Below are 121,896 nucleotides of genomic sequence, written 5' to 3'. Positions count from 1 at the left end.
CGCGGATCATGAAAGCTTGGGCCTCGTGCTGCGCAAATATAGACTGAGCAAATGTTAGCAGCTGAGCGGAAGAAGACAAGTGATTTCTAATTGGTCCCTGCTGGACATGATCGCCCCGATCGTCCTCTCTGACCACACTTTCAGAGGAAGCCTGTCATGTTGCAGGCGGCTGGTGGGAGGTTGTTCTTATATATCACCTGCTGGTGGCACGGATCCGCTGCCGGAACCTGAGTCGTCCATCCAGAGGGGCAGAAGGGCTCCACCTCGGAGCCGAGAACAGGATGATGGGAAATGATCCATCTCAAGTCGAAGACTCAGGGTTTGTGCAGCAAGTTTTGTCCAAAGTGTTGGACGTTGTCTGTTCTATCCAGCAATTCACACAACTTGACAACAAGTGTCTATGGGCAATGTCACAATGATCCACGAGGCTGAAATTCCTCAACACAACACAGCAGAAGTTATTGTTGCAATGTTTTACTCGCAAATATATGATACCTCATTGAAATATTTTTCAGTTCATAGGAAGCTATATTCAGAAAACACTTGCAGTTCAGTCAGTGTGAAGTTTCTTTTAATGGTCGGGGAAAAAAAAAAAATAGTATCATAGCACGGAACATTAACAAAAGAAACACAGTTGGACAGTTTAAAAAATGCTCCTTTAATCCTCCAGACATTGTAGCTCAGCTCACGTCTGGTGCTGCAGCTGGATTCTTCTCATATAACCAGACAGAAGCTGGTAGTAAAATAGCCCTGGTCTATGGTGGAGGAAGGGCATGGACCAACCATGGAGAACAAGGGGCAAACGCTCAGAGTTTTGGACTCCCAGACGCACTTTCTTTGTCGCTCTTCTGCTTCAGAAATAATCAAATACCGCAATGAATGAATCAAATTGATCAATGCCAAAAACTCGAGTTATCTCTGATGTAAAACTATTGAAGCTACACATTTCTTTATACTTTCACTGTTGAGCACAAACCAACTAGAACTTCCGAAAACCTTCCTCCCACAGCCTCTCACAGTGGACACACACATCTTTGACCGCATCAAGCTCAAGAGCCTTTCACACGAGTCCTGAGGAGTGTTTCTTTTGATTCCCTCTGACTTCAACCCCTACATCCAGCTCAAGGTTTATCCTGGTCTTTACAGGAATTATGTGAAAGCCAGTACTATTGAGGCTTCGCAAAACAGTCTCCTCATTTGCAGAGCCACTAGATGGCACTATAATTGCTCTACAATCTTCGCATTTGAACAACCATTTTTAATGAAACCTCACTTCCTTTTTCAACCTACAGCGCCACCTTCTGAGCCCTGAACCAGGACACTGTTTCATGAAGCCTCACTCCCATTCATCAACCTACCTCCCGACTTCATGTGTGTTGTTTCCACTCTCTTTTGTCTGCTTTTGAACAAACCTCTGACAACGATCGTGTGACATTTCGACAGATAACCGAGGTCCGGTGTCTTCCGTGTTTCTGGTTGTGTGAATTATTAAACGCTCTGGGCAGCGAAACAACCGTGTTCTAGTCAGAGAATCGACTAACGTCGACTGAACGCACCTTGAGCTTCAGTGAACTTTTCTCCTGCAGCCACCTGAGCCTCCCGGGTCCCTGCTCGGCTAATAAGATTCTATTACGGCATTAGTTTAATGCTTCCTGGACGCCACATTAATTGGATGGTTTCATCTATTCCGAGCCGAAGCTGCTGCTCGTCTTCTATTCATTCGATTCCGTCTCCCGTGGCTTCCCTGGTTATGAGATGTGAGATATGAAGAGCAGGAAGTTGAGAGCGAAAGTGACACTTGTGTTCCAGATTCCATCAGTCGGACTTTAAACGTTTCCAAAAAAAAACTCCAATGAAGAGTCAAGATCCGCTCAATGAAATTAGAAGCATGAAAAAGATATTGAACATGATTTGACTGTTATTGTACTTAATAAACAGAAACAAGCCGCAAAATGAAGGAAACTTTATTTTTGAATTTGTGACTCCAACCCGACAATTTAGTTTGGAGCTTCTACTGGTCTTGGCAAATAACATCCTTTCACTCAATTGTATTGACAAACATTCCAAAAGCTTCCACTCAATACTAATGATGGGCAGACGAGGCTTCATGAAACAGTGTTCCGCTTTTTCAGAGCTCAGTAGGTGGCGCTCTCACTTTATAAATGATGCAATATTTCATTGTATTGTATCAATATTGTTGACACTGTTTCATGAAGCCTCACCAGCCCATCACTGCTCAATACAAACCAGTGACTCAGTGACTATGAAGCTTCATGAAACACTGTCCATATGTCAGAGCCCACTAGATGGCACTGTCTTCTCCATAATCTTTGGAATTGAACGACCATTTCAATGAACCCTACCATGCTCTGAAAAAGCGGGGCACTGTTTCATGAAGCCTCATCAGTGCATCACTACTCACATCTGCAACTTGCTCCATGTGATGTTGGAACATTTTGTCACCATAGTCACATGATAGTTCATGTATTTTAGTGAATCGATTGTCATGTGACCAGCACTGCTGTTCCTCACATGGTAAACTATGGAATACATTGATATTCAAAAGCTTCATTTATGTGTTGATTGTCAACTCCTCTTGAACAATGACTTGGTGGAGGGACAGATTGCGCTTCAGCGCGGAGCGGACAAGGCTTCATGAAACAGTGTCCTCATTGTCAGAGCCCACTAGATGGCGCACTCTGCTCTGAAATATTTGGATTTGAACAACCGTTTCAGTGAAACCTCACATCATATTTTAAACCAAGAGCGCCACCTGCTGAAGCCTCATCAACGCATCACTAGTTATCTCCATGCATAGGGTCTACAACAAAGTAAAACATTAATAAATAAATAAAATGAAATTGAGAAAGCAGCATGAGGGGATCAGCATCAGAGAGCAAACAAACAGGAAGTAACATCTGACAAAGTAAAAGCATACAGGAAGTGAAGAGTAGATGAGACAGAGAACTGTGGTGTGGGACCTTGAACTGCTGAACTAAAGAAGCAACACCACATTCATATGAAAATAAAAGATACTAATGTAAAGAACAAACTAAAATACTGGAGTAGAGAGGAACACGAGGATGACCATCTGTCAAAAGGCGTCTCGCTGATCATCCGCAACCATGTTGATGGTCACCTTCTTCTGCTCACCTGAGGTGATGAAGGACTGAGACCTAGTCACAGACACGCAAAGATCACCTCACTGGAGACGGCAAGTAAACAACTCAGCTGGCTTCTCTGGATGGCGTGTCCCCCAAAAGCCGCTGGAAGTTCCTCTGGGAACAGAAAGCTCAGCGATGGGAGGCTCCCGGCAGACGACCCTGAACAGCGCATCAAAGTTGAACTCACGCTCTTTTAACCTCACAAATGCAACAGCAGTTTGGCCAAATTCTTCCCTGGGAAGTGACTCAACCGCCTGTTTTCCACGTGTTCCTGATTTATCAGGAGAAACGTCTGGTGAATGAAAAGTGCCCGCCATGCCGTCCCTATTTTAATCGCGCGATAACAAGTGTGACATGATTCTGAATTTAGATAACAGCCCAGCTCCGTGTGATGTGCCGCGTGCATCGTTTACTCGGAGAACTGGAAAGTGGGTCACCCGTCCCACTGAGAGTCAGTCTGTACCATTCACTGATGCGGAAATAAGTCTCCCACATCAGGCCCGAGCTGCATCCGCGCCACATCGGGAGGAAAGCCCAACAAAGAGGATGCATGGTGGCGAGGTGAGGGAGATGCAATCTGGTCCTCCCTGCTCACAACCCCACGTCTCCCACTCCCATATTAAACAAGGAAAATACAAAGTGCTGACAAAAATACCCCCGGAAGAAAACGGGACATTAAACATCCGTCCGGAAAAGACACCTTTTTTTTTTTTTTTTAGATCCTTTTGAGGCGTCGCATGCGAGCGAACGCCGGACTGTTGGACTCATTTGCTCTAGCGCCGAATAATTATCAGCTGCAGGATCATTTGGCGACGACTCGGGAATCAGCGCGGACCATTGTTAACAGCAACACGAGCCAAGAGCGTGCGTTTGATGGAGTCACACTTTGAAGTCGAGGAGCAAACTGAGATTAAGAAGACAAAGCGCAGAGTGAAGAAATGAAGCAGGCTTCATGTTGAAGGCCATTTGAGGCTAGTTTGTGAGTCACTTTCAGTCTCGTGGTTCAGTGCTTCATGGAAATATTTCTCTTTTGCTTGACCCAGGAATCCGTTTCTGCCTTTTTTTGTCCTTTACATCCAAGTTTGTGGGGCGTTACCTGGAGATTCTTACGCAATGCTTGTTTTCCATGGCCTTATTGAAGATTTCACTGAGACTTTGAGGCTTTAGAATTTGTTGATGGTCCCTAACTGATGGCGGCTCGTAGCATTAGCGCTGCCTGTGAGAGTGTGTCCTCCATCAGTGAAGCCTCATGGGGACGCGGAAGAGGACGCCACCGCCAATATCCAACTGTTTTCACCAGCGCAGCAGGAGACCTGCATGTGTTGATGTGAACCAAGGCAGAGGAGCCCGTCAGAGAACCTATGAGGACCACTCCTTCACATCAAATAAACAGGGATCCAGAGACTCAGAGTCGACCAGTGTCATGACCAAAGGTTCCCTGGATTCAAAATTATTAATCACAAACTACCATGGTGAACCACAGTCCACCACACTCTCCACAGCTGTCACACGCCAGTGTCAGCTGTCAAACGCTGCGGAGCAGGAGAGCGCGACGCCGTCATGGCCTCCTCATGATCACGTGTGCAGGTCCAGTGACGCAAGTGAGCCGCGTGTTTATCGAATTTATCCTGAGATGCAGAGTTGTCATCGTGGACATTGTGTTTGGCGGGATATGGTGCACGCTAAATTATCACCCGTCCCTACTGGAAGGACAGATCACTGCACCATGTTCTGTCCGTTGCACTGAAGCTAGAGTTCTTAATTCGGTGTCTGTGCCTTCTCTCACCTTTGGTCCACAGCTGTAAGAGGTGACTGAATGGACAGGGTCGTGTCTCTGACTGCCAAAATACATTTTCTCCACAGGGCGTCTGGACTCTCATTTAGAGATGAGGTGGGGTCCAGGTTACCTCAAAACTACATGAGAGTCAATGGATAGAAGCCATGAAGGAGTGAGTCAGATTTGTGAGTCCGTCTTTAATGATCTGGGCCGATACGATGATGACTGAGTTTCTTGTTTAAAACAGCAGTCAGAGCAAACTTTTTTATCGGCAGAGAGCTGCAGTTTCCCAGATCTATGGCAGTATTGCAGTCAGGCGTGGAGGAGCTCTCCCGCCCACCTGCATGCCGGCAGGCTGCCGCGCAGGTATGCAGGGACTGAGCGCCTGCAGCTCTGACACCGGGGCAGCTCTCGGCATAATGTAAGGGCGAGTCAAATCCAATGACTGGCGGCCAGGGTCCAGCGCTTTACTCCAGAAGGCGGGCGGCGAGCATTAATCCATAAGCACATCCTAAGCTGGGGGGTGTCATCGCCGCGGCTGCTGCAGGATCCACTCACAATGGTTGAGTTTAAATCCAGAGGAGTGAGGTGAAGACTCTCCCTCCCTCCCTCCCCCCCGTGTGGTCATTCCACACATCAATGTGCTTCGGTCAGAGGGGAACAGGATTTATTGATTTTTATTTCCAGTCTCTATTTTCTCTGTATTTATGTATATGTTTTAGTGGTGGGACTTCAATGATTAATAAAGATTAAGTAATTACACAAAAAAACCCACATTAACATATTGAAGCATTTAATCGTAAATTAAATTAAATTAAATTAAATTAAATTAAATTGGGATGAATCCGCTGAGAATACGTTCCTTGGACTTATGGGGCAAGTTTCATTTTAAGACAAATATTTACAAGACATTAAAAGAGTTCTATTTTAAATAAGGTTATGTATAAAAACGTGAATATAGTTACTATTATTATTATACTATTGTATATATAATAATACTATTGTCAAACTGGTGCAAAATAAACGATAGTTTGTTGTTAAAATATATGTACGGCTCCATCATTTGATTCAGTCATGTACCAAATTTATTCATCATCATTCATCATTCATACATCAAATTCATTCAAATTGAAAAATGTGGCTTCTTGTGGCAAATATTCTTATACAATTAAACTGCGAGAATTGAGATTAATTCATCACAAATTGTCTAATTAATAAGATTTATTTTGATGGAATCCCATCGCTAATATTTTTAAATGTTCAAAATGCTCATTTATTTTATTTTATTTTTAAATATATATTTTGGACTGACTGCTTTGAAGTCCTTCGCCTCCAAGGCAGAAGGATGAATGGACTTTTACGTCTTTAAGGTTGCGTCCACTGGTTTACTTTCTTCAGAAGATTGTTGTGTTTTGAAAGCAGCATGTGCGAACGGAAGCCTTTTCCTATCTTGTTTTATTTTCACCAGAAGAGGGTGTGACAGATCCTGGTACATTCTCTTCAGGCCTGTGTGTGGCGCTCTGTTCAAATCCCTGTAGGACGTTATTGTTGTGAAGCGGCGACATTTGGGGCGAGAGAAGAGACAGACGTGGCAGTGATGTCATCATTTTCTCAGTGTAACGGCTCGACTGAAAAGTCGGGGACACAGAATAAAGATTGTGGTGCTCTACCATGGCGCCACAGTCTTTATTCAGTTGATAGCATGGATGAAATATCTGTTCTGTTCGGCATAGAAACCAACAGACAGGAACAAATAATAAATAATCGACACCATCAGTCCATGCTGAAGTCGGTCTCCTTGCTCGGTTTGTTGTGCGACTCTGTTAGTGCAGAGCTAAAGCTTCTTAGTTCCATTGTCTCTGTTTGTTGCTGCAGCATTACGGCCGTCTACAGTGGAGGCAGCAGCTGCACTGCATAGCTGTCTGACCTTTTATACAAACACTGTCTGTTTGCAGAAACCAGCCTGGAAAAACAGCGTTTCTGAAAGGGTTTGTGGACACGTGTAGACTTCATCTGGGGCAACGGTGAGCCACACTGAGGCGCCCTGGGCTCTTCCTTTTTACTGTTTATAATTGATTAGAGACTGACAGGAGCATCTTCAGATGGAATCTTCATCACGACTAGGTGGAGCGCTGCAGCCTCCGGTCGACGCCAGCATCCATCATGGTGCAGGGGCAGGAAACGGGAAGATGGAAAGATCTCTGGAGAAGCTGTGCTCGAGCGAATCCCTGAGCATCGATGTAAACGGCTGAAATAAAACCATATCATTACTTTCCACTGGCCTCTTGTGTTTACCTCCGTAATGTCTTGAAGAACTTTATCATTTCTAAGTGCAGGATGTGGGAAATGTTTCCCTCCACTTAGTAGCGCTGCATATTGAGAGTGCTCCCTTCAGTAAATCACACAAATATCTCCTCATAACACGCTCGTATTCAGTGTTTTTGCTGCCTTGAGATGTTTGGTTTTCATGGGGAGGAGCGGCGCTATTTGATCCTTGACTCGGCATCAATATTGTGCGGCGAGGGTTTAAAGACGGGGAGATTGTGTTGAGCCGTAACCCCCGCGACTCACATCCCACAGTTGAAAGCAGCATTAAACACAACTTCACAGATTCCTGTTTTACTCCCGTGGCGCTGCCATGCATTTAAGCCCCGCCCTCCTCACCCCAGCTCATTCACTTATCCCCCACCGCCGTCTCTTCCGAGGCCTGGTTCAGTCCGTGTGTGATGGGCCGGTTAAGCTCCTCAGGAGGGCCGACATTGAGAAAAGGGTCTTATCAGTGCGAGGTGAGCAAATGTAATGAGACAGACGAGAACAAATAAAGAGAAACAGCAGTGTCGGGGAAAGTATGATGAGAAATGCATGGAAATGCCGTTCCAAGGTGGGAATAGTTTGGAGACAATAAAGGAAATGAGTTTCTACCTGCATTATTTCCCCGGCGTGATCATGTTTATCGCGCTCTGAATGTAGCGATCGTTCGGCGGAAATGAAGTCGGAGTCCGACTCCTGTTGCGACACTGCTAATGTGGGGTCGCAGCTCCAACATCTTCTTCGTTTAGCGTGATATTATTTCCTGCCTGCGTTCTCTTTCGAGGACGATAAATAAAGAGAGTGAGTCGCCGCACATCTTACTGAGTCACTCCTCTAATGGCACATGGAAATAGCTTGCAGGGTCGCTTCATTCGATGAGAGAAAGGTTTTCTGGTTTCTCTGGAATCACAGATCCATTCGGCACGACACACAAATCCTGGAAGGCGCGGGTAGTATAGAAAATTCCGACACTCCCGAACGCACCGTTCAAGTCACGAAAGCAGGGCGGAGCCACCGACCGCCACGCATAAAGGAAACATATTCCTTGTCTATTTCAACCTGATCTGCTCAAGCTGGTAGCTCAAGTAGCTGGATTTATGGCGGCCTATTAATAATAAAAGATAAATATTTTTTAAGTTAAAAAAAATATTATATTTCACTTAAAACATGTAATAAGCCCTGTCTCCAATGCTTTTATCAGTGATGGGTCGATGAGGCTTCATGAAACTGTGCTGATTTCCAGAGGCCACCAGATGGCACTGTCTGCTGTAAAACGTTTGGACTTCATTGAAACCTCATATTATTTTTCAACCAAGTGCGCCATCTAGTGGCATCTGAACACTAGGACACTGTTTCCTGAACCCTGCAATACTGTTTCATGATACCTCACTGGCTTTTATCGTAGCCAAATCTAAAATAAAACCCACCGATTAAAACTCAAAACAAACTGACATCCTCGGGTGAGGGGCGTAGCTTCTTGTCAACCCCCTTCAATGAGCCTGGTAAATGGTACGGTCCACCTGAGTGTCGCTGCAGACCATGTCCATGTTGACTCTGTTGAGTTCATTCAACTTCTCACTATGGACTGAGGAAAAGAGCAGATTCAGTTCTGAGGCCAAATGGCTACTATCAACTACGAGTGAGGCTTCATGAAACAGTGTCCTCATTTTCAGAGGCCACTAGATGGCACTTCCTGTTCTACAATGTTTGGATGAAATGAAACCTCACATCAGTTTGAAACTGAGAGCGCCACCTGCTGTTTCATGAAGCCTCGTCGGCCCATCACTATCTATAAGTCACAGCAAATAAGAGGCTGGTGAGTGTAGAAGCTACAATGCCAGTGAGGAACCCGGACATATACTGGATTGTGAAAGTATCAAAGTACTCCATTAATTCAAACATTTAAAATGTTGTTTTGATACGAAGCTGCTCTGTTTGTATATAAGATTTGATTGTAGAAATGCATGCACATCAAGGCCACTAGATGAACACAAGTTTCCTCGCTGCATGTTACGGTCTTGCAGTATAGCGCGAGGGTAATACGCCATGACAGTCCGAGGTCATGCTACCAGGCCTGAACCCGGTGTTGTCAAGCTCCTTCACCTTCACAGTGACACCAGGAGCTTTTTATATAGGCATGTAAAGCTGCAAACAAGAGGATGCAGTCGATATAAAGCTTTTAGTCTGAGAGGTTGTTGCAAATAAACTGTCCAGCAGGAGTGGACACACGCGACGTGAAGATCGTCTCCACGCGCGTAAAGTTCCCACCTTGTCATGTTGCTGGCGACGCAGGGCGAGAATCAAAGCCAGAGCACAGCTGATGTCCTTGTTCAGACTCAGGTGCCGCAGGCGCCCTCACTGTATCGGAGCATGACTCCCGGGTCACAGCACGAGGGAGTACTGTTCTATAGGCGCCCGCAGTCAGCTGACTTCCTGAAGACTGCGAGACCTGTGAGTGTGTGCATGAGTTTTGTTTTGCAGATTTTGTGTTGCCACTGTAAAGTCAGGCAGTAGACGTTTGAACCTCAACATGGATGATCTGTGATTTACTGAAACTGCAGGTTAGTAGCCTAAAAACAAAATCATATAGCACCAAGTGACGTGCTGATGACGCTTCATGAAACAGTGTCCTCACTTTCAGAGCTCAGTAGGTGGCGCTCGCTTCAATATGAGGTGAGTTTCATTAGAATATTCAATTATAGGGCTCTTGAAATGAGGACACTGTTTCATGAAGCATCATCAGCACATCTCTAGATACAAGGGCTGATGAGGTTTCATGAGACAGTGTCAGTAGGTGGCGCTGAAGGTTTAAAAATGATGTGAGGATTCATTTAAACAGTTGTTCAAACCCAAAGGTTTTTGAGCAGAGAGAGCCATCTAGAGGGCTCTGACATGAGGACACTGTTTCATGAAGCCTCATCAGCCCATCACTAGCAGCAAGTAACGGGGTCAACAGGAATGGTGCTACACATGTTACTCTAAGGTCATAGAGAAGTGATGCATTCCAGGAATGGATGAAAATACAGCAAGTTGAGAAGCTCTCGGACGAGTCACATGACATGACCTCCACCAGTGAGACCATCCTTCTGTCCGTCCATCTAAAAGCCACTTTTTCCCTCTCAAATCTCCTCTTCTTCTTCTTTCTCTTTCAGCTTCTCCCTTCAGAGGTGGCCACAGCGGATCCTCCTCCTCTATCTCCCCCTGTCCTCTGCTTCCTCTTCTTTCAAACCTACAAACCTCATGTCCTCCTTCTCAAATAAGATCCTCAAATTCACTTGGACTTTTCTTTCCCCTTGTTTATGTGAATTTATTAGCTGTGAACGAGCCGAATACATTGACTATATCTAGTGCTTCGAGCAACGAGTTGCTCACGTTATTGGACCGTTATTTACAGTCACGTAACAAGAAAAACCGACAGTAATGTTTAAGGCTGTGAATAATTTTTTGCCATTTTATTTTGAGTTTGTGTGCTATTTCAGTTTGTGCTCAAGTATTTTTGTGTGTGTGTGTGTGAGAGAGGAAGCTTTTCAAGGTAACGTTCTGAAAACTGTGTGTGTTGCCATCAATAAATAAGTTCTGATGAAAGTTCTGCGCATCCTCTTCCACAGCAATATAATGCAAAATAATATTCATAATAATTTTTCCATTATGAACACTCACGTCCACTTTGGATCAGGCTTAGCAGTTTCTCTTTTTTGAGTGTCTACTTGATGTCTGAGTATTATATTCATAGATTTCTTCTTCCTTGTATATTTATTATTATTTTTTATTCATATGAAGAAAATGGTTGTCTCAACAGAGGAGGTGCAAGAGAAGGTGGTGTGATGGCAAATGACCAGACCATTGATACTTCAAATGAGCGTCGACGGTTTATTCAGTAAAACAAACTTGACTTGACCTGGACTCACTTGAGTCCCGACATGTGTTCTGTCTTCCTTTAATGCGACGACTCACGTGCGGACCGGCTGGGGAACCTCCACGACCCCTCGATGACCTGATCTGACCAGAGATGAAACTCTCATTCACCAGTTCTGCTCCACGACAGAGGCTTTACATCTTTGTTCCCCGTCTGTTTGTAATGAGACTCGATCTGTGAGTCCAGCTCTTCTAATGTGTTCGGTCACGGAGGGAGGTCCAGCTGAGGTGCAGGTGGGGACTGTAGCGTAGTGTTGAAGTGTTTCCCCAGTGAGCCGCCTCATCGGTGCAGACCTCACCTGACACTGACCGCCAGCCTCCTGTAGGGGGCGCCCGAGATCCAGCGGCGGTGAAGACGCTGGTGATGACTCTGATCACCTCAGCGGCAGGAGCGGCTTCTGTCACGTGATGTCACGGACTGATCAGTCTCAGCCTCTCCAAGTGTTTTGTTATTCACTGTCAGCAGAGGGAGCGGCACCGTGCGCGCGCTTCCTTGCTGGGACCACACTGCCCTCCTGTGGCCGATTCTAAAATCACACCATGACAACGACACACTCAAATATGCGCTGTGTATAATCACGCTGTTGCGCTCGCAGGTCAATTCCAAAATATCTTATATATTGTGATATATTTCATACATATTTTTTTGGAACGATTGGCTGTGTCGGCCTCCAGTTTAGGGCGCCCCCTGCCGCTCGGACCTGAGATCGGCTCCAGCCCCCGGCGACCACATGAGAAAATAACATCAATAACATCTTTTTTTTTTTTTCTTTTTGCAATTTGGTCCTTTTTATTTTTCACAGAGCTAGAGAAGCTTGTTGGTTGTGATGGCCTGATAATGCAAGTCCTATCCCCCGAAGATGCTTCACTTTTAGACAGACAGCGCCACCTAGTGAGCTCTGAAAATCATCACTGTTTGAAAGCATCTACCCTTTTTCTAGGCTATTTTTCTGCAGGGGTTGGACACCATTTAAGGTGTTTGCATTATTCTGACCCTGTATGTTCTGGTTCACTTGAATTAGATTTCATATTTTTTGAATGGAAAGTGTGTTTAACACTTTTCCCAGCAGAGTTCTCCACAGCAAACACACTGTCTGAGCTCACCTTCATCGTCCTCTGGTCCTTCCTTCATACACCTCATTTGTCGTCCTCCTCTCCTTCACCTCCAACAGTCTTTCTCTCTCTGTCTCTCACCTCCACCAAACCATCTGGTGTCTCCAAGCTTCTGCACTAATTTCTAGTGCTGTCATTTTAACGCCCGTTTTATATTGAGCTTTAGTGCCTATTTGACACAGCCTTAGTTTATTTCTGAATTTTATTTATTTCACAGAATCGCTGTATTTTAATGATATTTTTGAAAACAGCCTTATTGTATTTATTTCACTGTATTGCTGTATGTCTTTGACATGTTTGAAGGCAGCTTTATTGTATTTATCTCACTGTATTGCTGTATGTGTTTGACATGTTTGAAGACAGCTTTATTGTATTTATTTCACTGTATTGCTGTATTTGTTTGACATGTTTGAAGCCAGCTTTATTGTATTTATTTCACTGTATTGCTGTATTTGTTTGACATGTTTGAAGACAGCTTTATTGTATTTATTTCACTGTATTGCTGTATGTGTTTGACATGTTTGAAGACAGCTTTATTGTATTTATTTCACTGTATTGCTGTATGTGTTTGACATGTTTGAAGACAGCTTTATTGTATTTATCTCACTGTATTGCTGTATGTGTTTGACATGTTTGAAGACAGCTTTATTGTATTTATTTCACTGTATTGCTGTATGTGTTTGACATGTTTGAAGACAGCTTTATTGTATTTATTTCACTGTATTGCTGTATGTGTTTGACATGTTTGAAGACAGCTTTATTGTATTTATTTCACTGTATCGCTGTATGTGTTTGACATGTTTGAAGGCAGCTTTATTGTATTTATTTCACTGTATCGCTGTATGTGTTTGACATGTTTGAAGACAGCTTTATTGTATTTATTTCACTGTACTGCTGTATGTGTTTGACATCCTTGAACCATGCACCTGGCCTCACTGCTCTGTGGATGTGCTCGACCTTTACTTTTGGATTTCATTGATGAAGCACAGTTCAGCAATAAAACACTGGATTTCAAATCTTCTCTTCTCACTGTATTCAACTGACTAGTCAGGCACTACAATGTTTTAATATCCTAGAACTCACATTCTTTATCAGGAGACCTTTAGCAGATATGACATAAACATGCGATTAATTCAATTAATTTTTTTTAATCGACTGACAGCACTAATTTCTGATCTTCTCCTTCAATGTCACCCCCGATGACCACCTCAGTATCTTCATCTCTGACTCTTCAGACTCTGACTCCTGTGCCTTCTGGCAATATATATATATATATATATATATATATATATATATATATATATATATATATATATATCACATCAGTTGATAGACAAAGAGTGCCACCTACTGAGTATATATAGAAACCTTTAGAGGAAATCAAATATTTACGATCGTCACAACAACAAAAACCAAAGAAAATGTAATTGTGAATAATAAAGTCTTGTTTCTCATCAAGAGGAACTTCAGCAACTCACCTCGTTTTCCATCAATGTTTATTTACAGATGTGATGTTCCCACACACATGTGACTTGCAGTAACTCCCGCGTGTTACATTTGGTACCACAGTGAAAAGTGTTCCATAAAAAAGCCAGACACTAAGAACCCTGTTAACAAGCAAGTATTCTACCACAAATCACGGCAAGGGTCGTCATGACGAACATCATTATACACGTCTGTGGCAGCTGGAAATGTACACACGGTGGTCAGAACTCCGTGACTTGTTGAAGGACCAGTTTGGCACGAGACGACTTGAGATGTGAGACCGTCTGATTCGGTTTGTACATGCAGAGAACACCAGAGGAAACGTTGCTGGATACAGAGTCTCACAACAAAGAACCTGAATTTACATTGTTATCCAAAAACAGAAAATAGATCTTCTAAGAATTCCCCTGAAGAGATCGGATGAGTTTGCTTCTCAACAAAAAAATCTTCAGTCAGATCTGCTGGCGTGATAGTTCACGAGGATATGGGAAAACAAACGTGACCCCTGAGTAGATAAAGTCCTGCACGGAGAGGTATGAGCGTTCCAGGGAAGCGTTTTTCCTTTCCTCGCCCCGCACTGTCGACGGGCGGAAGAGGCAATTTATCGGAATCGGCAGATGCGTTTGACAAGAGCTGATCGAAGATGATGACTTCCAGTGACCTTCACTGTTGAGTCAGGGCTGGTCCTGTCGTGAAGACGAATGCATACGTCGATATTTGGCACTTGCAGATTATGAAATGTAGTGTAGAACAGTATTGCGGTGTTTGACAACAGAGGTCCAAAATCCGACATCAACCAGGGAGACGTTCAGTTCAGAACTGAATTACTGGGCTGAAGCCGTGCTCATGGGCCTCATGAAGAGCCCTCATTGTCCACTAGATGGCACTCTCTGCTCCAACACCTTCGGATTTAAACAACCATTCCAATGGAACCTCACTTCATTTCTAAACCAAGAGCACCACCTGCTGGGCTCTGAAAAAGAGGGCACTGTTTCATGAAGCCTCATCATTAGCCGCCAATGCTTTGCCTCTTCCGGCCAGGTCCACCACTGACCACAGGTTGACGCTCGAAGATGTTGCTGGAATCTTCCACTCGAACTTTTTACAAAGTGAGTTGGGTCTTTTCCCATCTACTCTGAAGAGAAAACCATTTGTCTTCTCTTTCTCCTGCAGCAGCAAGGTTTCAAGGTGGCACCTTCACTGAGCAAAGACTGTTGTCTGGTACTTGTCAACACACGATAACTGAAGTATATTTTGACAAATTGACTGAGAAAAAGACCACAAACACCGAATGCTGTGTCAGTGGACCCAGGTCTCTCACCGGTCAAAATCAGATTTTGGACCAACGTCAGACATCAGTCATCGGAAGGCTCGAACTACACCGATAGCTAGTGTCCCATTTGGGCAGCTATAAAACTGGTTTAGATGACTTTAGAAACATGGCATAACAGACTGGAGGAATGATCTCATGCTAGAGGTCAAATGTTTTGGTTTTCCAGCTGGATGACCGAGTCATACCAAGGTAGAAAGGGGACTTAGAGAGGGACAGATGAGGCTTCATGAAACAGTGTCTTGATTATCAGAGCTCAGTAGGTGGCGCTCTCAGTTTAAATGTGACATGACGTTTCATTGAAATGGTTGTTCAAATCCAAAGACTTATGAGCAGAGAGCGCCCTCTAGTGGGCACCGAAAATAAGGACACTGTTTCATGAAGCCTCATCGGCCCATCATGCCGACGCATACTGCAAAACAAGGTCGAGATATCCACCAACTACAGGAGCCAAAGACTTTGTTCTCCACAAGAGCCTTGCAGTCATTTAATTCAAACAAATGACAAGAATTTGAGTCTGAGTTTACCAAGCTGGCGGTGGTCCAAGGTTTGCAACAAAGTTTGGGCCAAAAGTATCTGAGAAAAGGGAGACCCTCCCTCAAAAAAAAAAAAAAAAAAAAAAAAGATTTTTCCAGTTAACTATTTAAAGAACATCCTTGTTCATGGAGAACCCAAAGACTGCAGATCACAGTTCCACACTCTTTGTTTCTTATCAAATATTTTACTGCAGTCACACAGAAACTGTTGAATACTGGTTTGTCCACAAAATCACTGTGTTCAGATAAAATAAACGAATGCTATAAAACTCTTGTACGAGGGTCATTGTCAAGTGTCGATTCTAATCTTTGACTTGACAACTCTGTATTTACTTTGGATAAAGACGTTGAAAATGGCGGGTTCACAAAGCGCTGTCAAGGTGTGTAATTTTCCGTCTCTGTTGTCTCAAAATCTGAAAAGAAAAACTCCATATTTCCTTCTTTTCTTGACCTTCTTTTTTTACCCTGGATATTGGAAGCTGACTTCCTGACTGGACTCAGTCAGAACTGTGAAGGAGAGCGAGGAGAATGTCGACATACTTTCTACCGAGAGTCTGCGGTCAGAAACAATAAAATGCGCTACAGAGTTCAGCATGTTTTACAGTGAAACAAGGCAAACGATTTCAGACTCCAAAGCTAACAAGCTAAAGAGGCTACACCGGGAACTGGTGATATTGCCGTCCTTGTAAACGCACCGTCAACACAGTCTTTGCATACAAAAACTACAAAACGATTATTGAAAAACCACAAGTTAAAAAAAAAAGACATTCGGTGAGGCTTCAACTATCATCGTCTTCGTCGCCAGGTCGGAGAGTTCGCAGAGGTCGACGCAGGAATGTAAAGCGCCTGAAGGATCCACAGACCACATGACCCGAAGCTACATTTGAACTGAGTCGCAGGAACACTTTGCGGCGATCGCACTTGTCGACAGGTCGACTGCCGAGGACCGCTGAGGTATGTCGCTATGCTGTCGTGGAATGGTCTTCCAGACGTTGCCTCTGCGTTTCAGTGATGCCGTCCAGAGTCACATATGAAATGATGCTTTAGTCACCTGAAGGGCCCACAGATTCCAGTTTCTGTGTGGTGTAAATTGTTTTGCAAAACCTCTCAGTTGCTGTGTTTTTGAGACCCTGGGTTCGTGATGAGGCTTCATGAAACAGTGTCCTCTTTTTTCTGAGCTCAGTAGGTGGCGCTCTCGGTCTAAAAATGATGCGAGGTTCCATTTAACTGATTGATCAAATCTGAAAACATCAGTTCAGAGGGTGCCATCTAGTGGGTTCTGGAAATGATGGCTCACTTGGTGCCATCTACTTCAGTCCATAAGTGGAGATGACACTTCATGAAGCTTCGTAGTTTGACCAAGGCATTAAATTAAATGATGCTAATAAAATGAGAATTGTGGTGGATGCAAACAAAATGTGCAGTTTGGAGATTCATTTAAGTAAAATAACTTTTTTGTTCCCCAGACTGGACTGAGGTTTAACAACCCTCAGGTTGGTGTAAGATGCATTTAATGCAAGATGGACTCCTTGGTTCACTGCACATGGGTGTATTTACACTTCCTGAACGTGATGCTTTTGAAGCCAAATGTTTGAATATCTGGAGTAAACAAAATACATTTCCCCTGGCATCTTGCTGCAAATTCACTGCAGTTTAAGCTGCTGTAGTTTTCGGGGTGATGTATATCTGCTGCACCTCATAAAGCAGAAGTATTCAGGCGGGACAAACCTGAAATCTATGGGGCCTTTAAGCTTTTTAATTCGACATCATAACTGCGAGATCACGACGCTCTATGTTCCGTGAACAGGACGACAGAGCCGGTTGAATATTCAAACATGGCGAGGCGACTGAAGTGAGACTCAGTCATGCATTAAAAAGACAGTTCCAATCCGACACACAAAGAGCGACCCACCCGGCGCGAGCACCGTCCTCTTCCTACTGCAGTACTGCGAACCCCCCAGCGCTGGCTTGACAACCAGGCCCTTTGTTTTCCATGTGAAACCACTGAATCTCTCAGAGACTTGCCAGGAAGTTGGAATAGCATTAAAGTGATACGGTCATCGTCGGACAAGAATTCCTGCCAAGAGGTTGTCAAATTGAAAAAAAAAAAAAAAATCCCATCAAAAAAGTCAAATATTAAACCACACAGGGAACCGTCCTGAAAAAGAAATGAGGTAGCGTTGTTGGAGGAATGCACCAGTGACACTGCACAAACCACTGCTGGCTCACTGGGAGGAGAACTGTGCGAACCAGTCTGTCTGACGCCTTTGTAATATTAAATAGATCATCACAACAGGCCAGTTTTCCGGCCTCGTTCTTTTGAAACACAATCACTTTTTTCCCCCGGTTCACTTTGAAATAGGTTTGTACCAGCCAAAAGTCACCAATTCACAATTCTGCAGCACATTATTTCAAGATCATGAAGGTTAATATGTTGCCTTATGGAGCCAATTATTGGTTACTGGACAAAAAAGAAAGACGCTAAAAAGAATCATTTGGACACTTGATACACGAGTGAGAATAAAACTATCTGCTATATTTTGTTGGTGTTTGGATCTTAAACTTTTTCACCATATTCATTTCTCCAAAATTATGAAAAATGCTTTCAAATAGTCAGTCGCTCAGTTATTGTTTTCTCAGCTGTAGCTCAGAAATAACAATAAATAATAATAATAATAATGATGTGTTCAGCGACTAATTTTAAGTTTCAGGAGGATTCAGCCTGAAATGTTTTCCTCTCAACCTTTGTCTTCCAGTGTGCTCCCTCACCAATTTTAGTGGCGCTGGACCAACTGTGTCCAAAACTAGTTTTTTTGTTTTCCAATATCTGTAGAAACTGTTAATATTATATATGTTTTTTTTGTGCTAAGATCTGAGCGTATTTAGAATATGACAAAATGAGTTTCACTTCATGTACGTCGTCAGCCATTTTCTTTCTTTCTTTCTTTTTTTTTTCTTTTGGACCACTTCACTTTTGGACCACAGCAGTGAATATCACTGCCATTAAAGGTAGTGTATCGCTGATGAAGCTTCATGAAACAGTGGTCTCCTTTTGGGGGTGCTCTAAGTTCAAAAACAACGTAAGTTTCATTGAAACGGTTATTGAAATCCAAAACCTTTAGAGCATAGAGTGCAACCGAGTGGGATATGAAAGTGAGGACACTGCTTCATGAAGCCTCATCATTCTCGACCACAATCCGTTCCAGACGGCCGTTCGAGAAGAGAATAGTTTGAAATCTGAATCGATTTTCCCATTACAATGAATGGAAAAAGAAGTAATGCGTTACAGGTCCTAAAAGCGACTTCAGTTCTAGGCCAAATTTTAAGAAAACTAAACTTGTGTGAAACGAAAACTACCAACAAACACCAAAGTGTCGTAATAAATGTTAGATGGTCCCCATTAGAATTGAAAACTTGTGCTTCTCGATATCCCAATCGTGCCGGAATCGTCCGAAGCCATGAATAGCACCCTGTGAAAAAGTCATCAAAGAGGCTGGTTCGTACAATTCTCACCTGAATACACATCAATATTGAAACAATAAAAACATACAATAGAGTTCGTCCCCGTCGTGTTTTCGGCAAGAGAACACTGTGCCTGAACACGTCGGGCACCTGAGAGTTCGCACCTGACACCTGGAGGTTTGTCCAAGTACGTGAGCTACTGTTAAGACAGGCATGCGTCTTGTGTGTGTGTGTGTGTGTGTGTGTGTGTGTGTGTGTGTGTGTGTGTGTGTGTGTGTGTGTGTGTGTGTGTGGACCCTGAGACAGCAGGAAGTTGTTTACAAGAGAGCCACACATGTGCTCTATAAGGCTGATTCCTCTGTCGATTCTGGAGCGCCCCCTAGAGGCTTCCGCTCGTCCTGACTGCGGTGTCCTGGTTTCTCCACCCACCAGCGTTACGGACTCTCTTGAGCGGAAGTGAGTCATGTCGGGCCAGGTGGGAATCGAAAACTTCTCTCAGTACCAGGGAGAACGTCAAGTACAACAAAGGATATAGCATATATTTATATATTTATATTCATGTGTTCATATGTACACGTATGAAACAAGTTCATTTCAAAGGAAGAAATGTGGGGGGGTGAAAAATGCCCCCCAAGTGGGTGAGAGACGTGTGACCGGTTGTTATGGGCACAGAAAACTGTGTGTCGTTGAGGTAGAGTGGACAAGACCGGAGCTAACAAAGGGGGCCGCCGAGATGGATCTCCCTGGGGCGGAAGGGCAATGTCTCGAGTCGCCGTTTTCCAGGACCGGGCACAGCGTCTTAGGTGAGTGGAACCCATTAGTCAGCCCCACGTCCTGGTGCCGGACCAAATCGGCGCTTGTGTGCTGTGTCTTGCTCTCTTGCTCCTGGTGGTGATTAGCCAGCGGTTTCACCGGGGGAAGACTCGGGGGGCTTTCCAGAGTTTCCTCCTCGGCAGGCAGGCTCACCAGAGAGTAGCGGTCCGCTGGTAATGGCGGCCCACTTTTCCCATCGTTCTCGTTGTCCGCCTTCGCTCTCCCGAGGTCCAGGAGCTCAGAGTGAACGATGACTTCAGCCTCCACCTGGTTGCTGGAGACGGTCGCACACTTCCTCCTGTCCACATCCTGCAACAAGATAACAGCGCTCAAACCACAGGTGCTTTGTCCTCACTGGCTCCTTAGAATATGACACTACTGAAGCAGAAGAGGTGGAGTAGCAGCAAGCATGACTTCATTTGGTTTGCATGACTGCACTTTCCTACGTAGTACATGTATATCCAGCCTCAGCTAAGCCTGTGTGACATAAGAATTCCATCGGTTCCCAAGGTTCTAAAGCTGGTGGGTTTGTTTGTGTGTGCAAGAACGTTGCTCATTTCCTATAGTGAGGGCCCTCACCTGTGTGACCAAGAAGTATCGTGGTACTGTAGATGTATTGAGATGAGACGTGTGCAGGAGATATTTAACTCATATTTTACACTCGTATGGTTTTCACTTGTACGGCCAACGGGCATTTTCATTGGTGTGCGTGACAGCTATTCACAGGGGAATCAAAGACGAACACGTGCACACAAGAATGTTTCTGTTTGTTAGAGAAAGTTGTTTTTGACATTCTGGATAAAATGGTTCCTATAAGTGTGTACACCAACTTTTTTCTCACCAGGTCATGGCCCAGTTTCACATGTGCATGCGAGGATTTCACATCTGTGCATGCGAGGATTTCAGATGGGTGCAATAATGGATTTTCACAGTTGTTCTTAGAGTATTCCACATGTGTGCATGCAAGGACTTCTGAGGCATACCACAGAAGATCTTCACATGTGTATGACGGGATTTCTTTATGTGTGCATGAGAGGATCATGCGTACACAAAAGATCATTTTTAGTGGTGGGACTTTAACGAGCTAATTCGGATGAATTAATAACTACAAAAAATGTGTTAAAATATTTAATTTAATTTAATTTAATTCAACAGTTTGCTCTCCAGGTTGCAGCTAGGATGAGAACAACAACAACAAACATGGAGGAATCATCCCAGAACCAAAGCAAACAAAAGCATCTGTTTGCTTTGGTTCAGGGAGGTTTTTCACTACACAATGTCCAGGGTTTCCACCACTCTGAATGGACTTGAGATTCTTATAACATTGAAATTCTTATGCAAATATTTTCAAGACATGAAAAGAGCTTTAGTTTAAATCAGGTGATATAAAAACTTGAATATAGTCACCATGGTGATTTATTGTGCTACTGTCAAACTGATGCAAAATAAACAATATTTTGTTGTTTAAATGTATGTGTGGCTCCATCATTTGATTCAGTCATATGCCACATTCATTCACATTGATTTTTTTTTTAACTGAATCCCACCCCTAATAATTTCATACATGTGCATGGCAGGATTTCATGAGTGCTTGAGATGATTTCACTTGTACAAGCGAGGACTTCCATGACACGCATAGCATATAGAGGATATTCACACATGGATATGAGAGGATCTCATGTGTGCAAGGGAGAATTTGATACGTGTGCAAGACAGGATTTCATGAGCGCTGGCAAGGACCTCATTTGTTCGTGACAGCATTTCACAAGTGCATGAGAGGATTTCGCGTCCGTTACTGGGACAATTTCAAGTGTGTGAAAGAGTTTCGAGGGACAAGATGCTTTAACGTGTTCATGGTTTTAGGCGTATTTGAGTGGTTATAGGACCTATACATGTACATGTGTGTGACCTCAACATAAGCTCTCATTACAGGCACTGCATGAGCTCTGTATCGTCTGCATCTCCATTAGAAACCTCCGCTGCACTGTGACCATTCGTAATGTCTTGACATTATCAAGTCCATCTCAGGCTCCATCAGGGGCCCGCGCTGACTTCATCCACGGCACACAATCATCTTTAAGTCAGGAACTGCAACGCTGCTCCAATAAAAATGTCAAAACGCTGAGTGACTTGGCCCCATCGACAGTCCAGGGGCCGCCATCGCAGAAACACATCGGCGGGCTCCACGTCTACACATGCCATTAGTGCTAGTGACTCCTAGAGTTAGTGAGACAGCTTAACCGTGAGGTGGATAAACATTCGATTCGGTCGATCCATTTACCGTGGCGTTATCATTAGTTATGGCGAGCGCTCCGTTAATGAGTTTGGGAGAGTCTTCTGTTATGGTGTCCCTGTATCGAGTGATTCTGTTGGCCCAGTTATGACTCACAGAGCCGTTCCAAGCAGCCTGCAAGGTGCACAGCACAGTGGACGGACAGTAGATACAGACGTTATCCCGGCCATTCATGGGAGAGAGCGTTTCCACCGGCGGGGTTCTTACCTTCAGCTCGGACGCAAGGTCGTCCTCCGCGCCCCCCGGAGCCGCCAGCAGGGTTTGCTCCTCCGGGGCCTCCTCGCGCTGCTCACCCGAGTCTTGGCAGGACGGGGGCACGAGGGTGTCCAGCTCGTGGCTGTCAGTGCACCCCGGCATGTCAGAGGAAATGGGGTAGCCTCCTCTTCGGTACTGAAGGGCCACAGCTGTGGAGTCCAAGCCACCATGAGCTTCTCTGTTGGGAAGGAAGTCAGCGGTGAAACGGTTACTACTTCCATCATGCCTTTCTACTTGTAGGGAAAACCGGGGTGGAAAAAAGCCTCACTCATATGGGTTCAGTTTTATCCAGGGACCGGTTTTGGTCTTCACTTATCTTTGATTCGACATATCTTTCGCCCAATTTCATGGTTGTGAACCACAGCACTGGAGTACATTTGTACCTCTAAACTGTATTTCCACAAATCACATTCGACAGAAGCTGTAATTTGCAGACAATATTCCGCTTTTACTTTCGCAAAAATACAGTTTTGACGCTTAGATATGTGGGTTCTACATGGCAGGCACGTGACATTTTGGGGGGCTGGTGCTCAATTCATAGAAAAATTACAAATAAATATAATCGTTGTTGTTTGTTTGGGCTGACAAACCTTCAAAACAACTAGTGAGGGGCTCATGAGGCTTCATGAAACCTCATTTTCACAGCCCACTAGATGGCACTCCCTCTCAGTCTCATATTCTCTCTGTCTGTGAACAACCATTTTAATGAAACCTCACATCATTATTGAGAGCATCAAACTGAGAGCGGCACCTACTGGGCAGTGAAAATGACGACGCAGTCTCATGAAGCCTCACCAGCCCATCGCTATAAACAACACACAATGGAATCAGTGAAATGATCAATATGCTATTGTGACAAGTTGACACATTGTCCACGTATATATATATATATATATATATATCTATACATCTATATATATAGATATATATATAATTTAAGCGTGAAAAAAAAAAACATGGGCTCCAGAAGGGGCACTTTTCGCATGCCCTTTTTTAACTTTTCAAGTGCTGGTTGTATATCTGTGCACGGTCTCCCGCTTTGTTTCGCTTTGCTTTTTTTGTCCGCACTCAACCCAAGGGTCACGTGTCCATACCATACCTGCTCTTGCCGTTCCGAAAGCTGAAGCACATGCAGAGAAGGATGCAGATGAGGCCCAGACACACGCCGACTATGATGCCGGTCACTGCGTGGACGTCCAGCTCTGTCAACAGAACAGAAGAGACGTTCTGCTCAATAAAGGATTATGACGTATCTTTTAAATCCTTATTGACTGAGAAAGGCCGCGCCTGAACTGAGCAGTTCCTCATTGGGATTCATTTATTCCGGGGATCTTTGGCAGCCTGAAGACGGAGCCAGGATGGAACAGATGGCCGGGTCTCTCGCCCGCCCACTGACCACGTGGGTCCCGCTCACACACACACACGCTCGCACACACGCTGGCAGCAACACAAGTGAGCAAAGCAAACCTGTTACTCTGTCTTATTGTGAAAGATCCCAGCGAGAGCGGGGAATTCCCCGAGCTCTCAAACGCAGTCCAAGCTGCTCATTTATTCTCTTTACTGCTGTCTGCTACAATATTTGCACACAGCCAAACAGTTAAAGGCCCAGTCTGTTGCTGCTTGTTGTCTCTTCCTCTCATTGTGGTTTGAAAAGCCAAGCAATTCAATTAAGATCGCTTGTTCTGCACACCCAGCGGGGGGTGGGGGTGGGGGGTTCATCAATGAGCCTCTCCTGTCCAAACACACTTGGCCAAAGCAGAAGGATGTTCTCCCTCCTGCTCGTCTGGAGCACGTCTCTGAAGGGGCTCTTTCATCATCAGGAAGTCTGTATCGTGACATAGTGCAGTTCCTCGCATGTCAAGCTTTTATTTTGTTAGTACTTCCTGTTCTGCTGAGGGGTCATCGGAAGCCTCAACAGCTCCGTCCTGGACTTTATATTTCCTCTGCAAATGTCTCTATTCTTGTTGTGTTGTTCTCCTTTTGCCTTTGTTGGTCTACTTGTGTCATAGTTTCCAATGGTGGTAAAGTTCCCCCATATCGGACCTGACCCCTCCTGGCCTCCACCTGGACTCTTCGTTGAAGGCCACATTCCATTCACGATAAGTTCTGGTCTATTTCTATTAAAGTGTTTGTTTATATTTTTCATGTCACTCTTGTCTCCTCACACATTCACTTGGTCCTTAGAGGTTCTGACACACCACAACGTTCAACTGAAGAACCTTACAAACACAAACTACATCACAGGATTCTTTTCTGTCCTCATAACCGTCCTTCAGTGTTTCCCATCAAGAGGAGTGATACGCTTATGAGGCTTCATGAAACAATGCCCTCAGTTTCAGAGGCCACCAGATGGCTCTCGCTTCGATTCGAACAAACATTTCAATGACATCTCACATCATTTTGAACCAAGAGCGCCTCCTATTGAGGACACTGTTTCATGAAGCCTCATCAGCTCAGGGTTGCCACGGTGTGCCCTCATCTGTCTATCGAGATCATCCTCTATCATCTTCATGTCCTCTTTCACCCTCAGCCTCCCCTCCTATATCCTGGCATCTCCATTTCCAGGGCTCTATGTCCAAGCACTGGTTAAACCATTATTCTCGAGGTTTTGCTATAGCAACGTACCGTACATCGGAACGGGAGTGTAGACATCCTTGACAGCCGAATACGGTCCCGGTCCAACCACAGTCGACGCTCCCACTTTGAAAAAGTACTGCGTGCCACTGAGCAGACCGTGGACCTCCTCGCTGGTCATTTCTCCTGCAAGTCAAGACCATTGATGTGACTCAGTCGGAGGCTTCTCATGAACCACCTGGTTTCATCCTGTCTCACACAGTGAGATGACTGCGTTTTCTTATTCGCTAAGAAATAAATATGTGTGTTTGACTAGTAGACTAATGCTTCTGTAGTTCAGTTGGGTCTCGTTCTTGATCTGACTCCCTTCACTGGTCTTGGTTTCAACTTGGGCTCTCAAGTCTTGGCCATGGACTCACTGTCTCTGGCTCAAAGCGGTCTCGGTCTAGGTGTTCTTGAATACAATATTAGTAGAATGTCAAACACCAAATGAGGAAAATAAATTCATCAACATGGATTTTCTTTTTTGCTCGTGTTTTTAGCAAAAGTATTCACCAAGTCACTGTTCCAAGTCTATTCACTGCACTTATTTCAAAAATTCAAAGATCAAAACATCCAGAAATGTCGCAAGATACAAAAGAAAAAAAGTCAATATTTATATATTTCATTTCTTATTTGATTACATAGATGCTGATATTACATTATTATTATATTAATTATTAAACAGCACTTCAGTGATATTACTTGAGGCACATGATACAATCTTAGTTCAGACTAATTTAACTCGAAATTTCACAAAAAAATAATGGTTCAGTTCTTGGTTAATGGTCTGCTGTCAGTTATGTAGAGGAACTGAGATTGACCTGCAGACTTCAAAATAAAATACAGCACACTAAAATGAAATCACGGCGCCCTGGAAGTGACATGCATGTGTTTATTTTTTTTTGGATGTGACATGCATGACTTTATTTTTTTTTTTAGCCCGATATAACAGTTACTATGTTTCTCGAGATAATTTTTATCTCGAGAAACATAGTGGTTACCTCCTGTAACCACTATGTCTCCCATGGCTGCGTAACTGTTCGTCAACGTTGTCAAGTCTGTGCGTGTTTAACACCCTGATCAAGTGCCTTCTACTCAAAATTATACCACATGTGGCATGCATGACTTAATTTTTTTCCTCCCGAGATAACAGTTATCTCGAGCAAAAAAAAAAAAAATGCATGTCACTTCCAGGGCTCCGTATGAAATAAATGAAAGAGTAGACAAAGTCCGTGAAGACCTTGACTCGGACCCACCATCCTGAGAAAGATTCCTCCACAGGCTGTCGGGCTGGTTGAGGACGTCGCTCCACAGGATGCTGTAGCTGACGATGACACCGTTGGACTCCAGTGGAGGGCGCCACCTCACCAGCACAGAAGAGGAGCCCAGCGTGCTCAGCTGAAGCTCCTGAGGAGGTGTGCTGGGCCCTGAGGGAGACAGGACCGGCTCGGTAATTACAGAGCAGCAGCGAAGCGCTGAAGCTGGGAGTGGGAGGGGGGAACTGAACGTCACCCATCTGCCTCGCCACCTGAGTCCAGGAGGGAGGGGGGCCGGGGCCACGGGTGATGGAGCCGGGGCTCAGGTGATGATGCGGAGCGTGACGGGGTGCAATGATGCTGTTAAAGACCAGGACGCGCCTCACTATACCCGAGTCCAGACACATGTCGCCCCAACAGAAGGGATGAAGTGAGGCGTTGGACAGCCAGACTCGTGTTTACTGCAGTGGAGTATTGCTGCCTTTAAAGACAACTGGGACATAGATAAAACCGATCCTTTATTGGGGCAAGGAAAGCTTTATAGTGGACGATTTGTTTGGAGGGAGGCGATGGGTGCGGAGGAGAGGACGACCTGGATGGTGTCTGATGATGGTGGGGAGGAATGAAGGAAGGAAAGTGAATTGATGCATGCAACTTTAAAGGTACGAGTCGCGATGTGCAACTCCAAACATGAGTCTTCATTTCAAGCATAACACATCCTGTTATGTACTTGAACAAAAACAACAAAAGAAGAGATGGTTTTCTATCACGGTCTATAACTAACTCCTGCCGACTTGGCATCTTGCCTCCCTGTCTCTCCGTCTGCCCACCTGTCTGAATCGAGAACCCTCAGGGACCTCATGGCCCGGCCTGCTGCCGCGCCTGAATACACCCGCCTGGACTACTGATCTACTGTAGTACCACTGACCCTCTTCCTTTAATTCAAAGAACTCTTGCCCCAGAATTGATCTGCTTGTTTTACGGAAATATGGAATGCTACACTCTAAAACCTCTGCCTTATTTTGAGTCAAACTTCTTTAAATACAATACAATCTTATAAATAAGGCTTAACAAACTTGGTAAGATTTTATTTTTCACAGTGTAGGAGCCAAAAGTTGGAAGATCAATGAGGAAAAAAAAAAAAATTTATTATTTATTTATATTATATTTACTTATGTTTATCCATATTTATTTCCACATATATTCTATCTATTCTGGAATTTCATACTGTTTCATGGCAGTATTTTACCACTAGGTGAAAAAGAATATCATACAAACCAAACTTCTATTTTTTTCAGCGTAATATTCCACTTTGTTATTATTCTTTCTGAAGGCTTGAACTGAAAGATGGTTAGAGATAAAGGCCTAATGTGAAAGAGAAAATCCCAACCAACATTTGGGATGAGGGCCCTGGCTTTAAATAGATTTAAATAAATTGACACGTTGTTTCATGTGGAAGGAAAGGATGTATGTATAATGACGCTCTCTGTTACATCAAGTACACTCTCTATTCAACCTCTTTGTTCACCACTTTGACCAAAACACGCCCACAAAAGTTGCTCAGGTTGAAGTCACAGGAGTCTGCCACCTGCCTGTGTAAGGTGGAAGCTGCACCAGGCTTCACACCAGCAGCTTGGCTAACCTTCAGATAAACACAGCTCTTGAATGGAGGCCGAACCGTAACATGCATTCCACCCCCTATCTCTCTCCATTACCCATGTTTCGTCTTGACTGTAAAAGGTCAAGTTGATATCGAGTTTCGCTGTGTTGATCGTGCAAATGCTGTGCAAGAACTCTGACACTTCAGAAGATTGTGATTAGGTTTCGCCTTTTTTTTCTGACTGGCCAATAAACTACGGTTGTGTATGAGCAATCGTGTTCGGTGTTCACACAACCCGCACACGACTGCGCAACAAAACGCCACACACACACTGACACAGTGCCAAAGGTCGATCTTTCTCTGAAAGTTCCCGCCGTGACATTTATATTAGAGCTGTTCAAACATTAGCGCCTCCAGCTGGCCACTTATCCCCCCCTCAAAAACAGGTCTGTTCGTTCCTCCAGGAAGGAAATGCTGAAGTACCTGACATCTCCACAGTCGCTGATGTAATGGAGCACTTTTGTTCACCGGGCACAGACGAGCTAATTGCCCAAATGGCTTTTTGATTGTTCGGCGTCGGCTCCATAAGTCATTGTTATGAAAATGGTGATGTTACAATGAATATGAAAGCGGCTGCATGTATTAATCAGAGCAGAGCGCGGACTCACGGTCGGACAGAGTGGCCTCCTCCACCGTTCCGCTGAAGGGCCCCACCACGTCCACGCTGTTGGACTGCACGGCCAGCTCGTAGCGGGTGAAGGGCTTCAGCGCTCCCAGAAGAATCTCCTGGGCGGAGCTGCCACGAGGGAAGCAGTGGACATCAGCACGTTGCTTTGACAGTACATTCATAAACGATCGTGTCGCGTCACGCAGGGCAAAAGGTTTGCAGTGGGAACAGGGCGAGGACCAGGTGATGGGATGTGAGCCCAGTGTCCAGGCAAATGACTGACCTGGACCAGAGAGAGTCAGCAACAATATAGCTGAACACTGAACAGCACTTTGCGATAACTTATGGTTTAAACCAGAGGAGTCCAAACCAGTGTGGTACAAGCGTTTGTTCTAAGCCAACGAGCGGTCAGCCATGTTTGTTTACGTCCGCCCCGTATAGTGTTCGGGTGACGCTGCACTAGTGAGTTTGTCTATTCTACATTTCGATCATGGGAATTTGGACATTTAGGAATGGATTCAGGATCCTTCACGTCGTGACCCAGTGATCACATCGCCATCTCCTGGTGGGAGTGGATATACTTTACAAGGCATAGCTCACAACCTGGTCAGGGTGCCGCGAGGCAATTGACCTTGTGTTGAAATAAATTCTGATACAGACACTCAGATCTGATATCAGAATACTGCATAGCAACATAGCATTTATATTGATATTCCTGTTATAAAACAAGTATAACTATGCTAAAATCCGATATGAATACGCTCATTGTCAACCCAACTGTAAACTGCATTTCACCATCATCGACGCTTCGGCCACTTACTTTCCTGACCCCTGAATTTATGAATATCCGGTGTGCAGTTTTGCAGGACACAGCACGCTCTGAGATGAACAGGCACTGACCTGGTGTGGTAGGTGACCAGGGAAGCGTTGGTGGTCCCGACTGGGCTGCAGCGCACTGTGTAATTGATGATGCGCACGTTACTGAAGCGTGGTTTTTCCCACCGAAGCCAGATGGACGTCGAGCTGTTGGCTCTGGCTTGAATGGCGCTTGGGGGCAGCGGAGGGGGGCGCATTGGCAGAGGGGAAGCTGGAATGCAAATACCTCTTAACATGTCATGTGGTCAGAGTAACGCCAAGGTCTGAGCTGTTACGTTTGTCACTCGGCTTGTCTGTCCGGCCCTTCCACACCGACGCTGATCCTTCTATCTGCTTGTTGAAGGCCCAGACTCGCACCTCGTACTGCTGGTCAGTAGCTAACACACAAACGCGCGCAAGTATCATCAGATTTTTGAGGTCGGATTCAAGACTTTGAACGCAAATCTCACCCAGCCCAGTGAGGAGATGATGTCGGGCCTTTTTGCGGAGCCTGATGGTGTGAGTGTGCGACGTCTTGTCAAGTTTGGTCGCCCCGTCCGCATCCACCTCTCGACATGACAGCTTGTAACCGGACACGATGGTGTGATTGGGCGAGGGATGCCAGGAGACGTTTAGGGTGTTCTCTCTGGGTCGCACCTTCAGGTCAGTGGGAGCAAAGATCACTGAGAAGATACGAGGAAAGAGCGGGTTGGTACGCTGGTGGGAGAGAAGCGACGGAGCAGAGAGAAACACTATGGGTGAAGTCCAATTCCTTCCTTGATCCTCAGTGCTCAATCTTTAACCCGCAACCTCATTCCACAAAAACGAGGGGTTAAGGAAGATTTTGTTCCTTAGAAATGGGACACTTCTCAGTGCAGGTACGTTCTTAGCCTATTGGGGGCAGCATTATGTCAAAGCAGTGTCCCGTCTGTGAAGAAGAAGAAGGGGGGGGGGGAGCAAGAAATATTTACAGGATCAGAGACAATGTGACGGTGTAGGTACCAAATGTGTCCTACCTGCCGCGGAGTGATGGCGTCACATCTGGCATACACGATATCTTTTTTTTAATGACCAGAGGAAATTGAAATGAAGGATTACACGGCGATTTCTACCACATGCGTAGCATTTACTTCCACAAAATGCGATGTATGTCATCGAACCGTTTATGTCCGTTCTACTCCGCAGTCTGCGGAACAACATGTCGTGATTGGCTGACATGAACGGGTTATTGTTTTTACGACTCAACGACTAAACTATTTTGACTATTTTGATTTTTGTGCGATATAAAATAAAAACAATGCACCATACATGTCAGCCAATCACGATTCAGCTAATGCGGAAGTGCTAGGACCGATTTGGCAGGGGTGAAAACTCCTTCAAAATGCATATTTTCCCTGGCAAATGAATATAAATATAAACAAATAAAATAAGTAAAAACAAAATAAACAAAGCAAAAAAACAAAATAAACAAAGCATAAAAACAAAATAAACAAAGCATAAAAACAAAGCTCCGTACAGCCAATCACGACGCGTTGTTCCGCAAATTGCGGAGAAGAACGGACATAAACTTTGCAAATGATTCGATGGAAAACATCGTATTTTGTGGAAATAAATGCTAGGCATGTGGTAGAAATCGCCTTGAAATCCTTTATTTCAATTTCCTCTGGCTCATTAAAACATAAAAAAAAGATATTACATATGCTGAATGTTACGTCATCACTTTGTGGCAAGTAGGACACATTTGGTAAGCGGACACATTTGGTGCCTACACCATCTGCAGCTGCGTCTTTTATATCTCCATTAAAAAGGAATTACTTTTGTAGTTTGGCCTCTTTATTTTTGACGCCATCTTTGATACTACGCAAAGGATTCTGGGTATTCCTCAATACAGAGGGAGGTTGCGGAGTTCCTCAAGACTGAGGAAGCTACGTTCCTCCACCTTGTTCCTCAATTTAACTTCCTAAGAATTGGGACAGTTCTTGCTCTTTGCGAGAACGTGCCTTTTCTGAGGATTGAGGTTGAGGATTAAGGAAGGAATTCAAATACACTCTATTTGTCACGAGTTAGCAATAAAGCTATGGGTACAAATCCCCCTTCATTCCTCAAACTGGATTATCATCATTTTCCTAGATGATTCTGACCAGTATAATCCAATCCCTCAGCCCCAAACTGCATAAACCCCCAGCAGAAAAATGAAAGTCAGTGCTGCGACTGACAAAGCGTCATCCATCTCCTTTACTGCCCGTCCCACTCGTCCTGAGCATGAGAAGCTCGTCTTCTCACCCATGCTGTGGTCACTGTGGTTGAAGTGGGCCAGGGTTTGGTGCTGAGCCCACTCGGACGGTACCCCGAAGCCGACGCCTGTTCCAGCGGCTATCCTGAGTCGGTACGCCATGTTGGGCTGCAACTCTCGCAGAGTGAACTGGGTCTGGTTGCCCCCCACCTCCACTGAGAACACTTGGTCGGCTGCACGGGGGCGACACAAACCACAGTCAAGGTGAGGTGTTGGTCACTCAGGGAACTGTGGGCATGGTTTACTGAAGACTTTCCAAAAAATGTGTGTTTCTTTTAGGACAGTTCTTGTATTCCAAATAATAACACCCCAAAACAACACCCACGTATTCCTTTATGACCACACCCTCTGGTCTCATTTATTTCTCACTCACTCTTCTCCAAGGTGCTGTACTCGATACGGTACCGCGTCACGGCGCCTCGACTGAGTTTGGAGGACAAAGGATTCCACATCAGCCTGATGTCAGTGGGAGATGTGCTGGCGATAGTCAGCTGAGGAGGAGCGCTCGGCACTGCAGGAGGGAGAGAGAGAGGAGGCGGCCATGAGTCTCTCGGCATGGTTCGCTATATCAAAGGAATCGTACTTCTTCAGACGTGATCGGAATCGTGATGACAAAGTGAAAAAAAAAACACATGGAAACCTCCAGGACCCTCAGCTGAGCTAGTCCTTTCGAGTCACTCCCAATAACCTCAGCATCTTCATCTGTGACTCCTCAGCTTCAACCCTGAGAAAGGCCTCGGTTCGTTGCGACTGACATCTGCTTGTATTCCCTCTGGCTGCACTCTCCTTCTCACATCCTTTCATCTCTATATTACTCGGAAAATCCTCCACCCATGATCCCTCATCTTCACACTTCCTCCTCACTCCTTCACACTGACTGACAAGTTGAACAACTTAAAGTTTTGAGAATAGTATTTACAGATGTAAAATGGGTTTGAAGAACTTTGAAGAAAATTGTTTTTCAAATGCATATCACGAGGGAACCTTGTCTCTATCGTCACTTCTCCACCATTTCAATGGAGCCTCACATCATTTTCAACCCGACAGCGCCACCTACTGAGCTCTGAAAATGAGGACACTGTTTCACAAAGCCTCATCAGTGAATGACCAGATCCATTTAGCCACAACATTCACGCTCATCCAAGTCTATTCATGCCAAGTGAGTCCAGGGGTTAAAAAACGATGGTGGTTTTCACTTTTCGACCGTCGGCCTTGATCTATCTGACACATTAAAACGCAGACCATTTTTTTACGAGTCATCAAAAGTGCAGCTGTAAGAAATGTTATCACTTTTACGTTTAGCTATGATTCTTGTATTTAGTCCTTTCCGTTTAGGTTTGTAAAACGTGGACAAAATAAGCGTATCACGGACTAGTGAACGAAGCGTGGTGAGAGGGTGGTGGGCAGCCGAGGTCACCCGGGACTGCAGCCTCTCCTCAGTGGAGCGTTTTAGCTACGATGGAAAGCTCCTGAAAAGAGCAACATAAAGGGAAATGTGAAGCATCCGACCCGGCCACCGGCCTCCGCAGCTCCATTTCTGCAGCCTATTGTTGGTGCTTACTGCAGGGGATAAGGCCGGCAGTGGAAAGGTGTCCACGCTGAACTGTGACGCACCATATAGTCGGGCATATTTTCCATTCATTCGCTTTTTCAGGGACTCCACCACTCCATCAGGCGGCACCACACATCACCTGTGACCTTTTATTCTGGACCTGTTTGCTTGATAATAGCTGCTGCAGATCTGAACATCCAGGCAGGAAGAAATTTTTTGAAAGAAAGTTTTTTTTATTTTTCTTTAATTCATAATAAATGCAAAATAGGTTTCAGAGCAGGACATGGTGTGTAGTGTACTTCAAATACTTGGAGCTGTTCCACTTTATCAAATCAAAAGTCTGATTCATACAATGAAATGTAGCTTTTCAGAAATTAAGTACTACATTGTTAGCTATAAAAACATAAATAAATATACAAGCCAACCTCAGTTCTCCACCACAATCCGTTACAGAAGGCGGTTTGAGATTTGTTTGAAATCTGAATCGATTTTTCACATTAAAATTAATGGAAAACAAAAAAAAAATGCGTTCCAAGCCTTAAAATAGGCTTTTTAAGCTTTTTCTTTAGCTTTTCCTGATAATAAAATGCACAGTAGAAATACATGGATAGTTTACGGGACACGTCTGCATACAGAGGCTGCGTTATACACAATAACAAAGTGCCTCGTGGGTCAGCTGATCGGTCCGCGCACGTTATGGTTTTTCAACCTTTTTTCAGGGATGTTCGAGTTCTGGATTTTCGTTCGAAGTCAGAAGCAAAAAAATCTAGAAAATTTCATTCAAACTTCGATTTGTTCGAAGTCTGGGACGTTCGAAAACGGTTCTGCATGAAATACAATGCAGTTTGTATGATGTTCTTTAGACAGGCTCATGAGGCATCATGAAACATTTTCCTATTTTTCATGATACTCTCTGCTCTAAAATCTTTGGATTTGAAGAGTCATTTTCATAAAACCCCACATTGTTTTTAAAGCCTCATGTAGCCTGATCAGCACTTCTGGAGCCGTCGCCTCGTGGAGCTTGCTACTCACCGTCCTCCAGCATGTCGATGGTGACTGGATGTGAGGGCCGACTGGCTCCCATGAGAGAGTACGCCACAACAAAGAAGGTGTAGGCGGTGTGGGGGAGAAGGTCTTTGACGTGGAAGTCTGTGGTGTCATTATTCATCGCAAACTGGTACTCCACGTTATCGGAGCCTGAGAAACACATCATGAGAGGAGGAAGGTTTCAGAAGACGGTGAAGGGACCTGGATACCTGCCGCGCGCTGGCAGTGCACGGAGTAGCCGATGATCTGGTCCGAGTTGTGTTCGGGTTTCTCCCAGCTGATCCAGGCGGTGGTGCTGGAGTACGGCGTGACGGTGAGGTGGTGCGGCGGGCTGGGCAGACCTTCTCGCACGATGACCGTCAGCTTGGCGGTGGCACACGCCGTGCCCAGGCTGTTCTCGGCGATACACTGGTAGTAGCCGGCGTCCTCCAGCGCCAGCTGGTTAATGAGAAGGACGCCGGGGTTTTGGCTCTTCACTCGCCTGAATGACTTGACCGGCTGGCCGTTCTTCAACCAGTGGAGAACAGGTGGAGGTTCCCCGGAGCTGTTGCACACGAACCTGGCCGTGTTTCCCCTGGAGAGCGAGACGGTCTCCGGCGGCTGGAGGATGACCGGAGGAGCTGGCGGTCGCAGGAAAATTCAACTTCAAACTTTGATTCATTCATATCTTAAAGCTCGAGTCGTGGCGGTTTTCCTACAGGACACGTGCAGCTCGGCGGCGGCGGTGACAAACTCCCTGCTCTTGAGTTTGTTGGCTCTGCAGACGTACACGCCGGCGTGATGACCTCTCGTGTCTCGGATCACCAGGTTGGTAGCAAGGACGACCACATCAGAGGAAATGGGTTTTTCGTCTAACAAAGACAAGGAGAACAATAAAAAGTCTTGCACAAAGACTGCATTGAATCAGGGCTTTCAAAGAGTGAAGGAAGAGTTCTGTTTGTGAAGGGCTTTGTCTTGTTTTGAGGTGAACGCTGAAGGAACGGCAGCCATTGTCTGATCAGACTGGGTTTGTTCTCTTCAACTGGGTTCATTGTAAACACCACAGTGTTTGTTTCGATTGATTTATTTTACACTGAAGTTGAATCACCAAGTCTAAAAAGGTGGAAACATAAAGACAATGAAAAGAAAGTCATCAGTGTCTGCGCACATCCAGAGATACGGAGCTGCCACACAAGACAGAAACAACTCACTCTGAACCTGCTCAGCCCAGATGAGTGACTAGTCAAGGAAGACACAACTTACAAGAGTCAGACAACAACAGACAGAAGGACGAAAGACAAGGCCCTCTAGAGAGTGCAGACCTCCACCACGGGTCCCGATTCATTTTCACCACATATTATTGTCCTACATGTATTTAGTATTTATTCCGTAATTGACTGAAGTGAGCTCCATCAAACAACAGTGAGCAGGAGCCTAGTGGAGCCCCTGAGCTACACACACAGGAAATGCACACAAAGAAATTTACGAAATAGCCAAACAAAAGAACTCAGAAATTGCACCAATAATGAGAAAAATTGGATGAAAAAAATCGAAAATAGAATGTATTAAGAAACTGAGGACAAAACACACATTTGAATACGTAAAATAAAGTGCACATTTCAATCAATAGTCAACAGAACAGTTCAATAACAACAGTCGGAGGATCAATGCAAAAATGTCATCCTGAGAAATGTGACTGAATATACAGATTAAATTCAGTTCCATTTCATCTGCAACCTACAGCAAATTCCGGACTATAGAGCGCACCGGAATATTAGCCACACCCACTAAACTGAAGAAGGAAAATAGATCTTGTTCAGATCTTGCAGTGGTGCAGTCTGCACCGTAGAAAGGTCAGTGGTGCCCCAAGCTTAAAAAAGCACGAGGATCACTTCTGAACTAGTTTTGAAAACGTGCTCCAGCATGGAGACTGACTCATGAAACAAACCGGGCAATGTTCCGAACTTTCAATCATCAACTCCTCACATCTTTTATTCACATTCAAAGGCTCACAATGCACTGTTTTCACCCACACGTACCCACACCCACAAGTTCCGACACCACAGCCGGTCTCAGCTGCTGCTTCTCGTCTCTGGTCCTCCAGGACAAAACAGCACATTTTGAGCGCTTTAAGGTCAATAAAACACCTGAGATTTCAGCAGTTTGAGGGGACAGGGATCAATATTTTGGCAGCTCTTTAGCCTGTAAAAATCCATATATCAGCCAAGTCGTATGAGCCACAGGTTTCAGACCACGAGAAAAAAGTAGTGGCTTTTGCAAGGCGCGTTAGAAGATAGATGTTGAAATGTAATGATTGTACTGAGGACAAATGTTGAGGTTTGGATGTGAGGCACACAGACAACACAGCAAAAGCAATCAGAACCTCACCTCGGTTAGACTTACCCAGTCTGCTCCAGGACACCCGCGGCTTCGGCTGCCCTTGTGCAATACACTCCATCACAGCGGGTCGGCCCAGTTCTATTGTGACGTTCTGAGGAGGCACCGCTATCGCGACACTCAGCGGTGCGTCGACAGGGTCTAGAACACAAAAGCAAGTGTTCTCATGAGTCTGGGAGAAAAGTGTGTTTGGTGCGTTCACCTCCGCAGCCAGTCATCCCAGGTGACCCCGGGCGGCAGCGGAGCAACACAATCAGCCGCGAATGGCGGGGAGCTGGTGAGTCAAGCCAGACACTGAGCTCACCCTGAAAATGTGGTGAGTCATCATAAAAGCGGCTGGTACATTTTCTATGATACGGATTATCTTTAGTTCAATGTACAGTCGTTGCTAGGGTTTGTCTAAACAGACACTTGTGAGAGAATAAGGGTGATTTTGTTCGGTCTGTTCTGGACACAAAGTGACAGTAACAACAGTTCTAAAAGACGTGTATATTTCCTTGGGAACGTCAACAGGCGTTGTGTGCAGTGTGTGCGACTCATATCATGACACAAGTTTAGTTTAACTAGACTATTGTGTAGATATTTCTGATCCATAGTTGTACACCCCTGAACAAGACCCATTCTAACCCCCAATTTCCACCGAGTCCTGAAGTGGCACAGCCGTGCAGAGAATCCGTCAGACAGGAAAAGCAATTTGAATTTGGGGAATCGTCATCACAATGTGTCGAATAAGTGGCAAACATGACTACAAAGCAGTTAACGGAGTGCTTCTTCTGTGAGTCGATCATTTTGGAGGGCGAGTGTCGGCCCGTTCTTTACTCTGTAAAGACATCGCCTCTTACAAACCGCAAAGTTCCGTGGCACTGGCGATTCCTGTTCCTCCCTGTTCCCCATGGAAATTGAAATCGCTGCAGTTCCGCGTCAATCCAGCGTTTCCACCGTCAGCGTACCAGGAGGAAATTTGGAGTAACTCCCAAAGGGTCAAACAGTGACTCTAGGTCAAAAGACTTTTGCCCATGCACCATGCATTGATTGAGGAACACTCACTTTTGGGTCAGAATGCGTCTCGGTTTTGGGTTAAACTGTTAGAATTGGAGGAGAACTGCAGAGTGACAGAGGTATAAACATGTTCCTCATCTTTGCGGTCGGTCATTTTGGGGTTTCTCTGTCCACCCTGAGGAGCAATAGCTGCTCTTCATATCCAGCCCCATCTTTGTGCCACCAAACAGAGACACGCTGAGAGGGTTGTCGCACCGTCAATACTTGAATCAAAAGGCCCTTGACACGCATATATCTCCAGTTTCAAAAATCATTTTTATTGACTCGCTTTTATATGATTTCGTCCTCCTTCATCGCAGCTTGTGCTGATATTGTCTATAAATGCACGAGCTGCACTTAAAAACACTTGGAGACGTTCTATTCTCCGTGTGTCCTTGTTTGTTTGTGTCTTTCCTCTTTATTATCTTTGTTTCTTTTGAGCTTTACAGTCAAACTCAACCGTGCGTCAGAAAGTCACAACACTTGAGCAAGTTCACAAAGTTCACTGAGGCAGGCAAACAAGTGCATACAGTACCGGAAGACAGGTGGAAGTCCGTTACCCTTGAAAGGCACACATCCTTGGACAAACAATAAAAGGTTCCTCGCAAATGACAGACGAGCCCACAACAGAAAACACGCCGCTCTTTCACGCGCGCCGACAACACTAAGTGCTTTAAATTAACGTGAAAACGCAGCTGTGGCAATTATGATGCGCCCTTCCATCATCTCCTGCCCACCCTCGACGTCTTCTTCAAAAGCTTTTCTTCTTTCTATTCTTGCAGCGCAGTTGCAGTGATGACATTTCTGGGAAGAAATTGTCCTCCACAGAACAATCGCCTGCCCTGAGTAGCGTTGAGCTTTCACTATTGACAAAAACAACGGTGTTCGGTGGATGTGAACCGTTGGCTTCCGCAATCTAGAACTTCCTGTATTGTGCAAAACTGATGTGTTATGGTTTGGTTTCTGTGGTCGTTGGTGCCTCAGCATGTGCGTTATATAAGAAACACAAGAAGTGACAGATGAATGCTTCCAGTCAAGAAGAACACTAAGGCGCCCAGTGTTGACCCACGAGCTAGCTTCCGTTAGCTAGCTTCTGTTAGCGCACTATTTCAATAGAGTCTATTAATTCCCCTCCTGCAGTTGGGTTTGGCGTCAGGGTTTGCGCCAGGATTTTTTTAATACCATGACAGAGCCACCGCCCCTTATCCCGAAAAGAACAAAAAATGGAACGGAACGCAGCCAATAAAAAAAAGGCGAGATACGCAACAGTAGCGAGCAACAGACAGGTTTCTCCTATCATATTTATTGCCAGATTTTACTGTTAAAAACAAGCTGAAAACCACCTTAATCATATCCACAAATGTTTCAACTTTATTTCAATATGTTTGATCACATGATTTCGTCTTTGTCGCCACATTTGATTTGGAATTATTCAGTATTCTGCCTCACATTTTCGATTTGGCGCATATGAACACCAAATGATTATGATTATGACTAGGAAGTCAAGTATTTTGTCCTTATTTTTTGAGAAAACAACATGGAACCTTTTGAATCCCGGCGGCTTAAGTCTTCCAGGGCAGCTTCGACTTCCCTACAACTTCACGGTAGAAATTATACTTGAATTTTGAATTCATAAGTGCAATATTTTTAGTGCCCCTCAAGTGCCCCATCATCCAGTCCATGCTCACCTCCTCCATCACTCTCTGGTACAACAGTGCCACCTCCAGGGACAAGAGCAGACTGCAGCGCATCGTACGTTCTGCTGAGAAGGTGATGGGTTGCAGCCTGCCACCTCTTCAGGACCTGTATGTCTCTAGGACCCAGAGACGTGCAGGTGGGATCAGAGCCTTCGACCCTTCTCATCCTGGACATGGACTGTTTGTTCCTCTTCCCTCTGGCAGGAGGCTACGGTCCATCCAGACCAGAACCTCCCGTCACAGGAACAGCTTCTTCCCCTCAGCCGTCAGACTGTTGAATTCGTGAACAGCCTTTGTTGTTTGTGTGTATTATATTTTATTTTATTGTCAGCACTTTCCTAGTTGGTGGGATCCCCACTGACCATGGCGATACATTTGATTCTGATTCAGTATATATTGGATCAATACATTGAATGATGTTATTTTTTTTATTTACATACATTCATTTATATTCATTTAATAATGGAGAATCAATCATTTAGATTCAGTGAACAATAAGGTTTCCCGTACAAAATGTACATGAAAAAAAGCCTTATTTGTCATGTTATTCTTCAAGGTCTGTCAGCAAATCACAGAATGAACTAAACACACAGGAACAGAAGTGAAAACGGACCACGTTGTGGAACCTGTTGTTTGGGTTGCGCTGCAGTAGTCAAAAGCCCAGCTTGTGATGGCTGGAGCATAAGCTTCCATACTGCTTCTGCATGTTTGCAGCATTCTTCAGAGCCTTTGCCGCCCCCCAAAAGACGTGACGACCGAAGACAGTGCCTTCTGGCTTCAACCTAGTTCAGCGTAGAAGCGTTGGGTTCAGGCGTAGCTCTGAGGTCCATCTCCTCCCACAGCATATAGTAGGGTAAAGTCCACGCAACACCTGAGTTTTGTTACTTCAACCCACTTGACAGGAAGATTAGAAGTGACTCATATCCAGCTCCTGCTGGAGTTTATCTCACAACATCTCTCTGTTGCTCAGACCCCCAGAGATCCGAAAGGGCAGACAGAGGTTATCAAGCCGAATAGAAGATGAAAAGCCAGCACCTTAAATGGTTCGATTTCAGCCACTGACAGACAGCCCCCCGTCGAGAGCTGCCTGTCTGTTCTCACACCACAAAGCGCGGCGGCAGACCTCACCTGTGGTGACAGTGAGCTGGGCTTCGTGACTGAGGTTCCTCCCGGCTGAGTTGGACGCCGCGCAGCGGTAGGCGCCCTGGTCTCCCAGGGTAACATCCAGAATCTGAAGCACTCCGTTAGGCAGGGAAATGAACCTGAGAGAGACAGAGAATGTTGAGGACAAGCTTTCTGATGTTCGGAGGAAATCTATGATAGAGTCTGATAAATGTCTGCTAACAATCGGGGAAGGAAAGTAAACGGCAGCTGAAGCAGAGGGTTTCTTCTCATCTACCTGTGTTGTAGGTCCATAAACAAGAAATCTTATTTTTTTCAGGCAAAGCAATGGGCATTCTGTCGACCAAACAGAAGTGTACAACGTGTAAAGAACCGGCTCTTGCAGTCCAATGCATCCCTATAGGTTTCTGATGACTCAGCCATTTTATCAGGAAGGAGAAGTAAAGCTATGCCTTTCAATAAAGGGGAAAGTAGCGGATCACAAAATTTGAATGTTGAAATATGTCTCTCCAAATTGCATTTTTCAATCCCGCCCTCATTCTTTTCCCGCCATTTCTCTGAGGGGCATCATCAGTGACCGCCTCCTCGTGTCTCTCTCTTGTTTTCCACCTCTTGAGATTTTGTCTGTTGACTGGTTCCCTACTTCCCGTCAGGGTTTGCCACATCAAGTTCACCTCTTCATGTCCTCCTTCACCATGAGCCCAATGGTTGTCTTCCTCTTCTCCATCTGCAACACTGTCTCTCCTCTCCACGTCCTCAGATAGAATGAATCTCCGAGTATCTTCAGCACTGACTCTTCTGACTCTGACTCGCAGGACAGTGTGGGAACCCCGTGCTTTAAGGGGTGCTTACAGAGGATTGCAAATAAACAAGGTTGCGCCAGGTTAGCACAGCCTGAACAGCTTGGCACTTCCCCCCTCGCCTTTACAAATGTATCTATTGCCAGTTAATACTCAACACTTCACTGGAAGGTCTCACCTACACTGCATTATTGGTGCATCTAGTATAAGACCTCATGATGTATTCATGAGGTCTTATACTAGATGTTATGAATGTTCATAATCATCTATGGCAATGTTTAAACTACATTATAAGATGCAGGTTGAACTTAATCTGGCTATAAAGACTCAACAACAGACTCAATAACAGTATATTATTAGATATAAGACAACACTATTCTTTAAAATTCTGCACCTTATAATGCTTCATAAACCTTGTTATCAGTTTTCATCCATGATTATAAGCACTCATAGCATCTTCTATGAAGCCTTAAAAATGCCCTATAATCTCTTACGAATATAGAGAGAATCCGTTATAGATGGACCGTTAAACTCAGTGTTAGTACAGTTTCATAGCTCAAAAAGCAAATTCCCAAAGAAAATCAAACGTCATTTTCAATAATTGTCATTCAACATGAATATAAATGACCGCTGTCTTCACTCTAATATAATCTAAACCATGCATCATGTCAGTGGCCACCGCCGGCCGCACTCTCTTCTTCGACCTGCTCGGGAATTTCTGACAGCAGCGAACTCCTGTTTGCATCACTTTGATTTTATTCATCATCACAACTCTATTATTTCTCTACTGGAACTTTGGGGACAACGTGGGCGACGTAGCTCAGATGGCAGGGTGCTTCCATCTGAGCTCGCCGGTTTGTTTCCAGCTCCAGATGTGTTTGTGTCGCTGTGTCACTTAGCCTCTGATTGCTACTGATAGTTCAGATGGTGCGCTGTGTGTCCTCATAAAGACAGAGAGCGCAATATCAGCAATTGCCCGGCTTTCTCTCTCCCAAAAGAACGAATCAGAATGAGTCACAGGTCATGACCTGGAATGCCATTGATATCAAGACCCTAAGGCACGATTCTTGGTGCAACAGGTTCCACTGTGCCTCAGATAGCAACACATTGTAAATGCAATATATGTCTGAAATAAAACTGGAGCAACAGCTCTCCGAATCCAAGACGGTTGTTGGTTTATTACCTTCACCAATCATGGAGTGGCAGACAAAGTCCTATTGTTCTTAAGCAGATGAAGTGAAAAATGACTTAACATATTCTAAGAAATAGTGGGTTGGGAACAAGCTAATTTGGAAGTGATGCCTGGCTCACTTGTGCAGACTATATCTGATGTCAGTCACATGACCTGCCCCAGAAAAATGACCGTTTATGTACAGAAAAAAACGATAAGTGAAAGAAAGAGTGTGTGTTCTAGGTAGTGATAGGCTCATGGGGCTTCATGAAACAGTATCATTTTTACAGCACATTAGGTGGCACTCTCTGTTTGAACATGATGTGAGGTTAAATTGAAATGCTTGTTTCAAATCCAAAAACAAATAGAGCAGAGAGCGTCATCTAGTGGGCTCTGAATATGAAGACAGTTTCATGAAGCCTCAGATTTTCATTGGGTGGACTGGGAAGGACGAGCATCTCAGATTGACCTTTGGAGACAAAGTTAGGGAGGCACCAGGGTGGTTTGGACACATGGAGAGGAGGAACATGATGGATGGAGAATGTTCGAGAAGGTTCATGGATGAGAACAAGGAGGACATAAAGAGGACAGTTGTATCTAGGGGGAGTAAGACAGAGTAAAATGGCAACCACTGACAGGGAATTCCAAAAGCAGAATAAGTTTCATGAAGCCTGTTAAGACCATCAATGGTTGCAGAAGCGCTGTGGTGTTACTGCCACCTGCTGTCAGATTGAGCTCAGTGCAGATCAATGCAGTATTGACAGGCTGATGAGGCTTCATGAAACATTGTCTTCATTTTCTGAGCCCACTAGATGGCACTCTCTGCCCTAAAGTCTTTGGCTTCGCACAACCATTTCAATGAAACCTCACATCAGTTTTAAAGTGAGCTCTGTAAATGAGAACACTGTTTCACGAAGCCTCATCAGCCTAAAGAGCAAGAATTGTGAGAGGAAATGTGCGGCTTCCCGTTCACCTCAAACCGCATCAGTGGAGACATGAACACGACCTTGTGGCAGAACGGCATCCTGCACTACCGTGACTTCCGGATTCTGGCTTGTGATGTGCTGCTGAGGCTTCATGAAACATTGTCCTCATTTTCAGAGCTCACTAGAGGGCACTCTCTGCTCTGAAATGTTTGGCATTGAACAGCCATTGCAATGAAATCTAACATTATTTTTAAACCAATAGAAAAAAAACTCTACTGAGCTCAGAAAATGAGGACATTGTTTCATGAAGCTTCACCAGCACATCACTAGCTCTGGCCCTTCAGGTCTTCCGAGCTTCCCTGACGCCTCAGCCGAGGCTCACGCTGCCATTGTCCAGTTCTCAAAGCGAGACAGCCACCAACTGAGTCTGTGTCCTCTACACTGCCTTGTTTTCCACTGGCCGAGCTTTTAGCCATCATCGCTAGTGTCCGGTCTTCAGATGAAACCAGCTCCGAAACATGTCTCTATTTTTAGATCTGAAAGTGTTGTTAATTGTTGCTGGCAGCCCTGGTTCAGGCTTGATATTTGCTTTGCTTGTGTCAGATCTCAAATGCAATCACTTTGTGTTCCACATGCATTAGCACAGCCCCTCCCCACCCCCCCCACCCCTCGGGTCCTGTGGCTGAAACGCCATCCTGCAACCTGCTGTTGTTGCTATCGCCTATTAATTTCAGCCAAACGTTGGCAGAGGAGGGAGCGCGAGCGCGGCCACGGCGGGAGGGAGAGAAGAGGGAGGGAGAGGGAGGAGCGAGGACACGGAGCCGCGGGGGCCGATTGTTTACGATCCCTACATTAAAGGGAGAGGGCCGAAACGCTGGTGGAAAGTGGATGATTGCGAGGATGAATGCAGGATCAGGACGGGAGGAGAGGTTCAGGCGTTGGCCTCCAATTACATCATCTTTGTGTATGAAGTGCCTGGAGGCAGGCGCGTCCCGGCAGGTAGCGCTGATCAGAGATGAGCTGCTCGCAGGTCAAGCAGGGCGGCAGCAGCCATTAACACCTTTGAAAAAAGAAACACATTTGACGGCGGCGGGGCCAAGAGAGCCACAGCCAGATGTCAATATATGGCTAAGTGGCCCAGCGAGCGAGACTTTCTGTCAGACTGAAAGGCCTGTCTGCAGCACTCAAGGCTGGAGCCGCATGAAATCCATTAGGAAGTAAAAAAAAAAAAAATCAAAAATGAAAAGGCGTCTGTAAAAGCGCAGAGAGCACTGGAGTTGTGGTCCAAACCCCGGGTGATCTAAGTAGCTGTTCAGAAATCTATAGGTGCGGAACAAAAGCATTTGTCAAGGCTTGGTGTCCATTTGTCCACTCGGACTCCAGGCAGGAAAGACGTGGGAGTCATGATACGGAAATAAAGGTGGGAAAAAATAAGGACAAACAAATGGAAATTACAGGTCTGATATTCATATCCATTTCACAGTCTTTATACTTATATTTCCATGTCCGTATTTTGTCAGACATCTTGCTTTTCTGCTATCAAAATTCTGCTATAAAACTTCATACTAACATATGCATGATTTTACGCACGTGCTTAAAAAAAGACACAACTCTATATCATCCTTCAAATGAAATCTAATCTTCGAGTTGAAGAAAAAAAAAAAATGAAGACCAAAACATGAAGCAAAATAGTCTTTAAAAAGTAATGGTTGCATTTTGCAGAGCTAAATGCTACATTTAAACACATATATCTACGAAGAAAAAAAAATATATATAAATATTGCAATTTCATCTTAGTGGGCAGATCTGACAAAACATTCAATACATCATGAAGAATAATAATTTATAATGAATATTATTATATTATATTATCAATTTTACGACAATTACTTTGGTCAAAATAAACCTTCCACCAACGGATTTAATAACGACAAAAATAGTAGTAGTATAGTCATGATTTGATGTATTTTGTATAGAAATGTAGTGTTGTGTATTGAAAATTAATAATAAAAAATACATTTAAATAAAGAAAATAAAGCGACCCACAGAATTTACTTATTACTCTGTACATTACTGGAGCATGTTTATAAAAATAAAAAAGTCATCAGACAGTAAATATTAGAGTGAATGAAGTCAGTTAAATTCATAAAATGATCATATCTGAATGAAGCACTGAAACCCAAAAGGATTTTGAGAAGGCAACGATTTGAGTCAGAGTGGCGCCTGACGCAGGGAGGAGTCGGCTGCATATATCGCTTCAAGTGCTTTGATATGCTTCAAGACGGGAAGCAGAATGAGAAGATAATCCCAAACACTGTGGTTTCCCAGATACTGCCGAGGATTCCATCACAAACACTCACTGAAATACTGGACTTTATGATTCACTGCATCGCTCCGGCGACCAGGTTTTCGTCCTCCCGCTGCTGATCCCGGTCTGACATGCTCCCGTGAATGGTGAGCGACCCGGGTATTTATGCAAAGTTCTGCTGATGGATAAACAGCGGCGGCTCAAGCAGTCACCTTGTGTCCTCTGGGATGGCATCTTTGTCCTTTTCCCAGGTTATTTGTGGCGGCGGCACTCCGTCAATCTGGCACACGAAGCGGGCGTAGTTCCCGACCGGAACCGTTTGCGGCGACGGCTCCTGATGGAATTGAGACAGACCTGTGGAATACAAATGATAAAAGATCACAGGCTGCAGAGCACAGCGAGGAGAACAGGCTCCACGGAGAACGGTGCAGGCGGCTACACTTTATACTCCCAGCTTTTTAACATATTCATAGCATCTCTTTCACAATATATTTTTCACCTCAGAGAGTGTCCGTGTGGAAGATTCAAGCATCTTGTTTACCACTGAGGCAAAGACGGGGTGGGAGATCGACAGCCTGACGGGGGCTCGGGATTTTTGGGGGTCAATATCTAGGGAACTAAAAGAAGAAATACACTATTTGACAGATATAGGAGGAGCTCAATCATCCAGGAGAGACTCTGAGTAGAACCAATTGAAGTGGCTCAGGAAGAGTGGCAAAAATGGATGCTTGCTATTTCCTGTCACTTTAAAATTGTAGCTACTGAAAAAAACAAGGGTGGCTTCTTGATGATAGCTACTGATGGGTAGATGAGGCATCATGAAACAGTACTGCTGGGTTGATGAAAAAGTGTCCTCATTTTCAGAGGCCGCTAGATGGCGCTCTTGCTTTAGAAATCATGTGTGGTTTCATTGGGTTGAAGGCCAAACATTTTACAGCAGACAGTGCCATCTGGTGGCCTCTGAAAATCAAGACACTGTTTCATGAAGCCTCACCGACCTTCAGTACTGTGTTATGAAGCCTCATCTAGCCATCACTAATGAAAACAACATTGAATAAAATTGAAATGTTTTTTTCTGAGGTTTCAAATATGGTATTCATCTTGTTTTAACTTTTGCCCTGAGAAAACTCAGCTTGGGGCCCTTATGCATTCGGCACCATCAGGTCCAATGAGCGACTTCATTTTATTTTATTTTTTCATGTGTAAATGTTTTATTCAGATTTTATTATATACATAAACTTTCAATAATTCATTTATTTAAATTGAAAAATACTGAAAACGCATAGATTTTTACCGGAAAAAAACTGAAACTATTAAAACCAAATATTCTATAATTATTATTTTCTTCAACTTCATTAATTCATGTTTTAAGAGGGGTCTAAAAATAAATGTTTTTCTGGATCATAAATATATCACCCTTCTCAGTGTACTGCTGTCAGCTCGTGCATCTCACAAGAATCTAAAGTTTAATCCCGCTGACTACCATTATGACTATTTTTGTTGTTTCTTCAGTCATGCTCTGCATTCTACTCGGCCGCTCAGTCCACCAGGGGGCAGCAGCAGGTAGCGTCGCCTGGGGGGACCTCAGACCTTTGACCCAAAAAGACTGCTAGAGACGGGGAGTAAAAAAAGAAAATTGGTCCCAGACACTTTGCCTGTAGCCCCGCGACTGAAGAGCAGACAGAGGAGGGGTGGGGGTGCGAGGTGGGTCAGCGATCAAAGGGCCGAGCAGACAGCGAGAGAGAGGGCCGGCAGAGGGAATTCTGGGAGATATCACGGATGGTTGCTGATATGAGTTTGTCCAGAAAACAAACACAGGCTCAGTTGCTGAACTGCAGCAGGTAGGAATCTACAGTTCACATCGGTCAGTGCCGCACCAGGTGGAGCTCTCAGGTTCGACCCAGTAGTCTGGCTCTCAGCAGGTGAGGAAGGACGACAGTATGAGGCACTTTTCATGGACAAATATGACTATGGTCATATCATACCATCGGTCAGTGCCGCACCAGGTGGAGCTCTCAGGTTCGACCCAGTAGTCTGGCTCTCAGCAGGTGAGGAAGGACGACAGTATGAGGCACTTTTCATGGACAAATATGACTATGGTCATATCATACCATCGGTCAGTGACGCACGAGGTGGAACTCTCAGGCTCGACCCAGTAGTCTGGCTCTCAGCAGGTGAGGAAGGACGACAGGATAAGGCACTATTCATGGACAAATAAGACTATGGTCATATCATACCATCGGTCACTGACGCACGAGGTGGAACTCTGAGGTTCGACCCAGTAGTCTGGCTCTCAGCAGGTGAGGAAGGACGACAGTATAAGGCACTTTTCATGGACAAATATGACTATGGTCATATCATACCATCGGTCAGTGACGCACGAGGTGGAGCTCTCAGGTTCGACCCAGTAGTCTGGCTCTCAGCAGGTGAGGAAGGACGACAGTATGAGGCACTTTTCATGGACAAATATGACTATGGCCTCACTTCTCTGCTGATGTTCAGTCGACACGCTGCTCTGCGTTCATAGCTTTGAAATCTCATTGATAGAACATGAACAGCCTCACTTGGACCGCAGGGGACAGTTGTGTTTCAGAACTTTCGGCTCTTGAAAGAGCGCTACAAAAGTCCTGAATGTAGATTCACAACACCCTCAAAACATAATCACCCTCATCCCAATATATACACGTCATATTTCATTGAAATCCTCCAATGTCTTTTTGGAGTCGTTCTGTCGAATAGACTGACAAATGCTCACACAAGCCACAGGGTGGCGCTGATAATAAAAACTCCATGAAAACACCAAAACTAAAAGCCTGTTTAAAAACGAAAGTTCACTGACAGCTATAAATAATTTGCAATATTCTTAATATTCTTTACAATTCACGCTTCATGAAGCCTCACCAACCCTTCACCATCAGCATCGCTGCTGCTCAACAAGTAGTCAGAGAAGGATCTGTGCAACAGGATGCCATGAGTACGGAGGCAGTACATTGCAATAGTACCTCCAACGGTGAAAGAAAGCGTACGATAGAGGAGTGTGGGAACAACTGGTCTCCTTCACTCTAATGTGTACGTGGTCAGGGACACTCAATTGCGTCCTCTCTCCATCCGTGTAGGGTTTTTGTTTGTGTTTTTTCTGAATAAAACGCAGCACTGCAGAGAGACAGGCTCTTCATCTCTTTCAGAGACGACAGAAGTGGATAAGTCTGCGCTGGAGTTTCAGCGACAACAGCTGAAAACATCCACACGGGTCTGTACAGTATAGAAGTTGTTGAATGATCTTGACAACAACACAAGACAGCCCTGCGGATCTAAAAGCTCACTTGACATGACAGACTGCGTGTCAGTGAAAGACTCTCCACAATAGTCTCACAAAGTCAAGGTTGGACTGCGAAGTTGATAGTTAACTTTTGATACTTTCAGTCTTTACAAGCGCATGGACTCATGTCAACACACCGCCTCTATACTTCCAACGTGCTTGTCAGGGAGCCGGGCTCAGCGTCTTTGTGTATATACATGTGTGGATTTGATGACTTGAACCCCAGTTTCAGACCTAAAACTGTTAATGAACTGTCAGCAAATGGTTCAAATACAACACGAAACTTGCAGAGAAGAGAAGGATGAGAAGCAATTGAGGAGTAATTTCAAATTACTTAAATAACTATCGATAACATAGAGAAAGTGAAAGGAAAACGAGAGGAAATTAGAATAGAAATATTGAAACGGTTATTATAATAAAGGCAATCTAATCTAATCTAATGTAATATAATCTAATCTAATCTGATCTGATCTGATCTAATGAATTTGAAGCCAACTATGTACAGTGGTGGCTCGGTTTTCGAACAAATCAGAGTTCGAACAAAAATTTCAAGTTTTTTTCGCTTCGGATTTCGAATGAAAATCCAGAACTCGAACGTTCCGGAAATAAGCCGGAAAAAACATAACATGTGCGGACCGATCAGCTGACCCACGACGCGCTTTGTTATTGTGTATAACGCAGCCTCTGTATGCAGACGTGTCCCGTTAGCTCCATTTGCTGACTGTTTTTTCTTCATATTGAGGTGTAAAACCTTTCCTGTCTCCACACTGGACCGTGGTAGAGTGTCACAGGGGAGGTGCTGGAGCGCTCACTCCAGGGTTTGATGTCCTGTTGTGGGCTGGAGCTGGGACAGGGATGAGGCCAGTCTGGGACAGAGCGTGACTTGGTTTATGACTTGGTCACAGCCAAACTGCACAGAAGCGCACATTCAGAGCTGGACACGCACCGGGCACCTCTTCACTTCTGGAGAGACGTCACTCACTCGGCAACCCCTCCCACATGCAGCGGCCACACACATAGAGGAACAGCCACCTGCAGCACACACTCTACATTCACTCCTACAAAAGACTATTTTAAGGCTTGGAACACATTATTTCTTTTTCCATTCATTGTAATGGGAAAAATCGATTGAGATTTCGAACAAATCGCTTCTCGAACAGCCGTCTGGAACGGATTGTGGTCGAGAACCAAGGTACCACTATACTTTATTTACTGCTATATAAGGCTGAATTTGAGGGGGGAAAGTTGTGGAAGGAAAGATAAAAAAAGTAAAAAAAAAAAAAAAAGAAAAAAAAAAAAATATATATATATATATATATATAAATAAAAAAATATATTTAATTATTATTTTTGCATTTTTATTTATTTTTGTCATTAAGTGATGAATACAGTATTGGTAACATAATTTATAATAATTCAAATTAAATATATAGAAAATACATAATTTAGTGAAATTTAGTGTAATTTTAAAATACACTTCAGTCACATCATGTAATACCATAAGACAATAAATAAATGAGGGAAATATATTCAGACAAACATACACATGACTTGGTTTACAAGTACACCTGTGTGTGTGTCGGTGGTTACTATGGAATATCTTACGTGGGAGAAAAAGGGAAATGCAAAGGACCATACAAAGCTGTAGTCAGAAAACAAACTCCATTTTGAGGAAAATAATGAAACATGTAATGTTCTATAAGAATCAGACAAGAAAGAATGGGAACAAAACTGATGACCCACCAGTACCAAGAGGAAAAATATTCCCAAGACAGTTCCATTATGAAAGAAGTGGGTTTACAGCGCAGCCAAACACTGTGCCGGGCAGAGGAATGCTCTCCTCCGATACTGCGGGTGTGTGTGAGTGTGTGTCTGTGTGCAATAAAAAACAGCTGATCAGCGAGAGTGCACATTAGCCGATATTAATGCATAGAGGCCAGCGTGGGTCAGGAGACGACACCGGCCTCACGCCGTGATGGAACAATAGTGACTGGTCCGACTTCCACCTCCGCCCTGTCAAAGCATAATCATATTAGTCTTTTCCCAGGACTCCATCGGCGTCCCATCATCCCACAATGAGAATTCCACGGCAGAGCCATCCGGCACCATGCCGAGCAAAACCCTCGGCGCTTGCCAAGTTTACACACTTCGCGCCGACATGCAAGGATTAAAACTCGCAGTTTAAGGTGACTTAACGGCGACAATGTGCTTCATCGTTGCCTGGTGACGGTTTACATTTGTGGAGAGAAGGTGACAGGCGGCTCATTCCGTCGTTTTTTAAGTCCGTCCTTTGAGTTAATGGGGTTTTTCCAATGACCCAAAATGCTCATTGTGTGGGGCAGTCGATGGCCTGTGCCTCAGATTTGACCCAAACCCGCGACATCATACGGAAACGAGTTTTCTTTCATCATCTTCCCATTGTTTCTTTAATGCAGCCTGGAGAATAGTGGTGTTCTCAAATCAGAACATTCTAAAGGAAAAAGAATAGATAAAATAAAATAACATTTTTATTTAATTTTGAATGTTGTTTTTTTTTGATGCACTTTTTTATTACTGCAGTTCCAAAATGGCTGATTGTGCACCACATTCAAAAGAAAAATTGGGGTGAAAGTTGCGATCATTAATAGTTCTGCAACAATATGAAAAACGTTTTTTCATATTTTCAAGTGCAAAGAATATACACAGCGTGTAGTGAGCGCTGCTTGTTTTGTTATGGGGCTGACAGGGGGCTCTCCGCATATATATGCATATATATATATATATATATATATATATATATATATATATATATATATATATATATATATATATATATATATATATATATGAAAAACAACATGAAAAAACATTTTCATATTGTATTTTCACATTTTCAACCTACATTTTGGATATATATATATATATATATATATATATTTGCACCTATAAAGTGCATCAACTAAATTCAATAACATGAGGTCAGAGGTTGAGCTCTCCTCCGTATTACTGTGGAAAAACATTGGCTAATACATTTTATTTCTTTTCCTCAGGTGGTCTTTGTCGCTGTAAAAACGACCCGCTCCAGCAGGTCCTTATGTTTCTTAACAGATCCTTTGCAGTCCCGCGACAATTCTTTCCAATAATTGCCTCTCATTGTTAAAAAAAAAGAGTAACCACACCAATGCACCACAACATCAAGAAAAAAAAGTGTCTGCCCTTGACTCTGCCCCGACTCTTTCCTCTGTCTTTGCGCGCCCCTCCTCCGTGCCCCACACTTTGGCCCCACAGCTATCAGATTGCAGTGTTTTTCCCCTCCCCTTGTGCAAGCAGATAATTCCACTCGTGACCCCTCTGCTGCCCGGCTTTCACCAACACCGAGGGGGGGGAGAGGAGAGCCGCTCAAACACTCTCCACCACCATGTCGCTGCGATGAGCAGATGTTGAGATGCAAATAGTGTCTTGTGTTGATGTCAATAGCCTTGAAAGAAGGGTCACGTTTCCTCTGAAAAAGCACAAAGAATGAATGGGGTGTTGCCCACAAACATCAGATTTTATTCATTTTATACTGAACATAACCTCACAGAGACCACTGGAAAGAGACCCTTCTCTACCTGTGACTGGAAATACTGCAATCTGATTGGTCAGTCGAGCAGACACCTCAAAAAGGTTTCCTCGCACAGATACATTTTCTTCCATGTTTCGAGCTATTTTCATTCATGTTTTGAAATGACAAAGTTTTCCAAATAGCATCTAGAAAGCTGCTAAGCTAATGCCTCTCCTTCAGAATGAATGGAGTGATTCATATCTCAGGCATGATTTCCTCAGATAAGACGCAACAAAATGAGATGACTGATCATGAGTCTGACAGATCTTTAGCTCCACACAATGATAGCGCATAGAAATGGGACCTGAGCCGGGAAGCATGAAGCATCCTGAGCTGTAAATGTGACGCGACACACCTTGCATATGGTGCACCTGTCCAGTAAGTCGAGGGTGGCATTCATCTGCATGACAAAGCATTGGTGTGGCACTATTTTGACAACTTAAACACAACGGGCGAGAGCGAAAGAGGGTCTCGAGTGGGAACTTTCTCTGACCATTGAGTTGACTGGGGCCGGAAGAGATGATGACTGATGAGGCTTCATGAAAAAGTGTCGGGATTTTCAGAACTCAGTAGGTGGCGCACTTAGTTTGAAAATGAAGGTTTCAATGGACTGTTTTTTCAAATCCAAAGATCTTAGAGAAGAGGGTGCCATCTACTGTTTCATGAAGCTTCATGATCCGGGTTTATCGTACCTGAAAGAACCAACTGATTTAGGTGGAACTTGAGAGAGCATTGCAAGTCCAGGGTGGAAAGAATGGTGCTGGTCACTGCAGAACACTGACTCATGCACGAACAATCTTGAACCTACTGTTGTTACCTACCAAAATCAATTAAGAACTTGTCTTTAAACGCTGACTATATTAATGAGGGGTCGCTAGTATGTGTGCTACTTTACGGCGAGGTGAGATCCTTCTGGATCAGACATGACAGAACATATCCTTCAGCCCTAGTTGACGTTTTACGTTTGGATTGGTCGGCAAATTGGCGCAGCAGGGGCGGTATTGCGATCGCTTGTTGTGTGTAAGAGAGAGCTGAGCCATGAGGCAAAGCTATTTCGGATAAAATGAGGTTTCTCGGACGTGTGGCAGGCGTCTCCCTTAGATATAGGGTGAGGAGTTATATCACTGGGGTGAGACTCGGAGTAGAACCGCTGGTTGTCTGCGAAGAGAGAGCCTGTTTCGGGCATCTCAAGAGGACGCCCCCTGGAGGCCTCCCTGTGGAGGTGTTCCAGGCACAGCTAGCTGAACCGGGGGGTCGACCCTGGACCAGGTGGAGGGATGAGACCTCTTCACTGGCCTGGGAGCGTCCTGGGTTCCTTCAGTCGGAGCTAGTGGATGTTGACCGGGAGAAGGAAGTTTTGCTCTGAAGCTGCTGCCCTCGCGACCAGGCAACGGATAAGCGCTCGAGGATGGATGTTGGCAACAGATTGCTACTGGCCAACAGTAATTTGGATCACTGAAATGTTGCCAGCCAGAATCATTTTCAATCTTCATGGTTTTTCTTCTCATCTACAGTAGTGACTGAGTAGTCGGAACAACCACACCGAGTCTTTCAGCAGAGAGTTAAGTAACTGGACGGGCTAAGAATATCCCAGCTCAAAGGTGGCTCCTACAGTTCTTCAAATCCCCCGCCGTGGTTTTCTGGTGTAAGGTTTGACGTGCTTTTTCAAGTTCAACAAAACTTAATGTCAAGCACGGATTCTATTTCCCAGATATTTAAAGCAATATCTCTCAGCGTCTCGCTGCTCTCTGGCTGTTGTGGATGTGTAGGATGTGGATTCGCATTCAACAGCTGCTCGACACACACGCAGAGGGCACCGGAGGCAGGTGGCTTTCATAATATGTTTTCACAGATGTGGTCCGTGTACCGTCCTCTCGATGTGTGATACAACGCGAGGAAGCAGCAGGCGCAGAGACGGCCCTCTGTACGTACAAGCCGTTTGGTGTTGACCTCTTGGTCACTGGTCAAATCTATTTCACAGCCTCTCATCATTGAAACACACACACACACACACACACACACCGAAGGTCATTGGTGATGGTCTGAAAAGGCTTCTCTTCTCTGCCGAGAACCCTCTTCACAGCCCGTTCCGCTCTCCCACCATTTGATTCAACCCCCCTCCTTTACTCCTCATTGTCCCTCAAATAAGAGATCCTCATAAATAGAATAGAATGTGGCAGCTGACAAAAGAGTCGGCATCGGCAGAGTACACCGTCTCATTTCACTCACAGCTAATGACTCCATAAAAACAACCTCTCGAGAGTATGATAAAGGCATCCTTCAGCGGGACAAGTGAAGAGCCGCAGTCTGTCTTCCTTTCTCCATCTGTCCTTCGATACGTCTTCTGTCTTGAAATAACGCTCGCCGTCAGAGCACTTGAAGCATGGGGATATTAATATTAACACACCTTGCGATAGGTTTGCCACGTCTGCTGCAATACACAGTGGCACATAGTAGGTTCCCTCAGGCGCTTTTTTAGCCACATTTTTTGAGGGGAAATCCTCTGGCTGAGAGGTCGCTGGTTCAATCCCAGCAGCAGACATGTTTGTGTTGGTATTGTGTCCCACAGGGAGTCAGTTAACCTGTTACAGTTAAAGTAGTGTGCGCACCAGCCCCAAAACCTCTGCGACCACCCTGCTACGATGACACAGTGGCCGTGCCGGGGACAGGGAGAGTACCGCAATGCAAGGTACAATGATGAGAGAAAATGCCGAGCATTGACAATGTGTCTGGCATTGTGGGTCCGAAGTGCAGTGATATTATTGAAAAAGAATGTCTGAGTCTGTGCCGGTAGTATCGACCAGCAAAACCTCCCACCCTGCTATCATCTGCTCCGTTCTCTGACACAGTTGCTCATTATGCAAAACGTCACTCACGGACCAAAACGTAAAAAGCTGGCTGTGACCCTAAACAATGTGAGCCAGAATTATGGCTGCTCCAGTTAACCCGATGGAGTTTTATGAGTGTCTCCGCTAGGACTGTTTGATCGTCAATATCATCGGTTAGTCAACTACTTGGCGTCTAAAAGTTGGGGACACTTATATAGTGTTAAATGTTGTTTTGAAAGGCCATATTTTAATGTTATTTGCTCAAAATGTGGTGGGGAATGTTTGTGTCCTTTGATCTGTTCTTTGGAAATGGTCCCATACTTTCCAACCATTTTCCCTCGTACAGTGCAATGTGCTAAGACAGCGATGATGCCATAACTAGTCGACTCATGATCCGGTTGGCGACTAATCGTACAGTCAATTATCGTAAACTATGTCATTGCAACACTAGTGTCATGAAGCCCGCGGTGACGGGACCAGACCCACTTTTCTGTCCCTAAGCGTGTGCTCTCTTTAGGGAGGATGGATCCTGCAAATCATTCGAAGAACTACAAAGGTTCCTATTTTATATAGCAGTTAAGTACAGTGGCACCTCGGTTCTCGACCACAATCCATTCTAGACGACCGTTCGAGAAGCGATTTGTTCGAAATCTGAATCGATTTTTCCCATTACAATGAATGGAAAAAGCAATAATGCGTTCCGAGCCTTAAAATAGTAGGAGTGAATGTAGAGTGTCTGCTGCAGGTGGCTGTTCCTCTATGTGTGTGGCCGCTGCATGTGGGAGGGGTTGCCGAGTGAGTGACGTCTCTCCAGAAGTGAAGAGGTGCCCGGTGCGTGTCCAGCTCTGAATGTGCGCTTCTGTGCAGTTTGGCTGTGACCAAGTCATAAACCAAGTCACGCTCTGTCCCAGACTGGCCTCATCCCTGTCCCAGCTCCAGCCCACAACAGGACATCAAACCCTGGAGTGAGCGCTCCAGCACCTCCCCTGTGACACTCTACCACGGTCCAGTGCGGAGACAGGAAAGGTTTTACACCTCAATATGAAGAAAAAACAGTCAGTAAATGGAGCTAACGGGACACGTCTGCATACAGAGGCTCGTCGTGGGTCAGCTGGTCGGTCCGCACATGTTATGTTTTTCTGGATTTTTTCAGGGGCGTTCGAGTTCTGGATTTTCGTTCGAAATCCAAAGCAAAAAAATCTGAAAATTTTTGTTCGAACTCCGACTTGTCTGGGACGTTCGAAAACCGAGGTACCACTGTACTACCGTTTCAAGCACCATGTTTGTTTATTTATTTATTTTCATGTGGGAAGCACGTAAATACTTCAGAATATAACACATTTTGAGCGAAAAGAAACCTACTGCAGTCTAATATCATTTCCAAAGACCCTTAAATCACGGGGATAAATCCAGCTGTTAGCCTTTGGAAGCAGAAATGCTGTGATCCAGGATGAACGTTTGTGCTGGAAACGACCTCGGATGGATTTCCATTCACATGTTACAGCACAAGTCATGTGACTTCTGCGTTTTATATGTTTAGGCAAACGTAACTGATGTGTTTGACTGACTACTGAGTGCAACAGGTATGCAGGTGGGAGGCCTCGTCTACTTATTGCAGCCTCCAGTGAATTTGTTGTGAGTTATACGTATGTTCTATATGAGTGAAAGAACAGTTGGGCTAAACAATGAGTTCTAGCAAAAAGTATGAGGATGACAGGAGTCCCCCAGACGGTCACTTTCATGATCAATATTGAATGGTTTTGGCATCTTTATCACGCAACAGTGATTTAAGTGAAACAGTCACAGCTCTAAACACACAAGCATTGCTGAGTTAGCCATGTCATGGGATGGAGACGTTCAGCAGAGTTAAGTCTGTGACAGCAAGAAGTGTTGACTGTAGGGCTTAAATGGAAGCCCCCACATTGCTCCCGTTCCAATCCGCTAGTCTCTATTTCTGGGCAGCTCAGGACACTTACTTGCCAGGAGCACATTGACAGTCCTGCTGGTCAGAGCGCCGTGGGTGCTGGCGGTCACACAGCTGTACGCCCCCTGCGCCCCGCTGTCGTGGCCGGGCAGCAGCAGCAGAGATCCGTTCGGCAGGTAGCGCAGGAACTCGCCCTCCTCCAGACGCCGTCCATCCCGCAGCCAGGTGACGTTGAAAGGCGTGTCGCTGGCGCCCAGGTTGCAGTCCAGCAGGAGAGGGGAACCCGGATCCAACACTACATGGCTGGGTCCGGCACCGCAGCTCAGCTCAACGGAAACAGACTTTTCTGTGAAGGCAAGACAAACACAGCCTAAATAAACACATCATCTTCACTCTCAGGTGCATCAGCGAGCGCCGTACGCTCCGTACCAGCCCCCTCCTCTTGGATATCCCATTACACAACACACGGGGCTTTTTCTGTCTCTCACTTTCTCTGTGTTCTTGTGCTCGCGGCATCCGACGTCGCATCACAACATGTTATTACCGTCTATTCTGCACCTCAACATGACGGCTGAACTTTGATGATACGACTTCAACTCCAGAGGACGGTGAGGATGTGGTGCTGAAATACGACAATAATGCTTCTTCATGATCATAATCTTAGGCATAATCTTAATCTTAGTCTGTGTGGCACCTTCACTCTTTCATTCTCCACCACTTCTTCCAGGCGCATGTTGCGCTGGAGCCTATCCCAGCTACATGGGGTGAGGGGCAGGGGGAACCTAGGGCGGTTCTCCTGACCACTCACACACAGGCGTGTCACGCCACCTTTCCCCAGCCGCGCACCCCTAAACCTAACCTTCCAAAATACACGGCTAACCTGAACCAGAACTCTGAACCAAACTGAAACCCAGTGATAATGACCAGGATATTGTGAAGTTAAGGCCTCACAAGGAGGTGTTTCCGCACAAATTGGACCTCACTAGGATAGATATGCTTTAACACACACACGCAAGCATCGACCACACCTTAACAGGCTTTTTTGACTGTGGAAGTAAACCGGAGTGCCAGAAGAAAACCCTTGCTAAGAGACTAACTCCTCACAGGATGGAGCCATTGTCACTCCAAGTTGTGTCAAGCTGGAGTCAAACCAGTCACCATATCGATCATATCTTTAAAATTATAAAATATCTTAACCTGACAAAGCATTTTTCATATTTTACTCATCCGATTTATATTGTCAAAGTTTTTCAGTTGTAATTAAAATTCCATGAAACGTTTCTTTTGATGGGTCTAATTTAGATTTTAATATAAACAATGTCCTTTCATATAAAGTGGAGTCCATTTCTTATAATCTTCCCTTCATTATGGAAGTGCTGTACAAAAATCTTTCATTTATTTTAATTTTTATAATATATTAAATACAAAGAAATTCATTTATCCCCCCTATATTAAAATATCACAGTTGTATTATTGGACATTAAAATCAAATAACTGTGTTACATCTTTGTCGCAGGCTACGGTTAAACAGAGTAAAATATTTTCACGAGAAAATTACAATTTGTTTTCTTTTTATTCATTTATTTATTGATTTATCAATTCATTTTGGTGAATACATTTCCTTGAACATTCGCTATACTTGAAAATGCGTTGTAAACATACATCTTTTTTTGTAACTTCATGGGTAGAAACCATGTTCTACTGGGTTATTTATTGAGTCTATCTCCCTAAAGGTTTTTCACAAACGTCTGCCACCTGTTTCTCTCGCAGTTTTAACTTTCAGGAACATTTTCAGGGCAGTCTTGACGGGGTCACGACAGAGGTACACATTCCGGGGGCAGGGTGATGTGAGGACAGAAGTGAGGTCGGTGTGGACGGAGGAGGAGCGCCACAAATGAAGTGTGTGCAGCGGCGTGGAAGGATTTGTATGTCAGCAGTCGGACATTAAAGTCACGGAGAATAAAAGAGGGGGGAGCAGAAGGGTGCTGAGGCAATAAGATTCGCTCATCAACGCCATCTTAAGGCAGTTGAAATTACCCTGAGTAAGTGGAAGAACACGGGGAATAATCACTCTGATGGAGTTTTTAAAATCACATACGGCTGCCGAAGCCTCGAAAGTTAATGACATTTATTCCCGAGGATCCATTAATGGTTCAGATGCCAGAGAGCAGGTGCAGATTTTCGAAACACCTTTTTCCCTGAATGATACATCAAAGGTGGCTCTATCTCAAACACGTACGTTTGGATTCAATCGATAAATTATTATTTACTTTGCGGTGCTTCACCGGCAGGAACAGGAAGTGTAGTTTACAATTCACAAATATGAATATAAATATAGGCCAAGAAAAATATTGCACTCTCAGACGTGGCACAGAGGTTTCTCCGAGGCACACTAGAATCTCCAGGACAACAAAATTGACTTTAAGTGGCACTTGCCTGCCAGGTAGAAGTGATGTAAACAGTTTAGCTCTTCTGTTCACTCAATAAGAGGCACGGTTCTGTCAGCACCGTGGAACCCGACACCCTCTGTTGACAAGCCATCCGCGGGCATCTCCGTCACCTTTTTAATGGCTGGGACTCATGGGCCTTTCATAGGGCCATTGGGTCAGGTCGCCCTCGCAGACACCCCACTGGCTGCTATGGCAGCACGGGACCGAGAGAATCCAAGACGAAGGGTTTTTTTGATTCCGAAGGGTAGTAAATGAAAGGAAGACCTGCAATTTTAGAGTTTGACAACACTGAGTTTTTTGTTTTTAATAATTATGTCACAGCAAAGTTATAAAAAACGTAGTGGAACATTGTTCTACTGGAGTGGAACACACTTCTCACACACCTGGTCGATCGTGTCATCGCATAATTACTCTGTAATAACCACTCTTTAACCGCTCTTCCAATCCATCAGAATGAATCCAAGACATGGAGACAAGCTGTAAGTGACTTCCTGGACTATACAAGAACTAATCCCTCCAGTTCCGCTGGAAACAGCAGTCAGTCAGCTGAGTTGTTCGGTGCCTACGTTCGCCTAAAAATGCATGAGGATCACTTCTGAACTAGTTTTGAAAACGGGCTTCAGCATCAAGACTGACTCATGAAACAAACTGGGCAATGTTCTGAACTTGAATCATGAACTCCTCACATCTTTTGTTGACATTAAAGCTTTCAAAATGCGCTGTTTTCGCCAGCATGTCCCAAGTCCCGACACCACGGCCGGTCTCAGCTGCTGCTTCTTGTTTTGCCCGCTCTGTGGGCGGAGCTGCACACACGTGGGAAAAACAACGCATTTTGAGCGCATCAAGGTCAATAAAACGCCTGTGATTTCATCGGCAGGGATCAATATTTTGGCATCATGATGCTCTTCAGTCCGTAAAAATCCATGTATCAGTTGCATCGTTGCAGAAAAAAGAGGCTTATAGTCCAGTATTTACGGCAGTATAATTTTGACTCCTAATTTGAAACAGTGAAGAGCATCGTTGGTTCTATCAACTTTGACTGGATGTACGGTCATTACACTACTTCTGTTCACGTAAGGAATCATGTGACTGCATCAGGAAGTCCAGATTTCTGCACTTGAAAATCCAACACTGACCTCGGTGAACTGGAAGTTCAGAAATACAGTTGGTAAAATAGGGGATCCACAACACACTCTGGGAAGTCTGACATAAAGACTGTGGGCATGGGGAGCAAGGGGGTTTAAAGTAGTTGCTCTGCTTGGACTTGGAACAGAAGGAAAGTTGGAACAGACCTGGTGATAGGTCCGAAATATACATGCAATCTACGGTATCCCACAAAGAGAATACAGAATTTTGTGCAGAATACGCATCAAGAGTCAGTTGGTTGGATAGCTGATCTGAGCTGGGTGACGTAGAAGTTTCATTATGCGGATAAATAGTGGATATGCGACAAAGATCAAGACACTTGGACGTGCCTGAGCTCCTCAAATTGTTTGTACCTTCCTGCTGGCCAAGGAAAGAGATAGAACTCTAAGGTTCGCCCTGGGATTTCCTTCATGGAGTCTTGCTCCATCGACTGACAGCTGAGGAAGGGCTGATATTACGAGTCACACTTCACCACATGGTGACCAAAACAGCGGCGTGCGCCCCCCAGGCTGAGGACATCTTCGCATAGGCCCCTTCCACTCTGCTAAAGCACTAGGGAGAACCCTGAGGAGAAGGGTCCACCGCAGACTTAAAGTCCAGAATTGACTTGATAAAGTCCCAGAGAGACTTGATGAAGACTTCATGATTCATGGCGGAGAAAAGCCATTAATGAATGTCCACAAGCAAACTTCTGATGAAGTTGGACACAATGGCTCACTTTGTTTGAGCTGTTCAAGGCTGAACCGATTCATCCAGCAAACTCTTCTCAGAGGCTCAGAGCAAACACACACAGCGTTCAGCTGCGCCGCTGCGTCTTCTCCGGCTCTGGATTAATTAAGTTAATGGAAGTTGGAATTTATTCCTTGATGAAATGAGGCCTGACCTCTCACCACCACGTCCTGATGAAGAGGCCAGTGGATGCTGAGAGAGGCTGCACAACACCACGCACACGCACACACGCACGCGCGCGCACGCACACACGCATACACACACACACATACGCGCGCACACACACGCGCGCACACACACACGCGCACACACACACGCACACACACGCACACACACCACCACACACCACCAGACACACGCACACACACACACACACACACACACACACACACACACACACACACACACACGCGCACACACACACACACACACACACACACACACACACACACGCACACACACACACACACACACACACACACACGCACACACACACACGCACACACACGCACGCACAGGATCACCATGGAAACAACATACACATGCACCTAACTCTGCCGCGGCGCACACATATAGGGACACACATGCGGCGCAGAGGAGAACGGAGGAGCTGCAGCGCTGTGATTAGCTGCTCGGCTTCTCTCTTTTATTCTCCATTTTCACCTAATTAGGTCTCATTAAGTCATTAAATCGTCGCTGCTTATTGCTGAGGATCATTCTGAACCGGATTTAAAACCAATTAGGCTTCCTGAAACTCAAGTGGGAGTCTCCAACAGCAGAGAAGTTAAAGAAAGTTTGCCTCACTGGCTCACTTGAAGAACACATTGGTTGGCGACGCCCCCTTTTGCTTGGTTGGTCCTGGGAGATGCTTCTCACCTCCTCAAATGCACAGTCTGACCACACGCAGACGGTGTTGTTTCTATCCGCAAAGTTCTGCTGGATAGTCCAAAAGTGCGGCTGCCGGAGTGGAAGGGCTCGAAAACCAAGACAAAATGTTGTAACTTATTGGCCAAACTTGAAGATGTCATAGCCCCGCCTCTCTGTCCTCTGCCAACAAAGATATCGGGGTCGGGAGACAAAACCTACATCTTCTAAAATGTAATACCACATCAGCCATATACACCGTAATTTCCAGACTTCCAGGACCGCTACTTTTTTCTGGCGGTCTGAGCCCTGCGGCTTATACAACAGCGCAGCTAATAGATGGATTTTTGCTAGCTGAAATCAGATTAAATCAGGGGCGATGAAACCACAGGCTTTTTATTTACCCTTGAAGTGCTGAAAATGCAACATTTTTGCTTGTGTGTCCACAGCTCTGTCAACAGAGTGGATCTCCTGGAGGTCTGTGATCCAGAAGCAGCCACTGAGACCAGCAGTGGTGTCGGAACTTTGGGCACACGGAGGGGAAACAGCGCATTTTGAGGGGTATAATGTCAATAAAAGATGTGAGATGTCTCCAGACAAAGTGCATTTGGCTCAACAGTCCGACGCGAACACAAGTGAGTCGGGTTTTGGCCGCTGACTTGAGCCCGACTGGAGAGCTGCACCTCGTCTATTGTGAGAGCTGCGTGGAACAATCAAGACGCTCTGTATTACGCAGCTTGTTTCCTCACTCTTCATGCTGGTCCCCGTTTTCAAAACTAGTTTTTGAAAAGCGTTTTTAAGCTGTTGCACCACTGACCTGTCCACAGCACAGACAGCACCACTGAACCAGCGGATTATAGACCGGTGCGGCTTATGTATGAACAAGATCTATTTTCCTTCTTTAATCTAGTGGGAGCCGCTAATATTCCGGTGCGCTCTACAGTCTGGAATTTACGGTATATATATATATATATATATATATATATATATATATATATATATATATATATATATATATATATATATTTTTTTTTTTTTTTTTTTTTTTTTAATTCTGAAGGCAAGTAAATGAAAGGAAGACCAGCAATCTTTAATAATTATGTCACAGCAAAGTTATAACAAACTTATTGGAACATTGTTCTACACACTTCTCACACACCTGGTCGATCGTGTCATCTCATAATTACTCTGTAATAACCACTCTTTAACCGCTCTTCCAATCCAGCAGAATGAATCCAAGACATGGAGACAAGCTGTAAGTGACTTCCTGGACTACACAAGAACTAACCCCTCCAGTTCCGCTGGAAACAACAGTCAGTAGCATTGGTCCAGTCTCTCTCAACAATAATGCTTTACAATGCAATATGGCTCCGCCTCCAAAGCTGATCAGCTGAGATGCTCTGTGCTTACGTTCGCCTAAAAATGCAGGAGGATCACTTCTAAACTCGCTTTGAAAACGGGCTTCAGCATCAAGACTGACTCATGAAACAAACTGGGCAATGTTCTGAACTTGAATCATGAACTCCTCACATCTTTTGTTGACATTAAAGCTTTCAAAATGCGCTGTTTTCACCAGCTTGTCCCAAGTCCCGACACCATGGCCGGTCTCAGCTGCTGCTTCTCGTCTACGGTCCTCCAGGAGATCCGCTCTGTGGGCGGAGCTGCGGACACGTGCGCTTTAAGGTCAACAAAACACCTGTGATTTCATCGACAGGGATCAATATTTCGGCATCATGACGCTCTTCAGTCCGTAAAAATCCACATATCAGCCGTTGTCTAACCCGCAAGAAAAAAGAGGCTTATAGTCCGATATTTACGGCAGTATAATTTTGACTCCTAATTTGAAAACGGTGAAAAGCTTTGTTTGTTCTGTCAACTTTGACTGGATGTACAGTCATTACACTACTTCTGCTACTGTGAGGAATCACATGACCGCCGCACAGCCAACCTGTTGTTTTATTTAAGTACATTTTGGAAACAAAACCTCATCGATCAATAACCCGCCGGAGCCAACAGCATCACATATTTTAGGATTTGGCCGAGAGTCAGGCATTCAACATTTAATATTCACACACACAGAGGGTTGCATGCCAGAAGCTTTACGTCATACCCAGTATAAGTGTCCGCACACATATCTGCTCACTGAAAACCGCACACCCCGCGAGCCTGGAGGCCCGGCATGAGTCTCGGTGTCTCCTGAGGACAGCGTGGTGAGACGGCAGACGAGTAAAGTGGCCATTTCTCTATCTGACTGCATGTGAGTGTGAGCAGCCCGGAGAGGACAGAGAGCATTCTGGGATACGGCGTTGTCCGTGTGCTCTGAGTGAATAGATTGCTGTGGCGCCGCGCCAAGAGGGACGTAGCTTTCCCTGAACGCGGACGACTGAAGCCGTGAAACCTTCCATCGAGTGGCACTTCGCCGTGATGTATCACTCTCTTCATCGGCGTCAGCGCTCCCCAAACAATGCACTTATTTAGAAGTGGCAAAATCATTTTTACTTGTGAGGTGACAGAGTGAAAACAGGGACAATTTTCAGTCCTAAAAAAAAACAATTTCAACAGACGCTACGAGGAAAATAGGGAGAATTTAAAAAAAAATGGGCATCACTGATTCAATAGTGGTGTTAATCCGTCACAACAAACTAGAAAACACGCTCTAATATCAGACTCCATATCCGCTAAGAGGCTTTCTTCTGTGGGAAGCGACAACATTCCTCTGTCACAATTCTAATATTGACCTTGCGGCTCAGAGAAAAAGTCTCTCAAATCGAATGAGAAGGAGAAGAAGAATGTGAAGGAGCAGCTAAAGTGAAACATCATCTACCCTCAGTGTCAGCGGCGAATTGATCGCCGCAGAAAAAATGAACTTTAAAGGTTCTTTTTGAGGAATAGCAGGGAGAGTTGAGAGAAAACTAACACGCCATTAGACGACAACACTGCAGCAGCCAGTGAACAGGATAGAACACGGCAAAAGTCACTCGTGTCGGCTCTAGATGGAGAACTGTGTGGTGCAGCAGTGAATACAGACAAAACATCTTACAATAATTGTTTATGTTCCACTGGAAATAAGCGAGTTATTTTGCTGTACTTAGAAAATGTGAGCATCATTTGGTCACCATTGTTGTTGGCAGAGGCCAGGCAGGCGGGGCTAAGACATCACTAACTTATTCTGAAAGATGCTATATTGATAAAGCTTAATAGATTTATTAACTGATAAACTGACTTTATTATTCCCATCATTCCCTAAACACAATCCACATTAAGGGGAGAAATGGCTGTGGTTCCTGGGGCACCACGACGTGACCATTTCACAAAGGACACAGCACATATTCAGCATATAAATACATTTTCAAAATTATATTGAATATATAAACTGTTTACAACATATCTGTATGCTACTAACAACTCTGTGATCAGACACATTGCAGTGTTGCCGGAGACAACTCGACTGTTTATTGGTCCAGTCAACAAAAAAAAATTAAAAAAGGAGTTTTCTACAAAATCCTTACCCAAAAATATTAAAGTACATTTTTGATGAATAGAGTTTGTCATGTTTGTGGTGTGTTTCACAGCACACTCCTGACAGGTTTACCCACAATAAATTGTGGCTTTTTGTTCATTTGTTACGACAAAGTTCCCTCAGTTGCCGAACCAACAGCTTGCAACTTGTGTATGTGTTTGATCTGGACTTGGACCGAGAGTCAGAGTAAGTCTTTTGTTTTATATTTGTTGAAGTTATCTGTTACTAAAATTGATTTTAGTATCGACATTTTGGCACATTCCAGACGTCATGATGAGATTCCAGGACGAATCCTTGGAAGAGCTCCGCGATTGAGCCTAAGTTTTGATGCGAAACATTCATGGAACTTTCAGCCCTGAAATGTAGTTGTTGTATATGAAGACCCTTGTATCACCCGGCTACAGCCTGTCTTGAAAAACAAACATAAGCCACTCCACTTCCGTCGCAGGAAGATTTTAGCGAAGGTTCCCCCACAGAGCCATAAAAATAAATAAATAAATAATTTATCTTAAAAGTTGCCCCATGACTTTACATTCACAAACTTTTGTGACGTCAGTACGGCTCATGTCATCAGATCTGTCAACAAAAGGAATCAGCAAAACTGAGCATTTTGTGCGGCCGCCATATTGGTTGTTTTCCAAGTGGATAACTTGGAACACAGAAGAGCACAATAGGTCCCCTTTGAGTTTGTTGTTGAATCCTGGAAGACAGAAAATGGGTGTGAAAGAGAGGGGGAGGAGAAGGAGAAGGTGGTGGACCAAGGAAGCTGGAGATGGAAGAAGAAACCCAGTAAAGGTTTGACAGAGGACAGTTGGTTTATTGGCACTTATCTATTTAGTTTTTCACAGTTGGCTTGAGAATAAAGGTTGAAAAGAGCAGCTTCAACTGGGAACACGTGACCATAGCAGACCCACTTCCACCAGAGCGTTATCTGATGGTGCGCTCCTCCGTCTCCTGCCGCGATAATAACCAGGACGTAATGGAAACACATCCCCAGACGAGCGAGCGCCGCCCGGACAATACAGCCAAGATTGGCGCACCTTAAAGAGCGGGGAGTCGAGGAGGCGTTATTAAGCCCTCGTCGCCGTGATAACCCACACTTTCTGACGAGATCTTTTCATGACCCAGACTCCGGTTGTGTGTCTGCAGCCTTCAACAGTCGCGAGGAGAAAGAGGACGGGACGCCATGATTATGCACTCGACCCTGAAGTGGAGGATGAGTGGACAGGTGGCGCTCTGATTGACTCTCAAGAGGCAAACGGAGGACTGGCAGTTGCAGCATGGCTTCATGCAAGAGTCATATCTGGAGGTTTGTTTTTTTTTTAAGCTTTTCATTCACGGTTTCTTGGGATTTAGAAGTCAAGGGCTTTTTTACTTTGTCACTGTACGCTTCATTTGTACGTATCAATTTTGGTGATTCAGCGTGACCTGTTGGGGTCGCTGTCTTTGTGAAAAAGAAAAAGAAACGAAAAAAGAAAAAAAATGCATGAAGTAAAACTATATCCATTAGTGGCGATATTCGACTCAGAATATATATAGCAAAAGAAAAACATTACATACTAATGGAGTCGGTTTGACTTAATGCACACCCTTACATTCAATGTGGTTTTAACAGACAACATCACTCCACTTTCACCTTCACCCTGGTGCCTTCCATTTCCATTTAAATTTGAACTTCCTCTCAAACTTGTCGAGCTTGAGCTCCACGAACATGTGCCAACAGCAAGGCAATGACGCCGGTGTAGTTTGCACCTTCTTTCAGAAACTCTTTTGAAGGCCAAAAATATAACTTTAAGTTCCTTAGGTTTAGCCTATAATTCATGATATAAACTAAATCCTCTTATTACAACTGTGGGTATCGCAATATTAAAGCGTAGAGATGATGAAGGACGTGTCGGACGTGTCTTCTGTCAAGCTAGATTTTCAAAATTGCTTTCAAAACTGCGGTTTGAGAACAGTTCCGTCTACATTTTATTCGACATTTAATACAGTGAGTTAAGCGCTTGACTAAACTACAAAACAAAACTCATCAAGAGGAAAACAGTTTGTACTGAGCGACCGTTTCCTCCCGATGTGTTTCACCTAACAGAATATTCAGCTGTTGCGCTCGCATACTTGGATCTGTCGTCCTGATACCGAGCCTTGTTTTGACTTCTGTTCTGCTCCTTTACACGACTGGCGCTTAAGCAACGCCGCGACAGGCGGCTCTGATTCTCCGAGTCAATTCACTGAAGTATGTGAACAGCTGCCGCATCTGTAGTGACTCACTCCAGCTGTTTTCCGCCCAACACAGAGGAACTGAGTGGCATCGCTCAGATCCTGGATCGGTTTCATGACCTTCACCAGGGTTTTCTGAAAATGAGATTCACCCGACAAATGGGTTGAAAATGACAAGTTGAGAAGTGATGTGAATTTAGTGATGAATACATTTTGATTTTATGGTCTAACGAGAGAGGCTTCATGAAACAGTGCCCTCATTTTCTGCTCTGAAATGTTTGGATTTGAACAGCTGATTCAATGAAGCCTCATCATTTTTAAACCAACAGCGCCACCTATTGGGCTCTGAATATGAGGACACTGTTTCATGAAGCCTCATGAGGCCATCACTACGAAATGCTATGATGAAAATTATGAGGTGTCATTCATTTATCATTATTATTAATAATAATAGTGAGTCAAATGCAACTCATGGGTGGAAATGTGATTTATAGCTAAATACTGCAAGAAGAAAAAACAGCAAAAAATAAAACGTGTTCCTCTCTCTCAATGCGGTAGAACCCAAAACTTTTATTTGATCGCAGACAAACAGACAAACCGACACCATCGAAAACATAACCTTTTCGGTGCAAGTAAAACAGAAAACAAACAAAAAGTGGTACTAACATAGAAACTGTATTAGAAAAGATTTTTTAAAAACTACTATTCGTACGGTAACATATCTACATGAATGCTCTTTTGGTTTTGAGCTCATCTTGCCAGCTGGGTACGAAGCCTACAGTACCTACAGACCCTAGTTTGAGAGCTTCACCTGTCTGAATTGTATCGTGGAATGAACTCAAGAAACTCAGTGCTGCTGTGTGACGGACCAACATTCATTTTGTATATTTGTACAGAAAGTGTGTCACAATTTATTGCACATCTGTAAAAATGGAATGAAGTTGTTGTCTCCTACGAGACTCCAGAGACCCCGAAAAGAGTCAGAAATGTAAGAAGTCAGTTCAAGTGTGTGGGCATCTTGTTCGATCGCGACCAAGTCGTCTCCCATTGGATGTCTGCAGATGTCAGTCTGGGCTCACAACAAAGGCGTAGACCCCAGCCAGAAGGCCTCGGCTGTACAGGCCTGGGAAAGGGGCGTCTCTGGAGAATCTGTCACCAACATGACCTGAATATGTGTCGAATAGTCGGGTGGCAGAAGCAACTTCTGGCTTCCCAGTCTGGGAATCAAGTCCATACAATTACACCGGAGAGTTTGTGCTCTGGTTTCCTCCCACAGAACAAACAAAACATTTAGGTCAATTAAAGTCAAGAAGTTCTGAGGCAGCAGCCATGTACGTGAAAGGTTACACATTACGCTGTACATCCCTGTAATAGAAATAATCCATCAAGGCTGTCACATGAAGCTACTAGGAGCAAGTACTGAGTCATCATGTTGCATGAAGGGAATACGGCAAGCCACCGAGGCAAGAAGTCATTATCATTCTGAGCAACTGCCAGCTGTGCAACACTTGCTTTGATCCACAAACCCAACGGTTTCGGTTCGACACTCCATGTTCTCACAAACGCTGATGTCCTGACTCACTCTGGCTGCAGTTTTATTTTGTTGACTTGGCTATTGTCTTTTCTAGAGATACAGAGATGAGGCTTCATGAAACAGTGTCGTCACTCTCAGAGCTCAGTAGGTGGCGCTGTGTGGGTTTAAAAATGATGTGAGGTTTCATTAAAATGGCTGTTTAAATCCAAAGATTTTAGAGCAAAAAGTGACATCTAGTGGCTCTGAAAATGAGGACACTGTTTCACGAAGCATCAAAAGTGAGTCAGGGCAGACGGGAAATGGCCATCACTCTGTTGTTCTCTTGTGGTTTTCCTTTTGATCCTTTCATCTGCTTTACCTCACTCTCTGTTTTGTTTTTTGTTTCTTTGTCAAACATCCTGCTACTTTAGTTTTGTGGTTACAAACCATGGAGCGTTTTCTTCATTTATTTATGTTTATTTGTCTATTTATTTATTCATGGACCCCAGGGATTCCTGACTGTACTGCCTGGAATTGCATTTCACTCGTCTCACTGTAGCCGCGACTGCAAGCTAATTATCACCAACATGTCTCATGGCTTTAGTCTTAAATTTCCCCTGCGACGGGAAAACGTCTACTGAAGAAAAGGTTTATGACACCAGGGGATGGGAAGCTCGAGAGCAGCAATGGAAAGTGAAAGCGAACCTCGTTGATTATTAAATGTTGCTTTAGCCAGTTTTGTGCAACTTATCGGTGCTGTTCAGTCGTGATGGCTTGATGAGGCTTCATGAAACAGTGTCTTCATATTCAGGGCTCAATAGGAGGCGCTCTTGGTTAAAAAGTGATGTGAGGTTTCACTGAAATGGCTCTTCAAATGCAAACATTTCAGAGTGCCATCTAGTGGACTCTGGAAATGACAACACTGTTTCATGAAGCTTCATGAGCCGGTCACTGGAGTTCAGCCCTAAAATGAAGATCGTTGTTTAGTTCTGGGGGTCACCAACATTGCGCCCCCTAGCATCAGGTGGGCTGTAAAAAATATCTGCTTTTTTATCCCCCTAGCGAGTTGTTAGTGTTTATACAGTTTTGTAGAACATTTGTCAATATTGACTTTGATGTCATAAGGGTAAAACGCATAAAGCTGCATAATAGGGAAGTCGTATGATTTCAACAAATATATCACCTGAGAAAAGTGTCAGCATGACAGGCCTGTTAGAGACGACAGCGTCTGTTTCAATTCAAGACTTTTTCCACACAAAAGTGGCTTTTAACTTGTGCGGCAGTAAAATAAGAGACACAGAGTACAAACACTTCCATAAATAGACAATAACAAATAGCTCATTTATGCCACTCATGAACTAGTCCCTCACAGAGAGCGCGCAGAAAAACACAGCGCGGAGACAAGCATGTGGCTCTTGTGATCGCGCAGCGTAAAGTGAGTGGAGCGGGTAACCAAGTGAGGGGCCGTAACATTCCATCTCTCGTGCCTCCTGCTCTATGTACAGTGCTCATTCATCCCGACCTCTGCGCGTCCAATCACAGAGCTGAGTCGCACTACACAGGGCCTCCCAGCAGCATGGGGCCTCCACATGGCCGTGTCAAGTGCCAGGCCCACTTGTGTGAGTCAACAGACCCGGGAAAGCACCGACATCATGAGTAATACAGGGTTGAAACAGCTTGAAGACAGGGTGGCAGAGACGTATCTTGAAGTGAAAATGTGTGTTTTTTTTTAGTCATTTCTAGATGCTTAGTAATTACAAGGTAATGCATACTTTAAGTTGTGTAGATACTGAACCCACTAGAACACAACCACAGTGGCAGGTTTCCTTATTCAGAGACCATGGTTCTCAGATGGTCCACCCTTGGCTGGGATTGACTTCAAGTGTCTCCTGGTCTTGTCCAGTGTGGCAATAATGGAGAATGAGATTGAAATGTAGATGAGTGCAGATGAAGAAAGAGAATTTTCTGGATTCGTATGTGCATCTATGTTCATGCCTTCATCTCAGTTTTAGCTTTCATCTAAGCACCAAGCTGTTCTTTTCAGTGATTTTACCTTCATGGTTTTTAGACTTGTTTTTAAGTCTCTACATGTTTTAATGGTGTAAATCTAGTCAATGCATTTTCTCATTCCACTCTGTACATTCTATTTTAGTTTTATTCACGTGTTTTCGTGTGTTGTTTTGCAGTGTAAAACCATACAGCATCAGCATCCTCCGTAGTGTCTTTGTTCTCTGTGCTGAGGTAGTTCAATGGCTACATGGTTGGTATCCCAAACTAGTCAAGGAGCGAGTGATCACCACGTGACTGATGGTGATGAAAAGCAAAGTGGGACCAGACTTGTTTAAAAATAAAACGCAGGTGATGAAAAGTGATCAAATAAAGAACAAACCAAATGCTCCCTTTCAATGCCCACAGTGTGCCAACTGCAAAACAAGGTTGGAAAGTGTATTTTTGGGCCCATGAGGCTTCAAGAAACAGTGTCCAGTAGATGACCCAGTCTGCTCTAAAATATTTGGATTTGAACGGCCATTTTTATTCATTAATCCATCCATCTTCGTGTGATCTCGGTTTAAGAATCGAGCCTCGGCAGAAATGGCACTGGTCCCATGCAAGGCGGTGCCGACCACTTGGAGGAGGCCTCAGGGCAGACCCGGGACACCGTGAGCTCTTACACCTCAAGCCTGGTTCTGGAATGACTGTACACTGTACAGGTCGTCACCAACCTTTTCGCAACCGCGAGCTGGGCACAGAGTGACCTGAAGAGCTACCATGGGTTCAGTATACGCTTCTGAAATCATGATATACAATGAATGATCAATGATATTCCTCCCAAATACCTGTCTCATTGCTAGGTTTTCATGATGAATTATTCTCACAAAAAAAGAAAAAAAAATCCAACATAATAAGATGGTTATTACCTGATAATAATAATAATAATAATAATATTTTTTTTCTTAAAGGCCAGTGGCCACCATGTTGGTGACCCCTGTTGTATTCCCTCACAAGAGTGTGACAGGTGACTGAAGCAGGTACTCTCTTCTACTCTTCTACACTATATCGAGAAAGCTGCTTCAACACACTGGATGCAAGCAACAACTGTCTGTATAACACGGCGAAATCACTGTATCAGCTCGGTCCATCTCTTTGTAAACATTAGCAGTCCACTTCTTAATACGAGACGTTCCTTGGAACATCCCAAGGGAGGACATTTTTCAAACTCATCTCCCCTGGTAAATGGACTAGATGGAGCTTTAGTCGCGCCCCGACTGCATGGAGCCGCTCGCGTGCTTCCTCTCTGGCTGGAGAACAGAGTGCTCACCGGGCAGCATAAAAATCCACACTCACTAGACAAATAAAATCTGTCTGTAACCCAGCCCGGGGCTTCTTTAAATAATACGCATCCTAATTTAGCAGCGAGCCTTTGGGGAGGGGGCGAGGATGCGCTCACAAATCGCAGCCGACACACCCACACAGCCAGTGCACGTACCTCAGTGAACACCAGCACATACAGAAGCTTCATTTACCGCTAATGTGTAATGAGCCATTCTCCGCCGGCGCATCCATCTCACCGGCTCGGACATCGGTCTCAGGAGATGGACACATTACCGAGCGGCTGCTCGGTGCATTGGGTTTAGAGCTGTTTGTACGACAACACAGAAGCGGCGGCGGCCTTTGGAAATAGCGCCGACGCAGCAAAGATCCCAAACTGTGAGAGGAGCTGTAAAATAATGGCCTGTAAAAGACACCGTAAGCTATTCAAAGGAGTTTGGCTCTTGTTATCTGGAGGGAAGCAACAAAGAGGAAAGTGGAAGAGAGATGAAACCTGCTGAGCTATTTCAGTTATTTTAAGTTACCGTTCACTGTCGCTAAAATAAGTGCGCATGAGAACGGTCATAGAAGCAGAGCAGTGTGGCGGTTATGATAAGTCACAATTGTTGGTACAATTCTAAACATTCGAAAAATATGATCTCATTGGTGGTAGTTATTTCCAGATGTGTGCTCTGTTTACGGCACATGAAGCATCACAGTGCAGTCACTGTATCAGTGTAACAAGCCTTGGTGAACATCTATTGCAAAATCCTGAACAATGTTGCGTCCCTTGGTTGTTCTGGTTTCGTTCAACTGAGCACAGCATCAGCAAGTGCTGGCAAAGTATGGTCAAACCTTAGACATCATTAGCATCACCACAAAATGTTGTAGAAATGTGTTGTTCCTTCGAATAACGATGATTTTAAAAATATTTTTAAAAAATAAAAAATAAAAAATATATTTTAAAGTTGTTTTTTTTTTTTTTTTTCAAATGTTTGTACCATCGATCATATGCAGTCAACAAAAAGGAAAATGACAAAAATGGATACATTATTATTATTATTAGTAGTAGTAGTAGTAATAATAATAATAATAATAATAATAATAATATAAAGAAATAAAATGTATTTTATATAATGAAATATATGTATATTGACAACAACAACAACAATAATAATAATCATAATAATAATAAGATAATAATCATAATAATAAGAATAATATGAATAATAATAAGAATAATACGAATAATAAGATAAAGGAAGAGAATAAATCACAACATCTAGTTGGAACGGGGATAATGTTGTGGACTTTATCTCTCCGTGGTCTCTGGCTGTGTAAAGAGCATCTGATTAAGAACCAGGTGGGACGCAGAGAGAATTTTATTATCGACTCAACACAGCAGAGCAGCCGGCCGCCTACTGAGGGCGCAACTCCAAGACCACTCCTGATGAAATCCCAGTGTGACTGAATGCAATTCAAGGTTCTCAGGGCTGCGTGAGGCAGCACTGTAAATCAGGATGGGATTTGACCACGATCACCTACTCGAGTCCTTGGAGACAGAGAGGAACAAGTGGCGATGAGACATGAAAGTAAACCCACACGTTCTCTTCCCACAGAGTTCAGTCCCAGGACGGCAAAAAGGAGCGTCTGACCATCTGAGGTTGTCAGAAGTGACAAGCTTTGGTCGACAGAGTCCAGCCATCCATCGCGGGTCGCGGGGGCAGCAGCTTCAACAGGGAGCTCCAAACATTCTTCTCCTAGGCAACATCCACCAACTATGAATGGGGGATCCTGAGATGTTCCAGTGAAGAGATCTCATCCCTCCACCTGGTCCTGGGTCGACCTCTCGGTCTCCTGAAGCACCACCAAAGAGAGGCCTGCAGGGGGCGTCCTCATGAGACGCCCAAACCATCTCAACTGACTCCTTTCAACATGGAGAAGCAGCAGCTCTACTCCAAGTATCTTCCAAGTGACATAACTCCTCACACTGTCTCTAAGGGAGACGCCTGCCACCTGTCGGAGAAACCCATTTCACCCGCTGACCATAGGTGAGGGTCAGGATGAAGACTGACTGGTAAATAGAGAGCTTTGCCTTTTGGCTCAGCTCTCTCTTACACACAACAGTGTGGTAGAGTGACTGCAATGCCGCCCCTGCTGCGCCGATTCACCCACCAGTCTCCAACTCCCTCACCCCTCCACTCGAGAACAAGATCCCAAGATACTTAAGCTTCTGCACTTGAGGCAAGGACTCATTCCTTACACGGAGAGAGCAATCCACCCTTTTCTGGTTGTGTAAGGAAATGGTCAAAAACACCAGTTGCAACACTCATCTGTTGACGCTCTTCTCACCTTGTTGACACCTCTTCTCACAACATGAATGACGTTGTGCCAATGGCCTACAAACTGGCCTGCACTATCAACAACAAGAGTCCCAGCTCACATCATCATGGAGAGGTGAAAGGTAAAATATCTATCCATCCACCATCATCATCTTTTCCAGTTTACTGAGCATCAAAGTCGGGTGCTCATGATGCCAAAACATTCTATCCACCCATCCATCTACACATCCATCCATCAATCTTTTGGTTTATTTAGCTCAAATGTCAGGTTTTCATGTTGCCCGATCATTCCATCCATCCATCCGTTCATATTACCAGTTTATTTAGCATCAAAGTCAGGTTTCCATGATGCCTGACCATTCCATCCATTCATCCATCCATCATTCCAACCATCCACCCATCCATCCATCCATCCTTCCCTCCATCAATCCGTCCATCCATATTACCAGTATATGTAGCTTCTAAGTCAGGTTTAGATGATGCTTGATCATTCCATCCACCCATTAATCCATCTTTCCATCCACCAATTCATCCATCCATCCACCCATCCATATTACCAGTTTATTTAGCTTCAGGTTTTCATGATGCCTGACCATTCCATCCACCCATTCATCCATCCATCAATCCATTCATCCACCCATTCGTCCATCCATCAATCCATCCATCCATCCATCCATCAATCCATCCATCCATCCATCCATCAATCCATCCATCCACCAATTCATCCACCCATCCATATTACCAGTTTATTTAGCTTCTAAGTCAGGTTTTCATGATGCCTGACCATTCCATCCATCCATCCATCCATCCACCCATCCATCATTCCAACCATCCACCCATTCGTCCATCCATATTACCAGTTTATGTAGCTTCTAAGTCAGGTTTACATGATGCTTGATCATTCCATCCACCCATTAATCCATCCATCCATCCATCCATCCATTCATCCATCCATCATTCCAACCATCAGTCCGTCCATCCATATTACCAGTTTATGTAGCTTTTACGTCAGGTTTTCATGATGCCTGACCATTCCATCCATCCATCCATCCATCCACCCATTCTTCCATCCATTCTTCCATCCATCCTTCCATCCATCAATCTGTCCATCCATATTACCAGTTTATGTAGCTTCTAAGTCAGGTTTACATGATGCTTGATCATTCCATCCATTCATCCATCAATGCATATTACCAGTTTATTTAGCTTGTGAGTCATGTTTTCATGATGCCTGACCATTCCGTCCGTCCGTCCGTCCATCCATTTTACCAGTTTATTTAGCTTCTAAGTCAGGTTTTCCTGCTGCCTGAACATAAACATACAGATGTTGCCAGTGTGAGTCGTGGAACAAAATGGTTGAAAACAGTTGCAACGCTCATCTGTTGACGCTCTTCCCACACGTAGGCATTGGCACGACATGAATGAAGTTGTTAGATGCCTTCAAACTGCCGTGCACCATCAACAACAACAGGCTGCTGACAAACCCATGATGAATTCCATGATCATTTCCTTCCATTGTGCCGCTGTCTGAACTGCTGTATGATGTCGGCATTCTATGACAAGCAGATTTACTGGCCAAATTTTGAATTCAGAAACTGCTTCCAGACTAATTCCACACTCAACTAAAGGACCTGCAATTACAAATGGAAATGAATAAATCTCATTTTCCAGCCTGTTATCTGGAGGGAAGCGTCGTCTGGCTGATCATAATCAGACCAGTTATATTGTGTTTGTTTCTGGTGTGTAAAGTGTAGCGGTGCTTCGTAATGGAAGACCAAACAGGCTTTTTTGTCTGGTGGCTGCGGTCGTGGCCCTTGGCCTCCGCCGGCACCCACTTATTCATCCCTGTCCCAGAATCCCCCAGCCCCCGCTTCCTTGCATTAGTTCCCACAACAACCGGCGCATTTTCACCCGCTCCAATTTCTCAACCCCGTCAACACAAAACAACACTCACACATGTCACGGACGGCAACTGGGCTGTTAGCTCTCCAACACGATCACTCGCCGGAGCCAAGCGTTGTTCACGGAGCTCTTCCTTTCGGAGTTTTCCTCAGGTTGTTTTGTTATCCAGCAAGCAAACACGTCATGTACGAATCTGCTCTGTGTGTCGGATGAATTACTCCAGGGGGAAACGTGAGGTGCAAAATGGAAGCAATTAAACTCTGGAGCGGATCCAGAGTGCAGGAATTTCACTCCGGCTCGCATTAACTTTACAGTCAGTTCGGACATTTTTATTCATTTCCCTTGAATTATTACATGAACTTTGATGCATTAAATGTGGATTATTTACTGCTTTAATATTGATTCATGTGGTGGATTTAGTGCTGATCCTAATGTGTTAATTTGTAGGTGCATGTGTGGTAGAGGAGTGGGCTACGTGGCTGGGGGAGGGGGGGCTGTGTGCTTCCTATGTGAGGTGCCCTTCACTAAGTGTAGACTAATGTGTGCAAATGAACATAAAATATCCGTCCATCCACCATCATTGATTCCACTTTAGTAGGCTTCAGAGTCAGGTTTTCATGATGCCTGATCATTCCATCCATCCATCCATCCATCCATCCATTATCCATCTTTCACTCCATCCATCCATCCATCCATGCTTCCATTTGTCCATCCATCCATCATGTATCTTTCCGGTTTACTTAGCTTCAAGGACAGGTTTTACTTATGCCTGAGTATTCCAACCATCCATCCATCTATCTATGCATTCATCCATCACATCCATCCTCCCTTCATCCATCCATCCATCCATCCATGCTTCCATTTGTCCATCCATCCATCATGTATCTTTCCGGTTTACTTAGCTTCAAGGACAGGTTTTTCTTATGCCAGAGTATTCCAACCATCCATCCATCTATCTATGCATTCATCCATCACATCCATCCTCCCTTCATCCATCCATCCATCCATCCATGCTTCCATTTGTCCATCCATCCATCATGCATCTTTCCGGTTTACTTAGCTTCAAGGACAGGTTTTTCTTATGCCTGAGTATTCCAACCATCCATCCATCTATCTATGCATTCATCCATCACATCCATCCTCCTATACAAACACACAGATGTCGCCAGTGTGCTAAAAGACGGGTGGAGCTGGAGATGCTGTTTCCTCCCATAAAGAAGGGGCTGACACAGTTGCTGTGGAAAGTTAGTTACTGTTTGACAATGAAACAACATCTACTTTCCCTTTTCTACGGTGATGCAATGAAGTTCATTTCTAAAACATGATTTATGCAAACACACTCATGCTATCCCGCTACACGTATTATTTTGCTCACAAACAAAAGCTGGCCATGACAAAGACACGGTGTTTCTACTTCAAGGCTCTACTGCTGTTGGTCTGAAGGTCTAACAACACAGTTTAACTGCAGTAGTCCTTCGCGTTTGAGATGTTAACTTATTTTGAATCACTCGCCTGCGGATCAATGCACTTGTCTTTGGAACTAGAAGTCATCAGTAAAAGTTTTTATTAGGCTCAAGCAGGAAGCTTAGCTGAAGTGGTTATAGCTTTAAAAGCACTAAAGTAAAGGTAAGTTCAAGGGTGGTGAGTCTCACATACAGACCCAACAGATGACGTAGTGTTTCAGTTTAGTCTGAAAGGTGCAATAACAAGCTGTTTGTTGTGTAGGTGTTTTGCAGTCTGGATGGCCACGCTGACCCCGTCCATTATCGGAAGTGGAAACTGCAATGTTAAAGGAGGTGGACTATATATATATATATATATATATATATATATATATATATATCTAGACATGGTCCAGTTCTGAGACCCATTACGGGGTGAGAGAGGGGACCCCTGTTCGGGCGGGTGACAAACTCAAAGGCCCTCCATCTTGTGGTCATAATGTTGTTGCCGTGTCGCTCACCCGCATAACATTTCATAAATGAACACTAGACGACTCATCGATCGGGATTCCAACCTGCCGTCATAAATCTTGCAAATCAAATCAATCACCTTTCTCTCCTCTATCAGTGGCGGACAAGCCTTCAACACCGATTCCAACCAGCCCCCTGTGGGTCAGTGGATTCTGACAGGGTGCAAATCCATTCTCTGTCTCGGCAGGAGCCTGCGGGGCATGCCAAATGAACTGGTACCTTCTGCACAACTATATCAGGTGCAAGTCAAGGGGCTGTATATCCCGATCCCTCCGGCTTAAAGCCCTTAAGTGCATAACTGAACGGTGAGTGGCTGAAGCGATATGGTGAAATTACAGTGCATCTCCGGGGAAGGTGGTGCACGGACGTGCGTAAGCACTCGAGCGCCTTCCCTTTATTCTACTGCACTTGAAATGTCAGCCGCATGGCCAAGTCCTTGTGCATAAGATTGCTTTATTCCCGATAATTGCGGCGGCGGTTCGCTCCGCACAGCGTGTCACAGAGGACTGGGAAACATGGCCGCCTGGCGCAGCGAGGCCACGGCAGGACTTCTAATGACGGCATTATAACTTATTTAAGCTCTTGTTGTGACGGCTTTAATATCAGTCACGATGATGATGATGGATGAGGCGTGGACCAGAGGGCAGCGTTGGAATGGAAGCTTTGTTTTTGGTCTCCTCCCTGGTCAGTCGGTCTGGAGAGCCTCGGCGAGAGCTCTTGTGAGAGGATGGAATCTTTGCAGAGAATAAGAGAGCAGCTCAAGTGAGGTGGCAGTCACCTTGGAGTTTTTGTACAGCTTGATTCCGTCCTGAGAGTTCATGCGAGAAATGACCCACGGCTTCAATTCCGTCTTCTCCTTCGCCACCAAATCGTCGGATGCCACTCGATAGCTAGATAACAGAGGTTGGATTTTTGAGCTCAGAGCATTGATGCCATTAACCTCAACTGTCCGTTTTAGTCATTGAATGTTTGCAGACAAATTAATACGTCCACAAGGTGATTTTCTAAACAGGAAAGTCAAATCTGATAACAAATATCGGCCCAGAATATTGGCCAAATATCGGCTTTTTTATTGGCTTTCCTAAGCCACCAGATATCAGTATCGGCCCTAAAAACAGCATATTGGTCGACCCTTATTCCGAAGTCTCAGTCAGTTTTTCATGCTAGTTTTTATCACATGATATCAGTGTTTTTTGGCTTGTTGTCCATCCAAACTATACACAGTCAAACACCTACATTAATGTTGAATGCCATTATCACATCACTTACTTTTAACACTCTTTTTTTTTTACAGTTCTACAGGCATGAAATCAAAATAAACCCTTCTGGATATGATGAAAAGTCCAACAGTGCTACAGGCTGTAACTTCTTTGAATCCTTTCTCCTTCCAAACTCCTTTCCCCTGCTGTCTCTGACAGTTCTGACAGAGGAGGCCAGAGATGTTCCCAAGCTACAGTGAAGATGGAATGCCTCAGCGAGGAATTTAATATGCCATTCTTTCTGTCCGCAGAGACCTTTGAAAAAACCTCTACCACTTAATTCTGCTAAGCCAGGGTCTTGGGTTTCAGGAGCGAATGTAGGGCACTCAGAAACAAACACCACCGTTCCAATTTGGAGCGATAAAACCGGAGGCTTGGAGGAAATGGAAGCAACAGCCTCATTAGAACCTGATCTTGCAACTCATCTACCTGTCAGTTATTACTTTGATTTTTTGGGTGAACGAGTAGTGATTGAATTTTAATTGGGCTAGCAAGATATAGACAGGTAGCACCTTCTCTGACTCTTGTCAGTCGACGAAATAAAACCCTCTGTGAGCAGAATTTGAACAGAGAGATTAGGAAATTTAATGTCATCCACTTCAAAACCTTAAAGAGTGGAATCCTAAATCTGGTGTTCCGCGAAGGCCTTTGTTATGCTAATGCTGCGGCCGCTCTTTCAACCCCTCATTGTCTGGGACCATTATTCCGTACCGCGTTTCCTCTCCCTTCATATTGCAGCCACATTCTGGTTTAACTTGAATCTCAGTGATGTTTTTGACATGATAGTTGAATATTATAAAAGTACTAGTAGTACCAGGTCCTGCCTGTGGTTTCCACCTCAGTTCCTGCATTTATTTATCAAGGAGAGCATTTGGCATATCATATGATTTTGGCACACTCTGATCGCTGAGACAGCGCCACCTACTGGGCTCTGAAGCTGAGTCATGAAGCCTCACCAGCCCAACATGAGCAGCAGCTATCTCTCCCGAGGGGATTCGTGGGTCCAAATGGTTGTCCACACCACCAAAGATTTCCAGAAAACATCGCTGAAACAGGCTTCAAACTCTTTTTCGGCAACCAACAGAAAGGCAGACAAACTGAATAGCAATGTCCCACACCAAGTTTGAATCATCTACTGTCATGCAGGAAGATTTTTCCCCAGCTTTGTGATGCCAATTGCTAGACAATTCCTGACTTGCTCTTCTTGGCGATACATTTACACGTTTTTCTTTTGCTTTTTGGTCATTGCATTGGTTGCTTTGGTTCTCGAGTAAATGAACTTTCACGTCCGGCTCGGTATCGGCTGCCGATCCTACTATCTTTTGATAGATCGGACGGGATCAGACTCTCAAGATACAGGGCCGATCTAGCTTTTCCTCTGCGACCTGCACTGACACTTCACTCAGCCATAAAGTTCTCCTCCAACAACCGGTGCCCTATAAACTTCACGTTCAGCCTTTGTCACAGTCGTCTCTCCCCCTCCCTGCACTCTCTTCTTCACCACCTTCATCAACCCCAAAAACTTTCCACCACATCTCCCCCTTCCTCTCCGCTCTTCCCCCTCCCTCCCATTTTCCTCTCCAGCTCACACCTTCACCTCTCCAGCTTCTCCTCCACCTCCTCCCCACTGCCCCTACAAATCACTGCACCATTAGCACGCTGAGCATTTTTACAGCCGCTTGTGCTCAGACCGAACTAAGTTTTGGAAATGAAGTTCCACCAAACATGAAACATTCCACATAGCTAAGAGTCTGAAACTGAAATGAAGCCCTGAAAATAGGGTCACTCCAAGTCAAGTCAAGTCTAGACAGTGACAGGACTGAGTGGACAGTTGCATAAATGTTGGTGAATACAGTCCGTTTTTCTTCGCAAGGATCCTCTTCTGAGAAATGTTGAAAATGAAAAGGCCATTCACTGGCGGAATCAAATGTTGGAATTCAAGTTTTAATTAAATGGTCACCAGAGTGACCTTGAACCGTCCTCACGCTTAATGGCCGATCAACACGGGGAATAGAGAGTCAGGTATTTTAGTCATTAACAACAAATAAAGTCGGATGCATTATTCCCTGACATCGAGGTCCTGTCCACATGGCGACAGTGTGTGTCGCAAACATATTTGTGCTGCTTCATCCACACGGATCCAGCGTCTTCAGTCACTGAACTTTTCTGAAAATGATGTCGCAGCCCGGTTGGTCTCAGCTATCTCTGTGAAGGTCGTCACTTCCAAACAATAAGAGAGTGGCTCCCATTCAGCAAGAGCCGTTTAACTTAGCGGAAATGTCAACGCAAAACCTTCAGCGACTGTTTCGTTTTATTGAGGCGCAAACTATCACGAACACCGACGTGCTCAGTTAAGAACACACTCAGCACGTGAATATTTCCGGAAACAGTTTCCAAAACCAAACAAAAACGTATTGAGTAAAGATTGCGCTCGCTCTAGTTTCGACGTAGGAAGTAGCAGTTGGCCACTCACCTGCTCAAACTGCTGAAGAACATGAGAAGCACTCGCTGTTCAGAGCGACTCCACAGTCTGTTTCAGGTTGTTGAGCTAAAGTAGCACTGTGCTCAAGCTTCTTCTTCATTTGTTGATATACTTTTATAGCGCCCCCCACAGGCCTGGAATGTATACTGCATCATGTTCAGTTTTCTCTGTGTGGACAACTGAAACATTTGTACACAAGCACTTTTTTAGAACTTGGATGGAAAGACCGGATGGGACTGTATCTCCATGTGGATGAAGCCGACAAGTTGTCAGGCTTGTGCTACCTCAGGTCATCTGTCTGAGCGGAACAGCATCCCTTGCTAGATGGCGCTATACACACAGCATTTGGAGTCTGACTTTTAAGGTAGGACCTTAAGGTGGACCATGAAGGATGTACAAAGCACTCCGCATGTGGGTTCCAGTCATCAGAATCCGACACATCGCTAGCCCCACCCCCCATCGGAGAAAAATCCTGGAGGGCACCACAGGTTCTGACCGCAACAACTGAACCAACTGCATCCAAACGCCCTGCCACGGACACTTTTCCATCGTCTACGCTCCACAAACTGCGACTCCATGGTCCTGCTCATGATGGCCAGTTTTAAACTCTCCGTCAATAAATGAAGATTCATTTACAATGATATCAGAGAAAAACTTTGTCAGGGAAGAAGTCAGGAACTGTAGCATCTGTTAATCCAAGTTGCTTTCCACACTGTGAGACAAATACAAGACATCTAATCTAATCTAATCTAATCTAATCTAATCTAATAATGAAGTTAATGAGCTCCTGGTCCACTACAGAAGCACATGGACCAACAGACTGACACCACCCAACTCAAAGACCGAGCGCCACTGGAGGTCCTTTCTTCCTGTGGCAATAAAACCGTGCAATTCATCTCTGAAAAAATCACAATGAAGGAACTGCATTTTCTTGCACATTGTTCACATGGTTTCTACGCTCTTTAGTATAGCTTTGTTTTTGCACTTTATAATATGATTTCTTTTTAATTTATTGTGACATGTCGAGTACAGAGTACGATGAACATAATGTCCCTTGGGATGAATAACGTTTTTCTGATTCTGATTCTGAAAATAATCACATTACAACAGTAACAACTTGACAATACATGATACCAACACACTTGTTTTACAAAAACAATGAACTTCATCGAGAAACATCAACTCAAAAAGGAAACAGGGTATGAATATCTCTCCCAGCTCTCCTGATGGCTGGCTTGTCCAGTTCCATTTCGCAGGCAGAGACAGTGATTCCAAGTCACACGGAACAATCCGGACTTGAAGAATGAATTGCCGGAGCCCTGTAAACTGCACGCTCCTCTGGGGGCTTCAGATGAATGAAACACCCCTCAAGTCTGACTTCAAATTAGGAAAACCTTGGAGACCCCTAAGCTCCAACCTCCCAGCAGAAATTATGCAACTTCTCCTTCGTTTCCGTGAATAAATATGCTTTAGATTAGTCTTGGAAAAAAACAGCAGTCACATCGTAGGTGACATATTTGGCTTGAGCTCTCCGGGACACCCCTGAACCCCAACTTCCACACACGTATTCTCAAAATGAGCGGATAATTCCAGAGCAAATATCACATTAAATTGAGTTAAATGGCCATAATACGGGACCTTTAACTGCCATCACGTTTTACGATCGTCCCCCCCTCGCATTAGTGAGTCAGACAGTTCTTATTCTCGGGGAGAAAGAGAACTAAACAAAGTGTGAGAGGGAATTGGCGGAGCTCTCCAAACAGACCCTCGGAGGTCGGCGGGTTCACATTTAAAACACCACCTCCATAACGGGGCGCAGAGCGCGGGGGGAGACACAAACACGCCGGATCCAACTCCGCCAGAAGTGTCCCGACCGGACCAGAATCCTCCGGCGGCGTGCGGCGAACGCACAAGCCCGACACACTTTACCTTGTTTGGACGACGCGCTGAGCAGAGAGAGCAGACAGAAGAGCCAAGTAGCGCTCTCCACCAGCGCCATGTAGCTCTTGGGTCTTGGGCAAAGCAGTCGATCTCGTCCCTGGGATCCGCTATTGTCCCCGCCGGTGCGCGTAAAAAGCCCCTGTGCGCGGATCTTTCTCAGCACAGTCCTGAACAATGAGGCAGCGGACGGAGCCGTCGTGTCTGTCGGCGATTCAACGCCATGTTGCGAGCGAATGGTGCGAGAGTGTGTGCGCGCCGCTCCACTCACACGGACACACGCACACACACACACACACAGAGAGAGAGAGAGAGAGAGAGAGACTGCGTTACCAGACAGTGGCTGGCTGCTCCTGAAAAGCTGTCGGTGATTGTAACACACCCCTCTCCCTCTGTGTTCAGCCGGCGAAAGTCGCTTTTACTGCGCCGTAATAACGCACCACACGCATCATAAAACAGGGGTTTGAGGTGGAGTGATGGATCTCTTTTGTTTTTAATGAACGCCATGAATGCGCGCAGCAGCAGGGAGAAGACATGTGCTCCCCAAAGCTATAGGAGGTGGGCGTCAGTGCTGTGCATCCTAATCCATCAGCCCTGCTCCTGCGCGTCCCCTGACTTCTGCACGAGGCAGCTGGAGAGCAGACAAAGAGTCTCGGTGTCACTGGCCACCGTCTCCACATCCATAAAGAGCACAGACAAACAACTGACAGGGAGACAATGAGATGTGAAGGTGAAGTCTTTAGTTTGTCTTTGAGTTTATCTCGTTTATATTGACTGTCAAATGAATCCCGAGCCACTCATTTCTTCTCCGGAACACATGTTTAGTCACGTTATTACGCAGGAATAGGCACTTGCATTGGCTTACGTTCTGTGCTGAACCTGACCCCGACAACAGAAAGAATAGAGAAACATCACATGTCAAGCAAAAATAAAAACATTTCATATGTTAATGCATAAAGTAATGCGTTTGTGGGTTTTATTTGTTTGTTCTATCTGCAAACAAACTAACACCAATAATAATAACAATAATAATTCAGGATGTTTATTAATATCACATTGGATACATTTTTTTTTTAGTTGAATACAAGAAAAAAAATGTATATTGTTGAAATGAACAGTGCATTTGTTTCAGTTTCTGTATTTTTTTCTTATTTATTTTTGAAATAATTCTATATTTTGCAATGATACATTTTCTTTTTGTCATACGTTATTGAACTCAATACACATGAAACTCCGACTCAATATTTTTAATAAATCATGATGCATATTGTGAGGTCACTAACTTTCAAAAGGACATGCTTGTGGGAAATGCAGCCTCTGATAATTGTAACAATAAAAAATTAATTAATAAATAATACAATTACATGTCTTTTTTAAACTCTCTCTCTCTCCCTCTCTCTCTCTCTATATATATATATATATGTCACAGACTAAATCAACTTTACAGGGCAAAAAATGAATCCTGGAATATATAGAGTTAAAAACAAAACACAAAAACGTAAAACAAAAAAACAAACACAAACAAATAAAAACACCAAATTATTAATATTAACTCTGCAGACAAAAGTAAAAACGTGTAAATGATATATTTCATTATATATTTCATTGAGTGAATGTTGATCGCACAACACTAACAGACTCAAACAAACAAAGTCATAATTCATGCGCACCCCTCAAACATTTTGCATTCAATGTTCACTTAGAAGGTGTGATATGATCAAGATGCAGCGGAAAGACAGCGGTGATTAAACACTGTAATGTCATAACACCTCATCCAGGCCCCTTTCTTTCCTCAGCAAATTCACTGATGGCGGATGTGAGATGGGTGAAATGAAATGGGATGGATGTATATCCCAAGTGTCTGATCACGGGCCGCCGGATTACGTGACTGCATCGAGAAAAAAAACGAATAGTATCGCCGCGTCCTCCGTGATTGTGGTCAAGCTGTAATTTCCTCATGCTGCTCCCCGGCCGACGTGAAATAATGAACTCAAACTTGGCAGCCAGTCGCTCATCGTCTTCTTATAGGGCTGTGAATTCAAATTTCCCACAAACAAGAAGCAGCTTTTTGGATTTGTATGTTAGCGCAACTCAACGTTGATACCCATCGTATGAAGGACATATTCCAAACTCACACTGCAGTGGAACTTTCTTAATAAAGTGAAGGTCTGCGTGAAGTTAATGACGTGGCACACACTATAAAGGGAACTTCTCCTACAGTCATCACTTGCGACAATTCATTTGCGATTTCACTGAGCCTGCGTTTTTCGTGTGGTTGTCCCAATCTAGCTCGGGTTTTGTTTGTGCACTTTGTGCTGCGTTCCAGTTACCTCAGACGTGAGACATTGGAGCTGCTGATTTCGAAGTTGGAAAGCTGGAGGAATGTTTGTTTCTTTTGGCATATTTCATTGATGCTTTCACTGAAACTTCAAGTTCATGTTTACGTTTGGGGAAGCCATCTTGGATCGCGTAATCAGGTTGGCGAGGATTCCCCCACTTTCTGACCTGGAAGTTCCTGTGTGAATTTGTTTCCAACCCGTGCGCGACCTTCTGAGTTTGATTCTGTGGTGTTGAAGTTCACTTTTAAATCTGGATATTGACTGTTCTTTTTGTGGCTCACGACCTCTCGGAGATTTTGCATCGTTTCATTGGACAGATGAGACGTTTTTGGGCCTCAGTGTCGTAGCGTCAGCCCAAGCCAAGCAATGCATTCCAGGCTTGTTGTGTCAAACACTTCTGAGAAATTGGAACTCAAGTGACAAGTCGTGGTGGGAGATTCAGCAACATTACGAGGAAGTGAACAGGACTTGGCGATCAAAAAAAAAGAAAAAATTGCAACAAACATCATTGTGACATGTAAACAAGTCAATGGATAATCATGGAGCCTGATGCCTTCGCTACTTTACACAACTTCATTTTGAGCAACAATGTTTCTATTAACGTTTCAATGAAGTAGAGTTTTAAAAAAAACTAATGATGAGGCTTCATGAAACAGTGTCGTCATTTTCAGAGCTCTGCAGGTGGCGCTGTGGGTTTCCAAATGATGTGAGGTTTCATTAAGGTTTCAGAGCAGAGAGTGCCATCTAGTGGGCTCTGAAAATAACAACACTGTTTCATGAAGCCTCAGTAGACCATCATCACTACTCGGAAGGATCCAAAGACGGCCACGTCTAAATCGTTCGTTGCTTTAACATACTTCCACAGTAGCTTCTTAGGTGAGAGTAGAACCACAAGTGTCGCGCTGGGTGTCTGGATTTGTCTGTTTGGTCGCCTTATTGAAACATTGCAACAGGCCAGTGAAAGAAAGGTTTTAATGTCAAATAAAAGATTGTTTTAATGTCTGTCGAGGACGTTTTTGCAGGCATGTGTCGGTTCATTCATCTGTCTGTCAGCGAAATTACTGGGAAAGTTGTGAACACATTTCCACAAACTGTCAAATGAATAAGTGCCATTCACCTTTTCCACATTGTAACCACCTCAACTGCTGAAGAATTGCGCCGATGGCGACGGCGATGGTGTGACTGAGTTATTCTTCTGCTTCCCATTTGTAAACGTTCGAAGTGCCTCATTGTTTATCTCCTCTGCTTTCGAACACCTAATAGTGTTTTGAACACAGCGGCTCGGAAACGTATTTATCTCAGCCAAATGAGTTAATATTCTTGAGGGAAAGCCAATGAAGGTGAAAGATTCATTCTGAGTGCAAAATAAATCAGATTTGTCATTTGTGAAGGGCACTTTCATGTTCCAGTCAATGTTTTCTCTTCCTCTCAGACCAAGGTCACCTTGAGGTTGCCTCTGTGGCTCAAGCAAACGGCCCTTCTTTAAATAAGTAATGCTCTGATAGCTTCGACACTTAAGGCCTGATAGCTGATCTCTTCGCTGTTTTTTTTCCGGTGTGATGCATTTGATATGAGACGCTTCAACATCCACAACTCTGTGCAAGCGTGGCACGTGATGGCAAAGCATAGAAGTCAAAACACATCTGGATGAGGTGGGATACGTCGCTGTCTCATACAAGGAATAAATAAATAAAATACAGCAAAAAATACAATAAAAGAAAACAAAGTATTAGGTTCATCATCTCATCATTGACCGATAAGTAAATAACTAAATAAATAAAGAGATATCCTGCTTGCTTGCCTGGTATTAATATGAACCTTATGTTGACATGTTTTAGTGGTGAAGTGCTGATGAGGCTTCATGAAACAGTGTCCTCATTTTCAGAGCTCCAGGTGGCGCTCTTGGCTTAAAAATGAAGTGAGGTTCACTGAAATGGTTGGACACATCCAAACATTTTAAAGCAGAATGCGCCATCTCGAGGGCTCTGGAAATGAAGACACTGTTTCATGAAGCCTCAAAAGGACAACCATTTCAAAGATGCCTCAATCCCCATCCGTTCAGATCAATTGTAAACTGAGAGCGCCACCTACTGAGCTCTGAAAATGAGGACACTGTTTCATGAGGCTTCATCAGCCCATCACTAACATTTAGCCTTTTTGAAATGCATGTCAAAATCTGTGTTTGTCAGCAATGATGAGGCTTCATGAAACAGCTCAGTAGGTGACGCTCTCAGATTAAAACTGATGTGAGGCTTCATTGAAGTTGTTGCTGAAAGTAAAATATTTCAGAGCGGAGAGCGCCACCTAGTAAGCTTTGAAAATGAGTACACTATTCATGAAGCCTCAAAAGCACATCAATATCTGTCAGTCTACAGATGCTGCCTAAGATTCATCTATGGTCCGGAGCTTTGGGTGGAGACTGCAAGAACATCCAGCTGGTGATGGGCTGATGAGGTTTCATGAAACAGTGTGCTCATTTTCAAGCCTAACTAGGTGGTGCTCTCTGCCCAACAATGTTTGGATTCAAACAACCATTTCAAAGTCGCCTCAATCCCCATCCGTTCAGATCAGTTGTAAACTGAGAGCGCCACCTACTGAGCTCTGAAAACGAGGACACTGTTTCATGACTACTTTCAGCAGAGACTCGTTCACGCATGGGAGAGCTGCAACCAGGTGGTAAAAATTCAGCGTAAAAAACTCCACAGAGGATGGTCTTAATGTTACGGCTGGGCTAAATGTTCTAAGCTGAGAAATGAATGTGGCCTCTTTCAAGCCTCTCTAGAAACAATCTGTGAAACACAACCATGACTCTTCAGCACAGACCGTCTGAGTACGGAGAGGCGAAACAGCGGCCTCAGCTGGCAGACAGTGGAAGTGATCAGTCCTATATTTGACTTAAGACAATTAATCATGCCCGATCGATATCGATATTTACCTTAAAGAATGTTTCTCATGTATAGTAAATGCATTCATTTGAAAATCTTAATATGTTCTTTGCAATAAATGAACTGTAAACGTCTTATTTTGTTGTAGCTCCAGCTGTATTTAGTCATGTTTCAGTGTTGTTATTTATATATTTATTTTGGTCAGTTTCTTTTTAAGTCGTTTACTGCCTTAGATAGTGACTCGTAAATATAAATAAAATCAAGATTGACACTTTTTCCACATCAAAGAAGTGAAACTAGTGCATTTATTATTATCATTTTATGTTATTTTTTTAAAAATGGTAATACTCAAAATGTGATATTATTTCTAATAATTTAACATTTTAAGATTCAAAATTTGTTGTAATATTCTTATTATTTAAACACATTTTTGAGCTTTTCTGAGTTTGATGTTTGCAGTATTTTACTTTTTAAATGCTGTGTTTTGCAGCTGCATTTGAAAGTGCATGCAGAAATGAGCCAACAGCTCGACATACAGTAGGTGGTTGTGTATTTTCCAGTCGGTCTCCAACAGTTATTGCGAAATGTTTGGAGAACAAACTCACTAAGTCACGGTCCATGGTTCATGTTTGGATATGCAAATGAGCTGGGTGTATGATTGCCCAGGACGTTATTCCGCCTCCTTCCGCTGGACGGTTGCCCTCTCTCATGCTTGGTCTGAGGGAAACCGTCTCCATGGAAACTAAGACAACAGTCACATGTGGGCCAGGAGACGACTGGGAGGTGCTTTTTTTTCCTCCTCTTCTTTCGCCGAGGACAATGGCACTGGGGTGCAGCGGCACTGGCGCGAAATTCAGAGTCTCAAGCCGCGGCATTGTGGGATTAAAAAGTGACACTTATTCTTATGTCATTAAATGGTCATTTAGAAATCAGCAGCAGTGGAGAATGAATTCATGGATGTGGCGATAAGGCGATAAGTCGCCCCCCCCTGTCAAGAACAAACCCCTATATTGGTGAATCTTAAGGGACGGAAGTAAACAATGGACTGTAAGTAATAAAAAGGCTCAGCGTATATTTGTAGATTTGTAGATGCTGGAACCTCAACATCCAGTGCAGGGTCTGCAGTCTTCACGCCGCCACACGCCGCAGCTGAGAATCTTGTAAAAAAGAAACATATCAATAAACACAAACTTTGAAATTCTTCATCTTTTTTCCATCATGGATTGCCAGTGCAACTCCTCCACCATCATTCTTCCTCAGTCTTCCTCTTCTTCATCTCCACCACTGAACACTTTGACATAGTCACTTCTCATCTCGACAGCCTCAGTATCTTCATCACCTCCAACTTCCTGTAACTGTAAACTCAGCGCCACCACCACCACGTGTTCCGCCCTCCCTCCGTCTCTGTTTCTCTACCTCCACTCCCTCCATCTTCATACTTCCTCCTCCCTCTTTCTCATGCACACACGTTCTGTTTTCATTCCTCCTCTCTCCTTCTTACACTCATGACGAATCACTATACTGTGACTCTTCCGAGGAAAACAATTTCACGTTTCATAGAGAAACTATTCTGCATATATAGCTCTCAGAAAAAGTCCCTCTGGAGACGAGCGTAAGGAAAGCAATAATAAGAACAGATCAACTGTGTCTGTTATGAATGAGCAAGATTTAATTTAGTTGTGATAGATAGATAAATAGATGATGGACGGACGGACAGACGGATGGATGGATATATCTATATATATATATATATAGATAGATAGATAGATAGATAGACAGAAAGATAGATGATGGATGGACGGACGGACGGACGGACGGAGGGACAGACGGACGGACGGACGGACAGACAGTCAGACAGACAGATAGATAGATAGATAGATAGATAGATAGATGGATAGATGGAAAGATGGATAGATAGATAGACAGACAGACAGACAGACAGATAGATAGATAGATAGATAGATAGATAGATAGATAGATGGATAGATGGAAAGATGGATAGATAGATAGATAGACAGACAGACAGACAGACAGACAGATAGATAGATAGATAGATAGATAGATAGATAGATAGATAGATAGATAGATAGATAGACAGACAGACAGACAGACAGACAGACAGACAGACAGACAGACAGATAGATAGATAGATAGATAGATAATAGATAGATACAGATAGATGAGACAGACAGACAGATAGATAGATAGAGAGACAGACAGACAGACAGACAGACAGACAGACAGACAGACAGACAGACAGACAGACAGACAGACAGACAGACAGATAGATAGATAGATAGATAGATAGATAGATAGACAGACAGACTTGATATGACTTACTTTAATCTCATCTTTTTATGAATACATAACTGTATACATTGAAAATAAACGATTCTGATTCTGGTCGACTACAGCAAGAGTCAGATCAGTTAATGTCAGTGGAAGTTTGGAAAGAACACAGCCTTGAAACCTAAGTAAGAGAAACATGCTGCAACGATTCACGCTGTAAGATCTGAGGTGACCCACAGAGGGCGACTATAAGAAGCTGTTAGTAGTGAAACAGCGTCCTCACCTGGACACATGGAGTGACACAACTCACAATCGTTTCACTCATTCGCCTATATTTTCTTTATTCACTAGTTAAGTCTCGGAAAAAATGATATATATTGCTGCGCTCAATACAAAATTAATGCAGTTTTGAGAATAAATATACAGCATAAAATGTTGACAGTAGGCGGGACCAATTCAGCACCATGGACAGGGGTGTGACAGCTCATTGGCTTAGCGCTGACACGTCACGGATTAAAGGCCGTGTTCTATTGGTGTAGAGCAAACTCGAGCAGATTCCTGGACGCTGATTGGTCGATGATGTGCATCGCAGTGGTTTAACTCTGTCGACGCTCGGTGGTCCAGAAAGTCCCGAAACACACGCCGTTTTACATTAAAGACGGACTTTGTCTGGTCAGTCGAACTCGAGTGACCATTTCTAGTGACCGGTTCGACGTGTGAACTGAAGACAAAGCGGGTCTCGCGCTGTTTAAGAGGTAAGGAGATTATGTTTCCTGTTGAATCCGTGATTCCAGCCGTCAAATCGTTGAGACACGTCACAACTAAGCGTCAAAGGTTTATTCGATGTACGAGTTATTTAAGGACACGCGGGGGTTTCTATCATCTATTCCGTAGTTGTCTGATCACCGGAAGTTGTTAGTCTCTGACTGGACCTCGCCTTAAACCCTGGTCGTCTTAACGCCCCCTTAAGCTCAGCGGGTTGCCAGGTCGAGCTCATCCTGCAGGAAAGTGTCCTAACACAAGAGGTTCTCATCTCTCTTTCCAGGCTCCAAACGCAACAACAAGAGCAGGAGTCTCCCTCCAGTCCGCCCACATGGCTGGTCAGTGTCTGACACTTTCCACGTGTTTGTGTCGTCACTGCTGATGGAAATCCATGTGTTGCAGAACCAAACTTCCCACCGTTGCCTGGATTCATTCCACTGAAGCCCTGCTTTTACCAGGACTTTGAGGAAATCCCAGAGCAGCACAGGAGCCTGTGCAAGAAAATGTACCACTTGTGGATGTGTGAGTGGATGTTTCTTCTAATATGCAATGGAACTCGAGTGAGTCTTGACAGCAGATCAAACGTGAGGTGCACAGCTTCTGATTTACAGGGGTTTGATGTACAGTGGTACCTCGGTTTTTAAACGTCCCGGAATTTGAACAAATCGGAGTTCGAACCAAAATTTTGAGATTTTTTGCTTCGGATTTCGAATGAAAATTTTGAGATTTTTTTGCTTCGGATTTCAAACGAAAATCCAGAACTCGAACACCCCCCCCAAAAAAGCCAGAAAAAAACATAATGTTAGCTCCATTTACTGACTGTTTTTTCTTCATATTGAGGTGTAAAACCTTTCCTGTCTCCACACTGGACCGTGGTAGAGTGTCACAGGGGAGGTGCTGGAGCGCTCACTCCAGGGTTTGATGTCCTGTTGTGGGCTGGAGCTGGGACAGGGATGAGGCCAGTCTGGGACAGAGCGGGACTTGGTTTATGACTTTGTCACAGCCAAACTGCACAGAAGCGCACATTCAGAGCTGGACACGCACCGGGCACCTCTTCACTTCTGGAGAGACCTCACTCACTCGGCAACCCCTCCCACATGCAGCGGCCACACACATAGAGGAACAGCCACCTGCAGCAGACGCTCTACATTCACTCCTACAAAAGACTATTTTAAGGCTTGGAACGCATTACTTCTTTTTCCATTCATTGTAATGGGAAAAATCGATTCAGATTTCGAACAATTCGCTTCTCGAACGGCCGTCTGGAACGGATTGTGGTCGAGAACCGAGGTACCAGTGTATAATTGTGCTATGTGACAATGTCGCTGCCATTTAAACTGTACATGTCAGTGCGCCTCACCCTCAGTGATCCATGCCACTACTGAAGTGTCTGTGGCATGTCGGGGTAGAAGGAAGTTTGGTTTGACGTCTGAACTGCTGCACACATTTGACCAGTGTTTCGGAAGATAGTTGGAATAGAAGTACTTCTTTGGATGGTTTGAGTTTGATCCACTAGAAACAAAAGTAGAGTAATTACTCAACAATGATAAAATAAACAAGTAAATAAACTTTAGAATTTAGAATATACATCTCCATCTCCATTGGAACAATGAAAATGCCTTTTGTCTTTTTATGATTTTCTAAGACATAATGAGACGATGAATTGTGCTGTAGAATGTTGTGCATTTTCTGACCTCTTCCTTCTCTACAGACCTCCTTTCCTTTCCACAGAATAAGAGCAGGTACTGTGGCAGTGGTGTTATTCTCGCATGCAGCGTTCCACTCTCACTGTTGCACGCTGAGACTGAAGCATGCACTTGTCTTCACGACTCTGCTCTTGACTTTGTGTTCTTTTTTCCACCTTTTGCATGTTCAATTTTGCTTTTCATACCGTGGTGTGAAAAGCAAATGTCACATGAAAGTGTGAGTGTCGATCATGGCGTTGGGATCAGGAAATGTACGAGCTCATTGGCTTGTTTCTCCGTCTCCTGGCAGTGAACGGCGCAACGCTCGCAGTGAATTTAGTCGGATGTTTTGCGTGGATGTTCGGAGGGGGCGGCGTCACCAACTTTGGGCTGTCCATCATCTGGCTGCTGATGTTCACGCCCTGCTCTTACGTCTGCTGGTTCAGGCCCATCTACAAGGCTTTCAAGTGAGTCAGGAGTTTTCGCTTTGAAAACTAGCGCAACTGCCTTTGATGAATGAGATGAAGCTAGAGAAAGTTTAGCTGAGGTTTCCGTTTCGTCAATCTTTACAGTGCTGAACATATGATTCTAACTCTATGAAATATCAAGAATCATCACCAGTACAGGAAATTATAACCCTGAACACTTCAATTCGCAGAGCATTTTCTACCACAAATTAAATTCATATTTATCTTAAGATTCTTTAAGGTTTGAGAGGCGCTCAGGTCGCTGCAGCACACATGATGGGAAGGTGGAGAAACACAAGTTTTATGAACTTGTGTTCAGGGGTGTTATTTTTGTAGTTTTTAATATAGGAAAATAAAAGAAGACAGCTTGACAAAATTAATTCCCTAACACTTTGTAATAACAGCTGTATTAGTAAGTAAGAAACTGAAGACTTGTGGAGACAGAAATAGCACCTACTAGTGGACAGTGGTCAGCAATGAATGAGAACAGAAATCACATATTTGCTTTGTCACCTGCTTTTCATTTCGCCTTCCACCAGGACTGACAGCTCCTTCAACTACATGCTCTTCTTCTTCGTCTTCATGGCTCAAGTTGGCATCAGCATCATCCAAAGCATCGGCATCCCGGGTTGGGGAGTCTGGTGAGTGTGATGGAAACACTACACACTGCTTTTTCCATTGTGCTGATCATCTTTGAGCCTCTTCAGTGAAAAACCTGGCAGCTTATAAGAATGTCAAGTCCATTCAGAGTGGTGGAAACCCTGGACGTTGTGTAGTGAAAAACCTCCCTGAGCAAAAGCAAACAGATGCTTTTGTTTGCTTTGGTTCAGGGATGATTCCTCCATGTTTGTTGTTGTTGTTCTCATCCTAGCTGCCACGTGTCTGGTGCATCAGTGGGATCAGTGGAGCAGGAACTCCTGCACTGACAAAGGTTCCCTGTTGTCTGGAGCGCTAACTGTTAAATTAAATTAAATGAAAACGATTAAATGCGATTAAAATACTTTAATGCGTTAATTCCGATTTATTAATATTAATTAATCGCGATTAACTTGTTAAATTCCCACCACTAATATATATATATATATATATATATATATATATATATATATAATATATATATATATATATATATATATATATATATATATATATATATATATGATATAGTGTATATCATATATATATATGTGTTATACACTAATAACTTTCTTTAAAAAACATGTATGTAAATGTGTTCTCCACTATTTATGCATAAAAATATATATAGTTAAAAAAAAAAACGTAACCATGTTGGATATTTGGTAGCATATTTGGTGGTGTTTTTATAGAAATTTTATTTAGCTTCGGTCACAGTCTTTCAGTTCGTTGCGTCCCTAGTGGTGACAGAATATGTACAGTTCAGTCGACCTTGTTTCGGGGCGACCAGATAAGATTGCGGATCCTTGACAACTCTGGAACGCAGTTCTACTATCATTAGCGGTGATGAGTCGCCGCTGTGGCCTGGGTTGGATTCCTGGTCTGGGTATTTGATTTTGGCAGTGTGCAGACAAACATTTTTTTGTGAGTACAATTCTTGACTCTTAAACCGTGGAAGAGTCTTTGAGAGTAAGCTTGTCATATGACTAATACAACAACAAAGCCTGAGTGAAGACATCCCTGCCATCTGTGGAGGATGAATGAACGTGCAGCTGGTTCCCTCCACTGTGCCACGACAGCACTGCATCCCGTAGAAACCAACGTTTCTGTGTCTATCGCTGCGATGATTAACACGCCAGTGATGGAAGCGAAGAAATGAGTTGGATAAAACTTTCACCATGGTCCTGCCATTAGACGCTGAGAGGCTGTTAAAGAGGCCGGGACGCAGGCGGGATACGATAACAGCCCCCATTAACTTTATAAATGTCACCAGTTGGACGTGAACGTCTGCGCTGTCAAACTTTCCGTCTTTAATCTGCACCTCGATTAAACATCCAAGTGCTCAGTTCGTGGCGTTCTGTTCAAAAATAGCCGGACCATCCATTGAGCGGGCGCTGACTGGTAATGGTGTCTCCTCTTTGCTCCGCAGCGGTTGGCTGGCCACCATCTCCTTCTTCAGCTATAATATTTTGATAGCTCTGGTCATGCTGATCCCCACGCTGATGTTCACTGCCGTGGCCTCACTCTCCTTCATCGCCCTGACTAAGGTAAGAACGTGGTCTCGGTACCAGGACCAGCTCTTCAAACAGGCGCTGAGGACCCTAGTCCCTTGGAATCGCCCAGGTCTTTCAATACAGATGGGTTTAACTGATCTGGGAGAGCCACTTTTTTATTCAGATTAGACAGTGATGAGGCTTCATGAAACAGTATCCTCATTTCCAGAGCTCAGCAGGTGGTGCTCTTGGGTTAAAAACAACATTAGGTTTCATTGAAAACAGCGTTCAATCTTACGTTTTTTGAGCTGAGTGGGTCCTGAAAATGACAGCACTGTTTCATGAAGCCTCATCAGCCTGTCATGAGATGGGATGAGATAGAGAGAAGACAAGACAGTGACTCGGTTGGACTAGAGACCTGGACTCGCTGGACCCTGCTTTGACAATGAATGTTGTGTTTTGTAGGACTTGAGGTAGGTACTGAGGTGTCAGTAAGAGTCTGTAGGGTGACGCCATCTATTGGGGTGTCAAGTGAGCACCTCCTTCTGTTGACTTTTGCTGATCTCCCCAAGTGTGAATGCCAGGTAGAGTCCTTCCACATGTACTAACCCCCATTTTCAGTGGCCTTGGAGAGGTCTTTGACTGGCGACCACTGGGCCTTCCAACGCACTTCCATCTCCTTCAGTTGTCTGGAAGTTGAGGTGGTTAGAAGTGCTCTGCAACCAACTTCCACCTGAGGGATTGTTGCGTTCCATCCTTGTTGTTCAATGACTTGTTCTTAAAATGACTTTTTTTTGCACTAGTCCCCCTTAGGCCAGTGATTCTCAACCATGGTGCTGGGGCCCTTGGTTGGGCGGTCTCCAGACCCTCTGGGAGCCTCTGTCACTTTGAAAGAAGGTTAAAAGTTCACTGTCAAGGACAGTGGTTCATGCTGTTCTGGGATTAGACCTCTGATATTTGTTGCATTGGATGGAGGGGAGAGCCACTTCCGTCTTAAACTAAGCACAGGAGAGCAAAGCCAACAGGCTCATAATAAGGTCCCACAAAGGTCCTGAGTGTTTTCAGTACGTGAAAGTCAGACGCTCTCCAAATGCCATGCGTGTGATGGAAAAGTAATTTCCCTCCGCCCCCTGTAGATCCACAATTTCTACCGCGGCAGCGGAGGCAGCATGTCCAAAGCCCAGGAGGAGTGGACCACCGGCGCCTGGAAGAACCCCCATGTCCAGGCGGCGGCTCAGCAGGCCGCCATGGGAGCCGCCGCAGGGGCCATGCAGGACCAGTACTCCAGCCCTCAGTACAACGACAACCAGATGTAGCGCTTAGACAAGACCCTTGTGTAATAGTTACGCCAAAGATCAGATGAGAGCTTGTGACTGTGACCAGATTAAGGTGCGTAGTTTAATACAATAATTTATACATGTGGTGTATATATATATATATATATATATATATATATATATATATATATATATATATATATATATATATATATATATATATATAGTTCAGTAGAAAGAGTGCAAGAGTAATTTGTAAGGTGGTCATAATGTTTTGACGTATTGGTGCACAGACCACTTGTATTTTTAACAGCCTAGTCTCGTTATGTTTGTGTATTTATATTCGAATGTTCTCAGTGTTTTGTATGTCAGGTAGAGAAGACCTTTCCTTCTGCTATGCAGCGTGTGACCACTGGGTGGCGCTAGCGGTCCGTCACATTAAAGAGGCATGAAACGCTTCAACACTTCCACTCCTCCTTTTGCAGATATTAGTTTTGTTTATTGGTGTTTACTTTCCGCGGCTTTCATCCATCGGCCCCCGAACTCACAAGGCTGCGCAGCTGAGTCAGTTGAGTCAACACGCTGCATGTGCAGGAGCGGCCCCCAAAACAGTTGGTGGGGACGGACGTGATAATGATCACTCCTCCCAGCAAGCTGTGTGTTTTTCATCACCTGATATGAAGATTAATTCCACGCCACTGGACGCCAGCAAGCAGGTTTCGTCAGCCGAACACTTTTCTTTTAATGCTCACTGGTCAACATGATGGTCGTGCGGAAACAGAGCAGCATTAGAATTAGAGCTGTCAGTCGATTAGAAAAAATAATCAAATTAATCGCATTTTATGTCATATCTGCTAAAGGTCTCCTGATCAAGAATGTGAGTTCTAGGATATTAAAACATAGTAGTGCACGACTAGTCAGTCGAATACAGTGAGAAGAGAAGATTTGAAATCCAGTGTTTTATTGCTGAACTGAACACAGAGCAGTGAGGCCAGGTGCATGGTTCAAGGATGTCAAACACATACAGCAATACAGTGAAATAAATACAATAAAGCTGTCTTCAAACATGTCAAACACATACAGCAATACAGTGAAATAAATACAATAACTTATTATCACATTCAAACCCAGAGCTGAGGACATGAAAGTGTGGCGTCCCTCACCACATCATGTTTTGATAATGCTGAATATTTCAGTTGTTCACAAGATATGAGCAGATATTAGATTATTTTTAGTCTTAACATTTGTAATATTTTCACCTAAAACACAATAAAAACAAAGTGTAAACAGTAGAAGTTGTAGAGGAGGAGTGGAGTCGGGCACAGCTTGACTGAAGACCAGCATGGCTTCATCTTTGAGATGGGCATCAGGAATGGTGGTGGTGTAAGTCAGAGCGACCAAAACACTCAACAGCATTGGTCATACATTCCTCACCGACATCCTCCGATGCCAGATTTTCAGTTTTCATGGTTAGTCTGGGACACAAGCCCCGGGATGGTTTGGTCAAAACTGCAACCACATTGACTGACTCCTCTTAAACTGACCGTTCAAAATGGGTCTGTTGAGCGCACCGACAGCAGCAGTGTGTTGTGGGGCTTGTAGTATCAGAGACATAGGTCTTGTTTCTGCAGTCGTTCTTCATCAATCCCAACATGGTCTGTGCGAAACCTAGGGGGCGTGAGAGGCGAGGACAGGAGGGTGCGACAAGTTATGGGAAAAAAATACATGAATAAATAACAGAACATGAGAACAATTCACTCCATTGATCCATGAAGTCCAGAATCGCCTTGTGGTTAACCAGTTAAAGGGGAATGAAGAAGTGTGATTTTATTTTCCCCTTGTTTCATGTGAAGGTCTGTTGATAAGGAAAGAAAGATTGTGATGTCATAGCTGACATGTAGATGACAGTTTTACTGGGGCAAAATAGCAAATAAATTGGGAAATAAAAACTGTTGCTTCATCTGAACAAGGCCAGATGTGGGTCACCAAAAACTCCTGTCTGGGCCGAGGCCGTGGTCTTCAGCAGGAGACGGAAGGTCCAGCTCACGAAGGAAGGATTCTCTTCTATATGATGTCGGAACAGTACGAAGAGTACGCGCAGACGTCATCATCTTCTGAGGCGCCGGGTCTCAGCCGGGACCCTGACGTGAGCGCCGGCAGACGAACATTTCAGCGCTGATGTGTAAAGAACATTAACACAAACCCCGCTAATGCGCCGTTACTGTAAACAGTGTGGTGTCATGACTTCGCCGTGGAAAACAATTTTTCTTGCTGGAGACTTCCTTTGTTATGTTTGCCTCATTTAATCGTACTCCGTCATTAGAATGCGATTCTAGATTGTTTCCAAAACATTACACAAAGTAAATGGTACTTCTGCTTGGTTTGAACGCCCTTCAGACGGAGGGGGCCGCAGACGCACGCGCTGCCTTCAGGTGGCAGTAGAGCTCCGTCCTTCGGGCCGTCCAGCTGTTGGACGCCCCTCTGTCTATACATGTGGTGAACGCTCAGCAGGCGTCTGGGTGAGTCAGTGTGAGTGACGCCCTTTTTTCACGGAGAAATGTCACTCTTTTCTTCCCTCATGCAAACACGATTATTATCTCCACGTCCTGTGAAGAGGTGACCGTTACAGATTAGATTCATAATGCACTTGGAGTGGATTTATGTGCCTCCCCTCCCCGCCGCCCCCCCGCCTCCCGGTGTCAAGAGGGTGATAGAATTACTCCGAGGCGTGGGGGAATGCGGCTACCCGCGGGACCCCCCTCCAATCTGCAACAAACACAGTAATTGCCCCACACAGGGAAATCTCCAGCGACTTGCGCTGACAGCGAGGATGCCGCCTTCAGGTAAACGGGGGTGGGAGGGGTGGGGAGGAGGCTGTGGATGGACGTGCCGCTGTGCTTCTCTTAAATCACACGTGTGGAGAACACGCCTTTGGGGTTTGTGTGACCTCACCGTGGTGCGGCGTTTTATTCTCATCGTGCTGAAGCTCACGCCTCAGTGGCCTCAGTCGCTCTACCACACTGTTGTGTGTAAGAGAGAGCTGAGCCAAAAGGCAAAGCTCTCTATTTACCAGTCAGTCTTCATCCCAACCCTCACCTATGGTCATGAGCTGTAGGTTGTGACAGAAAGAATGAGATCCGGGATACAAGCGGGTGAAATGAGTTTTCTCGGACAGGTGGCGGGCGTCTCCCTTAGAGACAGTGCGAGGAGTTGAAGATACTTGGAGTAGAGCTGCTGCTTCTCCGTGTTGAGAGGAGTCAGTTGAGCTGGTTCGGGCATCTCATGAGGACGCCTGTCTTTGGAGGTGCTTCAGGCAGGGCCACCAGGGAGGAAACCGAGGGGTCGACCCGGGATCAGATGGAGGGATGAGACCTCTTCACTGGCCTGGTAGCGTCTCGGGGTCCCACTGTTGGAGCGGATAGGTGTTGCCGGGCGGAGGGGTGTTTGGTGTGGCGTTCTGAAGCTGCTGCCCCCGCGACCCGGCAACGGATAAGCGGATGAGGATGGATGGATCCTTATGACCACATCACGTCAACTAAACTTGTAGATGTTTGTGGTGGCGGGTCCCACTAGAGCAGTCGACTTTTTATGTCATAATAAAATTGACACATATTCTAATACCCAGAAGTACTCACAACTGACACTTGCTCAGGTCTTTGATGGTTGTCTGGCGTTGTTCTGATGAAGTTCTCATGAAGTGTCCAGCCACCCTTGCTTGATCACATTGTCCATGTGGCGGTTGCTAGATGTTAGCAACCAGCGTCAGGGCTGGGTGGTAGACTTTGGTGATGTTGCTATTGGCGGGTGAGACATAGCAGGACCCACTGGGCTCTGCAGGACCCTGGTCCCACAGTCCACGCCACAGCACTGAACTCAGTCCATCAGATGCAGCATCTGCCCTCCAGCCATTTCTGGTGAAGTGTAACCTAAACATTTCTCTTCCTGTTTGGCCTGAGTGTCTATTTGTCGTGGTCTTAAACCCACCCAGAACTGCATCTTCATGGTAGTTATTTAAGTGACTCTCTAGCTCCTGACTAACCTTTTTGTTAATGTCAAACCCCAAATACATTCTTAAATAACCTGGTCCGGTCCAGTGGGAGTCACCACCTGATTTGATTGTCCCTAAAAAGACATATCAAATTTCATTCTCCAACAATATCATGATTCCTTGCAGTTTACATCCAGAATTCTTGCTTAACAGAACACCTACTTCCATCATGTTTAATAAGTATGAAACAACTACGGTTGTTTACGGTGGCTCCGCTGCGACAGTAGCAGTTGCTAGCGTTAGCAAAGTCAGTCTCCAGAGATTTGGCCAAATTGAAAGGGTCACTGCTACCAAGTTAACCAAGACGGAATTACAGTAGAAAGAACTACATTCTGATACTGACTTGTTTTATTCAACAAAAGAAATGAGAGATTTCCAAAAAGTCCAAACGTTTTACAGAAGGCACTGCCATCTACTAGTCTCTGAAAATCAGGACACTGTGTCATGAAACATCATCTGCCCATCACTTGTCTTCGAGGTCAGTGGGTGGCGCTGTGGGTTTAAAAATGATGTTTGATTTCATTGAAATGGTTGTTAAAATCCAAAGATTTTAGAGCAGAGAGTGCCATCTAGTGGGCTCTGAAAATGCAGACACTGTTTCATGAAGCCTCATCAGCCCATCACTAACCCAGGCTCTGGAGGACACAGTTGTGGGGGACCTTAGTGCCCATGATCCAGGAGAGTTTTCCCAGGAAAAGAAGCTGCTTTCTCCCGCTGAGACTTTCCCCCCTGGAGAAGTTCATGGGTATTGAAGACAGAAGAAGTTCATGGAGGTGGCAGAGGAGCCTGGTTGTAGTTAAGGCTCATTTATTCTTCTCACTATTGACATCACGAGACGCTGGAAACCCTATAAAAATACTGAGAATGAAAGTGAAACCTAGCACCTGCAGAAGCTCCGTTTCCATCGAAAGAAATCCTGAACTCCGAGAGTATGAATCTTGGAGCCAACAAAGCGCCCTCATTTGCTCCGATTTGCTCCATGAGCTCCGCACATTTGTGCTGCACGGATGAGGCCAAGCGGACCGTTGACCTCTGCCTTGAACACTGTGGGGTTGTGAAGTACGCGCCTCAGGGTGGCAGCTTGGACTATTAACACATTCTCACCTCGCACACAGACAGAATTCACGACCGTGTCCGGGAGATCAATGAAGACTTGGATATCACTCAAAAGAATCGCGTCTCAGTGACTCCAGCGCTTCTGCCAGGCTCAAACATGTCGCATCATTCAGGCCCGACGACAGCGAAAGGACGGCCCAAGTAAAAAAAACAAAAAAAAACAACTACTCCAGTCATTCTGACGTCTCTCATATCCGTCTGCTGTGTCACAGCAGCTGCTTGTTTTTGGCACAATCTGATAGTGTTGTCAGCTGGATGTGGCGCCATGACGACATGACTTTCTCTGCCATGGACAAACATGAGCAGCACGGGTGGAGGTGGGTTGTGAGAGCAAGCTGAGAGGCTGTGTGATCGCAACACTTAGATTTATTCACATATTGTTGTTCATATTTCATTTACTTTATTGATTGATTATGGCATTTCTACATTAATTTTGAAACAAATAAATGTGGAAATTCAGATATTTGTAAATAATTTGTATAATACTCTATGCATTAATTTTGATGAAATAAATATGGAAATACATAAATACATGAATAAATGTGGAAATGCAATAATACAAAAATAAAGAAAAGGCATTAAAAAAACTACAAATATAAATTAATAAATACATTTAGAAATAAAATAAATGATCAAAAAAATAAACAGACATAAAAAATATTCTTATTTCAATTTTTGTATTAAATGTTTATACCATTATTTCTTCTTTTATTTCAGCATTTATTAAATCATGTATTTATCATGTCTAGTTTTTGTCTCTCATGCTTGTGTATTTACTGTTAAAAATCAGTTAATATAGTGTTGTTCAGTGTGAACCTTTGGTGACCAATCGAGGGTCATATATAGTTTGACTGAACAATATGGTAATAAACACTTCATGAGTAATAACTTTCTAATATGCCGCTATTAGACAGATTAATAAGTACAGTGGTACCTCGGTTTTTGAACGTAGTGGAATTCGAACAAATCAGAGTTCAAACAAAAATTTCTAGATTTTTTTGCTTCGGATTTCGAACGAAAATCCGGAACTCCGAAAAAAGCTGGAAAAACCATAACGTGCGCGGACCGATCAGCTGACCCTCGACATGCTTTGTTATTGTGTATAACGCAGCCTCTGTATGCAGACGTGTCCCGTTAGCTCCATTTACTGACTGTTGTTTCTTCATATTGAGGTGTAAAACCTTTCCTGTCTCCACACTGGACCGTGGTAGAGGGTCACAGGGGAGGTGCTGGAGCGCTCACTCCAGGGTTTGATGTCCTGTTGTGGGCTGGAGCTGGGACAGGGATGAGGCCAGTCTGGGACAGAGCGTGACTTGGTTTATGACTTGGTCACAGCCAAACTGCACAGAAGCGCACATTCAGAGCTGGACACGCACCGGGCACCTCTTCACTTCTGGAGAGACGTCACTCACTCGGCAACCCCTCCCACATGCAGCGGCCACACACATAGAGGAACAGCCACCTGCAGCAGACGCTCTACATTCACTCCTACAAAAGACTATTTTAAGGCTTGGAACGCATTATTGCTTTTTCCATTCATTGTAATGGGAAAAATCGATTCAGATTTCCAACAATTTGCTTCTCGAACGGCTGTCTGGAACAGATTGTGGTCGAGAACAGAGGTACCACTGTATATTATTCAGGAGGTTAGTCCCTCCAGTCTTGTTGGCTCGTAATAAACCCCTTGCTGGATTGTCCACTGAAGGAACCGTATTGGCTTCTTTCCTCTGGGAATCACGAGTCAACACAATGGCAGGTCACTGTGGTCAAAGCTGGACCAGTGCTCTGCTCTGTAACTAGTCACCGTGAGCCGCTACAGAAATAACCCGTGACTCCACCACGGAAGTTTAGATCTCATAAAGGGCGAGATATGACCTGCGGTTGACACAGCACAGAGCGCCGTCTTGTTTTATTTCTCAGGAGAGGTTGGGATAGAGCGCCCTTTCATGCCGTGACCAGCCACACACACACACACAGAAAAAGCAAGTCCTACTCACAGCCTGGCAGGTATTTGTTTTTCCCTTCATGACATCACTGGATGCTAAATTTACGCCATCACCATGATTTATGCCGCTGGACTTTGACTCTTGACCCGGCGATGGAGGCGCGCTCGCAGCACGACTGTGTAAATAGATTTGTGTTTCGGGGGTAAAGCAAGTACATAAGCACTTCATGCCATCAGGAGGAAATGCAAAGTCATGACGGAGGAAGCCTTTTTGAATACATGTTTCCAAGATCACAGCCCGCGTCTCGGCTGCTGGAGCCCTGATGGTATACAGACGTGGGACGTGTGGCTCAGATGGACCACACCGGCTGGTGGGTTTGTCCTGGGCATGTTCCTCTCACAACGTTGTTTTCTCAGTTTCACTGTGAGAGTTTGTCCTTCAAATGCTTCTGTTCTGATAAAAATCTCCTTCACAGTTTGGCCTTCCCTCTGTCACAGTCCAGCTCTGGAAACTCCTGACAGCTCGGAATCGCTTGGACCGACGTTCGTGTTCTCTTCCCCTTTGAGAATTTTGCTTATAGTACTGTAAAGGAAAAGCCTAGGCTTCACGAAACAGTGTCCTCACTCTCAGATCCACTACATGGCGCTCTCTTCTCTAAATTGTATGTAGTTTCAACCACCATTTCAATGAACTCGCCCATCATTTTAACCGAGAGCGCCACCTACTGAGCTCTGAACATTTGCACTGTTTCATGAAGCCTCATCAGTCCACCACTAGGGAAGATACTTTTTAGACTAAAAATGGGTAAAAAAAATTAATGCAACGCATGATGAATACAAGATACAATTCATCATGAAAAGTAAGATTTTCTGGAGGCAAAAGTCTCTTCGAGCCGACAGCCAAACTTTCATTAACCAGTTCTATTTCACACTAACATGCTCCCACCGTCCGTGTAGGATACTTAACCGTAATTTCAAAATTCATATCAGGGACCGCTTGTGCAAGTGGTGACCACCAGCACAGCGACTTAATTCATGCAATAAAACAAATTAACAGACTGATGGAAGGACTGAGGGCATCACCGAACCCGGAGCAAACACGAATAAAACTAAGGAATAAATATGGGAACAGAAAGCAAACAAGAGTCAGAACACAGCTGTCAGTCACCCGCAAAGTAAAAAAAAAAAAAAGCCCCCCAAAACACACAATGGTCATCACCCAAACGTAGTGAAATACACAGTCATGTAAAATACGACCAAGTAACATGGTGGTCAAAACTCACACATGGAGAAAAGGGAGGAAATAAGTCCAAACAAGCTGGTGGTGGAAACACACTGAAAACTGGGAGAAAAAAGGGAGGGAAAACGACAAATGGCAAATAAGAAGGTGTGTGTCATGTTTGCTGACTTAGCCTGACCCAAGTGGAGAAAGGTTGTAAACTCACTGAGGACTCGGACAACGAGGTTAGCACGGGTTTAATACAAATAACACAAATATACACAGACAATAAGACAGAAGCGGAGCGCAGAGGACAAACACGAAAGGAGGGGGTAAACCTGAAACCTGGAAGCAGGTGCAAGAAATACAAAGCCTGAAAACGGGGACAACTGAGAGGCGCACTCGGACACAACTCTCACCAGGCTGAGATAAACTGAAAACGCTCGGTCGCGCTTAAACACACACACACAATCCTGAGGAAATAAATACCACGACGGTGGAACTGCAAAGGTGAGTAAACAACACTCACACACACAAGTCAATCGGGTAGGAGAGAGAGAGGGAAGCGAGAGAGCTGGCAGGCGAGAGAACGAGGAGCAGAACGCAGAGATGTAAACAGGGTCACTGGACAACAGATCAACAAGAGAGGACTTTACCATCAGACACGAAATCAGACCATCTGGCAAATCAGACCGGAACTCAAGGGTGGATATCCATGCAGGTGTGATTAGCCGAATGAGTCCCAGCTGCGTTGCCATAAAGCTGGAGGGAACAAGATACAAAACAGGAAACACAGAACCAGGAAAACAGGAAGTTACAAAGTAAAAGTACATACAGAACAGTGTGTTTTTAAAGTGAGCACAGCTAGTTATAAATTGATCTGATGGTGGCGCCAGTGTGATCCTCGATGTTTAGCAACCATTAGTAGTGAGCTACGCAGCCATGTCAGTGGACAGAGACGGCTGTCGGCTGAACTTTGACATCATGATCATGCAGGCCGTCGGTGACGGGCCGAGACCACACACGCACGTTCCCCGCCATAAAACTGCCTCCCAACGTCCGCTGGAGCATGACGTGAGTAAAATGCAGTTGAGCCGAGGAAGAGAAGGTCGCACGTGCTTCCCCTGAATCATCATTTCACACTGGAAATCCAGCGAGCGTCATCAGTTTCCCTCTCGCTGGACTCCGAGTCGACCAAGATGAATAAGCCCGCGATCGCGGCCCAACACAAGCGCCGCACGCCTGGACTTGTTTGTGTCGGCCGTGCGTTTAATGAACAAAGTCGCGTTTTGAATGGGATTAATGTTCAAAGGGAGGGAAATAATTATTCTCATAATTACCTGAAAACTCGCTCATTTGCATCTTTCATGAGAAAAAAAGTCGGCCTTTGTTTCCCAAACAGCCATTCATCACCGGGCCGATTTTCACACAGACTTCGAGTTTGAAATGAAGGTGCAGCGCTTGTGTAAAAATACACACTGTTCATGCAACGCAGTGACTGATGTCATACAGTTTCATTGTTCATTGGCTTCATGAGACAGTGTCCCCAGCTCAGTAGGTGGCGCTCTCAGTTAAAAAATGATGCAACCGGTTGTTGAAATGTTAAGATTTTAGAGCAGAGAGTGCCACCTAGTGGGCTCTGAACATGAGGACACTGTTTGCTCCACACACTACAGTGAGATACACATTCTCCAATGTCAGTCGGCTCCAAACACCTGAGGGCGGAATCGAACCAGTGACCGCATAGTCACAGGCACCACACCGTATGGAGTCATCTTTCTATTTTCAATGATGGAGTGCAAGCTGAGTGGAGCATTTCCCGGCTACTCGGGGCGAGAGGCTGGGAGACAACCTTCCAGACACACAACCACAGACACGTTAGAGATGTTTTCTTGAGAAAGCGTCAGAGGAAAGCAAGGTGATCAAACAAACTCCAAACAGAAAGTACAGAGAGTCCAAGAAAAAGGACAAAACAAAAAAAAGCCCTGGAGAAAAAACAACAAAACTCGAAACCCGTCGCTGTGCCTCATCTTCCTAGCAAAATGTCACTTGTTAATCACAACAGTTTAATGGCTTGGTCTGACTACGCAATAGCATCTGGAGCTTTACCCCAAATTGTCATGACACGTTCACATCATTGCATCAGATTTCGAGTGGTCGGGTTCAACATAGACTTTTCAGTTTTTTTTCGGGATTCGGATGGAGATTCCACCGCTGGTGTAATTTGAAAACGCCGCGGGAACTCACCTGCCAGCCGTCGCCATGGAGATCATGAACGTGCCAAAGAAGCTCAGAGTGAAAGAATGGTGCACCCGTGGTGCTGAAACCAGATTCGTAGAGATGTGGCATCTAAATCTGAATGAGTGTCACCACAGAGTCAAAAGGAACGATGTCGGCAAGAGATATCGGAGTCACCCAGTAATCGTGCCACCGAAAACGCTGTCATCATGTTCCACTCTCACAAACGCATGGGATGTGTCCGAGTCAGGGACACATCACTTCCTGAGATGGGACCAAACCGGAGCCTCTCCATTATTGATGAGGCTTCATGAAGCAGTGTCCTCATTTTTATAGCCCACTAGATGGCACTGTCAGCTCTTAAAACCAACCATTTCATCTCAAGTTTGCACCAGTTTTAAAATTGAGAGCGCCACCTACTGAATATAAATGGCATGATTTAAAATGAGTAGTATTGAAATGATAATGAAAGATGGCTGCCAGCCTCAGACACAGCAAAGCAGAATGGCGATTTTCAGAGTCACTGCTGGTGGAAGAGGTCACCACAAGAAACATCCACGTGAGACTGAAGGGGAATCCACAAGAAGTCCATGCCTCATATTACATCATGAGGACAGTCTAGTTACAGCCCAATGTTTCTCGCCCTCTCTCTCTCAATAATTCAGACCAAAAGCAGTTTCAGATAAAAAGGAATGAGTTTTCTTTGGGTGTTTGCTAAACCCTCTAAATAAACCATTGCGTCTTCTCCACCGAGCCAATCTTTGAAACTATGAAATCATTAATGACTGTGCAGTTTTCAAGGCGAGACTGCTGTACAAACATCAGACGACTCCATCAACGGTTCTCCAGTCAGTCGTAATCGTGTCACCATCGTGTCCTTGCTGCGCTACTTTACTATTTACTCTGACAACAAGTCAGCCAGCGATACCAAAGTTCCCAAAAGCAATTGCCCTCCAGCAGCCAGAATTATCTTGACTCTGGCAACGGGAGAGGAATCAGAGGGAGACTGGGGTGGGGGTCGCCCAGCTGTCGAGAACCGAAGGTCAGCGCCAGAGAGACAACACAGGAGCGCGTCTGTCTCCAGCCAGCGATCGTACGACGGGTGTCGGTGACCTGGCGGCTCAGGAAACGGTGACAGTGGAGCTGCGGTATGAAATATGGGCCTGTCAGAGGAGTGAAGGGCTGAACACAGCGCTCCCCGTCGCAGACTTCATCATCCAAACTCCCTGCAGAGTCGGCGGCGGGATGGATGAGCGGGGTGAGCTCTGGAGTGACTGTTGCAGAGGTGATCTACGTTTAAATTAGTTTGTGGAGACATGGAGGCGTGAGGGTTGCCCACTTAAACTCTCAACTAGAACCGCCTGTCTTGCGCTCAACACTGCTTCTATACATGGAATAGAATAGAATAGAGGTGGGATCAGAGGCAAGTCCACCAAGTCCAGCTGAATTCATTTTGAAGGCTGATTTATCATCATATTTCCACACGTTTCCACAAGCTTACGAATACGAGCCAGACGTGGCAGCACCACTGTAAACCATGGGGGGCAGTGTTGCTGTTACTACCCGATACGTAGCTCAAATGAGACACGAAGAAGACGCAACAATGGCGGAAACTCTCCGTCCTCACCGACCACTGCCTCCTACACAGTCGCCATGTTGGTTTTGAAGGTTTTCATTGTCACAAACTTTTGACTCTGGGCTGCTCCCCCTGGTGGATATATTGTTGAACAGCGATATCGATACAAAGAATGCATGGAAGCATGCGATCAGTTATGGTAACATCGGTACATTTTCGTACCTAAGGGGAGAGGAAATAGGCCTTAGAAAGGCCTTCAAGGAAGCTTTCACACTGCAGTCACCGGCCCAGATCGAAGTCTGTTTCAAGAAAAAATTCGTCCCTGGACTTAAGTTGTCCTGGAGGGGAAGATTTTGCCCTGGCAAAAGGTGTCAGTCGGAGTGTGATAGTTTTGGGTCACAGCAAAGAGGCCAGTGAAACCAGTACCATAGCCTACATGACGTGCAAAACAATGAGCTGAAGGTGGTTTAGAAGGAGCAGTTGGGAATTCAGTTCGCTCATATTTGGGCAGCCACACACACACACACACACACACACTCACGTGATTGGCTCTCTTGAGAATGGTTCTCTTCTTAGCTCACACATGTCAAATAAGCACAGTTGTGCGGAGTGGGTACTGGAAAAAATGAGCCTAAAAAATGGCGAGGGCGGGACATGAAGCAAACTTCGGTCCCTCGGTGCACTGTCATGGGAACACTTCTCTTCCAGTTGGATCCTTATTACTAAGTTTTGAACAGTGCTCTGGACAGACCAGTCCTCTTCGGGACGTCTAAACAACTGTAGATGACGCAGGGCACATGCGAATAAAAAAGGGCCGACGCACTGCGCCAAATCCAGGACATTAACATGGGAATCAGATTTAAAACTACTTTGGAGATGTTGGTGTGAACAGTATGAGGTTTATCCATCATTACATCACACTCGCGGTTCCGGTAACCGAAATCGTTTGGCGGGCTTATGGCCTATCCGACAGTAAACTGCTGTCTTCATGTGGAACAGTGGGACTAGACTCTAGATGGGAGAACAATAAACAGATCACAGATGATTTAGGGCTCTAGTTGCGTAAAGGATTCCAGAAAAAACATCCATCGTAGTGGACGCCGCAGATGTTTCAGCTGTATCATAAAACTTTAACCACCAAACGTCGCAGTCGACGGCGTCTCTGCTAACTTCCTTTGCTCTTGTAATGGCCGTCTCTTTCGATGTGAACGCATTGGAGTGAAATGTTTGTTAACTCGGCGATGGAGTCGGCGTGTGCAGGATGAGCTATTAGCAAAACAAATGAGCCAGCAACTGCAGCTGCATCTAAATCACGCCGCTGTTTTCTCCCCCACAATTCAGCCGTTCACGCTTCCACAGCCAGCGCTTTCCACTCTGACGCTATTCTTCCCTGACAAAGCTGACGCTTCCTCTTACCTTTCGCCGCGAAGCGCTGTGTTTATCCCCGCGGAAATGAAGATTCCCCTCACATCTTTATTCGTTTAATTAGGTCACAACACAGAGGGAGAGCCAGAAGATGAATTACCTGTAGCTTTCTTGATGATGCGCCGCAGATTCTCCGCGGAGCAGAATTGGACCAAATGTCTGGAGGTGTAGGTGCGGCGCTCGCAGGCCACTCTTCATTTTCCCGTTTAACAAAATTCAATTACTCTCATGGAAACCTCTGGAGAAGAATTCAACGTCTGGAACAAACTTTGTTTACAAACTTTTACCCCCTGTGTATCAACGAAAACAAACACATGAGACACACCATATAAAGTCGCTGGAATACAAAACAACACGCTCAACAAGACTCAGCGGACGGCTGGATAGATGGGATGGCGAGTCTTCATGAAATAACGTCGGCATCTTCAGAGCCCACTCGACACTCTGCTCTAAAGTACCGTAAATACCAGACTATAGAGTGCTCCGGAATATTAGCCCCACCCACTGAATTTAAGAAGGAAAACAGATGTTGTTCATACAGGAGTTGCATCGGTTTATAAGTCACAGGTGCAGTGGTGCTGTCTGCACCGTAGAAAGGCCATTAAAACACTCAAAATGCGCTGGTTTTGCCTGCGTCCCTAAAGTCCCAACACCACAGCCGGTCTCAGCTGCTGCTTCTCATCTCCAGTCCAAGAGATTGGCTCTGTTGGCAGAGCTGCGGACACGCAGGCGAAAAAAAGCACATTTCGTGCGCTTCTAGGTCAATAAACACCTGTCGGATTGAAGTGACAAGGCTCAATATTTTGGCAGCATGATGCTCTTTAGCCTGTAATAACCCATATATTAGCTGGGTAGTTGTAAAAGGTGCAAGGTTCAGACAGCGAGAAAAAAGTAGCCGCTTATGGTTCGTATTTAACGGTATTTTGATTTGAACAACTACTTTGATGAAACCTTGTACTCTTGAGTCATCTATTGCCTTTCTGTATTAAATGTGTTTATATCATGCTGCGGTCTCTCTTGTGTGGTGGAGTGGAGCTGCACGCAAGGAAGGTTGATGGTTCGAATCCCGCTGAGGAGAGCGAGGAAAGCGGAAGCTGGGATATGAGAATAAATATTAAATATATTGGTAAAGAAAACATAAAAATGCACAAATGAACATGCAAATAAATAGAAAAATAAAGTCAGAAAATGTAATCTTTTTCCCGAACGGTTGTTCGTCAGAAGTTCTAAATGGTTTTTAAAAGGGGATTCAAAGTTGACCCACTGTCGTGTCCTCTCCACAATTACACACTTACACAACGACCGCGACTATAAAGGGAAACAAATGCGGCCGCAACAATCAATTTACTCTGGCAGAACGTTTTCACCTTGTCATTGGTGTCACAGCAAACATCCCATGGTGCAGCGCATGACTGAGATGACTGTCTAATGGATCAAACCGAAAATGTTTGTTGGGCAGAGTTGAGAGGAGGCGACGAGAAGGGCGAACAAGTCGGATTAACCGCGGAATAGTGGCTTCAATCCATCACCAGCGACATTTATTCTAATAATCGCAGCTCTCTGTCACGACTAAATACATCCTCTTGTCCGAGTTGGGAGGTTTAATGGCCTCTGAACTGAAGAGGGCCTCACATTTTCACGCTTGTTTCTTCGATAATGAATCTGAATCAAACTGTGTGTCCGGCGTCTTGATCAAAAGCTCTTTTCGTCAGAGTCTTGGACGGGCAGCCGAGGTCTTTACAGCGCCAGCAGGATCAAAACCTCCTGATCGTGGGCCCAAAAAAAAAAAAACTCGATCTAAATCTGGACTCTACCTAAATAAGTAGAAAGTAAAAGCTGTTGATAGTACAGTAAGTGGTGCATATCCTCAACACACTACACAGGATGCTGTCGCACCATCGCTCTAGAAACTCCTCATCCAAGACAGATATCGTGTCATGCACAATGATGCAAAGATGAAACACCCTCAAAACACAATAAACAAGTGGGCTGACTAGAGACCACTAGATGGCACACTCAGCTCTAAAGTACCGTAAATACCAGACTATCGAGTGCTCCGGAATATTAGCCCCACCCACCTAATTTAAGAAGGAAAGTAGATCTTGTTCATACAGGAGTTGCAGCGGTCTATAAGCCACGGGTGCAGTGGTGCTGTCTGAGCCGTAGAAAGGCCATTAAAGCGCTCAAAATGCGCGGTTTTTGCCCATGTGCCCGACGTCCCCACAGCACAGCCGGTCTCAGCTGCTGCTTCTCATCTCCGGTCCTCAACGTATCACAATAACACAAACAAGTGGGCAGGATGGTGCTGGTCCTGGGTGGGTTTTGAATTCATATAATCGTGAGAAAACTCATAATAATGAAATGACAGGAACACAAATATGTGCATGTCGTGCAAGCCCCTGAAGGTTCAGACCACATAAATATAGGAGTGTGGTTTTTACTCCTCAGGACTGAAAAGTGATAGTCATCAAATTGATACTTAGCATAGTGCAACACTTATGCCTAAGGACTGACCCAGGTGCAGATGACTGCAGGCTGACAGAAGGCACGGACAACAATATTAAATGAATACATTTAATACAAAAAAAAAAAAAAAAAATCACAATAAATACAGACGATGAAGACAGGAACTGAAGGCGCCAGAGTCAAAACACGAACCGGGAAATACACAGAGGGACTGGGGGAAAATCTGTAACAAAAGAGAGGTGAATCAATGTCAACCTTCAAAACTAGAACACAAACATGCTCGGATATAAATTCACGAGGTCCAATTTACTAAAAGCGCTACGTGAGGAGAAGACTCAAACTCACACAAGGGGAAAAATCTACACAATCAATAAATGAAAAGTGAGTTTAACAACACTCACATGCGGTCTAGCTAAAGAATTAAGGAGATGAAAACAGAAGCAGAGCAAGCAGGAGAAAACAAAACTCAGGAAGCGGCTGAAAAGAAATTCAAGCCTGCGCAGGAATCTAGAAAATTCAGAAGAACAACAAGGAATACAAGTCTTGGGAGATTTACCGAATGACAGTAGCAGCCAGCTCCAGTCTGGAGCTCACCAGGTGATATCCACAGGAGTTGATGACGGGATGAGCTCCAGCTGTGCTGCCATTAAGCTGGATGAGAGGAAAGAAAAGGAAACTACAGGGGTTAACAAAATAAAAGCACAGGAAAGACACGGAACAGACAATACACAGTGAGAACATGACAACACTTTGTCTTTGGCTTCTTGATCGGCTACATTTCCACATCACTCAGGAGCCTATACACGGACAGAAAGAAGAAGGAAAAAAATGGTCAGAGAGTAACAGTAATGTGCTGATGAGGCTTCATGAAACAGTGCCTTCATTTTCAGAGCTCACTAGATGGTGCTCTCTCCTCTATAATCAATGAATTTGATCAACCATTTCAATGAAACCTCACATTTAAAGACTGAGCGTCTCCTTTGGGTTTGAAGATGAGGACACTGTTTCATGAAGCCTCATCAGCCACCAGCGCTCCCAAAATATGTAGCAATTGATGCTAAATGTTGAACATTTGCACGTGATGGCACCTGCCATTCTCTAGAGCAGAGTGCACTCTTGAGGAGAGGGAAAATAATGACACTGTTTCATGAAGCCTCATCAGCCCATCCTTACTCTGACATGTTCTCGCCTGCTCCACCACCTTCTCAGTTGCCCTGTTTCCAGGACCTCCAGTCTGCTGGAGACGTTCAGACGAATCTTATCAGCCAATGGCGTCACTCAAATACCGATCACACAAGACTCTGTCACGCGCATTTTCAAACTATTCTATTTAATACTATATACTACTACTTAATGCTAGTGACAAAGTTAGTTTTAAAAACCCTCATCTGTGGATTGCAACAAAGTCGGATCAAAGGAAGAAGTAATATGAAAGCAGTCACAACTTTAATTCTTACTGACCTGGATGCGGACAACCTGGTGGAGCCCTGACACGAGGCGACGTTCATCACACTTCAGGAGAGAGGCGAGACACTCTGGACAGGTCTGGATCACCTGTCGGCGACAGATGGAGGTCGGACTTGTCTGCCATGAGACAGCAGCGCTGAAGATAAAAACACGTCGACTGATGTGTGACACCCACTGAGGGGACATCCAAACATTGCCTTTTCTATTACAAGCCCTGTGGAGTGCTTTAACTCACAATTAAGGTCAATCTGCAAAGTCGGGACTTGCTGTTCCGTCCAAGTGTTTGTTCCCACACGCGGCTGACTCGTCCCTCTGGTCCTCCTGTGCTCCACTTTTTTGGAATCGTGCTTGCGTTGGCATTTCTGGCAGTGTGTATGAACATCCATATCTCAGCGATACAGTGTGTGTCTGCCGTGCTCTGCTCCACACGCTCCCAGGGGCGGTTGCTCTGCCTCCTCGCCCAGCCGCCTCACTCCTCGGCTCACGTGGTTTAGTGTGGACCTTCCCTCTGGTGGATCAGCAGTAAACACAACAACGGTGTTGATCGGCGGGTGGCGTCGTACATTACTGCGCAATGTTATGGCAACATTGGCGTCTTTTCTTGAAGAGTGATGTAAATATGAAGCAGTGAAGTGAAGAAGTCTCAGGTGGATTCTGAGTATAATTGAGTATAAATCTTCGCTCTTAAAGAGGCACTATGTAGTTTTTCCAAGACAATCTAATGCATTTCTGATGGGAGGCGCAAGAACATATGAAAATGTATCAAACATCACTGATCACATGCTTCTATGCGTTTGTGTTGGTAATGCTGTTCACCTATATAACCACCAGGGGGCAGCTCAACAAACTCCAAAACCAACATGGCGACTGTGGAGTCAGCATTGATCATGTAGCTCTTGCACAAAAGAGGAAACGGAGGCAGCGTTGTTGGACTTTAAATATATGGCCACTGGAGCACGGAGAGTTTCCACCATTGTTACGTCTTCTTTGTGTCTCATTAGAGCTGTGTATCATGGTAGTAACACCAACGCTGCCCCCCATGGTTTCAGGTGGTACTGCTCCGTTTGGTACACATCCGTAACATGGAGAAAAATAGAGGAAATGAAGGCAGAGCGCAGGCTGAAGGCACTGTCCGTAACTGTATATAATGTTGAGCATAAATGAGCCTTAAAAAGAGCAATTCAAACAAGACGTTCAAAGTTCAGGCTTCCACAACATGAATTTCAATTGTAACAGTTAGAAATTAAATGTGCCAAAGAGGAACTAAGTTTGAATCCATCTGTGTGAAAGGCCCATGATTTCGTTGATTCCTTGTGGGAGTGACGTGAACTGAAAGAACAGAAAGTGCTGAACTGAAACTGTGCTATTTCTTCGAGACAGGACGGGGAACATCTGAGAGTGTTCAGTTGGAGTCGAACATATGATCTCACTTGACTAAAATCAGTCAGGTTCGAAGCTAAAACAAACCTCAGTGGATCTTGTGGGCACGAAGATGGCGGCAAGATTCAAACATAAACAAAGGTTCTCAGTACAATAGCTACTGTTGTGTTCATTTTTCTTGTCTGACCAAATATACTTCTTCTTACGTTCTCAATTCGAGGCTTTTTCTGTACCTCACCTTCGCCAAACAAAGCCTGCTGAGGAGCTGATGAGAAAAGGGGTGGAGAGTGGTGCAGTTTGATGCTCTCCAAAAGCAATATTCACACAGGCGCCAGAGCGGATGATATTATGTGGCACGGGCTGAATAAACAGTCCAGACAAAGAGGAAGTTCCATCACAGCAGGTCAAAGGTTTGTCAGGACAGACCGCACAGCAAAACAGGCACACAATGGCGTCTCTTCTTCCCCTCTGTTGTCCACATTATTAGATGCTGTTTTCAAAGTTTATGGCAGAAAAAGTTTTTCTTTTTTCTCCTTCCGCAGTGCACGTTGCATTGTAAATAAAGCATCACGATTTGGGAAATATCTGTTGGAACTAACCATGAGGGAACTTCTTAGAGTGATTGTAATCCACATGATGCCTCTCACGTCTTGAACTAAGCTCCTCAGTGGGACACAAGTGTGGCTCTCGCCGGCTTTAAATACACAATTTTGCTTTAATGATACGATGAGCTGCGACTCACTGGGTTTGATTGTCAGTGACTTCATTGTTGTTGCCTCTGAATAAACTGATTATTGAAGAGTTTATCCCAAAATAAATCCTCATTATCATCCCAGTAAACACCTTTCAAAGGCACCATGACTCATAACTATTGTGGCGAGAAATGACCTGCGGGAATCGAAGTTGAAGGTACACATTGGATTTCTACATATGAAACATTTGGATTGATCTTTTTTATTATTATTATTATTATCAATGACGACGTGAGACTTTCACTCATGCGTCCAGAATCTTCTTCCACACCAGAAATGCTTTGACGTTTCTTGACAATAGGAGACGCTGGTGAGCGTTCCTCACGAGGCAGCATGTGTTGCTGACAGTGTCCTGAACATAGGATGATAGGGGAAGGCACTGCCTTCCTCGCCTTCCGATTGGCAAGAAGTGGCAAGAATTCTGTGTTAGATCCTCTTCCACTTTGCTTTTTCTTGAGGACTTTTCCCTCTAGATCGCACACCTGCCAACCTCTGCCAATAACTCCCCTCCCCTTATAAATTGAAAATAGACCTTGCAAACACAATCGCGGTGCATTTTAATATTTTATTATCACTATTTACATGACAGCAAGACAGACAATGTACTGGAAAATGATAACAGAGATAACATATATAAAAGCTCATAGCATTACATTTACCATGTGCAGCATGTTTGAAAATAAATCATTCTTCCATAGTGTCTTTCAGTCAAAAAAATTGTGAGCAAGAATCAGATTCTTCCGTGCTCACCTCTATGATTCTTCTCTGAATGATTCCTCTTGCAACACAATAAAAAAAAAGCGGATGTGGGCTGCAGTGCCACGCGCAGGCGCACACAAAACTCCAATCGTCAAAGCCGAAAGCAACAAGAAAAGTAAATGCATGATTGAGGATAACTTTTGCTGGTATGATGCGCCGACTGTCGTCAGCTACCAGTGAGACGACACGATCCGTTTTGGATCCAAACCTCCTGTGTGGAGCTCCATAACAAAACAACCAGTGCTCACTATCACATACAGTGGTGCCTCGATTTTCGAACATCTCGGAATTCGAACAAATCGTAATTCGAACAAAAATTTCGAGATTTTTTTGCTTCGGAATTCAAACAAAAATCCAGAACTCCAACGCCCCCGAAAAAAGCCGGAAAAACCATAATGTGCGCGGACCGATCAGCTGACCCACGACGCGCTTTGTTATTGTGTATAACGCAGCCTCTGTATGCAGACGTGTCCTGTTAGCTCCATTTACTGAGTGTTTTTTCTTCATATTGAGGTGTAAAACCTTTCCTGTCTCCTCACTGGACCGTGGTAGAGTGTCACAGGGGAGGTGCTGGAGCGCTCACTCCAGGGTTTGATGTCCTGTTGTGGGCTGGAGCTGGGACAGGGATGAGGCCAGTCTGGGACAGAGCGTGACTTGGTTTATGACTTGGTCACAGCCAAACTGCACAGAAGCGCACATTCAGAGCTGGACACGCACCGGGCACCTCTTCACTTCTGGAGAGACGTCACTCACTCGGCAACCCCTCCCACATGCAGCGGCCACACACATAGAGGAACAGCCACCTGCAGCAGACACTCCACATTCTTTTTCTAGGCTAAAAACTGACACTAGTTTTTTACAAGGTCCTTGTTTCCTCGTGTGCGTTGCTCCAGAAACGTAAAGGATGGCAACTTTCACTGCCTTTTTAAAAGCTAAATGAATGAATAAATAAATATGTTTAAAACTTTTTTCTGAATTAGAAGTTTGTGTGGAACCATTTTAAAAATATGGTGGAGTACTTTAAGGAAAGAATGAATCATAACACACGCAACAGTCTTGCAGTCAGCACCACTGTTGTTGTGTATACGTGTTTATTGTAAATGACAGTCGACAGGAGTTTGGTCTTATGACACACATAAGGCACCACCTTCTCTCGTGCCCCAACTCATTCTCTGGAGCGAAACATGATTTCACAAGTGTCCGTACAGTACGTCACAATAAAAAAGAATGGTTTAAAAAGTGAAACATCAGAGTTCAATCTTTGGGAAAAATACAGCACGATCACATTCTTAATTCAGTTTGTGTCTCGCTTCGCCTCAATACCTGCGGTATTTACCACTCATGCCGGCAATGAACAGTTTTGGGATGGAAACAACAGCTCACTCAGTCGGAGAGGGAGGTAGAAACAGCTGTTGGTCTTCTGCGTTACAACCCCGAGTGTCTTCAGGGGCGATGAAAGCCAGTCAGTGGAGAGAAATCTCACGTATTACAGTACAATAAAAGGCACATGGAACAGACGCCACGTCATGCATACTTGTATGTACATTCTTCAAAATGATGATCATCATCCGACCAGTGTTAGTTGTCGAAGAATAAACCCCCCAAGACAGTGTAAACAGCAAACAAACTCCACAAGGCCGTTTCTATAGCACCTCTACTGTGGCAGGTTACGTTCGAAAGGTTTGGTTTACAGGTCGGTCGCCGCCTTTGAAAACAGTTGGTTTACATGGTGTATATTTGGATCGAATGTCCTGCCGTATACTGCACCATTCGGTGAATTTAGCGGAGTGGCATCGTGAAGCTAGAGGCTACGCTCAAGAATAGTGTTTGACTCATTCATGATGACTCATTTTATTTTGTTTTAACTTGTTAAACAATGTGTGTTTTGGTGACAAAAATCACTAAGAAAACATAAATGGTATGACGTTCATGTCTTTTCATGTAATGACGTCAAACTAGCCAGAAGATTATGACCAGTCAGGACCCACAGAGTGTGACATTCAGAATTCGGTGAATGGTACCATTTTGACTGCAGCAGACTGCGTTCAGACACAACCGCCCTCCCAATGTGTGATATATTGACGTCGGGAAATGGAACGTTGAACCTTGTGGGTGAACCACACTCTTCGATTGTGGTTTTTGTATCTTTTATGAAGGATATTAATGACTTCTTTTACAATCAATGTTTTGCTGTCACCATTTTATGTTATGTGAAGTGCATAACTCAAAAACGTGACAATGAATTTTCAAGAAATAATCCTAGATTTGTTTGCAGTAACTTAAATGTTGCTGGGTTCCATTTGGATGGAAGAAGGTTCTGCTGTACCGTGATTTGCTCGGCTTCTCAAGCGCCCAGCTCAGTTCCGAATTAGCTTGGATAGGACGTCGCTAGTGTCACTCATGGTGCAGAGATCAGGACAATTTGCTCACTTCCTGGGTACCAGAAGGCAGCTTCTGCTTACTTCAAGAAACGTGCACCAGTACAGCAATGTGTTTTTTGAAAGTCAATGAGAGAAAATGGCGCTGTCTCTGCGCTTTTCTAGTTCGTACTCTTTAACCGGGAATCATAGCCTTCCACAACATGCTTTCACAATGGA

General features: G+C 44.5%; 3 protein-coding genes across 4 annotated transcripts in view; 1 reads left to right on the top strand and 2 right to left on the bottom strand.

Annotated features, from left to right (window-relative positions):
- Positions 1 to 13,801: 13,801 nt before the first annotated feature.
- Positions 13,802 to 85,305, bottom strand: igdcc4 (immunoglobulin superfamily, DCC subclass, member 4). 2 transcript variants are annotated; one of them, XM_053864823.1, is made up of 20 exons: positions 85,067 to 85,305; positions 57,484 to 57,777; positions 45,990 to 46,131; positions 40,579 to 40,712; positions 36,722 to 36,856; positions 35,038 to 35,190; positions 34,549 to 34,959; positions 34,325 to 34,489; positions 32,114 to 32,251; positions 31,731 to 31,913; positions 29,918 to 30,130; positions 29,744 to 29,845; positions 29,493 to 29,679; positions 28,594 to 28,721; positions 26,326 to 26,496; positions 25,079 to 25,213; positions 23,553 to 23,655; positions 22,406 to 22,631; positions 22,187 to 22,312; positions 13,802 to 20,214 (listed from the first exon to the last, which is right to left on the bottom strand). In XM_053864823.1, exons 1-20 carry the CDS (start codon positions 85,134 to 85,136, stop codon positions 19,753 to 19,755), a joined length of 3,678 nt encoding a protein of 1,225 aa, XP_053720798.1. In that variant the 5' UTR covers positions 85,137 to 85,305; the 3' UTR covers positions 13,802 to 19,752. The 2 variants fall into 2 exon arrangements, with proteins under 2 accessions (XP_053720798.1, XP_053720799.1); XM_053864824.1 differs by lacking the exon at positions 22,187 to 22,312.
- Positions 85,306 to 93,175: 7,870 nt separating this feature from the next.
- On the top strand, positions 93,176 to 99,654 carry LOC128759061 (secretory carrier-associated membrane protein 5-like). The gene is made up of 7 exons (XM_053865698.1): positions 93,176 to 93,343; positions 93,634 to 93,688; positions 93,753 to 93,872; positions 95,346 to 95,502; positions 96,042 to 96,143; positions 97,568 to 97,685; positions 98,768 to 99,654. Exons 2-7 carry the CDS (start codon positions 93,682 to 93,684, stop codon positions 98,945 to 98,947), a joined length of 684 nt encoding a protein of 227 aa, XP_053721673.1. The 5' UTR covers positions 93,176 to 93,343; positions 93,634 to 93,681; the 3' UTR covers positions 98,948 to 99,654.
- Positions 99,655 to 120,027: 20,373 nt separating this feature from the next.
- loxl1 (lysyl oxidase-like 1) overlaps positions 120,028 to 121,896 on the bottom strand; it is a 19,189-nt gene continuing 17,320 nt past the window's right edge. The window contains exon 7 of the mRNA XM_053866639.1: positions 120,028 to 121,896. This exon is cut by the window's right edge and continues 827 nt beyond it. The gene's annotated coding sequence lies outside the window, so the exon portion shown is untranslated.

This window comes from Synchiropus splendidus, chromosome 5, assembly GCF_027744825.2.
Source record: "Synchiropus splendidus isolate RoL2022-P1 chromosome 5, RoL_Sspl_1.0, whole genome shotgun sequence".
NCBI lineage: Eukaryota > Metazoa > Chordata > Actinopteri > Syngnathiformes > Callionymidae > Synchiropus > Synchiropus splendidus.
The sequence above is the reverse complement of the archived record's forward strand: the minus strand, read 5'-3'. Positions and strand labels throughout refer to the sequence as shown.

Excerpts from the sequence above, each read along its gene's own strand:
- igdcc4 (XM_053864823.1), bottom strand. The coding sequence starts at position 85,136 with ATGGCGCTGGTGGAGAGCGCTACTTGGCTCTTCTGTCTGCTCTCTCTG. Across the intron at positions 46,132-57,483 it reads TGTCAATGTGCTCCTGGCAA|GTCTGTCTCAATTCCATCAG; the intron begins GTAAGTGTCCTG and ends TGTATTCCACAG. Across the intron at positions 32,252-34,324 it reads CATCGACATGCTGGAGGACG|TGCCGAGCGCTCCTCCTCAG; the intron begins GTGAGTAGCAAG and ends TCCCTCCTGCAG.
- LOC128759061 (XM_053865698.1), top strand. Across the intron at positions 95,503-96,041 it reads CCCATCTACAAGGCTTTCAA|GACTGACAGCTCCTTCAACT; the intron begins GTGAGTCAGGAG and ends GCCTTCCACCAG. Across the intron at positions 97,686-98,767 it reads CCTTCATCGCCCTGACTAAG|ATCCACAATTTCTACCGCGG; the intron begins GTAAGAACGTGG and ends CGCCCCCTGTAG.